Here is a 144,179-nt window from a genome sequence, read left to right as displayed (position 1 = left end):
CACACTCCTGGAATCATTTTAGGACACATTATAACTAATAAATAAGTCCAATCACATCTAACAAACAAAGGAGGTATATCAGATATAAAATGTATGCTTCTAAAAAGTCGTCTATATACAAAGCGTTAACATTAGATGTATTAAAAAAAAAACATGTGTATTTTTAAAGAAAAGAAATACTAGTGCAAATAAGCTGTGATAAAGTGCAAATTCGTGCAAAGTGCAAAGTATCTAAAAACTTGGAAAAAAAATGGCTGTTTCATCTCATAATACCAAGTTTTAAAAAAAATTCTATATTCAAATAGATGGGAAAGCATTGGGAGAAAACACGTTAAGAACCTTTATAATGATGATCCACATGTAATAGTTCATAGGGAATACCTGTACAAAATATGGATAAATGAGATTTAATCCTCACATGACAGCATAATTGATTGGAACATTATGGCATAGTGCCCTATACCCAATATGGAGTAATGTCAATAGAAGCAACTATTCATTATCGTTGCCACTACAAATTCACATTGGCAATAAATAATACTGGAATTGCTGAAATCCGTTCCTAATGGATGGGAAAGTAAAGGTAGCTACTTATTAAAAATGGGAGGAACATCAATAGACTGGAACACTAAATCTAGATACCTAGGGCAAGTTGATAATAGCATACAGGAATAATGATAATGTAATTGATCTATCATCCGAGCCCTCTACACAGGTTCAATTCGAACCAACATGAGGCCTATTCAGCTAATACTGTTTTCTTATTCATAAAAACAGTGCAGGTCTCCCTTGTGTTCATCCCATTCGGGATCCTGGTATCTAAGAGTAATATATATTTGCTCTCCAATTGTCTTAATGATCTCTCTCTGTTGCCACCCCTGATGTTTTTAGGCACTGCATCAATGATAAAGTACGTGAGATCATTCAAACTCTTTTTGAGGACTAGTTCAAAGTGGCGCGCCACTGCGTAACTTTTCATCGGAATATATATATATATATATATATATATATATATATATATATATATATACATATATATATATATATATATATATATATATATATATATATATATATATATTTATATATATATATTTATATATATATCTATATACCAGTAGGTATATATAGTTTGGACCTAGTTTCCATAGCAAATCCACAACATTCTATTGGACATAACTTTGGCGCCGGTTAATCAATCTATGTGAATTTCTCAAAGAAGATAGCCCGTTACGCTCCGCTCCATCCCTGAAAGTTTCGGAGGGATTCGTGAAGTGGGGGGCAAGAAAAAATGGGGGTCCCAAAACGCGTTTTCCCCATGCAATTTTCCATAGGACATCTAGACAAGGCTACAGCCCGAACCGATGAACGGAATTACACCAAACTTGGCAAAATGGTAGGGCCTGGTACGGAGTATGCCCTTTTAGTAAAATGGTGTAAATCCCTCCAGTAGTTTTTGAAAAAATCAAGTTTGAAAAATATATATATCCATAGGTGGGACACAGTGAGTGCACGGGTACGCGCACGGTGCGCACATGGGTCAGTGCACTTGCGCGCACGGTGCGCGGACCCCGGTGTGCGCGAGCGAGCTCCTGATTGGCTGGCAGTCATCTGTCAACATTCCAAACTGTCGAAACCAGGAAGTGTTGGCCAGGGTGGAGACCCCCTGACCCCCTAGCCCTTCTCAGGGGGTCCCAGAAGGACCCCCAAGGGCAAAAAAAAAAAAATTTCGAAAAATCACGGGGTACGTGCACCGTGTGCGGACCCGTGCACGTACATGCGCACACGTGAAGCGCACGGTGCGCGTACCCCGCGATTTTTAGAAAAAAACATTTCTTTTTTGTGTTGCCCTGGGGGTCCTTCTGGGACCCCCTGAGAAGGGATAGGGGGTCAGGGGGTCTCTACTCTGCCCCCTTTTCGCATTTTCCACTCTTGTTTTGGGCTCTCTTGTGCCTCAGTTCCCCTGAGAAACAAGCATGGTGTAAAAAGGGGCGTGGTCTCAATACTTCAGACGACTGCCAGCCAATCAGGAGCTCGCGCAGACCTTTCCAAGCATGGGCTGCATTGATTGGCTGTGAACACTCCAAACCAGGAGGTTTGGGCAGCCATCTTGTGCTCGGTAGACCGAGGCACAAAAGAAGCAGAAAAATAAACATGTAGAATGCAAAAAGGGGGCAGGGTAGAAACACCCTGACCCCCTAGGGCTGCTCAGGTGGTCCCACAAGTATATTAAACTATTTAAACGTTATCCGCTAATAGAATTAGCATTTAGAAAACCTTTGAAATTCATTGAAAAAAAACATAGGTTTCACGCCTGATATAGTTAGGAATTAGCATTTAAAAAACCTTTGAAATTCACTGAAAAAACCATAGGTTTCAGGCCTTATATAGTTAGGAATTAGCATTTAAAAAACTATTGAAATTGCTCCTATATAGTTAGTTGTACTAACTATATTTTGCGCACCCGCAATCCACTGCTGATGATGTCAGACATTACATCAATTATGACATGTTCAGTGACACGGGTACGCGCACTGTGCGCACATGGGTCAGTGCACTTACGCGCACGGTGCGCGGACCCCGGCGTGCGCGAGCGAGCTCCTGATTGGCTGGCAGTCGTCTGTCAACATTCCAAACTGTCGAACCAGGAAGTGTTGGCCAGGGTAGAGACCCCCTGACCCCCTAGCCCTTCTCAGGGGGTCCCAGAAGGACCACCAAGGGCAAAAAAATAATAATTTTTGAAAAATCGCGGGGTCCGCGCACCATGCGTGGATCCGTGCACGTACGCACGTACTAACTATATTTTGCGCACCCGCAATCCACTGCTGATGATGTCAGACATTACATCATTCATGACATGTTCTGTGACATCACTGATGACATCTCAAATGACATCACTGATGACATCATGTACGTGACAATCACATACACCTTTTCATACACTAGTAAAATCTTTCATCACTCTTTGTAAAATACAGAGTATCATATTTGAATCCATTGACACAGCAATACAAGTATCTAAAAACCCTCTCAGTGATTTCTAGATGTATACACACATCTAAACACTTAGCTGTAGATTCAATCATACATGCTGTGAATGACAAATAAAACACTAATAAACTATTCACACATGTTTGGGCAGTCACACACACCCCCACCGAACCACACACACATTCACTCTCCCATACAAATACTCAGTTAACTAATCAATAACTAATATAGACTTTCACATAGCTAGTAACCAACTGCAGAACCAGTATGCACTATATTTAGTGAGACACTATAAAATGTTAACCGCATCGATGCGGATGGTTTTCCCCTGGTGCGCTGAAGCGCCACGAAAACGAATGCGATCATGACTAGCTCAGCTCGTCATGAGTGAGGCTCCACTTTGCCGCGTCGAACTTTGACTGCATCGAACTGCTGACTAGTCAGCAGTTCGATGCAGTGTTTGTATTACACACTATAAGATGGCGCTCAATGTTGCGTTAGTGGCAAAGTCCTTTGTTTGTTTTGATTAATTGTACAAACATAGATAATGGTGCCGCATACTGCTTTTCTGATGTGAATACTGACGAAGGGAGTTTAATCCCAAAATGCGTTTGTTCTTAAAAAAAAACCCTCGCTGATATACTGCTGTGCTCGTGAGTGCTATTTTCCTGAACCCGGCTGGGTATTGGCAGGAATTTGGAGCTGTTATATGAACGCGGACACCATCGCGATAAAGCACCCGCTTTTAAGAGTGACTCGTTTCTTTGGTGTAACCTGGAGCTTGGATATATATATATATACATTACCTACTGGCGATAGCCAGTAGGTATATATAGTTAGGATTTTTTTCCTATGGGACTTTTGAAAATTCTATGTCTAATAACTTTGGCGTTTGTGGACGGAATCGGCTGAAATTTTCAGGAAAATGGCACATTTTGATTCTGAGCAGCCCCTGAAAATTTGGGGAGGTTTCGTCAAGGAGGGGCCGAGAAAAAAGGGGGGTCCCAAAACGCGTTTTTTGCATTGAGTTTTCCATAGGGCGGTTGGACTCACTTTTAGCTCGAACGGCTGAATGGATTTGCACGAAACTTGGCAAAATTGTAGGGACTGTTAGCCCGATGTGCCTTTGCTAGGTCTCAATATATGTGCTCCAGTAGTTTTTGAGAAATTAACGTTCAAACCAAGATATATATCTGTAACAGCGCTCTGGGCAGCGATCCGGTCCGCTTACTTTTCGCTTATCGGAACTTTGCGCGCAGAAAGCTGATTGGCTCTCCGGTGTCTGTCAACATTCTAAACAGTCCGGAGCGGACGCCATCTTGTCTCTCGGTAGGATCGAGAGAGAAGAAGAGGTGGAAAACGAAAGGGGAATTTAATGAAAGGGGGCAAGGTATCCTCCTCTTGACCCCCTAGGAATGTTGTTGGGGTTATTAAAGGGTCCCGTGGGGAAAATAAAAAAAAAATGATTTTTCACGGTAGAAGCGCTTCACGGGCCGCGAACTGGGCCGCAAACTGGTAGCGAAACGGGAATTCGCCATTTTGTGCTTCGTTAATTAAATTACTAGGTATAAGGGGGTGCGGGAGACGTATCCTAATCCCCTTACTAGTTATAAGTGGGTGCGGGAGACGTATCCTAATCCTCTATGTTTCCTGAGGGTGGCTGAGGAGGCTGATATATGTTGATACATCTCTTCCAGCGGCTGTGCGTGAGCTTTTTTTTTTTTTTTGCTGCGTGACAGTCCGGAGCGGCCGCCATCTTGTCTCTCGGTAGGATCGAGAGAGAAGAAAAGGTGAAAAACTAAGGGGGAATTTAATGAAAGGGGGCAAGGTATCCCCCTCTTCACCCCCTAGGAATGTTGTTGGGGTTATTAAAGGGTCCCGTGGGGAAAATAAAAAAAAAATGATTTTTCACGGTAGAAGCGCTTCACGGGCCGCGAACTGGGCCGCAAACTGGTAGCGAAACGGGAATTCGCCATTTTGTGCTTCGTTAATTAAATTACTAGGTATAAGGGGGTGCGGGAGACGTATCCTAATCCCCTATGTTTCCTGAGGGTGGCTGAGGAGGCTGATATATGTTGATACATCTCTTCCAGCGGCTGCGCCATCTTGCTTTTTTTCGAATGCCACAATTTTGTCGTGCACGGCAGCCATTTTAGATGCCAGGCTGGTCCCAGGCTATCACCTAACCCTGCGGATGTAGTTTATGGCCCCAGCTGTAGAGAATTCAGACATGCCAATCCTCCTGATTTAGGCGTGTGACTACTGATTTCAGTGCTAGTCTCCCGCCTCCCGATTTCTGCAAGCAAAAACCCGGGGGCATATTACGAACAACTAGCGATAATTTTTGTCTCTAACTTGTTTAGAGACAAAAATTATCGCCGCACATCGGCGATTTTTATCGCAGATAAACCTTGCTATTATCGCAGAAAAGTCAGCGATATTCATGTATTATTGACCTAATGCTCTTAGCCATGTTATCCACCTCCCATTGGATAATATGGCTAAGAACTGCTCAGGGCAGGTGTTAGATTTTGGAGATATTCGCGCTTAGCGCGAATATCTCCAAAAGTTGGTAATAGAAGGTAGCGATGTTAGGGACTGTCTCCAGTCGCTAACATCTTGGCACGCCACTTTGCATGTCATTAGTGATAAATATCACTGACATGCAAAGCGGGGCCCAAGATGGTCGCTATCTCCTTTTAGCTGTCACTAACTGGTGTTAGCGACAGCTTGGTAATAGGGAGATAATTTTATCTCCGCTTTCATGGCTTTTAAAGCCAAAAAAGCGGAGATAAACCCCCTTGATAATATGCCCCACGATTCCTTGGGGGTTTCAGCCGACAGGGCTTGCTATTGTGTTACATGGTAATTTTTCCATGAAACGTCAGAGGGTCGATGCAGGGGTTCTAGAAGAGGTGATAAACCATTTAAGCCTCATGAACAAGCGCATGGTCTTTTAAAGATTTGTGAAGTACTCGGGGCGGCGGTGTGTGTGTGCCCTCTTTCAGGAGCGGGCGGGGGGGCACTGCCAGCAACTTGCCAGGTCAGGTAGTGTTCAACACGTGCATCACCCTTTCTCTGCCTGCTATTGCGCTCCATGCTTCGGAAAGGTAAGAAAAAGAACGTGCATTTGAGTTTGAAATGTCCGATCCTGCAGCAGCACACTTCCAAAGCCCACACATGACAATAACCCGATTCAAGGCCCCATTCACCCGTTTTTCAAAAAATAGATAACACTCCAACAAATTAAGGTTATAAAACTTTATTAACTTTTAACGATAATGAACAGAACAAAAACTAAAAACATTTAAACATTTCTTAACACAAAAAGCAACAATGGTTAGAAGCTGTCTTTTGTGCGAATAGTCCCAAGGCAGCACAACGTGCAGAGTTCTGGACGGCACCCAGGTGATGTCGCCTGGGTGCCGCACTGGTTTAGGGATCCTACAATGCTGCTCCGAAAATTGGCGTGGGGCGTCCCGGGTGGGGCGGGGGGAGGCCTCGTCAGTAGCGGTCTGTTGTGCGAATAGTCCCAAGGCAGCACAACGTGCAGAGTTCTGGACGGCACCCAGGTGATGTCGCCTGGGTGCCGCACTGGTTTAGGGATCCTACAATGCAGCACAGAAAAACAGCGTGGGGCGTCCCGGGTGGTGCGGGGGGAGGCCTCGTCAGTAGCGGTCTGTGTCCAGTGTCACATGGCTGACACAACATGTACGACAGGCACCCAGGTGATGTCCAGTAAACTGCCGCACTGGTTTTGGTATCCTACAATGCTGCTCCGAAAATTGGCGTGCGGCGGCCCGGGGGGGGGGGGGGAGGCGGCGTGAACGGGCCTCCCCAGGTGGCGGCCATCTAGCTGAGTTGCGCTCGCTCTTGCGGCCACAGCGTCTCGCTCACCATGTTGTGGAGTTGCTCCCACTCTTGCAGTGCAGCGATAGGCGGCTGCCACATGGCTGTCAAAATGGCGGACGGCTCCTCGGTTTTGGGCCTGGTCCACTGAAATGGCCCTGGGACACCTTGGAACTCGGACGCTTGCCTGCTAGGGCTTGGGCTCCATTCTCGAAAAGCGTCCCCTCAGCCATGAAGATTGTATAAAAGTCTTGGGGGCCCCCGACTCCCGCAGTCTTCCGGTGGGGAGCGGTTGCCATGATTGCTCGCGGAATGCTTCAGTCTGAATGATCCAGAAACAAGGTGGGGCTTTCATCGTTTGGGAAAAAAATTTTTCTAAACCAATGAAAAGTGTTATTTTTAGGTCATATGACCAAGCCTTCCATCTTTAGGAAACCAAAAGTAAAATGAACCAATGAAAAGTTTTATAAACAAGTCACATGACCTGTTCTGCGGCATAGGGCTACAAAAAGCGTAGAAAATCCGTTGGCACGTGAGGCGGCGTCAGTAGCGGACCGATGTGCGAATAGGCCGAAGGCAGCACAACGCGTCGAGATTCGGATGGCACCGAGGTGGTGTCCAGCAAATTGCCGCACTGGTGTGGCCATCCTACAATGCTGCGCCGAAAGACGGCGTGTCCAGCTGAGTTGCGGTCACTGTCAGTAGCGGACCGATGTGCGAATAGGCCAAAGGCAGCACAACGCGTCGAGATCCGGATGGCACCGAGGTGGTGTCCAGCAAATTGCCGCACTGGTGTGGCCATCCTACAATGCTGCGCCGAAAGACGGCGTGTCCAGCTGAGTTGCGGTCACTGTTGCGGTACAGTGACTCGAACGCGCCGAGATCCGGATGGCACCGAGGTGGTGTCCAGCAAATTGCCGCACTGGTGTGGCCATCCTACAATGCTGCGCCGAAAGACGGCGTGTCCAGCTGAGTTGCGGTCACTGTTGCGGTACAGTGACTCGAACGCGCCGAGATCCGGATGGCACCGAGGTGGTGTCCAGCAAATTGCCGCACTGGTGTGGCCATCCTACAATGCTGCGCCGAAAGACGGCGTGTCCAGCTGAATTGCGGTCACTGTTGCGGTACAGTGACTCGAACGCGCCGAGATCCGGATGGCACCGAGGTGGTGTCTAGCAAATTGCCGCACTGGTGTGGCCATCCTACAATGCTGCGCCGAAAGACGGCGTGTCCAGCTGAGTTGCGGTCACTGTTGCGGTACAGTGAGTCGAACGCGCCGAGATCTGGATGGCCAAGTTTCAAGTTTCATCTGGCAGTTTTTCTCCATCCCTCCTGGATCAAAGAAGGTGAATGCTATGCTGTCCTATGGCAACATGAGCATCAACCTGATGAATACGGCATTCGAAAATCATAAATGCCCTAATGCACCCAAGAAGTAATTTTTTTTTTGCTCCAGTTGAGCCGTTTTCAATGCCTGTTTTTTGTTGTTTCCCCTCCATCAAGAACAAAACAAAAATACAAGGCGCTAAGATCCGAATGGCAAGTCCTGGATGTTGAGTGCCTCAGTTGAGAGTTCTGAGTAGTGCTTGTAAGACTATCTGAAGTTTATTATAAGAATCAGAGTAAGTTGAAGACTGTCTGAAGCTTATTTGCACCTGCTGCAGCTTCACTAGGTCCGGCGGAACTTTTTGCCTTTTCTTTTCTGCTTCTTTTCCTACAATGCGTTTCATCTGAAGACACGACCAGGTCCCTGAATGTGTGCAGGGGGACGCTATTGATTGAATGAAAATGGCGGCTTGACACAAAGCTGACTCAAGCGTTACTGTTGGTGCTATACAGACAAAAATTGGTTTTCAGTTTGTACATTCTTCAGGTTTTTTTTTTCCATTCAAGTCTGATTGAGAGTTTGTAGAAAAATGGCTTCAGATTTACCACATACTACTCTTCAACATTCTTCCTAAATGTAACAATGTGAAACTCGAGAACGGCTGTTTCTGTTTCCTTTCAAAATGCTGCCACCAATATTTTCTGAATGGAAGACACCATCTTGTAGCATAAAGGGCCGAAAGGGGTTCTGGTCTGGCCGATGGTTGGTGGAGACATTTTGACTATATCTTGGACCTGCCCGGCCTCGCCCAAAATGGCGCCGGTATAAATGGGACTCGTAACTCCTTGCCCGCAAATGTATATCTAGAAAATGTTATTGTAAGTGGCCCTGTCGTATTTTAATTACAAAATGTACGTCCACCGATTCCGCAACTGTTAGACACCTTAGTTATTGCAACCTAATGGCCCGCTCGTTACGTTCTTCTACAGTGTAAATGTCTCCTCATCATATACGATTTCAGTTTGCTCCGTGGCCGGCCCACGTGGTTGTAGGCCCGTATTTGTATACTGACATTTTTACAATAAAGGTTTTTAAAACAAAACACGGTAGTAGTATTTACATTTGTAAAGTTTTTACTTTTAGTGACTGTTTTCGAATCAGTAAAAGGCAAGTGAAATAAAGCAGTCCAATTACATGACGGAAAAAAGGTATAATATGTAGGAACGCAGTAAAGATAAATGGTCAAGGGCAGTTGTGTTTTCCACTCCTGCAACATAAAGTGATCGATAAGAATCTGATAATCAGGCGTATCGGCGACTAAGACAGCAGGCCGAATCTCTTTTACTCAACGGCTCCGTCATGGAAGGAAGAAACGCCCTTTTTCTCGAAAAAGGAATATATTTTACTTGCAAGACAGTTGTAAATTTTCCGGGAAAGTACATTAGCCTGGAATATTATAACATATGTTTGAAAAAAAAATATTGTTCGAAAATAATAAAAAGCGTAATTTTTAGGTCATATGACCAAGCTTTTCATCATTAAATTAACAAAAGTAAAATGAACCAATGAAAAGTTTTATTAACAAGTCACATGACCTGTTATGCTTACGTTACGCGCTGCGCGCCGCGCCTCGGATCACTTCCGGGTGCGCTAACGCGGCGTGTCATAAAACGAATTACGCGACAACGTAGGTCAAGAATATAGTCAAAATGTCTCCACCAACCAGCGTTCACAACACAACCCCTTTCAGCAGTCCAAAAAGTTCTGTTAAATGACAACAGAGGGGACAGGCAACAAGAACCATCAGTCAAAGAGGGGAGGGCAAGTTCTTCTCTTCCGGGTCATGTTGGGGCGCTACCGGAACTGATCGAATTGGTAGTCTATAGTGTTTCTGGATGTTTCAGACTAAAGCTGGCGTCAGCATGAGACCACTACCATCTCGTAGCTCCGTCGTGGCCATTCCACGAGCAATCATGGCAGCCGCTCCCCACCAGAAGCCTGCGGGAGTCGGAGGCCCCCAAGACTTTTGTAGAATCTTCACGGCTGAGGGGACGCTTTTCGAGAATGGGACCCAAGCCCTAGCAGACAAGCGTCCGAGTTCCAAGGTGTCCCAGGGCCATTTTAGTGGACCAGGCCCAAAACCGAAGAGCCGGCCGCCATTTTGAGAGTCCTGTGGCAGCCGCCTATCGCTGCACCGCAAGAGCGGGCGCATCTAAACTACATGGTGAGCGAGACGCTGTAGTCGCAAGAGCGGGCGGTAAACAGCTGAATGGCGGAAGAGGCACAGTGTAGCAAAAGCGGGCGGAATGGCAACTAAAACGATAAAGGGGCGCCCCACTACAGCTTGTCTTCAGGTCAAACGGATTGTGGGACAAGGTCCAGAATTGAAGAGTCATCAAAAGGCAAAAAGTTCAGCCGGACCCCGGGAGCCGGCCGCCTATGTCGGGGGCGATCTCAGGCTACACCAGTGCTATAAGACTTGGGGAGGGTGTCGGAGCCAAGCGTCTTCTCCGAGTCCATGGCCATCACACCGCCCCTCAGGGGCCTCCGTCAAGCTGTTTAGGAAGGTAACATATCACATTGTTTTCTAATGCAGTCAGGTCCACAAACGACACTCACTTACTTTGAGAATAGTGAAGCTGCAGTAGGTGGAAATAAGCTTCAGACAGTGTTACAAGCAGTGCTCAGAACTCTTAACTATGGCACCCAACATCCAGAACTTATGCTATTTGAGAATGGTAGTGACATCGAAGCATCTCAGGGACCAAAACCATTAACGTACTTTCACGTATGAAAATCTTACTTGGGGAGGGGGCAGGAGTGAAGCGCCCCCTCCCAGTCAGCGCCACCACACCGTATGTTGAAAATCTGAAGCCATCGTTCTACAAAGTCAACCAAACTTGGATTGAAAAATCTAGAAAAATGTACAAACTGAAAACCAGTTTTGGTCTGCATAGCATCAGTAGCAACGCTTGAGTCAGCTTTGTGTCAAGCCGCCATTTTGATTCAAGAAAGCACAGGCATTGAAAAAGGCTGAAATTCAGAACTCTAAACTATGGCACCCAACATCCAGGAGCTTGCCATCTGGATCTTGGAGCCTTGTGCTGTTTTCGATCTATTCACACATCGGTCCACTACTGACATCATCTTATAAAACAACGTTATGTAAATAGTTTTTTAATAAAATGTTTTACCCTGTTTCTTTGCTGGTGTGTTGTCTATATTTTTAATATTTGCATAGGGTTTGTCGTTATTTTGTGCGGTATGGGTGATGGAGCCGAGCTGTCTTGCAGTCCTCATGGTGTGGAGCTCAGTTCATCTCACTATTTTCGTATTTCTCATGAAGGGTTGTTCCTAATATTTCTATTTTAGCGAGGTCAAAAAGAGATCTAATTAGTGGCCTACTGATTTTGCTCGATTACTTTTATTATTTTACACGATTTTTCACTATCTGCAAAGACTAAACAGAGTATTGCGACTTTGTGCTTGTTTGTAAATAGAGAATGATCCAAAGAGAACCAATTCTAAAACAGTAAATGCTTGGACAACAATCAATCAAATGGAGAGACAAGGAGGCACGACGGATTACAACGGGGGTAAAGGCCTGCGTTAACTACCCTTCACTATCTGCAAAGAGAGAGTACTACTAAGACAAAAGAGGGGAGGGGGGGGGGGTGCAGCGTTCAAAGCACATCAGCGTGCATAAATACGAAAATGTTTTTATCTATCACGTACTTGACATTTTAAAGCTTTTCATATTTGCTATTAAAAAACCAATGAAATTCACAGAAAAAACCATAGGTTATAGTGGATATATAGTTAGAAATTTGCATTTAGAAAACCTTGAAAATTCAATGAAAAAACCATTGGTTTTAGGCCATATATAGTTAGGAATTAGCATTTACAAAACCTTATTTTACTCGCATAAAACCATTGAAATTCCATATATAGTTAGAAGCGCTAACTATATATCGCGCACCCGCAATCCACTGCTGATGATGTCACATATTACATCATTCATGACATGGTCAGTGACATCACTGATGACATCACTGATGACATCTCAAATGACATCACTGATGACAACTCAAATGACATCACTGATGACATCTCAAATGACATCACTGTCATAAAACCTAGGTATAAAAGGAATTGACGCTCGCCTCTTGGTAGTATGTTTGTGTTGGTTCAGTACATACTTAGCTTGCTTCTGTGGAGTTTCTCCAAAGCTTCACATGACGAGATAATGGATACTCTAAGATAAAGAGATGAAAGATAGTACAGGATGTACCATGTAAGCAGGTGCCCGATGTAGTAATGACAAATGTAGGGAAGAAATGGGCAGTCGTCACTGTGACCATCCATGTATGCTTCACTCTGCACGCTTCATCAGTTTGATTATTTTAATATTTGAGAAAGTCTTTTTTTCTCCTCTTTCTTTTGTTCCCTGTTTCTTTCAGCATGCATTTTTCTCAGACATCACTTGTTGTGTCCTGATGATGATCCCATTATTATGTAAGGGATCGAAATGCCATCGACCTCAGCAGCTTGACGCATATTTGTTTATCTCTTTATCTTAAATGTGTGCAATGGATCTACCTACATGTTTGTGGCCTAATTATTGATTGTATTCCGGCCACTGTTTGCAATGTGTTAACCCACTTTTTGTTGAATACTGTCCCACTTTTATGATTTCTTTATTCTTCAAAGAAATTATAAGATGCATTAGGATTTTAATAAATATAGACATAATTGTATCTCTGTGTTAATTGCGGACCTTACATTTAAGATGTGAGGGGCCTTTGTTCCTTTATAAATACCTCCCTGTGCAAGGCATATATTGAAAAGTGGAGGGGGCAATGTGGACCCCTCTCCTGGGCCCTTTTCCGACCCGGGGACCACCATCTTCATGTGGCCTGACCAATTGTTGCAATAGGGAGGGGGGCCATGCGGCCTCTCTCCTGGGATATTTTCACCCCAGGCACCATCACCTTCCCAGGATCAACCTGTGCAATATCAAAGGAGGAGGCAGCACAGCCCCCTTCCTGGAGCCAATAATGGTCCTGGGGACTGCCACCCCACTGGGCCGGCTCCCTATGTCCCCATGTGCCGACCCTCAGGCCATATTTGTTTGCTTTTACTTGGCAAGACTTTTGACAGCTCACATCAAGCGAGAGCAAACAATAAGTCTGCTCCCAGCAGGCAGGAGCAGAAAAACTGCTCCTGCTCGCTGGGAGAGGACTTTTCTTTATCTGTTTCTGTGCCCGCTGTCAAACGGATAGGAAAACAGATGAAAAAATAATTTGCTCCCGCATGCAGCGAGATGCATTTTTTGTTGGCAGTGGAGAGCCAACAAGAACCGTGGGGGGCATTCAGGCTCCCCCAGTAACATCCAACAGTGTACACTGGGTATCCGTGTGGGGCCAGGGAACCCATCATGAAATGGCTGGGCTCGAGGGAATGGGGTCCCTAGGGCCAAAATTGTCTCAGGGAGGGGGGCTGCATGGCACCCTCCCTTTTAACAATTGGATAGGACCTGGGGTATAGAGTCACGGGCCATAATTGGTCCAGGTTAGGGTGCTGCAAGGCTCACTCCCTTTTACTAAATAACCGGGCCCCGGGGAATGGGATCCCCACATCCTAAATTGGCCCAGGGACGGGTCCCACTTGGCCCCTACCCGACTTGCTGTTATTATCTGTGCCCCAGGAGATGGCATCCCCATGGCCATAATTGGCCTGAGTATGGGGGATGTGTGCCCCCTCCTGGGTTGCCCACATATGGAGGATGGGCCATAGGCCATTGTGGGCGGCCCCCTGCAAGGCAATGCTGAAGGTCATGCCAGGCACAGGAATGGGTGACGGCGGGGGGTTAGCTGCAGGCCCTGCAGTCAACCCACCTCTGCGCACGGCCGAAGGCTGTGAGTGAAGCTGGGTTAGGTGTCTGTGTGATTGTTTTGCTACAGAAGTTGGGCTATCTGTAAAGTTTTCACCACAGTATGAAGGCTGCAGGTAGAATGATCTAGGAAACTTCAGACCTTGGTTGTGTTAAGTGATCAGTCACTCTTTGGACAAGTTTTGCATACAGTGTTAACTGTTCTTAGTAGATATTTTGTAATACTCTGGGAGGTATATCTCATGAGAGTTTCACTTTCTGCCAACAGTGTGATTCGGTGTAAACTCTCTCCATAGAGTAAACAATGTTAACTTTTTTTTACTTATATCCACTTCATCACTCGATGTAGGTTCAGTGACTGTCATCAGTTTGGTACAGGTAAAGACTGTTCGTAGTAGGGCATTAGTTGCGTAACAGAGCCTCAGTATCTGGAGGGACTTGGTTTTCCCTGAACAACTGTATACAGATTGAACACATAGGGTAGGTTGCCCCTTCATCTGTGGTTTATAGTCAACATGAACTCTGCTACCCATGAAGCATATGGTATAGGGTCAGTGTGGCACATAACACAAGCTTGCTTTACCTTTGGGGGTTGTTTATATGACAGCAGTAATGATGCTTTATAGTCTGAGCTATTTTGCCCTTACTTTCATAGCTCTAATGCCATACCTGTTTACAGAGCAATGTGTTCAAAAGAAGCTTGAATGATGTCACCAGTGATGTAATTTGAGATGTCACCAGTCATGTCATAAATGATGTCATAGAACATGTTACAAGTGATGTAATATGTGAAGGCATAAGCAGTGTATGGGGGCGTAAGTTATATTTAGCTCTGCTAGCTATATTTGGTGAATTTCTTTGTTTTCTTTCAGTTCAAAACGTTAATAATGTCAGTGACATAGTCACCTAAATATAATGTTATTTTAACCTTTGTTGTTTTCGAGACTATACATACATATATATACACAGATAGGCACAGAGATTCGCACAGGTATTCATTACAAAACCAATTATTAAAAATATTCTATTGGGGGGGAGGGGCGATGGTATCCAATGTCCTTAAAAAGAAAAAAAAATCCAAAGCACTTTTACAAAATGTTTAACTAAATAAGTAATTTTCTTGATTTAACTGCAGAACTGTGGCTCCGACATCCCATTGACACCGAGGTGACATTGGGGAATAGTAAAGATTGTTTGATGCTAATAAGTTAAAAACATGCTGCTTCAATTCTAAATATTGTGCATGTTTTTGCTGTATATCATCGCTCTCTCTTGAAAAGAAAGTAACATTTTGCTGTTTTTCAAGCAAAAGTGATCACTGGCAGCTGAGCCTTAAGTCCTTCTTGCAAGACCTTAAGCCATAAATTGAAAAATAATCTGAATGACGTGGTTTTGGGGGACACTACAGTGTTCCGCATTTTTCCTTGTCCTTTTTAATACACTCATGCCTCGCCTAAGGCCACAATAAAAAGCTATGCCTGTCTTTTCAGAAAAATGCTGACAACACTCATTCATATTCAGACATATTAAGCGAAACACATGAGATAAGGACATTCTGTAAAAAGTTATTTTAAAATAGGACCTCAAGGACAGTAAAGTAAAGGTAAAGTCACATTCAAAGATGCAAACACAGCCATCGTGGTCCAACACACATTCTGCATCACACCTTCCTTGTATGGAAGTCTGATATGTTGCATAGCCCCAACGCTCAATATCACAGTCATATTTAGCACTCCATGGGGTTACTTCTGTGTCTTCGTCAAAATGGAGTAAATGTAATTCGCTATGATAGGCACAGTCTGGCTTCTGTTCAGAGGGGGACTGCTCACTTGTTCGTGAGTGCTAAAGGGCTTATAAGAAGTTGTAGGGTGTTGGTAGGGTGATACGCCACACCCAAAATGGTCATTTCAGTGCAATATCACCCTGCCGTTACCAGGTAATTGATTTATTTTATGCGATTTTTAAAGCGCGCAAATACCCAAACGGGTGTCTCGGCGCTAAAACATTTGCGTTTCCATGGTTTTCCCATTACAGTATCATTCACCGAGCATGAATTCCTCCTGATTTGGGTTTTACCGCACTCTCTAATCACAGATGTGGTAAAATCTATAAATGTGTAAAATGGGATTCCTGTTTCACTTGGAATCAGGACCTTAGTGTTAAGAAGAGTACAGGAGAGGAGCTGTGCATTGTGGGGGAATCAGGCAGGTTCAGTTTGTTTTCCCTGCCCAGAATCCTTTTAATCTTTTGAAAGTGTGGTGGTTTGAGAAGTAGCATCAGCAGAAGAGGTACTAGAGTGAGTGGTGGTATGAGAGTGTCAGTGGTGGGAATGAGTGGGAATATTAGTGAGAGATGGGTGTCTGTAGCAGTGCAGAAGGTAATGTGTGCCAGAGTGGGGGATTAATTATATTAATTGAGGTTGGCAAGTATTGCATTATGGTGTGAGACATTGTGTGAGTGGGAGAGATTGAGGGATTGCCGTGCAGTAGCGGCCCCTCCATTTGGGCAGAGGAGCATTGCCCACTGCTGGAAGTGCAGCAAACATGGATAATAAAATGAAAATAAAATAATGTTATTACCATTTTATAATCTAATAGACAGCAGCAGGGAGGATGAGTGGTGGACACTGTAAGTAGTTATTTGGTCTTTGCTATGTTAGAGCTTCCCGTTGTAGTAATCAGTTCTGTTTCTCTGTTGTTGGAAGAGCTGGGACGCCCCTTTGCTGGGGCAGCTGTGTGCTATATAAGCTCTTATAACATAACATAAGTGCGCATGCTGGTTTGGCTAGCTGTCTTATCATTGCCAGTCCAACAAGTGCACTTTAAATCTCTCCAACCTGAGCTGTGTTACACAGCCAGGTGGAGAACAGGCGCAGGCTCCCAGTCCCTGAGTGAGCACCAAGCCAGCCCGCTTCAACCAATCCTCTCACGTGTCTCATGCTGGTTAATAGCATTGCCAGCATGAGTGCAGCGTCTGGATTGGTTGGAGTTCACTTGACTCTGGGAGCATTTGCTCTAGCCATGAACTGCCGGGACTGAAGTTGAGCACAGAGGCATCTGCTGAGTACAATTTTAAATGAATTTTTCTTTTGATTCAATGACAGGCCCTGTGGGAAACTCGCGACCCCAGAGTTTTCAATCATGGCACGTTATAAACACTGTTTGAAACAGATCATAAGTGAGAACTATGGCGTTGAGCCCAAGGGCATTACCGGTTTTTGGCAGTGCCTGTCACTGGGTCAAAATATTCTCCCTTGTGCTGCCCTACCACTTTAATTTGATAGTAACTGCCTCTTTCGCTGGGACCCATACCCAGGTCTCCAATTCATCACAAAATGTTAGAGTGGGCATGGGGCCAGCCCCTTAGTTATGACTGGATGGCTCATTTGTCTGCTTCTGGCTTTCCTCCATATTTTTGTGTTTGCCCCCCCTAAGTGCATTACATTCTCACAATGTGTGGATTGAATGAATTGTATTCTCCCGTTGCGTATTTGAGGTGACTCTTTTTTATTTGAGATTTAGCAGTCCATGGGAGTTCATATACTTCCCATCTGTTTCCCCTTCGCGCTTGCTTTTAATTCTCAAATGCCTCCCTCTGCAAAGTACTGACAGGCTCTAACTTCCCTGTCTGCCTCTGCATCGCCTACACTTTCTGTGTGCAGTTCCACACACATGATGGCATAGGATTTATTAGTAAAAATGGGATGGATCAGAAGTGTAGTGAATAAAATGCAGACAAATCAGTAGTAAATTGGAGAGGGTTAGAGTTGTGAGCCTTAGGGTGGTCTTCCCCAAACATTTTACCTCTCATCCATTTTGTTGAACTTCTTTTTGTTGGCATTAGGACTATGTGCACCTTACTACTGGTAACCAGTACTTAAGTGTTTCTTACCTCTCCCCTAAAAACATGGTTAAAATTACTATCCCCAATTGGGATATTCATTTTACTTATAAGTCACTTGTAGAGTAGTGTACAAAATACCCAGGGCCTGAAAATGTAATGCTACTAGTCGGCCTGCAGAAAGTACTGTACCACCCTCTTAAGTGGCACCTTAAAACATTTCCCAGGACTGCAACTGCATCCTGAATGCAATTTAAAAACTGCCATACCAACTTAGAAGTATAGCGCCCTTGCCGTGCCTTATATTATATATGTAATCCTAAAGGTAGGCTGTAGGATTATCCATAGGACAGGGTTCTGTGCAGTGGTGGCAGGTGACATTTGAAAGTGGTGAGGCATAAAGGTTTGTGATGAGTGCCCTGTTGCGAGCAAGCAAACCTGACCGTAATAAAGACGGTTCAGAGGGGTTCTTCCCCTGAGAAAATTCTGGAAAAAAAGTGGGTAAATGGTGTATTTAAAAGCAAATCTGAGAAACGAATAAGGGTAATAAAGCAAATTGTGAAAGTGTAGTTATGAGCCATGACATTAATACATTTTCATTTGATAATAATGTGGATAACCGGTTATTCAGTATAACCACAGAACTTCATAAGAAACTTTGAAATAATAATGCTGAAGTTTGTCATAGAATATTGTTGTTCCTATTTGTTTAAACCTACGTCTAGCTCAGTACAAATGGTAGGAATTGAGACTAAAAAGTTCTCACAGGACACGAAAAAGTCTCAAGTGTGGGCCACCAGTGATTGACAAAGATCGTACCCTGTGGTGGATAAGGGTAGTGACCCGCAATCACTGTTGGACCATGTGATATTGATCAGATGGGATCAAGTGCAGTGCAAAAAAACCATAAGTGGTGAATTAAAATAGGATAGAGAACCTAGGGAATGGAGAGATACGTATGCAGACAGCCCAGTGCTCAGGTCGGAATATAGGGAGGGGTGATTTATGAATTAATTTGATAACGCTCCAAGAGTTTCAGTTAAGATTACCACAAGCCACAAGTGTAGAAATAACAGATGATTATTAGGCTATATTTCGGCAGAAACCAGTGTGTTGATTTCACTTGATGTAAAATGCTCTACCGTGAATGGATGACTAATTGGTAAATGTTTCATAATTTTTTAGTGACCCCCGAAGAAGGGCGCTGTGTCGCCCGAAATGCATTGGGTTTTTATGAAATAAGCACTGCCTGAGATGAGCCTGGCATTAATCGTATTTATTGAAGAGGTCCGGATGGGCACTGAATAAATATAAGAAACTTGAAAAAAGCCCAAAAATATTCCAGACGTGGATTTCTAAAATATGGAGCATGAAGAATTTAGTAAAAGTGGAAAAATAAATAATGATCGAATATGAAGATTTGGAGAACAATGGTTAAAGTTTTGAATGCCGCAAGGGCGGCGTAATGCTGTGCATTTGGCTGGGGCATGAATGTGTCCCATTTGTATTTGTCTATGTTGTTTATAAAGCCAGGTTTCTAAGCTTTACTAACGCAACTGCTGCGGATCTTCCACAAAGTTGGGTAACGTGTCTCAATGTTGAACAGCTTTTACTGAGCAGTTGCCTTCCAACTAAATTGCCGAACGTAGCGTTCTGGCTGGAATTAAAAACGTGAACTTATTTTGTATGTAACATGGGCCCTTACCTTGTGGAGCCCTATGGGACAAACACTAAGATTTGAAAACTGACCCGCTTGACAATCGATAACCAATTAAGAGAATCCCATCCCCACAGCCACATTCTGAATAAGTTATACGCCCTTAAATATGCCTACTGCATACCCTAGGGATGAGAAATTGCCATTATCCATATGGTTCACAATTAATACCTAGACAACCACAGGCCTAGCTTGAGAATGAAAGAGTGGTTCAGCATTCAAATGCTCCCTAGCTAAGTCGGTGCTATGAGAATATACATACACACAACCCTGGCCAAACCTAAGCAATCAAAAGTACCCCACTTGGTTGTTTGAGACCTGTCCAGAGATTTACCAAAGTCTCACCTGATCATTATGTCCAGAACAGAGACCGGTCAGTTTCCCAGTTCATTACCACTAACCGGGTCACAGATTTGGGCGCTCGTAACAAAGAAAGTGACCTGCCTGCCACCCTCTGCCAATCCCAAACTATTACAAATGCTTGTGTAAGTAAGTATGTTTACTGTACAGTTAATTGAAACCATTCTAAACAAGCATTTACAATGCAACGGTCTCGCCTTTGCAAAAGTTAGAGCTATTGGAATTGTAAATGACAACATTTTTATTTATGTGTTGGTTTTGAAAACAGACAAATAAATGGCATTATCATTTACAATGCCAATAGCTTAATCTCTTGCAAATGCGAGACCTATTGCATTTGCACCCCCCCACACACACACACACAGAGCCAAACACACACACACAGCCACACACGCGCACAGAGCCACACACACACAGAGCCACACACATACACACACACAGAGCCACACACACACACACACACACACAGAGCCCCCCCCCACACACACACAGCCCCCCACACACACACACAGCCCCCCACACACACACACAGCCCCCCCCCACACACACAGAGCCACACGCACACACAGAGCCACACACACACACAGAGCCACACACACACACACACACACCGAGTCACCCACACACACACACACACACACACACACACAGAGCCACACACACAGAGCCACACACACAAACCACATCACGCTGCTTTTAGGACCTAATTCAGGGTGCAAAATAGATAAGACTAAGAAATTAGCCTATATATGTTTACAATAGTTTTGAATCTAGTTACGACGTTTGTTTACTGCCCAGTGATTCTGTGCAAATTAGTTAATATCCCCGCGCCATAGGCAATATGACAGTAGGCAATCTCCTTAACACAGCAGGATGTGGCGGAATGAGGTTAGAGTCACGGCGTTCGCTCACCGCCGGGTGATACTGCACTGGAGATTCTGCGAAGAAGATGCATTTTGCCTGCAGAGGAACACAGGCCTTCTCCTGCCTCAAGTTATGAGCTTCTCAGATCAGTCAGGCTTTAACAGTAGAATATTACAATCAACTTGATTCATTTTTGTGAGATGTCTTACTGTTTAATTAGTTGAATTGGAGCATTTTTTTTGCGTTTAACTTGTAATTCCAGTTTTTAATATTTTAAAATGTACAGTTGTCAATAGGAAATTCTCAAATCTAATAATCACGGACCTGTGATCTGAGTGTCTTTCTTGTACCACATTAGAAAGCTGCGTGAGAGTGAGGAGAGTGATGGCTTGTGGTGAGTATTAGCTGTGTGGCAGCGATGTGAGTTTTGATTGCATGGCAATGAGGCGAGGGTGGCTGTGTGTAAGTGAGGTGCGTGGTGACTGCATTATAAAGTGGGGTGAGTGGTGTCGGCGAGCCAGTGAGATGAGCGATGTGTGTGTGTGCAGATGTGGTGAGTGAAGCCTCTGTGGTGGTAAGATGAGTAAGGACTCTGGGGCAGTGAGGTGAGTGAGGGCTGCATGGCAGGGATGCGAGTGGTGGCTCCGAATGAGTGAGCTTAGATAGCTGTGGGAGTTTTTTTTATGTTGCAGTTTTATATTGCGCAAACTCGATATCACAGCGCTTTACAGGTGCACCAGTTGCATTACAGATGTACACATTAATTTTTTTTACGTGAGGAGAAATTATGTGTTAAGTGATTTGCCCAGAGTCACAGGATGCTTGAGACTCTGCCAGACTCGAACCATATTTCCCAGCTTCAAAGTCGGCCGCTCTAGCCGTTAAGCCACATCTTTAACCGGTGGCTACATGGCAGTGAGGAGAATAGTGACTGTGTCAGTGTGATGATTGGGGATTGAGTGGCTGTGATTTGAATGCAGCGGGGGTAGTGAGGTGAATGGTGGCTGTGTGTCAGTGAGATGATTGATGGTTGTTAGGCTGTGAGGTGAATCTTGCGTCGGGGTAGTGAGGTGAATGGTGGCTGTATGTCCGATAGGTGAATGGTAGCTGTGTTTCAGTGAGGTGAGTGGTGATTGAGTGGCTTTGAGGTGAGTGCTGCGGGGGCAGTGAAGTGAGGCGGCTGTGTGACAGTTAGTGGCGGCCGGTCAGTGCTCACCTGTGCACGGAGCTCCGCATCTGCTTCGCACTGGTTGCTGGGCCTTAGTATTCTGCATCCAGTGGTACAGCATGCCGTGGGAACACTGCGTGCCGTGGTCAGAGGCATAGCCAGAGGCCATGAAGTGGGAGGCCTCGAGCCCTGCTCTAGCTGTCAGCAATAGACTGCATCAAGACGCTGTTCTGACAATATAATTGCCATCCATGGGTCAAAGAGACCGGTATTAGAGGGGCCATTACGATCATGAAAAATTTGAGGCATGGAGCTGCAGGCTGACACACATGGCACTGGGAACAAATCACCAGTTAGCCAGCGTCAGCACAGACTTTATATGCAGCGATATGATTACAAAAAGGGGGGGGCGAGGGGCGCCGACCGCAGGCTAAGTTTCACGGTGCTCGCAGCTCTTGACCAATAGAACAGCATCAGCTACGTCGGCATTAATTGCAATGGGCTTGCGTGGCGGGGGCAGCGGACTACAGTTCAAAATAGCCGCAATGGTTCTGGCATCAAACTAATACACGTGAGCGCCTCGACATGCGGTAACGGGAAGCAAAGTCCCGTAGCAGCAGCGCTTCACCCATTAATCTCGGGGTAACAATACTCACTGTATCGAGGAGCTCCAACCACCGGGCAGGGTCTTAAAAAAATAGGCGCAGGCACGGAAGGGTGGCCGCATCCAGTAATATCACAATGGCGCCGGTGCAGACATCCGTCTTTAAAGCATGTCGGGAGCTACGCCTCGTGGAGTTCGCAGTCGTCAGAGTGCGTAGAGGTTGTACAAGAAAAGCAAACACTCACCAATGCTCCCGATCGAACTCGCCCGCCCCAGCTCCATGAAAAAATGGCGGCCGCAAACATAGTGACAAAAAAAAAAATAAGACAACACCCACAATGGCCCGGAACGCCCACGAATCTGCTCCGAGAATGAGTGACACATCTCTCTTCCAATGGCTAGCCTCCATTTATGGAGCTAGCCAATGGAAGAGAGAGGCAGGTCAAACCCCATACTCTTGAAAACAAAATTTCTCGAGCTGCGCGACACTGCTGCGCAGTGTACGCCAGTCGAGACCTAAAAATTGGATATCTCTTGTAAACAATAAAACATCAGTTTAAAAGGCTGATAGCCTCAGTTAAAAACACACATTAAGATTAAGGAAAAGATCCCCTCCCCTGGCCATCGGTGACCCATAGTCTTGTTTCTTCATTTTTGTTTGCAGGGATTAGCAGCGGTTCGTGAGATAGGATTACCCCCCTTATCAGAGTCATGGCTACAGAGTGATGGCAGGCAAATAGGTGCAAGTTTAAAGTGTAAAGTTTAAAGTGCAAAGTGCTCAACGCCTATTGATTTGTGCAAAACATATCATATAGTTAGCCTATTGATGCTTTCCTTTGTGGCTTACATGTGCAAAAATGCTAACAATGATGTACTTAAAACGCTGTTACGGTTGTTGCACAAAGGGTTGACAGGACGTCTCCAATTCGGGTCCAATGCAGCTTCTTTGATGATCCAGCAGTTTCTGTTTTAATTGGAGGTCAGCTGCAGTTAAAAATGTTGCCAGGCAGCAGCTTAGTTGAGTGTCTTCGCCAGAGAAGCTTGCAAGCACCGCTTGTCTGCACGACCGTATTTGGTTTTTGTTAAAGATTGGTCTGAGTAGTAACCAGCGCTCCCGCATAAGCTCACAGCAAATGGTTATGATATAGACTATGTCCTCCTCTCCTTCCCCGCAAAGACGTCACATTGCTGGCTTCGGAGGGCGCAACCAAGGTGGCAAATGGTATGCAGAAGGTAATATACCTAACCGGAATTTCAGAAACTTCTCTTTGGTGGTTTTGGAGAAGTTAGAGAGGAGGTAAGCTTGAGGAGTCGCTTTACTGTAGGATTGTAGAGTGAACCAGTCATGTGAGCGTTCTGTCAAGGCCGCTTTGTCTTGTAAGATAGGTTCTTTTTTAACAATGTTGTTTACAATTTTTTTTAAGCTTGCCATGGTCCCTGACGTTGCCCAGAGTTGCCGTAACCCCAACTGGTCCAGTGCAGTGTCCAAGAAGTATCTGGCTGGGCAAGTTTCTGAAGTTTCTACTTCTCTCCACAAGTAGAAGTTTAACTTTTCTGGCTGTCCTTTTTTGATCTTGAATCAGGTTTTAACAAAAGCTCCTTTTCTGGCTAGCTCTTGTCTCTGTATTCTGAATTCAAGCCTCATTTGTGCCAGAGAAGTATATCCAGGCAGCCCCTATATTATTCTCAGTGCGCTTGTGATGGTGACGTTCAATGTTTCCGCATCCCTCCCTCTCATGGCTTCACTTCTAGCTCGACCATAAATAGATTAAAAAGTGTTGGGGCAAGTACACACCCTTGTTTTAATCCTGAAGTTGTGTTCATCTTTTTCGATAGATGGTCTATTGACCCCAACTTTACTTTTACCCAGGTGTTACTATGCAGAACGATTCGTTGTCTTAAGAGCAATGATGGGATACCTAACATTTTTAGTTTTTGCCACAGAAAATTTCTGTCTATATGATCAAATGCTGAACTGTAATCAATAAAGCAGATGTACAGAGGCTGTTTGATTACAAGTGCAGCATCTATCATTAGTGAGAGGGCGGAGATGTTAGTGGCAGTGCCATGTCTCTGCAGAAACCGGTTTGATTGTAGGGTATTGCTTTAATTTCTGTGGCCCATGTTGTTAATTCTTGAAGGAGAACCCCGGCATAATATTTGGCATCATTGTCCAGAAGAGCTACCAACCGATAGCTCTTTGGGTCGTTCCTGTTGCCTTTTTTGTAAATGGGAGAGATTATTGAGCCCCTCCACGATGATGGTCCTATTGATGCCTGCAGGATTCTATCAAAGACCAATTTTAGAGCTGTAGCCCAAAATTCAGGGTCTTGTTTGAATAGTATGGGCGGAATCCCGTTTGGGCCAGGAGCTCCCTCACGTCTACCTTTCAAGATTCTTTTGTGGACTTGGGTGTTTGAGATTGTGAAGTTCTGTCCATGTTCTGCATTAAAGCTTGGCTGGAACGGTTGAATTTCCATAATAGGCGCAGGATTATTTAAGCCAATTTGGGGAGTCTGTTCTTTGTTAAAGTGTGGTTCGAGGCAAGTTATCCATGCTTCTTCTGTGACGTTGAAGCTGATGCACTGACCTTCTGAGTTAGATAGGGCATTAATCTTTTTCCAAAATTGTGCGCTATTGTTATTTTTGATGTCGTACAGGAGTCTGGCCCAAAGAGATTTTTCAGCTTCCTTTTTGTTTTGCCAAATAAGTTTTTTGCGAGTAGCTTTTAACTGCCTCAGTTCTTGTAATGCTGAGGGGTCTTTCTTCAGCCTCCGCAGTGTGAGGTTTATCCATGCTTTTAGCTGTTTTAATTTGGCGTAATTATGTAGGTTGGAGCCTGGCCGTGGGTTTTGATGGCATTTTATTCTCCTGTTTCGAGAGTGTCCTTTTATATCTCCGTAGCTGTTACAAAGGACATTTGTGTCGGGGTTGGCTACTTCCCCTTCTTCCTAGAGTTGTTTCGCTAGAGAGAGGAGTCCTTCTGGAGTCCTTCTGGATCATTGTTGCTACATTTTACTCTTCTCTGGTTGTTGGTATATTCTGAGCAGAGTGTGTTTGCTGGGGGCAATTTGTATATTGATGGCTCTTCTGCCATGATTTCCTGGGGTAAGTGATCACTGAAGTCTACGCTCCCAATGCTATAGTTTTTTACTTTTGTGAACATGCAGCGAGAGCAGAATGTATAGTCAATTGTGGACCTTTTTACTGCGTTGTTAAATGTTGCTGTTTGTGGGCGATCTCCAGGTAATCTGCTGTTTAATGCACATGAGCTCAGTTGCTCTAAGAACGACAATAGATTCTTCAAGAAGTTTGTGAGTCTTCCGTCTGTGCTAATGTCTTGGGGCATTTCCTCCCAAGCAAATGGATCCTCCTCTGAGTGGATGTCGTCAGCTCGTTTCCTCAGCATGTTTAGATTGATGTCCCCTGTGATTATCCAGTTATTTGTTTTTTCTTCTGTTATTATTTTCACTCGCTCCTCCTTTAGTTGTTGACTCCCTTTGTTTTTATCACGTGGGTGCAGATAGAGGTTTACAAGCAGTATATGTTCTTTGCTGGTCTTCCCCTGTAGGGTAATACGAGTTACTTGCATTTCATTTGGTGGCACTAGGTTGTATGGTAGGGGTTCTGCTGCGTAAATGCTGCTTATGGAGCTGTATGTAGCTAGACCTCCCTTATTGTGGCCGAATTTAGCATTTCTAGTTGCCGATAGGAAGAGCATGTTAAAGCTGTGCAGTGCCATTGGTACTTCACTCCATGTTTCTGGAGCAAAATCATATACATTTTCTGCAGATAAGGTAGCAGTTCTGGGTCCGATGTCTTGTCTCCAAGCCCATTGATGTTCCAGGAACAGATTTTCAGAGAGTTCTTGTATGGGGGTGCAGTATATTTAGAGTGTCACGGTCTTTCAGTTTTGATGTTTATTGTCCTGGAAACCCTGCTCCACTCTGGTGAGGGTCTGTTTCTGTCCGAGTGTGCCCTAAGTGCATTGTGTTCTCCGTTTCCCCTGTACTCTGTGCTGTTGCTGCACGCCCCTTGCAGTACTGAGAATAATCGTGGGCTCAGTTGTCCAGAGCCAGGGTTTTCTCTTGGCACTTTGATTCGACCAGTAAGGGGTCAGGATACCTTGGCTTTGCAAGTAGTTGAAGTTTAATGCTCCATTCGTTGAATCTAGTTTGTTCCTTTAGGACTCTCTCAGCTAGGTCTGGTGCAGCCCAGACTGTTTTCGTTAACTCTGTTCCTGGACACTCAGGTGATTCCTTAAACTCAACTGCCTCCAGGTCAGTGGTTTTTATGGTCTTTAAGGTATTGATGGACCTTAGTAAATGCAAGATGTTGCCCCTGTTCATTGTATCAACGTCCCTTTGATATATACTCTGGGAGAAACATGATTGTTGTTGTTGCATCTGAGTGCCCTATTTGTTGGCCCAGGATGTTCTCTGTCACTGTTGAGACCACTGTTAATGATGGTGGCCCCCGTGATGGTATAGTCAGGCCGAGTAGCTGGCTATTGCTTGCTGAAGCTTTATCTAAACTTGGCGCTGACGTTTTAATTGTCTCCCCCTCCGCGCAAATGCTGCTCTGTGGCGCTGTTCTTTTCCTGCTGGCTTCATCGGCCCATTTGTTAGTGATGTTGCTAAGCCTTGTATTGCCTTATTGAGTTCCCAGTCCTTTATTATTGTTATTGGTGGTTCCCCTGTCGAGCGCCCGCTTATGCTTCTGCTCCAGCCTGTCAATAGTTAATTCATTGGCAGTTGTTCGCTCAGTGATTTCTAGTGCCTTTTTCTGGATCGGACTCTTTTTCTCTTCCCGACACGGGGCTGTATCTTCCTCCTCCCTACAAGAAGAGACTTGTTGGTCATCCATTAGTTCATCCCGGGGACTGTAAATTCCATCCTTACTATGCAGCAATGCCTGCATGGGTTTTTGGTTTCGCCCCTTCCTCCTTTGTTTTCCCCGCTGTTTAGAGGATAATTGCGCACCTTCAGTCGGTGCCTGTTTTTCCAGGGATTTGCTGGGTTGCGAGGTATTGCTTGTCAGGGGTGCTATTGCTTCTTGGTTTAGGGCACTGTTGTTTAGCCCTGATATGGGTAAGTCCCCATTCCTCGCAGAGCTGCCTGCCGTCTGATATCTGGGCCGCTATTGCAGATTGCTTAGCCTGTGCCTTGGGTCTTTGGACTTTACTTGACTTTGTTGTTAATTGTCCGCCGATGCTGGAGTAGGCCAATCCTGGCACTGGTTGGGCTGGCACTGCTTTCCCTATGTTGGTGAGGAGGTTATCCAGTGCTGTTGGTAATGTTGCTAGCTTGTCCACAATTGTTATGCAGGTACAGCTAGCCTGGGCAAATTTTGTCTCTGACTGCCCTCTTGATTAGATTGTTAAGGTCTGCCAGCTTGTCGTCTATGCTAGCTAAAAAAATGGAAAGTGAATTGAGGACTGACAACTGGAGGTCCATCTTAACTGATTGGTACTGCAATGCGCTCACAGACATTTGCATTGTGTGCAGCAGAGTGGACCAGATATCCTCTTTGTCTTGTGATTTATCCTTCTCGATGTTGAGTTTTGGAGAGCTGTTATTTCTTCTTTTTGGCTCATCTCCGGTGGCAGTAGAATAGGACACTACTAATTCCTCCCATTCTTCAGGTGTGAGATATGATGACTCTGGTTTAATTTCTTGAGACATTAGTAATCGTGTTGATGCCCGTTTTGTATTACAATCTAGTTGCGCTGTGACAATGCCGTGACAATTTTAGGTATTAAGATTTTTCCTGGCTTAGTAGAGCGTGCTCATCTTGTACAGATGGTGTTTTCCGGCTTTGGTGTTTTTTTTATATTATAGGAGTCTTCACTATCTACTTTTCTCATGTTAGCTGTGCACACCTACTTATGCTTGCGTGTCCCAAGTTTCCCCAGTGAATCCTGACGAGGAGTACCCACATTTAGGGGGTCATCGTTTGGGTTATCTTCCGCTTTGGCCTTTGGCGGCATATCTAGTCGCTGTAAGGAACCATGAAGAGCTGTGCTGTGCTTCTGTCTTTCTGTAGCTTCCATCTCTGCTTCCGATTGCTGTGGTAGCATTTTACCCAAGGATCCATCCTTGACGTGCTTATAGGGGATACAGTTGTTGGTGCTTTCCCCTTTTTTTCTTCCATACCTTCTATTCCTCCCCTCTGCAGTTGTTGCTCTGCGGCTCGCTTCCTGTCCGGGCGTGTTGTACCTGCACTCTTTATCTTTTGCGATGTGAGTAGGCAGGACTATCTCCAATTGACTCAGGTCATCGTATCCTAGGTGATTGTTTGCCTCGATTCCCTGGGTCTTTGCCTCCTTTGTTATGGCTGGTGCTTCTTTTCCCTCTTTAGGGCTTGCATCGCCACTACCATAGCTTTTGCCAGCGACTGATAAGCTTCTGCAGTCTGGCCCCTGCTGCTGCAATTGCTGCCACTGTTGTGCCAACTGGTGTTCCGTTTGGTGTGCATTGAGAGGCTGGGGTGGCTCAGGGAGGTTGGTTACTTTACCGCAATTTAAACACAGTACCGGTCCGGCATCCTTTAGGAATAAAAATGTTGTGTACATTTTAGGTTGGTAAGTTAACGTGGGCAAGTTAGGGTCACTGTGTGAACTGCTAGCCATCCCGCTTCTTGAGAGTTCAGGGCTGGTAGGGAGTGGAGACATTAGATTGAAGGCTTCATCTTTTGACCTTGCGTGTGCTTCAGCGCTTCCCTTGTTTAGTGACTTCTTGGCAGGGTTTACTGGTGCCTGCTGCCTTGTCTTCCCGGACCGCATTATTGCGTGCAAGATGCTATGGGCTGATTAGGTTGAAGTAGCTGTCTTGACTGTCTGTTGTGACCGCTGCTTTCCTAGTATCGCGTTTTTACCAAGGCTGCTGTCTGGATCCCCGCTCTCTGTGAGCCTCTCTGGGCGCTCCTCTGGGGGCCAAAAGCAGTGGTAAGACCAATGTGCCTCTCTGGAAGCGAGGCCTGCAGTTCGGGCCCAGCATCATCCCTGCACGTACCCTACACCTGCCCTACACCTGTCCTACACCTTCCCTACACCTGCCCTAACACTGCCCCAATGCTACAAGTGCTAGCATCCACTCCTGTACCTCCTCTGACTGCACAAACCCAGAATTCTCTCCTCAGGCTCCTAGGCACCGCGATAGAATGTGAAATAAAAAAAAATGAAAAAAAAAGCAGGCAAGGAGACTGTGAGTGAAGGGAGGCAGCGAGGCAGGGGGGAGAAGAGAGCAAGCAAGCAGGGAGTGCGTTGAGCAGGTCGGACTAGCGGGAAAAGGGCGAGCAAAGCAGGCAAGCAGGTGGGCAGACAGACAGACAGACAGCAGTCAAGGAAGTGGGGAAGCGAGGATCGCAGGTTGCTCCGCTGGACGCGCCACCTGCGCCAGCACCGAAACCAGCCTCACCGTGCTTCGAATGCACCTCTCGCCCCCTCCGCCACAACCCACGGATGTGTGCCCCAAACCACGAGCTGTACGGCAGCCGGCAGCCTGCAGATTGCTGCAGAACGCTGTTGTGGTCTTACCGTGGCAAGCGGAGGGGGAGAGGCGTATCAGGAGTGCGACTGCCGATCTGGTCACAGTAACAGCAGAGGTTAGCAGCGCTCGAGGCCCAGGGGCTTGCTGGCTTACTGGACGAGTGCAGAAAACTCCGGCTCCGGCAGCGGCACCCTAGAGAGCAGCAGTGCTCGAGTCCTTGGGGTAGCTTTGTGGCCGAGCACGGAAACCCCGACTCCCGCTCTCCAAAGCGGCAGGCGAGGTGAGAGCGGCTGGTAAGAGCGGCAGGTGCGAGCACCGAAAGTGAAAGCGGAAGCAGGAAACAAATAACAAATGCCTGTGGATCTCCAACCTGTTCATCCCTGAATAGTTAAGTGTCCTGTAAGCATATAATGTCATCCTTCATTACATAGGGATCTGTGAGCTCCATACAAGGATAATAAATAACACAACTAAAGTCTTCGAATTGTTCAACTGCCCTTATCTGACCAGGTTCGGAGATATGCAGAATTTTATCTGGCAGTCCAGGAATTTGTGAGCCTTTAACTTGGCCATTCTGGAGAGAAACTGAACCTCCATTTAGCAACTCTTTACCAGTATCGAGAATTTCAGGTCTCCCAACTGGCCTCCCCTTACCACCTGGCTATGTGAGAGAATATGTGAAATATGCAACTCTTCCACATGGGCATCCCTAACCTCTTCAGAGATTAGCAGGTCACCTATTGCGCTGTCCCTAACCAGGGTTAGAGATGCTCACACATGCCAGCACTACTAGGGTTCACTGCTCTCACAAAGTGTTGGGTATTGATTAGGAAGCTGAAACTCACCTGCTCATCCGCCTAGCTCATATGTGGGCAGTCATTTAAGTAGGGCCTAAAGACGTGCTAGATTCCTAGATATAGATCTTGAGCTGATTCAGGCTCAATGCCACCTTGGCTTATCCACCTGTAAGTTCAATGCCGTCCCATCTCTTAAATGTATGTAAGAGGTCAAGTGTAACACCAACAATCAAGGCTCTGCTTTTTAGAAAAAAAACATTGTATTGCGGGACTTCTACTTTCCTTTTAAAGTTTACATACGGATTGAAAACTCTTCGCACTCAAAGTGCTGCTGTTTGCTAAAAACCCAGCAAAAGAAGTCAAACATGACATAAGGTAACTTGGCAGTTCCTTCACCACATCATGCTACGATGAAGGGGATACCATTATGAAATTAGAGGACATTCAGAAGTAATATTAAAAACATATATTTTCAATTAACAGTTATGAACAAATTAAAAGATTAACCTCTCAGCAAAGGGGTGTTGAGAGGACCTTGATATAGGAATTAAAAGGATTGAGACTGTCCCAGGCGAGCACCAATCCTCAGTAAGCAAAGATAGCGCTGAATACCTTGTAAGAACAAGAACAGGCTTGTGACTTCTGTTAGTATAATGATAACAGCTGGACAGCGATTATCTAGTCTGCACACCGGTATGTTTTCATTGGCAGTGCTAATAAATACTTCCAGGAGGTGTTCTCCAAAAATGACGGCTGTCAGACTATCCCTTTGACATTAGAAATATTTTTGTTGCGATTTGGATTTACAGATGTCAGTGTTCTTTTTCACTATTGCATGCCAAGTTATAAGTGCTGTAAAATGCCCTTGTATCCTTTATATATTTAATAACATATGGTTGCCTAATAACCCTGTCAAGAAATGCTGGGAACACCCATGTAAATGATACACTCGTGACACTCCAATCTTTTCTAATGGCTGTACAGGCAAGAGATGCCAGCCAGTGTCATATTCATTACTGCAGTGCTTATTTGTACTGTCAATGAACTAAAATGTATTTAGTTCAGAGGGGAATTGTTGGAAACTCTACAGCACAACCATTTCACTTTTCATTTGCCAATCGTCTGCTTGCATGGAAACTAAAGGATTGGAGGCAGACTTTACATTGCCCTGGCCTCCTCCAAGGAGCCCGGCTCAAAATGCTGTTACAACAAACAAACAGTCAGGAGTTCCTAGCATCACTTGAACCCTAGCTTAGACCAGCTATCATATATAACTAAAAAGCGCCCCGTTGGAGACAACCGTACCTTTGCCTCCAGTCAGCAAAAATGTGCTCTGCCCTGTAACTTCAAAAGTAAGCCGACACACAAACCTATAAATTAATGTTATCAAGTCAAGAAAAAGTGAAGAAAGTTAGTGTGGTATCAAAGAGCAATGATGGACGGCAAGGTATGGAACATCCTCTTTGCAAGATAATGGAGTAAAACAACGTCTATCAAATGCAATTGTGTGTATATGAAATTGCAGGCTATGTGTCATTACATTATTAATTAACATTTGTAACAAACAATACCCTCTTAATTGTTTTTGGCGGCTGCTGCGGGTGCATAATACACTCACCTATTTTACTGCGATTGGTACTTGTGATTTTGTGTATTTGCGTTTGTTTTTAAATGTAATTTGGAAACTATAATCATTTTATCGGGATTGTGTATATATGTGATTGCTTTTATGGATTTGCTGAAATTCGAATAAAGATTTTAAATCTGAATGTGCCATTGGAGATTGCTTATTACATTTAATAAGCTGTAATTTCTAATTGGGAACAAGTAGCTAAGTCAGGTTTGGAGTCCGAAATTTCCATGAAAAATCATATTCAATGGTCAAGTTGGGGGTTGAATACAATTTTAAAAATGCCACAAGTTGGAATGTTTCTGCCCTTAGCCTTTGTGTGCCTGCATCCTGTCTTGGGTAACATGACTGGGAGTAATTTGCAGTTATGCTTTGTGAAAACCTCCCAGGCAATCACACAATAGAGGCATTAGGTGTGCCTCAATGGGCCATCTGCTGGCAGGATGGGGGAGGTGGCAGAACACAGCCCCAATTGCAACTGAATAGGGTGTGCTCTGCCTTCACACAAAGGACCTAACACCTCCACATTGTCTATGCAGCCCTCCTGGAGCCAGGGCAGGGTAGTCAGGAAAATCCATGCACTTTAAAGCCACTGTCTAGAAGCTTCTTCCACCTTCCAGAAGGAAGGTACAAGGATTCAAAGATTATACCTCAGACATCAGCTTCTCAGTACACTCCTGGACATGTGGATACTCTGCTAGGAAGAAGGCCCGCAATGCAACTGGAATTACAGCTATTCTACTAGACTGCTGACCTGCTGCTGAACTGCTGGTTTGCTGCCTTTCTACCCTGATGCCCTCTTCCCTGTGGAAGGACTGGGCTTGCAACTTGATCCCTGGTGGTCACCAGAGTGACTCCAAAGGTCTAGTTTGCTGGCCTCCTTAGCTGAGCCTCTGGGACACAAAAGGCTTCCTTCTCCTTGAACCCAGGCTTGAACCCAGCCTAAGTTAGTAATAGGTTGGGTGCACCACTAGTTCTGGACCCTTGCAAGTTGTGCTGAAGGTGTAGATTGCCAAAATCGAAAGGTGGGGAATTGCTCAGGGAACCAGGAGGAGACCAGGACTAACCTGCTCGCCTATCCACAAGAGGTGCATTGCTAGTTGGATTGGCTTTGAGGCTTCTCCCGCAACATTCTTCTCCGCAGCAGCAAATCCTTTTTTATTAGTGCTTTGTGAAAGGAGGATCCTGCCTCGTGGAGCGCCTCGCCCTACTGGAGACTTCGATTTCAACTTTTACTTCAGAAATTAAGTCTGAATGTAGAAATCTTCACTGTGACTTTGACCTAAGGCTATTGTAGGACTTGGCCCTTTTTGACTAAAGTTCCCTAAACTTTTTGCTTTGCCCCAAGACCTTTATCCTGACATGGTGTTACCAACTTAGATTCTTTGGACACTTTGCCACTGCTAAACAGTGTCAAAGTGCAAGTGCTCCCTGTATAAAGTGTAATGGTAATTGGTTATCCATGATTGGTATGTTTGCCTTACTATAAAGTCCCTAGCAAAGTACACTATGTGTGCCAGGACTGATAATGCAAATGCTACGAGTGGGCATGCAGCACTAATTGTGCAACCCAAAAAAACACACAATTAGCCTTAAAAAATGAACTAAGGCCTGCCATTGCAGTGCCTGTGCGCAGTTTGTTAAACTGCCATGTTGTTCTGACAAGTGCACCCACTTGCCAGACCTTACCCGTCCCTTTTCTATGCGCATCAGACACCCTATGGTAGGTCCAGAGTACCCACTGGGCAGGCTGCAGTGCATATGAACGGTAGGGCATGTACCAAGGTGTGTACCATGTCCTGAGAGTGAAATAATCTCCATTTCGTTTTTCACTGTTGAAAAGCCATCTTGCCCATAGGATAGAATGGGAAGGCTGTGTAATATATTTTCCAGCCTATCTTCCCAAAGGCTTAAAATGGAGAGATGAAGTTTAGTGTGCCTCAACTCACAATGTAATAACACATCTTTTTATGAAGGTGGTTTTTGCATTGTGTTTTTGTAGTGACTCTTTTAGAAATGGCTGGGTATTTGTGTTTTAACATTTCTGTGTGGCTCTGCTTAGTTGTGGATTGACTGTCTGGATTTAAAAGTGATAGGATCTAGGTTATGTCTTGACCCAGGGGAATTTCTTGACCCAGGTGAGACAGCAACTGGCTGACCTACATCTGGAGTGTAGGGGGAGGAGTAGCCCCTAGAAGTGAAGAGGCCTGGGTTGCTGCTATAAAACAATTGCCCCATCTCCTGCTGAGTGATTGAGAATCCAGACCCCCACTAATCAAAGCAAGAAGGTGTCTTTGGCAGGGAGGCACACAGAACTGGTTTGAACGGGGATCGGTGCCCCCTGAACACAAAGACTTCACAGCCATGGAGGGGTATAACTATGAGAGCTGAAGCCCCTGAACTTTGGAGAATTGCTTGATTAAGATTTAACAAGACTGGATCTACTTTGTGGTCAAGCGGAACCTTTTCCAAGGAAGAAACAACTGAAGAGATTGAAGGAAAGGACTGACCCTCGCTGTGTGTTCTGGGGCCGGCCTCCAGTTTACAGTTTTAACCAAGGGAAGGCTACAGGGACTTTGCTGTGCGTTGTGTCGCCCTGTTTGAAAGGACTTTGCTGTGCTGTGTCCTGAAGTAACTTATACCCAAGGGCCCGAGGTGAGCTGGCTCCCTGTTGCGGAAACTCAGGAACACAAAGGTTTCCAGGAGAGTCTCAGCGATGCTTTGTGTGTGTGCTTGTTGCAGCCTGAGACCCTCGTAAGGTGTGCCCTGTATTCTTGGGCACCTGTACTCCAAGTAAGGATCAGCGACGCTGTGTGCGTGTGCTTTGTGCAGCAGGAGACCTTCATGAGGATTGCCTTGTTATCGTGCACACCCAGAATCCAAGTGCATCTCACCAACACTGTGTGCATGTGCTTTGTGCAGCATGAGACCTTCGTTTGGATTCCCTTGTTATCGTGCACCCGGAGTCCAAGTGAGTCTCATCGACACTGTGTGCAAGTGCTTTGTGCAACGTGAGACCTTCATGAGTATTGCCTTGTTAATTTGCCACCGGAGTTAAAGTGAGTTTCAGCGACGCTGTGCGCATGATCTTCGTGCAGCCTGAGACCTTACTGTGGAGTGCCTGGTGATGGTGCATCCGAAACTCAAGGGAGTCACAGCGACGCTGTGTGCGTGTGCCCTGTGGCAGCCTGAGATCTTTGAAGCAGTAGCGGCCCGGCAGCCCCGGAGGAGCAGAGCTGCCGGCCCGAGCCTGCCGTTGCCAATTCACAAAGATTGCATCGGAGGCCCAAGCCACTGGAAGAGGAGACAAGAGTGAATTTGTGCCCTCCAGGTGACGTGCGTTGACTCCAGGGACAGGGTGCAGGCTCGGAGGGAGATGCTCTCAGCCTCTCTCTCATTCCGGCAGCGTGTGCTCTACTTCGGTTTGTATCGTGGCCCGTATTGCCAAGGGAGTGGCAGTACCGGAGCCATCGTGCTGACCTGCGCTTTTTGTTACACCATACCCGTGTTGGGGGCAACTGTTGACAGAGGCTGACTGCAAGTCAGAAGGAGTGGCAAAGAGACTGCCTAATGCACCATGATCAGTGCCGGAATGTATCACCCATTATCTAATTTCTGCATAACGGAGTACCCGATTGCTGTATTACGCATTGCATTGTTTCTGCATAACGAACTCCCTGAATAGCATATTACGTATTGCATTGTTCCTGCATAACGAACTACCTGATTGTTGCATTACGCATTGCATTATTTTTACATTGGAAAGTGCCTGATTGCTGCGTTATGCATTGCTTTATTTTTACATTACATAGTGCCTGATTGTTGCGTTACGCATTGCATTATTTTTACATTCCAAAAGGGCCTGATTCTAGCATAACAAACCGTATACCATGGTATTAGGATTACAGAGTAATCTTTGAAAGAGCTCAATATTATTACCAGAACTTACAAGGGCTGGCTGGCCTAACAACAGGCCAGGAGAAATAGTACACATACTCATATGTTGGATTTATATAGTGTGGTCTTATCGTATATCTTTTTATATAAATTTGTACAAGTTTTTATCAAACTTGTCTGGAGTCTATTTGTGGTGCCGTCATTGGGTTGCTGTGAGCGTGGTTGCAAATACTTTACACATTTGCCTTGAAGATATGCCTGGCTGCTCGTGCCAAGCTACCGAGGGGGTGAGTGGGGCTATCTCAGAAGGTGACCTTCCTTTCCCTGACGTGGAACCGCGGTCCCAATTTGGCCTAGGGTTACCTCAGCCAACCAGAGATCCCGGGTCTAACAGCTATTTATTGGATGACGATGCTCCCACCTCGGACACCTCCTGCAGCCTAGCCCTGCTAAAAGTAACCTTCTCAGAAAATAATTCTCGAAAGTTAAGCCTTGCTGCTTTTTGTGCCAAGCTACCCAATATTAAGCAAGGGTTAATTTAGTGACTTCTTGTGGTTCACTCTGCAAGGTATTGTGACTGTTGCTAGTCTAGGGCCCAGACTCCAGTCAACCAACAACCTAATTGCTCACACATAGTTTATTTAAGGAGGGCCTTGATAAAGTACATTCTTTAAAAAATTACGGACACAAAAGAGTAAAACAACTGCAATTCGCAAAACATACATCTAAAGTTACTGCAGTCCTAAAGGTCTGAAAACAGGCTGCAACATGCTCTAGCTCATCCTTGGAAGAAGTTAATCGTAAGTCCAACCTCTGGTACTGCAACACACTCCCATGGAAAACATTAGAGACAGGGAATTTAAAACACCCCATGCGAACTGATGTTAAATAAATTATTAAATTGGTTCAACATTTAAACAATTTTAAATTGATCAAATAAAATTAACTTTGAAACAAATGTACTAAATATTACTAGAAAAGAAAATGTTCACGATGGTGAAGTTTCTTAAATTATTGTTTAAAACATTTATATTTGCAAATTAAATTAGTATATTTACATTATTTTATTATTGGACGCACATTTAATTGGGTGAGATAATGTGGTGTAAAATTGTATTTTATCACTTTTTAAACCGTTATTTACTGTGTTATTGTTTTACAAATACAGGTGACCCACAATGGTATCTTAGAACACTTCCATATCATCAGATGAAACGATTTCATCACAAGACTGGTGGACTGTCATTATGCATATACATTTTATTGCTGCCCAATGTGCAGCCCTTTAAAGAATATAAAACATCATAAAACATTTAGTTCCATTCAGGAATCTTCGAGCAGAGTACATACACCCCAGCCAAAAATCACATTCCTCTTTTATTGGCTGCTCCTAAAGGTAAACACATCTTTATTTTTCTTTCTATAACGTTTTAATTTTAAGGTGTGATTTATTGCTTTTTATTAATTTTATGGTTTTTCTGATTTATGGATTGACCATTCTCTCCTTGGTCTAAAGTTTTTTCTTTGTTTTTTTTTAATGGATCTGTTTTAATTTGTTTTTTTTTATTGTGGTCTCTATATGACCGCTCCAACCGCCTAATTCATGAAGCCTAAATCAGCTCGCAAAGGGCCAGATTCTGAGAATCTGGCCCTTTGCGAGTGCGATTTTTGCATTTGGGATTCAACATCCCAAATGCAAAAATCGCTATTTGCTAATTCGCATATTTGCGAGGATTTACATTTAAGGAATCTCTATTTGAGATTCCTTAAATGTAATTCATCATCCATTTTACAATTGCGAAATCGCAATTTCGGGCCGCAATTTACCGCGAGGTCAAACCTCGTGGTAAATTGCGAAAACTCAGAAAAATGCATTTAAATGCATTTTTCTGAGTTGCACGTTACACACACACATGTCCTTTGGACATGTGTGTGTGCAACACCTGTGTTAATTTCCATTGCAGGGGTGCTACAGGGTGTCCTTTGGACACCCCTGGCACCCTTGTACTCGCAATCTCATTTGCGATTAGCTAATTGCTAATCGCAAATGAGGAATGACTCCCCATGCATTCCTATGGGCCTTTTGGCCCATAGGAATGCATGGGGAGTTATTCCTTATTTGCGATTAGCAATTAGCTAATCGCAAATAAGGAATCAGTGGGAATCGCAATTAATATTGCGATTCCTACATGATTACCGTTTTGCGAGTCTCAAATAGCGATTCCTTATGATTCGCTATTTGAGCCTCGCAAAACGGCCCGTTCATGAATCAGGCTGCAAGTGATCTGCCTTTATTTTAGTGATTTGTTTGCCATTACTTAAAGGTTTAAACACTCTGCCTGCTTTGCGCCTCACAGCTGATTAACACTGTGTTAATGAATGAATGAGCAGAGAGTAAGTAGACCAGAGAGCATAACAGAGAGCGGCTGCTCGCAAGAGTGTCCCAGAGCTAAGGACTACAGATACCAGACACAAAAAAACCTACCTACCGTTAAGCAGAGGAAAAAAAGTGAAGTTTTCAATCTCCTATAGAAGAAAACCTCCTATAGAAGAAAGCCTCAAAAGCTAGAGACCCCAATTCCCAGGTAAACTGATTCCACACCTCAGCAGCCAGGAAAGTGAAGGGATGCCCTCCCTTCCTTATGTGCCTTATTTCTGGCATTACCACCAAGAATGCTGATCTTACAGGACAATAGTGTAAATTTCAGTTCAAAGTAGTTAGGGCTTGATGGACCAAGGCAGGAGATTTAAAAAGGACTCACTTCTTGATGGGCAGCCAGTGGAAAGTTGTTAAAGAAGGGGAAAACTATGTCCGTTTTGGAAGTCTCAATATAAGACAGCAAAGGCATTCTGGACATTTTGGAGCCGGCCAAGCAAGGCTTCTGGAATCCTAAAGTAGAGCGCCTTTGTCATAGTCCAGCCATGACTTGATCAGCGCAAAGATCACAGCCTTCCTGCACTGTAGAGTTAACATAAACAGAATTATCTTGATGGTCCGAAGCAGCCCTTAAAAGGTGCCAACCACTGCAGAGACCTGTGGTTGAAAAGAGATTTGGTTGTCAAATTTGACCCAGAAATCTTGCCACTGATGATGGAGGTGGGGTGCCAGTAGAGAAGAAGGCCAGCCCACCTCCCACTAATTGGCTTGGTGGGAGACAAATGGCATTTCTTTTGTCTTTACTGAGTATCATTAAAGCCGGCTACCATGCATCTAGTCGAAGATTGCATGCATACACTCTTAAATTTGCACCACCAATGTGGAGGCACTCTCAAATGCGAAGAGCAGCTGAGTATCATCTGCATAAGAGAAGATTTTGCATCTAAAGGATTCTACTAGCTATGCCAACGGGGCCAGAAAAACATTAAATAGAGTAGGGATCAGCAAGGAACCCTGAAGCACCCCCTGCTTACGTGATTTAGGGCTGTAGCCAGACCATCTATCCTCTGGAATCAAGAAACTACTTCACTAAGATCCACACTGTACCTCCAACCCCAAGCATGGCAAGAAGAAAAGGATAGATTCTGGCAGATCGAGTAAAATCAGCACAACAGTTTTACCTTGATCCAGGGACATCCTATTGTGATCTTATTCCTGCAATAATGCAGTCTCTTTACTACGGAAAGGCTAAAACCCTGATTGACTACGGTGCAAAAGCTTGCTCTGCACCAGATATTTTTGTAATTTTTTGTTAAATAATTTTTGCACCATCTTTGAAGAAGTCGGAAGCAAGGGGATGAGCCAAACTTACTGTAGATCTTAGGGTCTAATTACAGTTTCTTAAACAAAGGAACAACCTTGTCCAGCTTCCAAACAGCTGGCACAGAACTGGATGATAATAAAAGATTGAAAACCTTTTTATTTATGGACTGATGACCTTCATCGCCAGTGCTAACATCACAGGAGGACAAGGGTTCAGGGGTGAACCTGATTTACAATTCAAAACTGCAGCTGAAGATTGCTCAAGAGAGATGTAAATGTAAATGTAATGTTGATTGTACAGCGCACGTACCACCCCAGATGTAGCATCAAGGCGCTGTAAGCATACCGCTGAGGAACCCTTCCTGGCCTCTCCCTGTGAATTGCCCACTCCTGGGCACCCCCAGGGTGAAAGCCAGGCACCCTAGCGCTGTTGGGGCCGTTGTGGAGATTAAGCAAGCTATTGCCCAGAGTTGCAGCGTGGGATCCATGATTAAATTAGGCACCGAGGCGAGAATTATCAGGTCCGAGGAAATTGAGCCCAAGACCCGCCGAGGCAGGAATTGAACCCTGGTCCCAGGCCAGACCTCTGCATCAGGGTCTGCCGCTCTAATCATTGAGCCACACTTCTCCACTAGTATTATTACTAGTAGAATTTAGTATGCCTGAGCTCCAAACATTAAAGTGCATATTTTAGTGACGATTATTGTTATATTCTGTGTTTAAAACTACCACTTTTTGGGAAGTACGTATTTTCTGGCCTAAGCCTTTCCGTGTGCTCTGCTGTTATGTGTATTGGCTGTCTGGTTTTGGAGGGTCAGGGCAGGCTGAGACCGACTGGATTAAATGGAGAGATCTGAAGTTGGAGTGTGTGGAGGGGTGACCCTTTGAGCTGAGCAGAGCTGTGCCTGGCAAGGTGAATGATGGCTCCACCTCCCACTGTGCGTCTGAAGGCTGACCACCTCTACCTGAAAAGCAGGATGCAGCATCGTAAGTAAAGTGCTCCAGGTCTCACCAATGGCGCCATCCGACTCCGCCACCGAGCCACTGCTCGCACCGCGACCTGGGGGCCCCGCACTCCGCACCACTGCACTTTGCACTGCAGCATCCGACGTCCGACGCCTGCTGTAGTGTAGTTCCTATATTCCCAATAGGCTCTGCACATTGGAGATCACTTTGAACTGCAAAACATTGCTATTGTTATCAGCCAGCCTCACAATCGTTGCCTCTGCATTAAAGCTTTTTTTTCTTTAAGTGGACAGTCTGGTTAACGCTGAGAATTTGCACAGCGTCTTCCCACTTATTTGTCTTTGAAGTGGGCGGGGATGCTTGCAGGTCAGATTTTGGTAGCTGGTGGCCTTTTTTTGGGCTGGATCCTCATCCTCAGAGACTTTAGCCTAGCATGTGTGACATGCTAAAATATTGGTGTAGAATGGGACTGACCTCTGGTCAAATGGCTGCCATATTAGTTTGGGGAAATTTGTTTTTAGCATTTGCAAAAATGTTTCCATAGATACAAACTCTGAGTCAGTTATCTACTCGTTGGTTTCAGATCATCTGATTTGCAGACAGCCCTTGCATTTTTTCTCTTTTGGACAGGAATAAAGACTTTTGGTGCTGCTAGGAACTTATTCAGTTTTGAATAATGACAGGTTCAACAGAAGTCAAGGGCATACCTCCTTTCGAAATTAATGAGGAATTATTTATGAAGTATTTTCAGGAGGAGCAAAGAGCTTCCATGAGGGAAGTAGTGGAAGCCTGCAATAGGTAAACGGAAAAGGGATAATCCTTCAGATGAGTATATTCTCTATCAGAGAATTAAGTTCTGGTTTCTAGGAAAAAAGGCGGAAAGGTGATTGAAAAGATTAAACATCTCATTAAAAGTAGTTAAAAATACCCAGCTCTATCGGGGATGAACTACCTACCCATTTGGTGACTGGTAGCCCTTGTGCTACAACTGAATGTGGTGTCCCAGGTGGCACAAAAATAAAGGTGTTCTCAGCAGGACAAAAGGTAGACAAGGGTCCCGTAGTTTGGATGAGTAGCTGTTGGATAACAAGAGGGTTTGTTTATGTTAGACCTGGCACCATTGGCGTGGGTCTCCCTTCCATTTTTCGCTTTTGTCTTGTCTGTGTTTGCTGGTGTTAGATGCTCCAGGCGCTGTGCCACAGCCATTCAGCTCCCTATTGTAAATTGACTGTATGAATTGGTATGATCCTAATTGACTCAAGTAACTTGATAGGAAAGTCAAATTTAGTATGTCTGAGCTCCAAACATTAAAGTGCATATTTTAGTGACGATTATTGTTATATTCTGTGTTTAAAACTACCACTTTTTGGGAAGTAGGTATTTTCTGGCCTAAGCTTTTCCGTGTGCTCTGCTGTTATGTGCATTCGTTGTCTGGTTTTGGAGGGTCAGGGCAGGCTGAGACCGACTGGATTAAATGGAGAGATCTGAAGTTGGAGTGTGTGGAGGGGTGAACCTTTGAAGTTTTTTGAACTTTTGCAAGGTGAATGATGGCTCCACCTCCCACTGTGCGTCTGAAGGCTGACTGACCACCTCTAGCTGAAAAGCAGGATGCAGCATCGTAAGTAAAGTGCTCCAGGTCTCACCAACTGCGCCATCCGACTCCGCCACAGAGCCGCTGCTGGCACCGCGACCTGGGGGCCCCGCACTCCGCACCACTGCACTTTGCACCGCAGCATCCGACATCCAACATCTGACACCTGCTGTAGTGTAGTTCCTATATTCCCAATAGGCTCTGCGCATTGGAATAGTATTTCCTGTAGATTAGACGTAGGACTGAGGTTGACTAGGTCTCTACCGAATATAGTAAACTTAATAGTGAGTGCCAGCTAGCTCAGTGGTCACTAGAAACTTTCTCGAATAAACAAGAAGGGATTCGTTTCTGACAAACGCATAAACATGACAACTTTGTTTCCCAAGAATAAGAAATATATCTCTAGAGTCGCAGAAACAATAGATAGCTATTTCACTCAGTCAATCGTGCATGCTTCGTTTCACCAGAAGTCCAGAGAAATATGGAGACAGGCATTTTCAATAAAAGGGTACTTATTGAACAATCTTCTTTCTCATGCAAAAGAAATGAACTGCTACAATCGCAATACTTAGCATGAAGTAAAGTGTGTACAGTAAAAAGAGTTTTACAAAGTAATATTGTAACAGCATGGCATGGTTTCTATGCCATAGATAAATACATAAAATACATACATTAATAAATAATGACTAAAAGTACTCAACTGGTGCTTCTAAAATACGCCTACCCGGTGTACCTAACCTAAGTCTAGTAAAAGGGAAGAAGTAAGTGAGGTGCAGCTTAGTTTTAGTATTCTTTGCCAAGAATCTATTCCAAGAATTCTCTAAGGGTCTTGTCATATGGTTACTGCGTTTCTATATATTGTGTTAAGTTAGCATGAGTTTATTAAATGTTTAAACACCATATTTTCCTTCGGCTTCAGTTTGCGCACGACACCTAATTGTTATTGTAGCTTTCAACCTAGACGAAAGATGTGATTTATTTGAGAATAATATGTTATTGCCCTGATATCAGTCGTGCTTGGTACACTTGGTACAAATGTCTGCACACTGAGAACTGCACCCTCTAAGAATAACCTAACACAAGGTTGCTGAAGGCCTGATCCTCGCATCACTTAAGACATAACACAAATAATGTCGCTGCCAACATTGGGCTCTACTCGGGTTTAAGATAGAGTTACAGGGAATGAATCAACACACTTGATGCTTCGCATGCAGAGAGCTGGTAGCTGTTGATGTGATCTCCTCCTACTGAGAATCAGAGGTATGGGCCCGCCCTGCTAGAACCCAAATGAGACCTTCTTAGATATAATATAATATGCTAAATAGGGTGCGCGAAATATAGGTGATACAGAATTCTATAGATTTTTGCATCATAACATGCTATCGCCTTTTGCTTACTATGGATTAGCGACTATGCTGCTAACTCTGATTTTTATAATATGTATGTTGATATTATACAAGATACTGCGTTTGAGAACTTTGCATTGAAAAATAAACATTTCAAACTTGCACGTGTGTTCTTTGCCTCCCAGTTTCGGTTTGTAATGATTATATAACGAAAGAGTGTTCATGTGTGCCACGATACCTGAGGTACCCTAAGTTCATGTTCTGGATTGTCTAAGTCATTGGGAAGTTATTACTACCGATGAGACACTGTAGCTAGCTTGGTAAGGGGATTTCTGAAACAAAGGTGAGTTTTGGGTCACCCTAACTCACCCAGGTTCTAGATCTCTGTGCACAGTTCTGTGGGAGAACGGAAACCCTGCTACATAGCGCCCATACGTTGTTGGCCTTATATCATGACACTCGAGTAGTATATCATTCAAACCTTAACCCCTTCCTTCCCGTTTCCGGAAAACAGCAGTGTCGGAAAAACCTACCTATTTTTGAAATAGGTCCTTTTCAAGCTTGAATCTATCTAAAAACGGTTTCTTTGAATTACTACCCAGTCGTGCTACAAAGTAATCTTTGTTTTTTCTCTTTCCTGTGCTGACATGGCACAAGCCGTGGACATCCCGCAGCATAGTCGCATTGCGGTGCGTGACCATTTGCGGGCTTATGATGTACCTGTGGAAGGCTTGGCTGTTGTTCTAGTGGTGAGTGCGGAACATGCTTACCCGTACGAACTGTTTTATTCGTGGGTGACGTTTCCGGCGGTGAACGCTAATTCTGGTGTTTTCCACTCCTACACTGCTACGGCTGTACCGGCTGCGTATGCTCCGTACAGAGCACTGGAGGTTCCTATAGACGCTTGGCAGCATGGAGTTTGGTTTGGTGGCGCCCTACCACACGCTTTGACCGCTCCGAGGTTGGGTCCTTTGTCCATTCCGGGCACACCTTGGCCCGCTTTGGCTGGATTCACCCCTCACCCTAATCGAGCCACTTGTGGCATAGCTGATCTGCGGCAACTTCATGAAGTCGCGGTGGAAGTGATTAGAGCGCTTGTTCATTACACTAGCCGTAATGTTCAAGACGTAGCCCCTAGGGGCACACAGCTTCGTGCAGAACAGGCTGGTTTGAAAATCAATCCTGTCATGGTGAATTCCGTGATGGGCAAAAAGCCGCAGGACAAGGATGATTTTCCGTTCTGGCTTGCTGAGAAATTCGGCCAGCTAGAAGCTGTGTTTCCTAATACGAATCCCGGTGATAAGCACCGGATTCTTACACTGAGTTTACCGAAAGATTTGGCACCTGAGCTTGTTGACTGTGAGACCTGGGGTAAGACTTTTGCAGCGGTCTATTCGAGGTGCTACGGCACACCGTCTGTGACCAATCTGGGTGCGGTCCTTAAACGTGTTCAGGATGAACACAGACCGGAGTCGGCGGTCGAATGGGGTATGCGCCTGTGTGGCTTCTTTGATGTAGTTTGCGATCTGATCCTTGCAAATGTCAAGGGAGATGCAGTGAACTTTCAGGTTGCTAACGCTTTGGCGTTGATTCCAGAGGCCGAAAGACCCCGTCAGTTGGCAAGGATAATTGTGGCTGCTTATAAAACGGTTGGCAGCAATGCTAAGGGGCTTAAGGCTTTTCCTGACAAAGAGAAAAAGCAGCCCCAGGGTCAGACTTCGGAAACTAGTGGTCAACCAAAGTCCAAGAAACAGAATTGGCCTAAAAAGCAAAATCAGGGTAAGCAACAACAACAACAAACACAGGTTTCTGCTCCTGCGTCTCCGTTGCCTGCGCAGTCGGATCGTGTTTATGATTTGCGCGACCGCGCGATGATTAAATCGCCTGAGAGGTTTCAGGCTTCTGACCAACGCTCTCCTCGTTCCTTTCAGGACTCATCGGCTCCGTCAACCGGTGGTGGAGGGGGCGGCAGGCGCCGGGGTGGCCAGCAAGGACGTGGTCAGCCCCGCCCACGAGCCGGTGGAGATCAGCAGGAAGGCGCTACGCCGAAGAGACCACAGTTTGCCACAAAGAAAGTCGCCGCCCTGACAGCGCATCGATATGCCCCAGATAGTGAGAACGCGGCTTCGGAATCTGACTTGGGCTCTGACCTTGCTGGACAGCGCAGCAGAGATTACCATAGTGAGAGAGGCCCTCCGTCCACTGTTGAAGGTGACAGCGACTGACACTTATGTTGTAATTGAAACTGCTGATACGCATGTTGCTCCCCCTGAACGTCTTTTTGAAATTGTCCTGTTAATTGAAGGTGACATGCAGCGAACTGTAAAAGGGGTATTTTGGGAAAACCTCTCGTCCACGTATGACATTTTGCTTTCGGAGGCTGACTGGCCCCCACCTTTTGTTCTCGCAGCTCCGCGAGGGGAGGAGGTAATCCTACCCAGTTTCGCGCACACTGTACCGAGAGTGGAAGCGCTGCATTTTGCAGAAGAGTGGGCTCTGGCGCTTGCGCCGGCTGTGTACCGCAATCAGTGTGGCTGGGATAAATTGTCTCCAAGCCATGAGATTCCGTTACGGGCTCAGCCGCAGCCACAACCTCAATAGCCCATACAGCGTGAAGCCAAAGCTTCAGTCGCAGCTATCCTTGAACAATTGGAATATCAAGGTGTAATTGAAACGTGTGTGTCACCGATGAATAACCCCCTTTTTACTGTAAACAAGCCCGACGGCTCATATCGTTTGGTTTTAGATTATAGGCATTTGAACTCGCATTGCCGTAACTGCGCAGTACAGAATACTCATGGCTCTGCGTTAGTGAATAGTCTTGAGCGTAAACGGTTCAAAACCACGCTTGACATTTCCAATGGTTTTTATGCCCATAGATTAGACGGTCTGAGTTCCCAATGGACCAGTTTTACATGCGGCGGTGTGCAAAAAATGTTTCGGCGTCTCCCAATGGGCTATAAGAACAGTCCTGGAGTATTCTCCGCCCGCATTGTCTCTCTTTTGGAGGGCATCGACCCAGTTGCTTGTTCGTATGTGGATGATATTTATCTCACAGACGACGATCTTTGGGAGCATCTGTGTCGAGTAAATAGCATAATTTGTAACTTTGCTGACATTGGTTACAAGTTTAACTTTGCAAAGTCGCACATTGCAGAGTACACAGTGTTGTTTCTAGGCTACGAGCTTAACAACGAGGGGAAGGGTTTAGCACCTCACTTCCTGGAGAAGTGCGCACAGTTGCGCTCTCCGACAACACTGAAAAAATTACAATCTCTACTGGGCTTCTTGAATTTCGGAAGGACTTACATTCCGGAATATGCCCAGCGTATCAAGCCTTTGTATGCTTTGATACAACCATCTTTTTCCAAATCATGCTGGCTGCCTGAGCATTCAGCCATTCTGCAGTCTTTGCAGGCTGATTTGCTCGCTTCTGAATACTTACAGACTCGTGATAACCACACCAACCTGGTGATAAGAATTATCCCTGGGGCGGTGGGTTTCACGTACCTGACTTTTAATGAAGGAGATACAGTGCCTATTGCTTACAAGTCACACTTGTACACTTCGGCTGAACTGCGTTTTTCCACTGTGGAAAAAGTTTTAACGGCTGTGCAGATGGCAATTCTTAAGGAACGTGCCCTGTCACAAGGAAAACGCATGTTGGTAGTTACCCCGTGTCCTGCCTTGGAGGCAGTAACGAAAGCCAGTGTACCTAATTCCAAAGATTTGCACCCTCGGTGGATTCAGTGGGCTGCATCCTTGACGTCCCAGGATGTCACGTTTATTTTTGACGCCACTTTACGGTCGCAGGAGTATTTACAGTATGAATTTGTTCATCCTGCTCCTTTAGCAATGCGGCCGTTGGAGGATTTCCATTGCATTATTTACACTGATGGTTCGGCGCAGGTTGCGCAAGGCTCTAAACATGCCTACGTTTCCGCTTGCGCCATTTTGGTCGGTGCCATGGTGAATGATGAGTTCAAGTCCAGTGTCGTGCACACGCAGACGCTTGGGGACTGCACCGCACAATTAGCAGAGCTTCGTGCTCTGATGCTTGCATTGGAGTACGCAGATCCTAGTGTGACGACTTTGATCGTAAGTGACTCTTACTATTGTGTCCAGTCTTACAATGAGAACTTGTTCTTTTGGATTCAGAATGAATTTCGTGATTCCAAAGGTAGCACAATAAAACATAAAATGATCTGGGTCCGAGTGGCGGAACTTAAAGAGAAGTTGCCACTCGTGTTTGTGATTCATACTCTCGGTCATCAGCGCGTGGGGGTCCACGCTGTTGGCAATTCGCTTGCTGATGAAGCAGCGAAGTCAGCGGTATCAAAATACTTAGTTGCAGCAGTCACGAGGTCCAAAAGCAAAATAGATGATGACATCTTGGCAGCTGTTGCTGCAACAGAGAAGGGAAGTAAATATCCTGCGGAATTCCCTTCTAAATACACATACCACTTAAGTCCCGATAAGGTTCCTTATGTGAAAATTCCTGAGGTTGGTGAACGTCTAGTTTCCAACTCGGATCGCAGGGCTACTTTGATTACAGCGGCTCATGAAGGTGTGGCGTCTGCGCATGCGGGCGTCTCAGCCACTGTAACTCAGCTACAACAAAGGTTCTGGTGGCGGGGACTGTACAAACAGACGCGCGATTATGTCCTTCAATGTGACATTTGCCAGCAGATTAAACCTTCAACTGCTGCGCATCCGCCTCAGACACAGTTGTACATCTCGAATAAACCGCTTGGATGCGTTTATTTGGATCACTGCGGTCCATTTTCTTCTGATACTGCATACAAATACATCTTAGTAGCAGTTGATTCATGCACACGCTTTGTGTGGGTATGGCCACATCGGAGCGCTGATTCACGTACTGTCATTAAGGATTTGCGAGTCTTTGTGGGAATTTTTGCCTGTGGTACCTTCCATTCGGATCAGGGTCCGGCTTTCGCCTCTAAGGCGTATAAGAATGCTATGGTTTCGTTGGGGGTCCAAGTCAAGTTTTCGAGTCCCTACAGGCCCGAGGGCAATAGTGTAGTTGAACGAATGAACCGCGACTTAAAGCAATCTTTGACAGCTCGAGTTATAGGCACTGGCAGAAACTGGTCAGCCCACCTCATGGGCGAGCAGCGTGCGCTTAATAATCTCCCTAGAAGGTCTCCGGGTGGGCGGACCCCGTACGAAATGCTCTTTGGTATCAAGATGTACGTCCCTGACCTCGATGGTTTAGACTGCAAGGCCCAGGCCTCGGCCTTTGACGTAGATGAACATTGCAATGTTTTACAGGATCTACAAAAGACCAGAGACAGTCTAGTAAAGGAACATTTGCCCTCCACATCGGATGATGCGTTGCAGCTCCCGGTAGTTGGCTGGCTACCCCAAGTTGGAGAACTAGTTCAAGAGAAGATCGATAACAAGAAAGAGTTTGGTCCCTCATATCGTGCACCGGTTCGAGTTCTTGGAGTGAAGGGCACAAGAACAGTCATTTTACCACCACTTCCAGGTCGTAAAGAAAACAGATTTATTTCTATTGACAATGTCAAGACACACAGGGTGGCCGATTCTTCATAGCATGACACCGGCTGTATCCTGTCCTTCCATGGTGAGGCACTCTGTGCTGGCTATTACATCTGGTGCAGAACAGGAGGTGTCCCTCGAGATGCCTGCCATATCCAGTCCTTTATTAAATACTATTCCTGTCACTAACATTGATGAGTTGAACTACACCTATCCTGCTGATTTATCGATGCCGGATTTACAGACTCGTTTGGCCGACCAGTCCAGATTCTCTTTTGACTCTGTTTCGGAACCTTCAAAGAAACCCTCAACTATTGCAAAATATGCCACGTTGTTTAAAAAACATTTTTTAATTCCCCCTTGGACATACATTTGGTTGATCCTATTTACGTTTTACCTTTTTATGTCAATTGTTTTTGTGTTTTATTTTTTCCGCCTGATCGATGGTCACTACGTTAAAGAAAGAACAGGAATTCGGTACCTTAATGGAACATTGGCCCCTCTTTCCTCTTCACATTCAGCGCACAGACTGAAACGAAACTTAAATACAGTTAACATTACTGCTTGGCCTGTCCTTGATGGGATTGTGTGGGATGCGGTTAGATTTCAAATACATGGGCCCACTGAAGTGATTAATGTTCCGAATGTGCTTAGAGTAAACATGGGAGATGTGATTAAACAAAATGTACGTTCTGATGATTGGGATATTCAGGCCGTAGAAGCATTATTTTCTGATTTAAAATACTATGCAGCTTTTGATGCTGAAGACTTATATTTAGATTCTATTAATTATGGTGATTTGTTTTGCTTCCAACATTATGGTAATCATTTTCTCCATAAGACAAACTCCAGGAGGGTTGCTGTGAATTACACGCAGTGGGAGCACTGCCCAGCTCATTTCATAGGAAGCTCCAGTACATTTCTGAAAAAATACAGTTATTTTACAGATTTCAATCAATCAAATCCAAAGTCGTTTTACTTCAGAATGACAGAAAAATCCATGTCCAAAGTTAGACTTACCGATACAAAGTTGCTGTATTCGAAGTCCTTTCTAGACAAGTTGGCTGTAGAAGGCTATGAGTTCTGGAAGGGAATAATTGACCTTAAATCGGTTTGGGGTACCAAAGATTGGCAGGTACAAGGCACTGAGGCTTTGCACCGCGCATGTCTCATCCCGAATCACATGTTGTTTCTAAATTCGACCATTTCCCAAACAACATGCTTTGGATTGGCTACTTCTAAAAGATTAAATACACCAACTATCCCCGAATTAGAAGAATATTCAGGTTGGGGTAATTTTTCCGAATTGTCTATTCATGAGATACAATCTCTTCTATGCAATTCGTCCTTTAATGTGTCCAGCTTGGATCCTAAAGGTTAGCTATTATGGCAAAAGAGTTCTGATTCTTGCCAACGTCGATTTCTAGGGTTGGCTGAAGGGTTCACACAAGTGCGACCAGATCCCCGTTTTGAAACTGATTATACTGTCACCACTTACTCTGTAGGGAAACTGTGTCAGAATTGGTTACAACATTCCACGTTAGCTACAGTTAAACTACATCTGTCTCAGTTGACTGAAAATGTGGATTTAAATGATTTTATAAAAGGCCCAGTTTAGGGTAGGTCTAAACGGTGGATTTATGCTGTTTACAATGAAATTTGGAAAGTGTCTCAAATTGAGGCTGCTAAGCGCCTAAGGTCAATTGACCAAGCAAATTTGGAAAAGGTACTTGCAGTGGTCGATAACAGTATTCACACACTTTCTTCCCGAATTTACACGTTAAACAATATTGTTTCATCCGTTGTTGACATTGTACATGATGAAGTGTCCGTTTTATATCATGGTCAAAATCAATTGCGTTCTGTTATGCAGTTTGCCTGGACACTACAGACTCTGAAGTCTGGTCGAGTGCCTTGGAGTTATATGAACGTCTCATCATTGTTTGCCCCGTTTAATTTGACTGACAAGCAGCGCATGCTTTCCATGCGCGATGCAACATTTTCTATGTTACACATTGAGAAGTTAGAATCTTTGCCTTTCTCTGTGGCTGAGGCGGCTGCTGCTACATGGCTTATCCATGGTATTATAACTTTGCCATTTGCTCTGTATAAATCTACAAATTGTATGAGATATATTGCTATAGGGCGATATGAACCACTTGGAAGTGCTTTTCTTCATGAGACATGGTCTTTACCATATACATACAGATGTCTGAAAGAGGGAAATGAAGTGAATCTGAATGGTGAAGAATGCACACAGTCGCCTGACCGTTCACTGATATGCAGATACATCCAATTACATGGTTCTCGTAATCAGGACAGACCAAATTTAGCCTGTGTTTTAAAGGGCACACCGGTTCCTGCAATAGTTCCCACATTCACTTTGTTGTCTAACGGTAGTTATTTACTTTTGAACAACGAACTATGTTGTGGGTTAATGGTCGGTATCGCATATGTGGTTACTGTATCAGAACGTGTGGTGTGTTGCAAAAACGTGTTATACCCACCCACGCATGGGAATTCAGATGTTTCCATTTGGCCAAGAATTCCAACCTTGAGAGCGGACTTCAATGGGTTGAGCCGAATAAGAGCACTATTGTCTCAAAAACAGGTGGCACTGAGCTCGGCCCGCGAAACGTATGTCCTTCACATAGCTAACACACGCACAGAGGTGCAGGCACTTTTAAATACTGACTTGCCGTTTCATTTCTGCGAGCTGGTTCATCAGATCTTCAATGCCTCCTCCACAACAGGCCTGGCACATTTTTTTAAATTCGTTAGCAGTGGTCTCGTGACTACGTTTAAAAAAGTATTTGGTATTATCCCTGCATTCTTTCATTCTATATTCGCAAGCTTGTTTGGCGGTTTTCCTGTTTTGCTGGCTTTGGCTGCAGTCGTACTGGTGATACTTTGCTTTATTAAACATGGATGCCCATCCTGCACAAGAAAACGCTCAGCACCTACTGATGCTGTTTCGCAACCGGATGCTTGATTACTATGGCTCCTTGCCGCTTGCGACTTTAAGCACGGCTTTTGGATTATCGTTCTGATTTTCCTTTTTCACATGTGTCCAGCCTGTGTTTCATTGCCTGAGCTGTGATTTCGACTGGGCCATTGATTTGTGTCTCTGCTTACCGACTTCTCCTGACGTCGATTTTGATCAGCTGATGAGCCCCGTAGTTGCTCACGAGTTGGTTTGTTCTGGCGAAAGGGTTATGGCAGTGGCAGCGATGCATGGACTAATGGGTCAGTGGGACATATTCGCAGCGGCGCATGACTTTCTGGCACATAGCGTTCTCGAGAACCCACTGAGTTGTCCTCTGATGCTGCTAGAGGATTCGGTGCAGGAGGAGCACGTATGTTCTTTCCCATTACTTAATTGGATGGCTGAACTGTTTTCGGATGATGACAGTGATTTCATGTTGGAGGCTGTGGCTACCTATTTTGCATATTCTATCCACCCATGAGTGGCTTTGGAGACTTTCACTATTATGGCACGTGACTTTTTAGTAATTCTGAATGGTGCCTTGTTTATTACGAACATTGAACTTTGATATGTTCTGGGCCTATGATCATATAAATGGCCTCAAGTTCAAGTTTTTTTATTTTTGTGTGGATTGCCTCACTGACCGACCTGCCACCAGCGGACGAAGGATTGTTATACTCCAGCGGGAGCCCTCAGAGCCAGCTGCTGCCGCCACGCCTCGCCGGACCCGCTTCGCGGGTCCCGCTTCGCGGTCAGCAGCGGCCGGACCAGCACTGCAAGGGGTGTTTCTGTTCCAGCATTTGACCGGCAGGGCTGCGAGCTAGCAGCGTGGGGACTCCAAGGTCCAGGAGCCCACGCGCGCCCGTCTCCATCTGGGCTGCTCTCCCTGCCGGCCCCTCCCCCACCTGAACACTTTTAAAGAACCACCGTGCTTCTGCTCACCGGATTGCCTCACTGACCGACCTGCCACCAGCGGACGAAGGATTGTTATACTCCAGCGGGAGCCCTCAGAGCCAGTTGCTGCCGCCACGCCTCGCCGGACCCGCTTCCCGGGTCCCGCTTCGCGGTCAGCAGCGGCCGGACCAGCACTGCAAGGGGTGTTTCCGTTCCAGCATTTGACCGGCAGGGCTGCGAGCTAGCAGCGTGGGGACTCCAAGGTCCAGGAGCCCACGCGCGCCCGTCTCCATCTGGGCTGCTCTCCCTGCCGGCCCCACCCCCTCGGCCTCCAATCCAATAGCCACAAAAGTCATACAGCCTCCCCGCTGCGCGGGAGCGCGCGGGAGGGCGCCGGGAGAAGCCCGGGACAAGGGCGGGACCGTTTGAGGCCGTTCGAGGCCTAAGAGGACTGGCCTGGCCCTCTCTCTTTCGCCCTTCCTACTTCATCAAGTTCCCATTTAGGTCTGTGATTTACTGCTACCTGCTTATTCTTAATTTCACTGTTTTCCTCACGTTTGTCACGACATGTGTTCTAGGCTAACTAGGAGTAAAACCTCTAAAGGTGGTCATCCAATCAGTGGCCCCATGGATGATTTCATTACCCGTACCAACTTCGCTATAGATCAGGAAATATCGAAACTTCAAGCTCGTGTATCCTTAGAGTTGGTTGCGGCTAGAAGACTGTCGGAGGTTATTGCTACCTCTAAAAAATCCTCCCTAGGCCCCATAGCTGCCGCGGTCACTCCAGAGCGAACAACCATACCCCGTTGTGTAATTACTCAGGCCGAGGTCCATCCAACCTTGCTCCCACACACCCTTACTTCGCAACCTACACTATCACCCAAACCAAGCGATATGAGCGTACCTGCCATTGCCGGTCCCGAGAATCCTATTTCTAACCTTCCACCCCCAGTGATATTTAACGCCCCCAGTGTATCCCAAACCAAATCGAAACATCGTTCCCGTTCCGCTTACTCCCGGAAGAAGGCGAAGATCGTTGCTTCACATGATCTGGTATTGCCGGAAGGCCGGACCACTCTAATCCAAGGTGGTCAGGCTCCGGCGGTACAGCCTAAAATGGTGGAAGGGGGGGTCGGGTCTACCGCTGTGTCGGCCAATGTGACTGTAGAGGCTGAGGGTTTGCAGGCGGATGGGTTGGGTAAGAATGACAGAGAATTCATAGAGCTGGTGTGGGAAACCCTAAAAAATCTCCTCTCTCCCCTAGATCTCAGACTCTCGCGGATCGAAAATAATCTACTAGAGATGGAAAAGAGCATTATTGCTCTTGCCACTCTCGGTCTGAGAAGTCTTGAGAATAAGGGCGTCCCTGTCGCTGATTTAACACCCTCAGCTCCCACACCGCAAGCCCCCCAACCTCCTCCTACAATTCCACGTACTACACGCCCGGTCCCTAAACCAAGGACTGTGGCTGTGGATAAAATTCCAACCATTTCAAACCCTAAGGACCCTAAACGTGCCCCTACACACCCTCCGGTTAACCCCAAACCTGGAGTCACCACCAAACCACATCTTAGTAAACCGGCCAGCCAGCCCACCCAGGACTTCCCAGCTAAGAACAACTTTAGAGGGGGTTACATTGACCTTCCACCGGAGGCCAATGACTTTGTGGTTGTCCTGACGGGTGTTCCCCAGATAGGTATCGACCAACATGAGAACCACTGGTCCCTGAAAAATAAAATACTGCATTGGCTTAATGTCAATAGACCCATCCCTAATGGCCATAGAAGTAGAGTCATGATGGTGCGCAGAACGTCATGGGTGGGCCCAACTAGGAAAACCATTCCTGGGGACTGTGTAGTCGTAACATTCGATGACCCCCACACGGCGCAGCATATATGTTCATGGCCCTGTAGCGAAGGTTCCTCTGTTATCCCCAGGCCATTGTCCTTTTTTTATCCTCCACGCCCCACTCACAACCAAACTAATAATTGGTCATTAGTCCACCACCAACCAAGGAAAGGCCATTTTAAGAATGTGGATCCCTACTCACACTGGAACGGCTTCCCTACCTCTAATAGATTTGGAGGCCTAGAGGAAGTAGATTGACTCCTTAAGCACTCTGATCACCACATAGGGGGGATCGTAATAACATTACAAGCCGGAAGGCCCTGTGAATCCCCCTATGTCTCTAAGGAATCCTTAGCCATCGATCGCCCTTCTGACTTGACAGGAACACCTAACATTTCACTGCTAGAGGGTGGGTTGACGGATGTGAGCAAGGTTACATTGGCTCATTCGATCGTCTTAGGTGAGCCTTGTCATTATGGTAGGGAGTCCCAGTTGGTTCCTTCCCATATTCCACTGTTTTCATTACCCCGGCTCACCCCAGCACCGGCTTACCCACTGGAGGATACTATGGCTCCTAACAACTCTAAAAACAAGCCCTTAGAAAGGCCACCGTCATTGGCTGTGTCCTCTCCATTTGCACTTACCCATTCCATCAACCATTCCTCTTTAGAGGTATCACTGTTAAAGATTGTAAGCTGGAATGTGGCAGGGCTTGCTCGCAACCTCGATAACCCGGAATGGAATGCGTTCTTAGAGCCTTATAACATCTGCATCCTGCAAGAAACCTGGTCTCAGGAACCTAAACATAGGGTAGGGTTCACAACCTACTTTGTCCCAGCTCACCAGCAAAGCGGATCTAAGGGTCGCCCATCTGGCGGCCTCTTGATATGGGTCAGTATTGCTCTGGGCCTAAAAGTGAGTCATAGACCCACCCAATCTCCTGACCTACAGAGGATTTCAATTCATTGTGAAGGGGGAAGGATGCTAGAGGTTTTTAATCTGTACTTGAGAGGTGCTAGAAATGGGTCATCCAGTTTGCCATCGACAGGCCTAAGTAAAGATCTAGCTGCTTGCAATATCAACTCCTATGTCCTCCTTGCAGGCGATTTTAACTGTTGCTTTGAACCACTGGCAAGGGAGGACATTTTGGAGTCTTTCGATGAGGACACTAAAAGAGGAATACCGATTTTGACTCTCGACCCAATTCCAAAATGGACGCAAAGTGCGATAGACATCACTGCACTTTGCATGGAACACAACCTGCGCTCAACGAATGGTCGATCCAAATCGGATCCTGGGGGTGCCCACACATATAACAGGACGGGCCATACCTCCAGAATAGATTTTATCATGTTGAACTATAATCTCTGGCCTCTTCACCATGACATGGAGGTGATCATGTCTTCCGACAGCGACCACAACCCCCTCTCCCTAACCTTGTCTTCCCCGTGGCAGATGAAGAACCAGGTCAAGCCTTCCCACATCTGGAAATCATCCCATAACATTGTACCAACAAACTGTGGCAGACGATTGAAGTGGGCCAAAGTTAAAGAAGACGAGGCTAGACTGATGCAAGCTGGGACCATCTTGTCTGTGATGGCATCCCGGCTTGACACTTTATGCCCACCGAACACTAAAGTGCTACCATTATTCACAGAGACCGTAGTATCCTTGAGTGATCTGTTTGTTATTTCTCAACCCAAGGTCAGGTCTGTAGCTAATGGTGCCAATAAAGCTAGAGCTAAATGGTATTCCGCCAAATGTAGAGCTGCTAGGGGGGATCTCATCACTGCAGTAAAGAATAGGGATCCAGTCACTATCAAATCCGCAAGGAAATTCTATAAAAAAACGGTGACTGAGGCCAAGGAGAATTATGAATATCATTTTTGGTGTGAGTTAACTGAGGCAAGTAAAAGGAAGGACTCGAAGGGGTTTTGGGATCTTTTAAGAGCAAGGGACAAGCCCATTGACCAGCAGATAACCTGCAACATTCCCGGTGATGTTTGGTTTGCTCACTTTTCCAAACTATACTCTGAGACTCAGGGGATATCCCTTGCATGCCCGGGCCCGGGCCTCTTGATTAGCCCAACAGTTTTCCCCCCTGTCATCGTCGACCCCTTCACTAACCAGGAAGTTGAAAGGGCAATCGGTGGTATTGTTTCTAACAAGGCACCGGGCCCCGATGGAATCCCAGGCGACCTATTGAAGTCCCATCCAGCAGTATGGAGCACATTAATTGCTTCACTGCTAAACGAGGTCTTGATGGGAGGCTCCTTTCCTGACTCTTGGAGAGGCGCTGAAGTTGTGCCAATATTTAAGAAAGGCAGCAGGGACGATCCAGGCAACTACCGTCCCATCAGTTTGCTGGATTCAACCCAAAAGGTGGCAGGCAAGGTGGTTCTGGGTAGGATTCTGCAGTGGGTTGACGAGGGAAAAATTCTGTCTGATTTTCAGGCAGGATTTAGATCAGGGACAGGCACCATCGAGCAGACATTCCGTCTCCTAATGTTATATTGGAAGGTGGTGGTACTGGGAGGGGGCAGTTTGTACCTAGTCTTTATAGACTTGCGTACTGCCTTCGACCTGGTCCCACGGGCACTACTTTGGAATGTCCACGATGGACTAGGTCTACCACCCTACTTGCTGCTTTTGCTTAGAAAATTCCATGATGACAATTTCGCCCAGATCAGATGGGGTGTCCAGGGAGAAAAAACATCTCGTATCCCAGTAGACAGGGGCGTCCGCCAGGGGTGTGTGCTTGCCCCCACTCTGTTTTCTCTTTATGTAAACGGAGTGGTGGAGCATCTCTTGGAACATCCAGCAGATGCACCCACCCTGGCGGGCAGAAAAGTTCCAACTCTCCTGTTTGCGGACGACACCCTCCTGATATCCAAAACACCTGCGGGCATTCAGAAATTGCTCACAAGCTTTAAATCTTTTTGTGACTCCAGGGGATTGGCAATAAATATAGGCAAGACTAAATTCCTTGTCCTTAACCCTCCTAAGAAATCCGTTACCCCTCCTGCCTTAGACTCTATCCCCCTTGAAAGAGTCAAGGAATTTGATTACCTCGGAATACGGCTCTGTGATACCATGAGCTGGAAGGTACACCACCAAAAGGTATTCCTGACTCACAAAAGGGCCACAGGAGCCTTGCTTAAGGAACAGCGAGCCTCATCTTTAAAACCAATCGGGGCATTGATAGATATCTACAGAGCGAGGGTTGTGAGTGCCGCCCTGTATGGGGCTGAACTGTGGGGCTTACAGAAAGTTAATACCCTGGCCCACCTTGAAAATAATTTTCACAAGGATTTGATGAGGTTGCCCCATAGTACTCCTACAATCCCACTACTGTTAGATACAGGCACTTGCCCAATCTGTGAGCAAGCTAATCTACGACCCTTGCTTCTCTGGTCCCGGATTTGGAACGTCCCCGAATTGTGCAGCTATGCTGACGCCTTAAAAGACCTTCTGTCGCTTACAGGTTGCAGTAAGATACCCTGGTTTAGGGAAGTCAAACGCCTGCTTTATGAGCTGGATTTGGGTGACGCCTGGGTCAACAAAACCGCACCCCCTAAGCAGTTCCTGAAGAAGGTGTATTGGCTATGGGTAAACAATAAGAGAATACACAATTCCAATCACTGCAAATCTGTCGCCAAGTTCTTGTTAGTTAAGGAGTTCCCCTATAGGGAACCCTATCTGGACCTGATTCATAATTCTGGAGACAGATCCCTGTATTTTAAATTTAGGGTGGGTGTGCTCCCCCTAGGCTCGTTTACCTCTACCTGGAAACCTCCACTTCAAACGCTTCCACATTGCCCGTTCTGTGCTTCAAGGGTTGAGTCCATCGCCCACCTACTGTTTGAGTGTAAGGCCTATGCAGCACCTAGATCGAAATGGCTAAAACCATTGTGTAGGAGCCTAGGAACAAGATCACACTCAGAAGCCCTACGCATACTATGCTCAGATGCCCGCCCATTTTTTGCATGTTGTATGGCAAAATTTTTAGGTTGGGCCTGGCGTATAAGAACCTCAAGGAAGCTGCTGCTCCAGTAAAGTGCCCCTTGATGAACTATGTTCCGTATGGGTGTTCAAATGTTAATGATATCCTTATTTGCAAATCTCGCTCTTATTGCTTTTATTATCAAACCTGAAGGTATTTTATATTATGTAAATTGTATTGTTTTACTTGATGCTTTGTATTGCTTTTATGATATGTACTGTATCGAATAAAGCTTACTTACTCATTTTTGTGTGGCCACTATAGGCATTCATACATATTTTGTATTATTGGTTTTTATATACATTTACATACATTTAGCTTGGCTCAATATTATTGAAGTCTGCTTTCATGTTTTGCCTTTCTTGTAGTATTGGCTTAATTTTTCTTTTTTTTGACCGTCCTCGGATCATTGGGGGGGGTGTCATATGGTTACTGCGTTTCTATATATTGTGTTAAGTTAGCATGAGTTTATTAAATGTTTAAACACCATATTTTCCTTCGGCTTCAGTTTGCGCACGACACCTAATTGTTATTGTAGCTTTCAACCTAGACGAAAGATGTGATTTATTTGAGAATAATATGTTATTGCCCTGATATCAGTCGTGCTTGGTACACTTGGTACAAATGTCTGCACACTGAGAACTGCACCCTCTAAGAATAACCTAACACAAGGTTGCTGAAGGCCTGATCCTCGCACCACATTAGACATAACACAAATAATGTCGCTGCCAACATTGGGCTCTACTCGGGTTTAAGATAGAGTTACAGGGAATGAATCAACACACTTGATGCTTCGCATGCAGAGAGCTGGTAGCTGTTGATGTGATCTCCTCCTACTGAGAATCAGAGGTATGGGCCCGCCCTGCTAGAACCCAAATGAGACCTTCTTAGATATAATATAATATGCTAAATAGGGTGCGCGAAATATAGGTGATACAGAATTCTATAGATTTTTGCATCATAACATGCTATCACCTTTTGCTTACTATGGATTAGCGACTATGCTGCTAACTCTGATTTTTATATTATGTATGTTGATATTATACAAGATACTGCGTTTGAGAACTTTGCATTGAAAAATAAACATTTCAAACTTGCACGTGTGTTCTGTGCCTCCCAGTTTCGGTTTGTAATGATTATATAACGAAAGAGTATTCATGTGTTCCACGATACCTGAGGTACCCTAAGTTCATGTTCTGGATTGTCTAAGTCATTGGGAAGTTATTACTACCAATGAGACACTGTAGCTAGCTTGGTAAGGGGATTTCTGAAACAAAGGTGAGTTTTGGGTCACCCTAACTCACCCAGGTTCTAGATCTCTGTGCAAAGTTCTGTGGGAGAACGGAAACCCTGCTACAGTCTAATCAGCTCTGTACCTTGGTTTAGAATGAAGAGGTCTGGTATCTCTCTCTCTCAGGGTTTGATTTACCAGATTAAATTTTAGTGACCAATGGTCTGAATTTATCTTCGCGCCAGTGACCTTTAACAATCGCTCATGCAGCACTATAGGCTTGTTTACCCCCAATTGCGGGCTGTGCTGATCTGTCTGTATAGATTATACATCCGTAATGTTCTAGAGGGAGAATCTCAATAGGCAGAGGACATTCTTGTTTGTATTGGAGAAATTCTTGTGTCTTTAAGTAGGGGTCAAAAACGTATTCAACATCTGTTGCAGCAAGAGAATTTACCCAGTGTATCCATCTTGGATGTAAAGCCTTAGCATTTGGAATGCTTGCTTTTGTCACTGCCTCTAGGGCAGGTACAGGTGTAACGATCATTATGCGTTTCCCCTGTGCCAGGGCTCTCTCTTTTGCTACTGCAGTTTGAACCGCTGTCAGAATTTTTTCTGTAGAAGTGAATTCAATTTCAGCTTGTGTGTACAAGTGTGATTTGTAAGCTATTGGTACCTTTTCATCTTCATTAAAGGTTTTTCAGTGTTTTTGGAGGTTGGAGCAGCGCACATTTCTCTAGAAAGTTTGCTGCCAGGCTTTTCCCTTCACTTGAAAGTTCGTATCCTAAAAATAGGAAGTTGTGGTGGGAAATTCGTGATGTTTTAAAATTGAATTTGTACCCTTCAGAAGCGAACCCAAGTATAATGGTGTTCACTCTTTTCAAGTGTACTTCCAAATCATCGTCCGTAAGATAGATGTCATTGACGTAAGATGATGCCTCATCATCATACGTTTGTTACTCTTGCTGAAAATAACCCTGGACTATTCTTCAATCCCTGGGGGAGACGGCAACATTGTCGCGGTGTCCCCATTATTGAGAAAGCGGTCATGTATCTGCTTTCTGGTGCAATGTTGTGACAGAAGAAACCATTTGAAATGTCTAATGTTGTTTTATATTTTTTATGCATGATGTAATTTATCAGTGCTGCACTGTGTGCATTTTCTACTGCAAAAGTTTTGCAACAAGAGTTTAAATGTCTGTAGTCCAAAACTAGCCGATACTTTGTCTGGTTTGGAGACAAGAAACAAAGGATTGTTCATAGATGAGGTGCATGTTTGTAAATGTAAATTGATACTTGTATAGCACACTACTCACCCGCAAGGGTCTCAAGGCGTTTGTACGAATACCGCTGTGGAACCCATCCTGGCTTTCCCTGTGAGGTGTCGACTCCTGGGCACCCCCAAGGTGGAGGCCAGGCATCCTTAGCGTTGTGGGGGCCATTGTGGAGATTAAGCAAGCTATTGCCCAGAGTTGGACTCCATGATTGGAATAGGCACCGAGGCGAGAATTATCAGGTCCTTGGAATTTTGAGCCCAAGACCCGCTGAGGCTATACTTCTGCATCAGGGTCTGCCGCTCTAACCATCTAGCCACACTTCTCCATGTGTCAGTCACCCCTCAGTATTCAAGTTGATTTAATATGTCCCTGACCTGTTTTTTAGCTTCCTGTTTTACAGGATATTGCCTTTGCATTGTTGGTTGAGTTTTCAACTGGATTTTATGGTGAGGAGAATTCTCATCCCATCCTACGTGATTTTTATATAATGCTGGAGCCTTAGCTACTGCCTATTTTCTCGCATATGTGTATTTTTTATGAATTGGAATTTGATTTGAGAAGGCTGGCATAATTATCTCTTTGGCATGTGGGCACTCCCTGACAAATTCAGGTGGCCAGTCTTGTTCAGCAAGAAGAATGTCATAACCCTTAGAAAGCTTCTCCCAAAAGAGTGCTTTTATTTTTCTAGGTATGTCCCCTTCCATCCGGAATGTTACTTCGTATAACTTATGGGGTACACAAACCCTGGTATCTGCAGTTTCAACTTGAATGCATTCATTCAAGTCCACTGTCTCCAGATGATCCTTCAGGATCTTGCAAACTATGGTCACTTCTGCTGCGCTGTCTAGCATTGTTTGGGCCCACTTCCCGTTCTTGAGTTGTGTCCTCAAGATCCTCGGCATGTCTGATCTTTACACTTGCTTCCTTCTTCTTGGTGAATTGAGTTTTCTTATTTCGTGATGTTTGTCTTTGGACTTCACGTATTCTTCTTTTTGTTCTGATCGCCCTCTTCTCCCGGATTTCTGCGAGGAAGTCTGAAAGGTACAAGAGGAACGTTTATCAGTATCTTGATATCTATCAGGTTTTCTCAAGTTATCCCTGTTTCTGAGATTATACCTTTTTACAGAGGGCTCCTGTTGAGGAGACCGCCCTCTGGACTTTGAACGCTTCTCTTTAGGAAGTGTTTGTTTAGTATTCTCCCATATCTTTTTAGGAGTAGTGAGATTATTTTAAATACAAACCTTTTCAGGATTTTCTGTTAGTTGGGGTTTTAGTGTTTTCCCACCCAAACTATCCATGCCTAATTCTTCACAGGACTTTTCAATAATTCTGGCAAGTTCATATGGTTGTTCTGTTATATCTGTTTCTTTTAATTTTTGGCGGATTGCAACGGATGCTGTTTCACCTTTAATGTTAGCTAATTGTATAGCCGAGACCTGTTTGAAATGTTTTAGTAATTTCATACCAAGATTTATAGCAGGTTCTGGTCCGTATTCATTTTGAATCTGTCTTAGGAAGTCTGGTATTACCGCCATAGACGGAACACCATGTGTTTTTGTGTAGATTGAAGCAAAGACTGCACCCCAAGTGTCACAGTCCTCCACGTGTGTGCCTATCCCCATTGGTATACAGATTGTCAGAATTCTATTTTTTTCATGAGGTGTACTTTCAGGGAATTTGTTCCCATTTTTTGCGGGTAATTTCCCAATGACTGATTGTATAGCCTGTGGTGTGATTTTGTTTGTGTTCCCCTGATAAGGGGTGTGCTGTGGAATCCTTACAGCAGGTTGGACTGTTAAAGTCTGCATGACATATTGAACCAACTGTCTATGTATTTTAATTAACTGTTTCAGCTGAGCTAACAGTTCTGGACCTGTCATTTGTTCAATGTCAGGAAGTGGTGTATAGCTGGCTAGTGTTGCTCCTGGTCTACCTAGTGGACCGAGCCTTTTATTGTGATTTTGATGTTTTAGGGCGCCTTTAAACCAGAGTGCATGCTCTTGGTAAGTTAGTGGAATTTCAACGTCCTCGTAAGGAACGTATTCCGCTGGAGTTTCATCTACTTTGTAGTAGTGGAACTCATGTGTTACGGCATTTGCTGCAGGAAACAGTATCCATGAACAGAATACCTCTGTCTGCCGATATTCATGTGCCTCTATAACGAATATAACTTTACCACCTCTGGGTGATAGGCCATTTTCTATAAGTTTTATAGTTATTGTTTTTCTTACATTTGGCTGGATGACTACAGCACCCGGGTCGTTTTGTTGGAGACTTGTATCGTCTAAAACTGCTTGAGCTGCTGCTGCAGCTCTATCCAATTCTTTGTCACTACTCATATGGCTGAGATACCCGCCACCCCCTCTCAACACAATCCCCAAGAATTGGGAAACCGGAAACAGTTCTTGAATTTTTGGAAGGCGGGAAGGGAGTTACCCTTCCCGGCCGTATTTATTAAAATATGAAACAAAATTAAAACATTAAATTAACAGTTTCATATTAGGTACAATTTCATTTCCACATTACGATGTTTGGCTAACCTTAACAGATCTCTAATACAAAGATTCTCCTAGCCGAACTAACATCCTACAAAACATTTGACTTGAAATTGTACATCCTAACGTTAAGGGCCAACGGCAAGGTCGTAACCGGTGTCAGATCCCTAAACCAGAAATATCACCCTCACTTGTGAGGGGACCAACCGCACAGAGGCGTACCTCATGTGCCCATACCAATTTCCCTTGACTTGACGGGGGCCCCAATTAACTCGACGCCATTTAACGGTCGTCCGAGGACTCGTGTGAGGTGTCTAGAAGGTAGCGTAAACCCCCTCCCGAACCCCACACAACTTACCACATCTGCCGTCGCAGATGTCCTGGCCCCGGGAAATTCCCCAGGAGGGCCCGTAGCCCCTCCTATCCAGGAAGGGGCCTTGACCACCTTTCCTTTCCTTCCGGCGGCCTATCTTTAGACGGGACCGCCTCCCCGTTGAGGGGCCAATGGCCACCTCCCCCGAGCGCTCCCATCCGTAATGGGTGACGCCCCCCCATAGGGATCTTCCAATTACTGCTCACCGATCATGACCTTACCGCCCGACAATAAATACGACAAATCTACCTAAATTACTACATTACAACATTTTATAACTTATTACAAGCGTGATTACTGATCGATACTAGCGCGAATACTTTATTGAATAACATACCGAAAGTGACCATCTTTATTGCATAAAATTATCACGACAATCATCACAACCTGAAAGAAATAGAGTTACCACATCAAACTTTATTCAAAACAACTAGCTGTCCTCAGGGGCTGGTGGGTGGGTCAAAATTGGCTCTTCGTTCCGTCTCGAGCTCACGTGCAGCGGGAAGGTGCAGCTTCAGAGCCCAGGAACAAGAGGAAGCTTTCTTGGCTTGTTGCTCCTTTTATCCATCTTCAGGGCGGGCGTAAACCCTCCCCCGCCTGCCTCCGTGGGCGTGGCCTGGTCGCGTCCGTGTCTAGGACAACCCACTCCAGGGCGGGAAAAAGGCGCGCCCTGGCTACGCCGCTTCGGGCATACCAGCCGAGACTCGCCTCCCGCCCAAGATGGCTTCCCGGGGGGATCGTGGTACTCCACCATACGTTCGGGGGGACCGAATGGTCGCCCCTTTCCATATGGCTGAGATACCCGCCACCCCCTCTCAACACAATCCCCAAGAATTGGGAAACCGGAAACAGTTCTTGAATTTTTGGAAGGCGGGAAGGGAGTTACCCTTCCCGGCCGTATTTATTAAAATATGAAACAAAATTAAAACATTAAATTAACAGTTTCATATTAGGTACAATTTCATTTCCACATTACGATGTTTGGCTAACCTTAACAGATCTCTAATACAAAGATTCTCCTAGCCGAACTAACATCCTACAAAACATTTGACTTGAAATTGTACATCCTAACGTTAAGGGCCAACGGCAAGGTCGTAACCGGTGTCAGATCCCTAAACCAGAAATATCACCCTCACTTGTGAGGGGACCAACCGCACAGAGGCGTACCTCATGTGCCCATACCAATTTCCCTTGACTTGACGGGGGCCCCAATTAACTCGACGCCATTTAACGGTCGTCCGAGGACTCGTGTGAGGTGTCTAGAAGGTAGCGTAAACCCCCTCCCGAACCCCACACAACTTACCACATCTGCCGTCGCAGATGTCCTGGCCCCGGGAAATTCCCCAGGAGGGCCCGTAGCCCCTCCTATCCAGGAAGGGGCCTTGACCACCTTTCCTTTCCTTCCGGCGGCCTATCTTTAGACGGGACCGCCTCCCCGTTGAGGGGCCAATGGCCACCTCCCCCGAGCGCTCCCATCCGTAATGGGTGACGCCCCCCCATAGGGATCTTCCAATTACTGCTCACCGATCATGACCTTACCGCCACAGGCCGGATAGTTGACCGGCTATCCGGACTCCCCACAACACTCCTACCTAAAGGTCATGTTTTAAACTTTTTAACCAAGCTATGAGATCTCCTATGAGTAACTCATTTCCCACCCGGGACAAATGAACACCGTCCCCCAAATACATACTGTCCCCTTTTATACAACCATGCGAAACAGAATGCAGTGTACTTGAACGAAACAATCTACTCACTTTGTTATTAATTTTCCTTACGGAATGATTCAGAGCAGAAACAGACATAGCGCCCCGCCACACTTTCCGTGGGATCATATGGGACCATGCAATTGTGCACCCTGGAACTCTTCTTGCCAACCAACTTACTGTGGAAAGCATCGCCTCAAGAAGTAGTCGTCTACCAGTGGCCACCAAATCGTTGCCCCCAAGATGGACTATGATTATAGACGGCGGTGACCTTGTCCGCCCTAACAAACCCTCAAAAAAATGATTGAAACTGGTCAATACAGAGCCCGCCCTTTCCGTAGAAGGACACACTGTACCCGTATTCCCCAGCCACGTGAATCATGTCACCTGCTTTGAATACGTCCGCGGCACGCCTCACGTATGAGTGGCCCACGACCCACACCTCCTTTTTCACAGCCGGTGATGTCTGACCGCTGGCCCCCAGGTGTTGGGTCGACTGCACAGTCCGCCCCGCCTCGTAGGCTTGCGCAACTGAAAACCAAACAAAAACAAGAAGCGTGAGTACATCATTACAGCTTCACAACATGTGCAACCGCACATACCTCTTATAACAGTTCGAGGACCAACGCCCCACACGTTTTACTTGTTCTACACTGAGACCCCTGGCTGTAGCCTCTGTAGCAGCCCCTATCCGAAAGGAATGGGTCCCAAACTCGCCGGGGTTCAAGCCCGCAGCGGAAATTGACATCGCTAGCACCCGCTGGAACTGAAACCTCGTCAGTGGGGTGGCGTCAGCGTGCCTCAACAGGGTCCCCCCCCATGATGCAACCCGTTGCGCTAAATATTCCTCTACGCAAACCACAGGGCACATGGAAGACCCGGGAATCCTTTGTATAATTATGCAGTCCCCAATCGCACCCTGATCGGTTTTGGACCTGACAAACGAGACAGTCATTGTCTCCCCCTTAACCTGAATGTGCTCTCGGCACAGTCCCCCCATCGCATCCTGTTTGTTCTTCGCCACTAGCTCGCTCACTCGCATAGCCCCATGGAATGCTAGCGCAAAAGCGGCTCGGAATAACACTGTTTCGTACCGGGATGAACACGTTGCAGGGAGTACAGAAAATAACAGGGCCAACCTATCCAGACCTATCGGGTGCCTCTCGTCTACTCTGCGACCCTCAAGGCGTTGCCACCCACGTAGCGCTTTTTGCACCACAAAAGACGCTGTCGGGTCCTGAATCCCATGAGCCCTTGCCATAAAGGAAATGGCGGCCCGATGCCTCTGGGCCGTAGCTACTGATTTGCCTGCCTGATGTAAAGACAGCAGAAATTTCACTACAAACTCTTCCTGGCCCCAAAGCTCCCCCCTAGCAGTCCCCAAAAAGGCCCAATAAGTACGGAACGCCCCTTCATATGCCTTCCTCGTCCTGGGTGCTAAACTCTCTCCCACGAGGTTTTGTAGTTCGGGGCACCGAGAGACCAGAGAGCTTCGGGAAAGGGTGCCGCCACCGGGTCCGCTGTGGGCAGAAAACCCCAGAAGGCCTGCATACGGAAACGAGAAAGCACATCAGCCGCTTGGTTCATTACCCCCGGCACATGTTTTGCCTTAAATAGCACATTTAATTGCATACACAATAACACAATTTCTTTAAGCAATCTCAGAATCCATTTGCATCGTGCTGCCTGATTATTGATACACTCAACCACGGTCATGTTATCAGACCAGAACACCACAGAGTGATCTCTGAACCCCTCAGGCCAAGTTTTCAGGGCCACCAGAATAGGAAAAAGTTCAAGAAAAGCAATGTTACTTGTCAGCCCGCACTCGCGCCACCATGATGGCCATTTTTGAGCCGACCATTGTGTGCCGAATATGGCACCAAAACCAATACTCCCTGCCGAATCTGTCCACAGCCCCAGCTCCTCGGAGGACACCGCCGGTTTGTTCCAGACAATTCGACCATTGAAATCCGCCAGAAATGCCAACCAAATGCGCATGTCCTGGCGAACTTCTGCGGAAAGCCTCGTGCGATGATGACCCTCCTTCAGGCCGACCATTGCTTGAGCGATCGAGCGGGAAAAGGGGCGGGCCATCGGCATTACTCTCAGGGCAAAATTCAACTGGCCCACCACTTGTTGCAATTGATGCAGTTTCACCTTAGACTCACAAGTACACGTTTCAAGGGATGCCCTGAATTTTAACACTTTTTCTCTTGGTAATCGAAAACAACCTTCCTCCGAGTCGAGCTCGATCCCCAGAAACTCGAGGCAAGTCGAGGGACCCACAGTCTTACCTGGCGCCAATGGCACACCAAAATGATTCATTAAGACACAAAAGTCATTCAATGCCCGTCCACATTCTGGATCCCCGGCTGCCCCCAGAAACAGAAAGTCATCAAGATAATGCATGACATGTTGCCAACCTGTAGTCTTCGTGAAGACCCATTGCAAAAAACAACTGAACTTTTCAAAATAGGCACAAGATATAGAGCATCCCATTGGCATACACCTATCCATGTAATAGCGGCCCTGAAACATGAAACCAAGGAGACGCTGATCGTCTGGGTGTACCGGGAGCAACCGGAACGCTGACTCTATATCTGATTTTGCCATCAGCGCACCGGGCCCCAGGCGATTCAACATGGCGACGGCCTCATCGAAAGATGCGTACCGCACCGAACACACTTCCGGGTCTATCGCATCATTCACGGAAAGACCACATGGGGCTGACAAGTTATGTATCAGCCGAAACTCGCCCGGGTCCTTCTTGGGGACCACCCCTAAAGGGGAACAAACAAAGTTAGCAACCGGTGGCACATCAAATGGACCGGCGACTCGACCTCGAGTAACCTCCTTCCCAATCTTTACCTGTACCACGGTCGTATGCTGCAAGACCGACAGTTGGTTCTTACATTTTGCTACACCCTGAAAATCCCCCACTGGGATGCGGAAACCATATGAAAACCCGCTTCGCAACACCCCAGCAGAAGCATGATCCGGGTATTCGTTGAGCCAAGGAATCATTGCCATGGTATCAATCGGAGTAGGTAAAGGCGCCCCTCGGACTATATCAGACCTGTTTGGCGCTTCCCCTACCACCGTTATCACCCGTTTTGGCTCTGCACATGGACTCAGGATGGGATGGCTGCCCACACCCCCCACATTCATGTTTGAACTTACATGACCCCTGGGGCCTCGTACATTTTCCTCTGTTAAAGTTCCAACAAATCCCACTTTTACCAGCATTGCTACTCGGTTTTGAGTGATATTCGTTACCTGCACCCGTCCGAAAGGGTGTCCCAGAGTATTGGCGGGAGAATTCACCCCCGCTACTTCCTACCAATGGTACTTTCAACATTCCTGTACTCTCCATTTTTGACCATGAAACGGAGTCGTAACAATCCCAAGTCAGGATTGGGTCGTGTTCTTTCGCTTTTCTAAAAATATTATCATAGCAGAACCACTGATTGCCCCCATACGCTACGGAATACTCCATGATACGTGACTGATAAATAGGCAGCTCGGTCAGCAATTCGGGCCTACGCTCGCCCATGATGGAGGTAAAAATTCCCCATGCTCTACCCCAAGTACCAATGTTTTCGTCAACCTTAAAGGCGGCCATTTTTGCGCGCCACACACTCGGATGCATGAGCTCCTTTTGGCTCTTAACATGCTCCATCTCATAATGGTCGGTAAGTAAAGAAAAAATGTTCACATACTTATCCGCCCAAATTTTTTCCTTAATTTCCATTGGAACATGCTGAGCCACCTTCTCCCTTCGCGAAGGTGCAGACCCCTCCCCCGCGATCGGCAATGGCCGCTTACCTGAACCAGAAGCTGCGTTTGCCGCCGAACCTGGGCCTGTTGCATATTCCACCGCCGGAGCCAGCGGGGTAACTGGCGATGATGCCTTCGCAGCCTCCCTGGTTTCCCGTATCTGCCTCATTAACACCCGGGCGTCATCAGCCGTGGCGCCCTTGCTATCTTTTCCCAACCACGCTGCCAGTTGTGCCGCTAACTCGGGAGGCATATCTTCCCCGGACACGGAAGTGACCACCACGGGAATCGGATTCCCCTCCTTCGGCCCCGGAGTTGGCTCTTCAAGTGGGATATCGGGAACCGGGGTTTCTCCCCCAGGTGCCCCCTTTCTGGATCTCTTGCCTCTCCCTCCGGGGGCTACTCCCGGCAAAGGTCGTTTCGGTCCTCCTTCCCCGTCCTTAGCCGCCATCTGCTTCTTCAAATCGGATACCTCTTTCATGAGCATGCGGAGCATCTGATCGGTACTGACCCGCTTTCCAACTTTCTTAGGCATTCTCAGAGGGAGTATCTGTAAGATAAAAGAAAGATTACTACGCTCAAAATTGGCTCTTCGTTCCGTCTCGAGCTCACGTGCAGCGGGAAGGTGCAGCTTCAGAGCCCAGGAACAAGAGGAAGCTTTCTTGGCTTGTTGCTCCTTTTATCCGTCTTCAGGGCGGGCGTAAACCCTCCCCCGCCTGCCTCCGTGGGCGTGGCCTGGTCGCGTCCGTGTCTAGGACAACCCACTCCAGGGCGGGAAAAAGGCGCGCCCCGGCTACGCCGCTTCGGGCATACCAGCCGAGACTCGCCTCCCGCCCAAGATGGCTTCCCGGGGGGATCGTGGTACTCCACCATACGTTCGGGGGGACCGAATGGTCGCCCCTTTCCATTATTTTGTTGACTGAGAGTTTGCAGAACAAGTTTCAAGGAGACTAAGATTAGGTCACACAATTTTGAAACACTGTATCCTTCAACGTTGAACAAATCAAAAACTAATACATAGGATTTTCGTCCTACTCAGTTTATGGCGGATATTATATCCTTTAACCCACTCCAGATGTCTATTGGAGTATTCTACAGGAAAAAGGGGTCTGTGTGAAAAGCACAACTGAGTTACTCTAGTATCTAGCCTGACCAAACGTTGGGCGCCATTTAGTGTAGTTCCTATATTCCCAATCGGCTCGGCGCATTGGAATAGTATATCCTGTAGATTAGACGTAGGACTGAGGTCGACTAGGACTCTACCGCATATACTAAACTTAATAGTGAGTGCCAGCTAGCTCAGAGGTCACTAGAAACTTTCTTGAATAAATAAGAAGGGATTCGTTTCTGACAACCGCATAAACATGCCAACTTTGTTTCCCAAGAATAAGAAATATTTCTCTAGAGTCGCGGAAACAATAGATAGCTATTTCACTCAGTCAATCGTGCATGCTTCGTTTCACCAGAAGTGCAGAGAAATAGGGAGAGGGGCATTTTCAATAAAAGGGTATTTATTGAACAGTCTTCTTTCTCATGTAAAAGAAATGAACTGCTACAATCCCAATACTTAGCATGAAGTAAAGTGCGTACAGTAAAAAGAGTATTAAAAAGTAATATTGTAATAGCATGGTATGGTTTCTAAGCCATAGATAAATACATAAAATACATACAATAATAAATAATGACTAAAAGTACTCAACTGGTGCTTCTAAACACGCCTACCCCGGTGTACCTAACCTAAGTCTAGTACAAGGGAAGAAGTAAGTGAGGTGCAGCTTAGTTTTAGTATTCTTTGCCAAGAATCTATTCCAAGAATTCTCTAAGGGTCTAGTCAGCTCCGTACCTTGGTTTAGAATGAATAGGTCTGGTATCTCTCTCTCTCAGTACTCGATTTCCCAGCAACCCGCAAGGGTAGCCTGGAAACACTGGAGCTGGATTTCTTGGCAGGAGAAAAGACAGCGTCTCTCTCGGTGCGTCAGCGGGAAGGTCGGCTTCCTTCGGCACTTGCTTCGGCAAGCTGCGTCGGGCAAGTAGATAGTCGAACTGCTCGAAACCACTGTGTATTTGCCTGGGCAAGTGTGGCCATATTTATACCTTGAGGGTGCCAAGTTTGACGTAAGGTTGGACATAATAACGTCATCAAAGACTCAGTTCTTTGAAAACTCCATGATTTCTTGGATAACTTAATATTCAAGCAAGGGGAAGTCCCTGACTGCTGAAGGCGGGTTTTTCCAAGAAATCGTTGTGGTTTTTTAGGAACTAGTGGAAGTAGCCATGCCGTATTTAGACTGAATGGGCTAAGTCTAAATATGGTTATGATTTCTATGCCTATATAAGGATAAAGTGATTTATACCTATATATGGGCATGAATCGGGAAATTTACACTAGGGTCCTAAATTCATATACAACACTGCCGATACCAAAGCTCCGGATTCCATCAGAGAGGAGCTCGAACTGCAACGCGGGTAACTTCAAGGGCCTCATCGCCCTGCACTTCTCACAGGTACTGTTTGCGGGTCTTCCCGACACCGTAGCTGGCCCGTGAACCCATGATCAGCCAAAATTGTTGGATTTGTGGTTCACGACGCCATGGTAGCCCGGACAGAGCTATCGACATCGAGAAACTTGTTTGAAACATATTTGGATAACTACAGACATTTTATTACATATGGTATTGTGTGGTGTTTTGCAGGTCATTGGATGGCTGGGTGAAGGACAGTAATGTGACAGATTATCAGGGGCTCTACAATTTGATTGCATGGGAGCACTTGACCAGTCTTTGTTTTGCAGATCTGCACCAGCACCTAGTTGATAGTAAGCTAATTGACCCTAGGAAGCTTGCTATGGAGGCTGACCGCTGGGTGAGTACCAGGGTCCACAAGAAAGCATTGGGGGAGACGCAGCCAAAGGTGGGCAGGGTCTCCAGCAGAAAAGTGGGGGGGACAGGGATGAAGAACAGGAGTTCTCTAAAGGGCCCCAAACTAACACCCAGGGTAAAGGTTCCCATCCCCCGGAGATAAGAAACAAGGGGTCTTGTCAGGAAAGCCTGCTGAGACCAGCCCCCGCAAATCTTTTGCGTGTGACCAGTAGGGGCACATGAAGGGGGATCCCAGGTGCTCCAAGGGGGCCCAGCCACCCACTGGTTGGCAGTCCATGGTGTTGGCTAGTGTGGTGTTTGGAGAGGAGGAGGAGGAGTATCCATAGGAGTGTGGGGACCCTGCAGAAATGACCCTCGTCTCACTGGGGGACAGTGAGATGGTCCCAGGGGCCCCCTAACACAAAGAAATACAGCACCTGGGTGACTATCAATGGGAAAAGGGTAGAGGCTCTCAGGGATACTGGAGCCAGTGTGACCTCAGTTCAGTGGCACCTGGTCTCTGAGAGGCAGGTAGTTCCCAGGCCATTCCACCAAGTAATTGCAGTTGACAATTCAGAGCGGCAGTGTCAGGTGGGAGGGGGGTTTAAGGTGCTTTGAGGGTAGTTGTGAGCCATGCCTGTCGATTGTCTGCTCGGTAATGACCTGGAACAGTAGTTATGGAAGGATGTTGAGCTCTGCACCAGCTGGAGGAACAATTAGAGGAAGCCCTGGATACTCTGTGAACAGGTCATTAATCAAGGCATTACAGCCATTTACAAAGCCCCTGCAAAATTATGGAAAACAAAAATTTAAGGCATCTCTGGTGGACTCATTACATCTTTCCTCAGCCGAGGTCCTTTCACAGGTGGAATCCATTGTCCTTAAAGACCATGGGTATGGTGGCTCCCTCCCTTCTGGAAACTCATCCCTTCTGCTTCCAGGGGAGATGGAGGAATATTCCCCGGCCGTCCCGGACACTTCAGACTCTGAACAAAACACAGAAGAGCCTAAAAAGGCGACAAAGAGAAAGGGTAAAACACATCATGTGAGCAGTGTATCAACTAATAGGAACCTGCTTTTTGACCCCAGAAATATTGTACACCCACAGTCTACTAAATGGATCCCATGTGTGGAAGTTGCACAATATGTACAGGAGAACCTCCAACAGGGCTTTGAGTGGAAGGTACGTGCCACATTGATGTCTGAATGCCCTAGACCAGCCTTACTGGGCAAGGTGGCTGACACATTGGAGTTGTACCCCAATATGGCCACGTTCCTGAAAAAGTTTTTCAAAGATCCAAAAAAGGGGCTGGACAGAGCATGGAGAGGGTGCCAGGATAAGTTATTAGATGTATCTGGCCCTCTCCTCTTCAATCTTTATCTTCGCCCCCTTCTACTTTCTCTGAGGCTGTGGGACGTCACCGTGTTTAATTACGCGGACGACCTGCAGCTCATCTTCCCTCTTAATTCCCCCTCTGCTATTTCTAACTTTCAGTCAGCCATGTCCCATATTCTCCAGTGGATGGGCCACAACCAGTTAAAGCTGAACCCCGGTAAGACGGAGCTCCTCCTTCCTGGTAGGAGCCCCACCTTCTGGGGGCCTCAATTCTGGCCGGTGGAACTGGTGCCCCTCTCCTACCCCCGTGGCTTCGGTGAAGAGCTTAGGGGTCACTATCGACTCCGCTCTATCCCTAGGGCCGCAGGTGGGGACCGTGGTCTCGTCCTGCATTTACCAACTGCGCAGGATCAGGAAAGTGGCATATCTCTTTACACCTGATGCCCTCCTGCAGGTCATCATGGCCCTCGTACTCTCCCGCCTAGATTTCTCCAACTCGATCTACCATGGTCTGCCTAAAACATCGATGGGCAGACTACAGGCGGTCCAAAATCAGGCGGCGAGATTGGCCTTAGGGATTCCGAAGTGGCAATCTGCCAGGCCCCTCCTCGTCAAACTCCACTGGCTTCCTGTCGTTTCTAGGGCAGCCTTCAAGATCGGCTGCCTTATCTTCAAATCTTTGGCTGGTTCTTGTCCCATCTTTGTAAAATCTCTCATCCGCCCCTACTGTCCGTCCCGTAACTTGAGATCCTCCCATCTTCACCTCTTGACTGTCCCCTCTTACAAGCTCTGCAGATCTGGAGGCCGGAGATTTGCATACCTGGCCCCCAAGTTCTGGAATTCTCTCCCCCTTTCTCTTAAACTCTCTAACTCTCTGATCCTCTTTCGTAAATCTTTAAAAACTTGGCTTTTCCCTCAAACTGGTTAGTCTCTCTGTCTCCTGTATTTCCAACCAGCGCCAGGAAACCCATGGTGTCAGAGCGCTATATAAGCACCCCTTACGATACGATCCTTGATGCGGCTGTGCAGGCCAAAGATTCCAACACCCCCTTAGACGCGACAGAGATATTGGAATGGGTGCAGAGGGCTCTCTGTTTTCTGGACAATGCAAATTGTGCACTATCGGCCTAGAGGAGATGATCTTTCCTAATAAGGATTGATCCGCAACTTGCGGACATGGCCACGACCGAAGCTTGAACACTGGTGAACTGGTTATCGTTTGGTGACAAGTTTGTAAAGGAGCTGGGGAAATATGTGGAGACATTCTCGGCACTGGACAAAGCCTAAAGTAACACCAAAAAGGTTTTCCACACTGGACTTTTTACCAGATCCGGATGCTTCAGTGGTCGAGCAACCGGCCGTGGATTTAATCAAACCTCCGGAGGTTTTGACCAAAGAGGACGTGGCGGAGCCCAGCGGTCCAGCTTCTCCCCCACCAGAAATCACGGTGGCAGAGGCAGACATCATAAGGGAGGCTATCAAGGACAGAGTAACAACAGAGATACCTCCTATTCAGGTAAACCTGATTCAGTGTCGAGTTGTCAAAGTGGGGGGTCAGATTGCTTGGTTTATATACAAGTGGGAGAACTTGTCACGCGACCCTTGGATACATCAGACAGTCCGAGGTTTTCAGATAGATTTTTACTCAACTCCAATACAGATTCACCCCCCACAACCACTATATTCTTCCCATGTAGAGAGGTCTTTTACAGACAACAAAATGACATCACTGATGCACAAAGGAGCAATTGAAGAGACAGAACCTCACAATCACAGCTTTATCAGCACTGTGTTTCTAGTTTCAAAGAAAGATCAGGCCTATCGGCTAGTGTTAAATCTCATAGAGTTTAACTCTTGGGTAGTGTATCGCCACTTCAAGATGGAGGGCATACATTTACTTTGAGATTTGCTGTTAGATAGGGATTTGATGGGGCGTCTCGCTTTAAATGACGTGTATCTGGCGGTACCCATTTTCTCTCCTCACCGGAGGTTCCTTCAGTTCCATTGGAGGACCAAATGGTACGAATTCTCCACAATGCTGTTCGGACTCTGGTCCGCTCCTTGGTGTTTCACCAAACTCCTCAAACCTGCAGTAAAGTTCTTGAGAGAGAGAGGAGTCAGATTCATCATTTATTTATATGACATCCTGATCATGGCTCAGACTGTGAATACAGTCCTTCAACATCTAGTGTGGATGACCCAACTCCTACAGGAGTTGGGATTTGTCATCAACTCAGATAAATCTATACTGACTCCAGCACAGGCGAAGGAGTTTTTAGGGTTCCAGGTGAACTCGGTAGCGGCACAGTCATTGCTCCCACTGAAGAAAAGAACTGCAAACAAGAAGGAATTGAGGAGAGCGCTTGCCTCTCAGACTATATCCTTACAGACGCTGGCCGGATTAGTAGGCCTGTTAGCATCTTCGAGTCAAGCCATCTTCCTGGGTCCCCTTTATTACAGGGCACTCCAGAGGACTTCCGGGCTGACCCGAGGGCCATTTGGGTTTTGCGTCCGCCTGACGTCTGTGGACTGCAGTATTCTTTGATCCTTCAGGTACTGCGTTGAAGTACTTTATTATCCCGCCTTCCAGAACGTTTGGTGTTCGGAGCATACAGTCTCCTTCAGATTGTGACATGTCTGATGCGCCGTTGAGGAGCGCGTGAGTGGATATCCATTTCTGTGCTCTGTTCGAACTGAACACTCGTTGCAGGCTGATTCCTGAACCTAGGAGTGGACGAATCTCCGTGCATAGAATTATTAGACCAGTATCATGTTGGCTATCTAGTGACGTGCAAATAGGCGTTTCACATCTGAAATCTACGGTGACTCATGACCCTGAGCCCCAGCTTAGATCCCCTGACGCCGTTCCCCCTCGAGAGATTGAATGCAGTATCCCTTTCTTCCCCCTGCCCCTACTCTGACGGCCCTGATGAAGGTGTGGCCCTAGAACTGGCCTTGCACCGAAACGCGCTTTGGCGTTTTGCAGTCTGTTCTGCCTCCTGGCCATCTTGTTTCCAATTCTGTGCCGGAGGAAGCCCTTGGGATAGACTAATAGTGCAACATCTGACTCTTGAAGCTTGAGGAGTCTGGAATGTATCTAGTTTGTTTGGGTATGATTGCAAGTATGAAATGTATGACCCTTTTGAATGAGTGTGTTGGTTGTGTTTGTCGATTGAAATTGTAGGTTGTCTGGGGTGTATGTATTTGTTTATTGTTAGTGCCACATCATCTATATGATGGTACGTTGTTTCTAATGACATAATATATTCCTACTGAAGAAAATAAATAAAATTATCTGTATTTTTTCGATACATGGTGTGACTCTGATTGTGTGATTCGTCCTTTCTGGTGACAGTGAGCTCATCTCTGCCTTTTTTCTAATACTGGACTCTAGCTGAGCCACTTGATTATTGTAAGGGGGCAGACACATTTTTGTGTTTTGAAGTAACAGATTAGTAGGCCTGTTAGCATCTTCAAGTCAAGCCATCTTCCTGGGTCCCCTTCATTACAGGGCACTCCAGAGGTTGAAAAGTATGCATTTTTCCAAGGTCTAACCTACACAGAACAGATTTTGTTGAATGTGGAGGCCAGGACAGAAATGTATTGGTGGTTGGAACACATGGACGCATGGAATGGCAAGGCCATATTCGCGTCAGTCCCAGAAGTTGTGATCAAGTCGGATGCCAGCAAATGGGGCTGGGGAGCATGTTGCGGCTCCGTGGAGACGGGGGCAGATGGTCGGCAGAGGAATTAAAACTCCACATAAACTGTCCAGAACTTTTGGTGGGCTCTTTTGTGATCATGATACTTTCTCCACAGAAGGCGAGTTGTTGTATACTCCTGCAGATGGACAATGTCTCAGCGGTGAGATACATCAATGGCCTGGGTGGCACAAGATCCCAACTGTTAGTGGAAATAGCCAAGGATTTCTGGCATTATTGTCTCCTTCACCACATATCGGTGACAGCGGAGTACATCCTGGGCAGCGCCAATGCGGTGGCGGATTGGACCTCACATTTCCTTCAAGATTCCAGTGATTGGCAGCTTCACCCCAGAATATTCCAACAACTAAATGACAAGTGGGGTCCTTGTTCAATTGATCTGTTTGCATCCAGGCTGAATACACAAATGCCTCAGTTCTACAGTTTGCGACCAGATCCTCTGACGATCAACTCGGACGCATTCCTTCAATCATGGACAACGGGTATGCTGTATGCATTTCCTCCTTCGTCATGATTCAGAGAGTCTTGGCGTAGATCCGCAGGCAGAGAGCGGAGTTGATTTTGATATCCCCGTGTTGGAGAGCACAAGCGTGGTTCCCTGCGGCGCTAGCCCTGTCGTGTGCATCTCCAATATGTCTGCTACCATTCCCAGAAATTTTTACGGACCCTCTGGGTCAACCACATCTGTTAGTACTCCAGGAGCAGTTGTCCCTCATGTCATGGAGACTTTCAGGAGACGCTGGCAAATGCCGGGAGTTTCTGAGAACGCAATGTTTTTCTAGTCTTAGTCCTGGGTCCCCTCTATGCACAAGCAATATGAGTCAGCTTGACGCAAGTGGGTTAGTTGTTGTACTAAACAACAGGGGGATGCAGTGGGATACGGTATCAATACAATAGTTAATTTCCTGTCGGATATGGCAAGTAAAGGTTTGGCAGATATGACGGCTAACAATTTCCGATCTGCAATTTTGGCAGGCCACCCTCACTTGGATGGAAAACTTGTGGGGGAACATCCATTTTTTTTATAACATATTTTATTGGTTTTCTCATTAATACAACTTCTTCCATTATTGATATACATAGTTTGAATCGCCATCACCATGCCATGTATTAAAGCTTGGTATGAACTAAACATTTAAATCTGGTCAATGAGGTATCCTTGGTATTATGTAACAGTTTTTACATATGTGTCTCCATTAATTTTAAAGTCCATCCAGTTTCTGTTTCTTCCGTGTACATAACTCAGTATTGGCATTTAATCGAGGTCTAAGTCTTCCCATGTCCCTCCCAGTCTTAACTTAAACTAACTATTCTTCACACCCTCTCCCTCCCCACAGACTCAATTCTGCATGCATATATTCATATTGTCAGTTAGCATATCAATATTTAACAGCTAAATTTGTGGCATTTATTTAGCAAACAACGCCTAACATACAATATATCCTTGCAGGGTCATTATTTCACAGGTTCTTACTTCTCGTCAGCATCCTTAACATTCCAATATCGCCCGCTATTATGACTGCACCTCTGTTGCTATAAATTCCTCCAACATCAAATTCCATTCTAATGAGATAGGTTTTTTACGCAGCCCCCTACTCTCTTCCCTCTGTATCTCTGCACTTTCCCCCATCTAACTACTTTGTTGTACTAGTCTAGCACTGATTGTGCTTTTGCCTCTTTCCACTGCATGATTATTGTGTGTTTTGCAAGAATCAATGCCAAGTTGGTGAATCTATGTATAGGGCTCCCCTGCTTGGCTCTAGCTGTTTTTTTTTTTTCCTCATTTGCCACTATGATCTGTTTCGATGATGAAGTTCAGTGGTGTACGAGCGGGATACTGTCTCAGCCGATATCTTAGCTGGTAGGGTTCAAAATCGACTATCCAAACTGAACCCTCAGCTCCTCATTCTCGACCAACTCCATTTCACCAGACGGAAACCAATCATTAAAAGTAAGAGTGGAAGATTCCACAATAGTACCAGGCCCTGGGATGTATCCATGTGGCTTAATCATTGGACCCGGGGGAAATTTTTTTTTTTTAAAAAATTAAAAAAAAAAAAAACCCGGGAAATCAATGTTCCCAGTTTAGTAGCTGCCAAAACGCTTTTTTCTTTGAGTTAGTAGACCTACCCAGGTCTAATCTGGAAACAGATAGAGTCGAGGAATACCAGTCTTCTATTGTAGGGGGCAAAGGGTCTTTCCATCTTCTGCATATCTCCCTCCTAGCAAGCAAGATAGAATAGAAAACTAGCTTCTTCTCTGAGCTTTGAAGATTTTCCATAATGCCAAAGATAATCAGAGGGAGATCGAGGACTATGCTCGAGTTCAAAGATAGAGACAAAGTTCTTTTTATGCCCTCCCAAAAAGTTGACAGAGCGGGACACTCAAAAAACATATGACAGTCCGAAGCAGCTACCTGACCACATTTAGGACATGCTACCTGGCTCCCCTGTGTACATTTCGAAAGCCTTAATGGGGAGTAGTAGGCCCTATGAATAGTAAAGATGTGATTTCTACGGAGCCAAGATGGTTTCACTACGTCCCACAACATTCCACAAGATAGGCCCCAGAGGGTTTGTAGATTCCGTCCCATTATAGTTGATGACCAAAGGTCCTCTGGTAGTGAGAAATCTCGTCTCTTTCCTCCATAATCAAATTATACCAAATTGAAATTTCCTTTTTAGCGGGAGGTTTGTCAACCAAGGATGCTATTAAATGACTGTGACCTCCTATAGGGAATTTATTTCCACGCGTTGTGCGGGACTTGTACGCTTGGGACCAGCTGTCTATTTGTAGGTATTTAAACCTAGCAAAATTTATACCAATGGGGTTTCTGAGATACTCCCACGGAAGTAGCTCTCCTTCTATAAACAAATCCCCCCAGACAGTCAATCCAGCTTCCTTAATTGGTGTCGATAGGCTATCTCTCAACCAGGTGGGGGTCTCTGGGAGATCCCACAGTGGAGTCCTACTATTGTAGTACCCTGCCTTAATAGATTTTGTTATCTGTGCCCATAACTTGGCAAATCCTTGCAGAATCTTCAACTTAATTTTTTTAAAGAACTTAGGATCTCCAAATTTAAACAAAAACCCTGAATGACTAACCCCTTCACCTGTGAGAAGAGTGGAATACAAAGATTCGACCCCATACCCCGATGGATTTTTAAGAAGTATTCTGGCATGTGATAATTGAAATGCCCATGCATACAGTTGAAAATCTGGGGCCGCGATTCCACCTTTTTCTCTACGCCTCCTAAGCTTTTTCCAGGAAATCCTCGAGAGTCGGTTACTCCAGATGAAGGAGTTAATATCTAATTGTAATTTATTTATTAATACGGGATCAAAATATAATGGAATAGTGTTAAAAAGAAAAGAAACCTTAGGTAAGATAGACATTTTAATCAAATTAACCCTACCTAAAAATGATAAAGGAAGTTGTGCCCATGAAGTTAACAATTTACAACATTCTTTAGCGACAGCAACAAAGTTTATCTTAGCTATCTGGTTAATATCCTTGATGATGTTAATACCCAAGTATCTCAACTTATTCCCTGGGCGTATCGTGATATCTGCTGGAATCTGATCTTCGTTCCAAATCAACATCTCTGTTTTATCGGGATTAATCTGATATCCAGATATTTCTCCAAACTCCGAGGCAAGCCTTAATACTGCTGGTAGCGTGGTATGTACCTCTGAGGTGTATACTAGAATATCATCGGCGTATAGGGCCACCTTTCTCTCCCACCCTTTATACATGAACGGTCTGATATTACAACTCTCCCTTAGACTCTGTGCAAATGGTTCAATGTATAAGTCGAACAGGAGTGGGGAGAGAGGGCAGCCCTGCCTAGTACCTCTTGAGATGTTCAAAGGCTCAGATAGTATACCATTTACCAAGATGCATGCACTCGGATTCTGGTATAGGAGGCTAATTACTCTCCGCATCTTTACACCCACGTTTAATTTCGGCAAGACCTCCGATAGGTAAGCCCAGTTTACTCTGTCGAAGGCCTTGGTTGCGTCAAGCGTGAGGATCGCTAAGCGGAGGGACTCCAAAGAGGCCATATCTATTGCCCCTATTAAATCATACGTTAGTTCGTATAATTGCCGTCCCTTCACAAACCCTTTCTGATAAGAATGAAGGATTTCAGGTGCCACCATTGCCAATCTATTAGCAAGTATTGTGGTAAAAATCTTATAATCCACATTCAGAATTGATATGGGTCTATACGACCCACATGCGGAAGGTGCTTTCCCAGGTTTTAGTATTAAGGTTATAGAGGCATTATCCCAGGATGATGGAGGACACATACCGTCTTGTAGGATTTGGTTAAACAAAGTTGTCAAAAAGGGGGCTAGTTCTTGCACCAATGCTCTATAGATTTCTGCTGGTAGACCATCCGGTCCTGCAGCTTTCCCTTTCTTTGCACATTGAATAGCTTTTACAACTTCTCCCTCTGTGATTATGCTATCCATATGATCACTCTGTTCGCTCGATAAAGTCGGCAAAGCAGTTTGATTTAACCATTTCCTAATTTGGCCAGGTTCAGTTATTTTATCCTCATAATAGATTTCCTGAAAGAATTCTCTAAAAGCCTGTCTTATATCCGTATCCGATGTTTTTGAGATGTTATTAACCGTGATCAGATCTATATTGTTACGAATTTGATCGGTTTTGGATTTCCAGGCTAATAGTTTCCCTGCACCCTCACTATACTCAAAATGGGCGATCTTACTAGCATCCCATCTTTCTTGAACACGCTGGTTCAAGATTGAGGATAATTGCCCTTTTAGGGAGAGAAGATTACTTTGTAACTTTGATAAAAGGGTTACCGAGGAAGCCCCATTGATATCGATATCATATTGGGCATTGGCTATATTTGCTTCAAGCGATGCAACAGCCTCCCTATACTCCCTCCTTCTATAGGACACCTTAGCGGTGATGAGGCCTCGTAAAAACGCCTTTAGGAAGTCCCAGACGATACCATTGTCAACTGACCCAACATTCTCATTAAGAAAATGCCGGACCTCCGTTTTAAAAAATAAGATGTCATCAGGGTGGGAGAGCAGTGAACGATCAAATGTACATCTTTTACGGGAGGCATTAAGAGTTATTGATAAATCCAATACCACGGCTGAATGATCAGATAGGTGTATAGGTAAATATTGTATATCTTTGACAGCAGACACTAAACTCTTGCTGACCAATACAAAATCAATCCGAGATTGATGATGATATTTATAATTTCTAAAAGAGACCCCTTGCTGAGTCCCAGATCTTTCCCTCCAAACATCCACGTACCCATACTGCTTCATAGAACTAAGCAAAAAAGACCTAGACTTTGAAGGGTTACGGGACCGGTTGTTTGGAGACTTGTCCAAAATTGGATCAAGTACTATATTAAAATCGCCGGCAAATATTACTGGCTCAGGGAAGGATAAGAGATGAGAAAAAATGGTCTCTAATACTGAGGGGTCATCTTGATTCTATGTATAGGGCTCCCCTGATTGGCTCTAGCTGTTATTCCTAATATATAATACCTAATATATAATACTAAAACTCTACCTCATTTAATATTGGGTGCACTGTACCCCAGTAATGTATCAACCATGGACAGTCCCAAAGCATATGTACTAAGTTTGCATTGGTGTGTTTACATCAGGGGCATTTGTCTGCTACACCTGGAAACATCTTGCTTAATCTGTGGGGGATCATATAAGCACGATGTGCAATCATGAGTTGAATAAACTTAAAATGTGGGTTTCTCGATAACTTCCTCGGGTATTCCAGCAATTCCAGATATACTCAGCATGTTACTGTCCCTAACGGCAGAGGGAGTCCCAGTACTGGAATATTAGGGGCTTAAGGAGTCAGATTTTTGGTATATTTCAGTGCTTCTTTCCAGTACATCACTGCAATGTCAACAGTGGAGGCGCATTTAATGCTATTTGGTAATAGAAGCATGTGTTGCATTCCCTTATCCCAGTCTCGCGGAGTCATAGTAATCTCCTGCAGGTTGCGGCCCACAATCAAGTATGCCAGCCACTGCAATTGACCTGCAGAACAGTACGCTCTGAAATCTGGAGCTCCCATACCCCCATGCTTTGCATCTAATTGCAATTTTGATGAACCTATCCGCCGGCGCCCCGCTCCCTATATTAATTCCACCAGCAGCGTGTCTAGGATTTTAAAAACATGTACTGGGATCATAAGCGGCAGGTTCGTAAAAAACTAAAGCAGTCTGGGTAGCATTACCATTTTGGCAAAAGCTACCCTACCCGCCACTGACAGGGCAGCAATGTCCAGAATTCAATTTGTGCTTTTAGCACTGTGAGCGCCCGGGTCAAATTGCCATCTAATTGGTCTTCCTCTTCTCTGTATACCTGAATACCTAGATATCTAAAAGTAGATTCCGCTGTTCAGAACTTCCAACCGCCGAATTGCAAAGGATTGGACTGTACAGTATCAGTGAAAAAGAACACGTAAGACTGAGTTTAATTTATAGAGAACCCTGATAGTATTTCAAAGGTGTTAAATATTGCAGGTATAGGTTCATGACCGCTTCGGAGATGTTCAAAGTAGAAGATTAAATCATCTGAGTATGCTGATATAATTTGTTTGTTATTTCCCAGCCATATACATTGTTGGTCCGCCAGATTGCCAATTTTAATAATCAGCGGTTCAAGGGCCAATATGAATATCAAAGGAGAGAGCGGGCATCCCTGCTGAGTCCCTCATGCTACTGTGTACTGCTGCGATATATGAGCCCCTGTCCGCGCACATGCTGGTTTCGTGTACAGGAGAGCCAGCCATTTCATATACTCTTCAGGGATTCTAAACTGCGGGAGAGTACGGAGCAGATAGCTCCAATATAGTGAATCAAAAGCTTGATGCAGGTCCAGGGATATACATCCGTGCGTATTAGTATCCGCATTCAAACGTGTCATAATCTGGTGTAATCTTTGAATATTAAGTGCTGTACACCTGCCTGGCACAAACCTGCACTGGTCTATGTGTATTAGTTGTGGTATGAACTGTTGGAGTCTGTTTGCTAATAGTTTACTCAATATTTTATAATCTGTGTCCAGCAACGAAAGGGAACGATACCCAGCCATATCTGTCCTGTCCCTACCTGGTTTGGGCAGCGACACCACTATCGCCTGCAGTGTAGTGAGAGGAAGGGAGCCATCCTCTAAGGAGGTCTGATATAGCTCTCTCAGATGTGGGACCAACAACATGGAGTATGTCGCATAAACTTCTATTGGCAGCCCATCCTGACCTGGAGTCTTATTTCCGGGTAGGGCCTTGATTGCGGCTCTGATTTCCCCTTCCGTTATTGGTTTCTTCAATTCTTTCTGGTTGTCCGCTGAGAGCTGCGTGAGCCGAAGTCCCTCAAAGAAAGTGGCATACTCTGCTACACTAGGTTCCACTGGTGCCGCATATAAAGTTTCATTGTAGATTTTAAAGGCTGCATTGATCTCCGAATGCATGCGAACCGCAGGGCCCTCTGGAGTAATAATCTTCAAAATAGGGGTCTGTGCCGGTGCATCTTTTAGAATCCTAGCAAGGAATGTGCCCGCCCATCGGCTTCTGCATGTTGTTTTTGTGTATATAAATGGTAATTCAACACACGGAGTTCTTCCATGAGTTCTGCGTGTTCTATGCGTGTGTCTTGTAACGCGTCCTTATGTGTGTTATTTATTGCTACTTTCTGCTCCAGTTTACCCAAGTTGCCCTCAACTTCTGTTACCTTGTCAACTATGGCAAAGCGAGCCCCCACCTTTGTGCTAATTGCCACCCCCCCGATTACAGTTTCAAAAGCATCCCACTCGACTTGACACGTGCTAGCCATGCCTGCATTTTCTGTAGAATAATCAACAGTCACTGTGGATAGGGAACTGCGAAATACTGTATCCTGAAACAACAAAGGCTGCAGCTTCCAGGTTGGCACCAGCGTTGGGATCCTACCCCATTATAATGCAATTTCAAGGGAATTATGGTCCTGCGACGAGGCCCATGATGTATTTGGCATCAAAGTGATTTCTGACCATTCCACTACTTCCTTTGGGTTATCAAAGAACAGGGTTTTCTGTCCGTGGATAACTTTCAATCTAGCCCGAAATAGCATTGCATATTTGACCTTGTGGGCTTAAAGCGTCTTTTTTGAATCTCGAAAAGTATTTATCGCTCTTTGGACTGCCAGAGTAAAGTCCGGGTATATAGATATGTGTTATTCTCAAATTGTAGTGGAGCATTCTGTCGTGCCGCGCACAAGATCGTATCTCGGTCCTTGTAATTCAATATACGCACTATAATTGGTCTTGGGTGTGCACCAGTGGGTGGAGGCCTAGGTGACTTCTTTGTGCTCTCTCCACACTATAAAGGTCAGTGAGGCCCGTCACTGCAACATGATCCCAGAGCCATTTTTCCACGAATTGGGTGGGGTTAGATCCTTCGCTTTGTTCCGGTATTCCCAGAATGCGTATCTTGTTGCGGCAGGACCTTCCCTCTGCATCATCAACCCTGTTTTGTAATCCTTTCAGTTGTCATTGCAGTTGTTCCAATTGAGAGGTGGTAGCATTTTGTTGCGGTACCAGATTGGTGAGTAGTATTTTGTGGTGAGAGGCATCAGGTTGGTAAATCCTCCAAAACCACGATATTCACAATTGTGGGATGTGAATATAGTTTTATGTTTTCTCAGGAATTGGCCAGCAAATGAGGGCCTGTCACTGAAACAGTTATCTACAAAATTAACACTTTTGTTATGCTTAATTTCATGTAGACGAGTGTCTGACGTGCGAGCACTGGATTTAGCAGGTAGGGTATTCACTCCGTCGGGTGTTTCTTTTAATATCTCAAAAAGAACTAAAATGAATTGTAAATGTGTCTCGTATCCTGCGTTTCACATCACAGCAAATTGTGTGTTGTACAATGTTTGAAAAGTTATGAGGATCGTACTCAAGAATTTAGAAATTATGTTGCAGGACAATTGTTGATTTCCTTACAGAGACCTTTTCGCTAAGTCACTGCCGCACCTTTAACCAGGTGGGCCACTTGGTTGTTAAATCTGGCAGGTATTGACACGTCGGCCTTTGGTGCCCATTCTGTAAGAGGAGTGATGGCTGCTGAAGCTTTTGCTATGGGTTCCAGATTGGAAGTTATTATGTCTGTGGTGGATTGGTTTTCTGAGTCTACTTTTAAGACATTTTATCATAAACCAATTGTGGATGTAGCGACTGTAGTGGTGGATCAACTTTAAACTAGCATAAACAGAAGCCTCCATGGACTGCCACAGAATAAAAATTTCAATTGCATTAACGACACGGAGGTGAGGATTATCCCGCCCTATAAACTGTATTATAGGTTATGAGTTTTGAATTGTTCATAATGACAAATGTGAGTTTATACAAAGTTATGTTTTATGATGTTGGGTTTCTTCCCACCTTTAATATTGTTCAAAATACATTCAGTGAATGGTATGTTACGACTTATATTCTCTTTTCAGGAGAGCAGAATAAACCGGATTAAGGAGTCAAGAAGGCATCCAAGTTAGATCAAGAGAAGATGTTCCGGCGGTTAAATTCTGGTTCAAGTCGATGAAGGAATCGGCGAGGTTCAAGGTACAACTGTCAAGTTTAAGGACTGTGTTTGAATGTTTTTCGCAAAGAAAGAGGAAGCAGTATGGCGTCAGAGACATATATACCTGTGTGTGTTATATGATTGATGCATACTATGGAGAAGGTTGTGGCTGCTGTTTTATGTCAGTAAAGAGAGAGAAGCATAATCCTCGCCTCCATGTCCATAATAGAATTGAAAATTCTTGACGCAATAGGTAGAATTTTTTTTATTCCCAGCCATAACTCTGTCTGAGTAAAATGGAAAGGAGACAAGGAAAAAAAAATTCTTTTTTGATGTGTATTTTCAATCACCCAGCCGCTAATGTGCTCAAAGTTTGTCAGTAATCACAGCTTCATCATTTCACTGTCATCTCACTGTTTTAATAATTTGAGGTGACACAAACCTAGGTACCCAGGACACACTGCACTCAATCAAATATTTTCCCTCTTCCACAGGCAGTCATCATACTAGAGAGTACTGTAACACAAGGTCTCATCTGATATAAAAGATGTGGAGCACAGCGGCTACTCACTTCTTTTCATCAAGGGGCAGCCATCACACAGCATCTCTGCCATTCCATGTGGCCCCCGGCATTGCCAGGTGAGTCAGCAGTATCTGCAACCTGCGCCGGCTCCTTCTTCAAGGATTGCAGAGCTGCAGGCGGGCCCCAGGCGTGAACCTCGGGGGATTCACAGCCGCTGCCAGTGGAGGCTGCTGATCTCATACTTACTAAGAGCACAGGGCGCATACACGCTGCGCCATTGGAGTGAAGGACGCGCCCCGAAACAAGACAGGCTTTTATGCAATTATTCCCAGGCACTTCCAGCTCGCTGACCACCACTGAGCCTCCTCTGACATTCGCAGGGCTCCCCAGCATCCCCTGGTAAACCGGGTGCTTCAATCTGCTTGCTGTTTTGCTGCAGGCTTGATGGCAGCGGATTTGGCTACGGATGTTGTAAGATCATTTCAGATCACTGCTCCCTGCCTCGGGAGCTTGTCTAAGACACAGCCATCTTGCCTGGCTCCCTCTAGCGCCCTTCCTCAAGCTTACTTTATCATTTCCTGATTAATAATACATATTTTTTATAAATTTACATTTATAATCTACAATATATTATTATTTATTAATTTAAAATATAATTAACTTTAGCATATATGCCTATACTTTTCCATAGGGAGAACTCGGTCCCAGTGTGGAGATCTCCACACCAGCAACGGGTGAAAAGTTGCTAGTAGTCATTTTACACTCGTAAATTATGTTTTAGGAGATTCCACCCCTTCATTTGCAGGGTGAAGCCATGTAAATCGACATCAGGTCATAAACATCCAAGTCACATTGCTTCATCTAACGTCCAGGCCTGGGATTTTTTTTTATCAGAACCCTAATCCATCAGGAAAATCAGATGGTAACACTCCCACGTGGGAAATACTATTACTGCATGGTCATATTACCTCCCAATTCTGACCTTTGCTATCTGGAATGGGGAATAACGCCCAGTTAGTTAACATATGAATTTGATTACCCTCTTCAACCTGTTTTGCTGACGCAAATTCCTGACTGTGATCCTAGGAAGCACATAGGCTGGACAAAATTCTGGGTCCAGGCACAATTAGTGCACAATTGAGAATGTGTAATTGTCACAAATGCCAGGTTTTAAATTAACTGTGCGACCCTGGACGAGTCGGCAGTCGGGTATAAAAATAGCAAACCATGCATGGTGCCCTGCACTTTTTGGAAAGACTGTCATCGTAGAAGCGTTTGAGCCACAATGTAAGCACAACGTGTGACATTATTACACAGTGCCACTGCGCTGTTACATTTTCAGGGCGGGAATACACCAGTGCAGCAAGGTGACTGAGGGTCAGAGAAGAACATGCAGAATCCTGCTTTGGGCAGCTGGCTTGCTTACAGCTGAATACGGTGTGCAAACCAGAGCCCCGAGAGCTCCGCACTGCTGGGACGTGGCCCGATGGCCGTGTTACTCGATGTGTTCCCACTTGAAAGCTGTGATTATATTAATTATAGTTATTTTCTGATGGTCAAGAAAGCGAGGTATAATACCTGCCTTTGTGTAGTTCACATAGTTTAAATACCAGCTCCTGTTACTTGAGAAAACATGTTCAATAGGTTAGTTACCGACAGACAGGGCCGTCTTTAGGGCGGTGCCACCGGTGCGACCGCACAGGGTGCGAACCTGGAGGGGGGCAGGGGGCGGGGGCACTGACCTCAGGGGGTGGCGGGTACCCCGATAAATAACTTACGATTTAAAAGCACCTGCTGCAGAGTTCCTCGTGCATCTAACTTTCAGGTAGCAATAAAAATGTCAAGATAACTCTAGTGATTCGTGTTCCTGCTAGAGAGAGATTGGAGTTTTATCTATTTTTGACAAAAGGTAGCCTAGAGGGTTATTATGCCTTCTACAGAGATCAGATTTGCATTTTATGTGGATAGTTGCGTGGATTACTAAAGCCATCCTTTACCAACGTTTTAGAACAAATTAAATAAATGTATGTGAGAGATGCATGATGGTAGTGAGGGAATCCGCGGAGGTCATAAGGTTGAGGGTTGCCCGCCAAAAAAAGATTGTCACACCGGGCGCCAACAGGACAAAAGCCGGCCCTGCTCACAAACTTATGTTGACTCAAGCCTGGTAGCAGACTTTCTTTGTGAGTTCAACCATGTACTTTCAATTTGATTTGTTCTGGTATTTAAGGCAATAGGAACACACACTGCTGTTAACAAACCAAAGAGACGTGGTGTGTTTTAAGTACTTTGAGGGGGCGGGGGGGGAATCCATGCACTTTTGACCCGAATAAAGAATTTACTACCCAACCACTGAAGACTCTTGACTCACCTGGATTGCATGAATATAATGCTGTGATTTTATGGTGTAGAATCCATAAAGAACATTGTATTTTTTTCTTGTTTATCATACTACATAGAAATAGATCCTTCACACTTCTGTAGAGTGCTGGACATTGTGTTAAACAATTTATATAAATAAAGAGGCAAAATTTAACATTGAAAATTGTAAAACATTCCATAAATGTCAAGGAATTTGAAATTAAAGGCTAACAATTAAGTTAGTGTCACCAGATTGATTTGCAGGAGTAATGGAAATGCAACAAACAGAATATAGTATGGATGATTGGCGGCCTTTGTTAAATTTAGAAAAGAATCAACATTCTATTTCTTTTTTGTATATTTGTTTGTTCATTAAATTAAATATTTATTCATTTTTGTATTTGTTTGATAAATATTCGTTTCTGTATTTGTGTGTATTGTTTTGAGTTTTACATCTTCAACATTGCTCAAACTGCAGTCCCTGGCTTCCATCAATGACTCAGTGTGGGTTCCCAGATAATAATACATTTTCAGTGGGGTTCCCCGAACTCCAGTCATGACTAAGTGGGAGTCCACAAGTCAAAAGGTTAAGGACCCTTGACATATACTATATTTAATGTTTGTAGATGAGAAATTGATAAGGAACAACCATGTACAACTCAAAGTTACACAAAGAAGTGGAATAGTGTCCCTTGGAATTTAAAATGATTGATGTGTCTAAATATTGTGTTTGAACAAAGCTTTCTGATAAAATACAGCGGAACGGTGCGCCGCATGACTATCAAAAACACAAATGGCAGGCCTTCTGGTACCCTCGTTTTTTTAATGATAAATAAATCAACGCAATGCTTTGCACCACCTTGTGGCACATGAGCATACACACCCAACGTTAGTAAATAAAGCCAAAACTATCCTTGTACTTAATAGTGCAAGTATTCTCGCAGCAAACAGCAGAACAACCACAAAGGGAACTTCATGAATTCAGACAAGAAGATAACAAATTTGATGCTGACAATCACAACTTCTGCAAGGTGAGTCATTATGCAAGGGTTTTAACTGCAAGCTGTGTATCTTGGTCAGAGTATGTTTTATGATATAAGCTGTAATGCCTGAAGACCTTGAATATTTGTTTGTAAATCTTAAATGCCTTACGAAATAGTGAATACAAATAAATGGAGATCTTATTGCAGTTAATAACAAGTTATTAATTTGTGCATCACATAGCTTGTGATGCATTTAAGATCTTTGACTGTATCTTTTGCTATGCAAGTTCAATAGGGGTCTGAGAATGTTTGCAAATGTGCATGATTTGAGCTAGAATATTTGTCGCAAGCCTCAGAGAGATGTTGACATTTCTCAATAGGGCGAGTGTCATAAGATTGAATTCAAAAGGGGACATTTTGCTACGAATGAATGATTGAATAAAAAATTTATGAATATATTATTTGAAGAGCACACCGTCACGCAATGGAGAACACCCTCGTGCTAACTCGAGCACCATCTAAACTCATGCTCGATACTACAAGGGGAGTCAAAATGATCCAGCAAAACAACCCAAAAAACCATAAGGTGGGGTATTCCGCTCAACTAGATTAATGATTAACAAAGAGTATCTGGTGCAATAAGAAGCCAAGTTTTCGGACTCTTTTTGAAGCCAGCTTCATTATTTATTCCCTGAGTAGGTGATTCCATTGCTTTTCAAAGAGCAGCCCTTCTCTGTTTCGAGAGGTTAAAGGTGTCACAAGGTTTTAAGATAATATCCAGGTATTTTTTAAGTGTGAATGAGCATGACAAGATGTTGAAGAATGTGTAGAATTATTGAAAGAGAGTGGTGTGACATTAAGAAGAGGGAAATCTAAACTAGAAGTGGAAGCATTGGTTTACTGGGTCATCGATTGTGTGGAAAAGGAAACGAACCGAAGGAGGATCTATTAAAAGTAATCAGCGAAGCACCAAATCCCAAGAATGAAGATCATTTACATTTCTTTGCAGTGCTAATACAGTTTTAAACACTATGGGGCATATTACCAACGAGTAGCGATATTTATCGCTAACTAGGCTTAGCAACAATTTTTTTATCGCTAAGCATCGCCGGAAATTATCACTAAGATAACGTGCTATTAGCAACGTTTATCTCAAAAGCGATAATTTTTCCGGTGATAGAGTGAATATCGCTGAGAGTACAGCGATATACACGCATTAGCGACAAAATGCTCTTAGCCATATTATCCACCTCCCATTGGATAACATGGCTAAGAACTGGTCTGAGCAGGCGTTCGTTTTCGGTGATAGCGGGAATATTTCCATTGCTACGCCCGCCTTGCTAATAGGCTTTAGCGACGTTAGCGACTACTTTCAGTTGCTAACAGGTTGGGTACGCCCACTTTGCATGTCATTAGCGATAAATATCGCTGACATGCAAAGCGGGCCCCAAACCGCTCGCTATCGCCTAAAAGCTGTCGCTAACATCAGTTAGCGACAGCTTGCTAATATATGGATAGAATTATCGCCGCTTAGCGGCTGAAAACGGCCGCTAAACCGGCGATAATAGCCTATCGCCCCCCTTGGTAATATGCCCCTCAGTCTTCTTAACTTAGTAGAAGTTACTGCACTGACGAGAAGCTTGCTCAAGAAGAATGCAAACTTTTTGGGGACAGTGTAATGTGAGAAGGAATCTATACATGTAAATATGGGGATTGTATCAGCTGAACCACTAAAATAATTTAGTACCAAGGGCGAAATAATTGTCATAACAGATACTACTGTCTGAGGACTAGGAGCTATGCTGCTTACTGAAAAGGATGTTTGAGAGGAAGCAGCGTTTGATGTATAGTTATCAAGGGCCCCCTGATTACATAACGTTTGTGATTCCTAGGTCAGGAATAGATAAACAATCGACAGGAAACAACCTAGGCAATCATAACTAGAGCTTGATATTAAAATTACCGTGCCACTTCTTATACATGAATTATTTTTATGATAAGTCAATGATTGTGTGTTGTATTTAGTTTCTTATGTACGGTGATTAATTGATCTGGTTATGATTTTTTTATGTATGTGAAATTAATGTCTTTTTTAATATATATGTTAATAAATATCAGAATCTGAATTCATTGGTAGCTCTTTTATCCTTTATATATTTCTTTTTTAATATCAAGTTCTAGTTATGATTGCCTAGGTTGTTTCTTGTCGATTGAGAGGAAGCAGCGGCCTTTGCTTCAAAGGCGGTACATGGAGCTGTAGCAAGCTATTTTATTATTGAAAAGTGGGCACTGGCATGTTGGTGGGATGTACGCCATTTTACATTGTATTTGTGAGTGTCAGAATTTATTCTCAGTAAGGATCTCAAGCCATTGATACATTTATTTAGTACAAAAAAGAGCAAGTCTAGCCACCGCACACATATGTATATATGCATGTACCTATGTGGTCTTTCTATAGCACCAACCTAGTCAAAAGGCAATACATCGCTGTACAGTGTCAAAGATTAGGCTAACAAAATGACAACATTGTTTAAAGGTTTTCACTGCATTCGTGGAAAGAAAAAAAAGCTATGGCAGACGTTTTATCACCTCTACCGTTGCATAACCGGGATGTGGATTTCCAAGAGGAGGAGTAAAGTGAAGAATGTGTGTTTTGAAGTGGAGCTGGAGTGCTCTCTCTGAAAAAGAGTGGATTTAAGAAGCAAAGAGACACTTTCATATGTGCAATGTGATGAAAAACAGGTTTAAGGGGTATCTGAAGAGAGTGATTTAGGTGATAAGGAAGGTGCATATGATCAAGTTTCAGAGTAACTGACCATTAATAGGGGCATCATTTGGAGGCTAGATTTAATAGTTTTGCAGAGTATGCTAAGAAGGAAGGTCTTGCAACTTGCTCGTGAGGAACACATTGATATAAGGACAATGAAAAGGAGGGTGTGCGAAATTTTAGATGGCCTTCGCTTGATAGGAGTGCCAAACATTTTGTGAGGGGCTGCGTACCATATGCGATGAGTGACAAAATGCAAAACAAGGTGTCTTTACCAGTCAAGCCAATGGAGGTTCCCAGTTGTAAGCAATACAAATTAGGGATTAAGGATAGTTTGCCTTAACATAATGTTGTAATGTTGGATCTCTATTCAACTGTGAATTATGGGGACAATGTCACTTAAAAGACTATATTCGAATTTCTAAAGGAGAGTGCTCCAGACAAAACTGTAGAAGACCACAATAGTTGGCATTCAAGCTGTCCAAGGATTTTCTGGGTAGTGAAGGACTATAATGTCATCCCAGATCTAATGGCCTGGTTGAGAATTGTAATCAAGTACTTAAGAGGAGAATCCAGTTGGCTTCGTAAAGTGGGCTGAACCGGAAGGAGGAGAGGAGAAATATGAATTGGGTGGTGCGCTGCAAACCACAGACCAGCAAAGGGGTCTTTCCTTTGGTGCAACTAGGGGTAAGGGTCACAGGAACTCTGCTCAACAGGAGGCAGCGGAGAAAGATATTTACAATTTGCATTCCTTTGACTTTGTTTGTAGTGCTTTTTGTTATAATGGATTCACTGTGAGTAGAATTTATTTGTGTAATTTTCAGCGGTTAAGTCCCACAGTGACATCGCACTTTTTTCCTCAAGGGAGCGGATGAGGGAGATTGTGTTGGGATTAGTCTAGAGTGTAGAATTTGACTTTTTGGTTAGAACAGGAACATTTGATCCTTTGACAACTGCCGCTGCTTGGTGGCTGAGTTGGTGGGACTCCTTTTTATGGACTTACATTTTTCAAGCCAATAAATGTATTTCAATCAATCTCTATGAAGCCCTCTCACCTGCAGCTTCGACCAGAAGCCAATACAGTAGCCGATTGTCCATAGAAAAATGATTCTGTGTCTTCACCCTGCTGGCATCTGGACCATTACCCTTGATTTTGAACTGAGCATTGTCAGCTCATAAGGATAATATTCAAGAAACCATCTACCAACACAATTGCAGGGGTGTGAATCACCTGGGACCGCTAACAGAGCTTGTCAACCGCCTCCAAAAGATATGGCCCAAACTGTATTTTTGAGTACTCTGAAATGGCCCTTAAAATATGCATATAAAATAAATAAAAAAACCAGGGTCATGACAGCCATGCAGATCACAAAAACTACTGGAAGTGCATAGTTTGCAAATAAAGACCCTCTCTAGTTACCATACAGACTTCCCAGAATTTGATAAAATGTCTAAAAGCCCTTTGCTCATTTTGTCGATTAGTGTTTGGGGATCTCAAATGTCAAAGTAGCAGGTCAACATCATGCATTGTAGCATGCTACATGTATAAATTGTGCTTACCTTAGGGTGACCAGGTATCCCGAATTTGTTGGGACATCCCCGGGGTTTCACCAGCTATCCCGATAAATTTCTGCAAATCTGGCTCCGTGCACGGTTTTCAAGGATGATTGATTGAAAACAGGGGGAGGCACATTTTTACGTTTTTCCAGGCAGGACTAGCTAGCAGCTTTTTTTTGGGGCTGTACAATGGTACAATGCAGGTAAATACATCGTATGCCTTTGCCTTGCATTTTCTAGCACGCATTTTTTAACCGCAAATATGCATTTTTTGGCATGCATATTTTTAGCATTAATATACATTTACAACGCATGCCAATACCACTCATTGTTTTTAGATTTAAAAACAATGTTTCTATGGAGGGAAACCCCCCATGACCTCAATTTACCTTAAATGCGTGGTATTGGGATGCGTTGTAAATGTATATTAATGCTAAAAATATGCGTGCCAAAAAATGCGTGGTAAAGACACAACGAGGAAAAAACCTCGTTGTAAAGGCTGTTTCCTGTTTGTTTCAAGCAATTTGCATGCCAGGAATGATAATGGAGTTATAAATTGCATTTTATTTATTTCCCCAGTGCCTGGTCTATGTTGATGAGCGCTGCTATTCTCTGCCCCTCAGTTGATATAAATTTGCAGTCCTCCTCCATATAGCGCTACATCTAGATCAGGCCCAAAACGATCCCAAAGCACTGTACCGTGTTTTACAGTCCTTCATAAATCCTAAAGCCTGTGAGAATTCAGAGGTCCCCACTCAAAAACTGTGTGATGATATCGGAACCTTCTTCACACAAAAAATAACGCTAATTTATGATAAAATAGTTGAGTCAAGTAGGGATTTTATTACCATCAGACCCCCGGAGGTGCCTGTGCAGACAGCCACCCAACTGCTGAGAAGTTTTCCACCGGTCACACATGCAGAGGTAGAGTTATTGATGTGTACAGTAAAATCAGGGTCACCTCGAGACAGTATACCGGCGAATATCACGACTTCCCTGGCCTGTCATCTGTCCTCCTCCATTGCTTACCTTCTCAATCGTTCCCTGAGGGAGGGCCTCGTTTCTTTGGAATGGAAAGCAGCACAAGTCATGCCTATCCGCAAGAACACCAAGGCTCCGCTGACTGAGCTTTCCAATCTTCGCCCTATTTCTCTCCTCCCTTTCCTGAGCAAGTTACTGGAGAAGCATATAAACACACATCTCTCTAATTATGTCGAAACGGATGGGTAGTCTTGACTCCTCTCAATCAAGCTTTCGGCCTAATCGCAGCACAGAATCTGCCGTACTAGTGGTCACTGATAAAATCAGGATGACCCTAGTTAGAGGCCACTCAACAGTTCTGGTGCTGTTAGACTTATCCGCCGCGTTCGACACGATCTCTCATCAGGTACTGCTCAGGAGATTGGAGGACATTGGACTTAAAGATCTGGCTCTTCAGTGGTTGGCAAGTTTTCTATCTTCTCGGTCGCAGGTGATCAATCTCGGCCCATATCGTTCTGCTCCAGCAGAACTGACCAAGGGAGTGCCACAGGGCTACTGTTTGAGCCCGACTCTGTTTAATATCTGCGTGGCCCCCTTGGCCAGTCTGTTAAGGAGTTGTGGGTTTACCCCATCTCCTATGCTGACGATACCCAGTTGCTCTTTCCTTTCGCAAAGTTCACTCCATCAGTGCATGCCGCTTTTTCTTCAGGAATGAGAAGGATTTCACAATGGATGAGGAGTAATTTTTTTTAGTGCAACGTAGGAAAAACGGAGATCATGCTGTTTGGTGAAGCCCAACTACTCTGGACCCCCAATTGGTGGCCAACGGATTTGGGTACCTCTCCCGTTCCGAAAACCTGTGTCAAAAACGTAGGCGTCCGCCTTGAACAGACCCTTTTCATGAAGGCCCATGCCACTCAGACAGCTGGCTCTTGCTTACATGTGTTGGGTCTGTTGCGCCGCGTTCTCCCTTTGCTCCCGGATTCGACCCGGAAGACACTGACCCAGGCACTTATTTTAAGTCGCCTAGATTATTGTAATGGTCTGTTGGTTTCTGCCAATGAGGCCGCCCTTGACACACTTCAGGTTGTTCAGAATATTGCGGCTCACCTGATTTTTAACGCCCCCCCTAGGACTGCCTCCCGGCCCTTGTTCTATCAACTCCGCTGGCTCCCCATACGGAAGCGAGTGCAGTTCAAGGTCTGTTGCAAATATTCAAGGCCCTGTCCAAAACCGGTCCTGGCAAATTCATTCCATACATACCAAAGAGGTCTCTCCGCTCAAGATCTAAATTTTTACTCGAGGTACCTGGAATTAAAAGGGCTAGACAGGGCGGAAAGACCCTTTCTTACCTTGGCCCTTATCATTGGAACAAGCTTCCTTTGCAATTAAGACAGTGCATGGATTACTTGCTTTTTAGGAAACAGCTCAAGACCTTTCTTTTCAGCTTTTGATTTTCAGTAGATAGCTTCTCACACGCTGACCGTCCAAGCACAGAGATACCCCTTCAGGAGTCGATTCTGGAGCTTTACAAATAACAAATATGCGAAATGCCCCGGTTTTTGCTTTTTAAAATCTGGTCACCTTAGCTTACTATATAACTACATATTCAGTGGTCACCTAAGAATTATTGCAAACGGTAAGTCCAGTATTTAAAAGTATCCTCTGACATGGATTGCAATGAGGACCCTGTAACAGTAAATTTTGTATGCAATTTGAAAGCAAGGGACCTTTCATTAAATGTCTGCTGTAAATTAATGTCCACCTTAATGATATGTATCCTGTCTGTCCTCTTAAAAAGTTGAAGCTGATTTGATGAATGAATGCTTTTCTGACAGAACCAGTTTTCATCATTTAACTACTTTTTACTCCGTCCTTTATATATCTTTGGAAAGTTGCAGGTTGAACTATATGTTGCAACAACTTTTTGATTAGAATAATTTTTTTTAAATCTTGTTATATGGTGTGCAGGATTTTTCTTTAGTCCTTGCTGCCTTCCTAGCATGCTATGAAAGATTATTTTTTTATTATCACGAGCTAGCCAGTAATCGTGTTTTGGAAGCTGTTGCCATGGTGATAGCTGATAGCCGCATCTGTGTTTTCATTCTGTATGAACATAACATTCCATCACTATTTCACCTTGTGCGAAGGTTAAGAAATTTGGCATCTGCACTTAAAGAATGCAAGGCAGCAACATCAGAAATCACAACAATGGTAAGCAGTGCCACAAAAGCAGACAAATAGTGTTGCATAATGACAGCAAAAGCCAAATAATACGTTTGAATTAATCTCTGTAGATGTGTGGTAGAACACTGCATCAATTCCACGAACTATGTCAGCAAGCAAAATCCTGCTTATATTGGATAAGATGATAATCGTGTTGTACATTTAGATACCTGGTATAGGTACAAATGAGTGCTTCAGTGTCAAAGAAGAACTGTTCTAATTATTGTACAATGATAAAAAACGTAGTGATGTTACTATTTCATTCAAAGTCAAACCATTGCAATCATGAGCATTCGTTAATTGAGGCCTTGTGTTGGAAATTGTGTTTCTGGTTAGAAGAAGTATACACCCTGTCCAAGCCGGAACCACAATCCTAGTCAGTGTACGTCACATCACACTCTAAATGATCCTGTGGTCACCCCCTGGTAGCTTGGCACAGAGCAGGAATGCTTAACTTAAGAGGCACGGTGTAAAGTATTTCTGCAACACTCCACACAGCGACATAGTGAAAACACCACAAAAAGACTCCAAACCAAGTTAGAAAAATTGAGAATCTGTTAATAAATAAAACAAGACCAAAACAGCAAAAAATACAATAAGAAGTTGTTGAGATATGAATTTTTAAAGAATAAATGATAAAATAGTGCTTGGTAGCAATAGCACGTATTTGGGTAAATAAATGCATATATTGGCTCAATGAAAATCGCCCTTTGTCACCCTACATGAGTGATGAAAAACTGTTTGTTATGCGGGTTAACTGGGTGGGAAGGCGGACAAAGACAGGAGAAGGGTATTGCATTATCATCCATTTTAAGGACCCACGATGTGTAGAATACATTTGTAGTTGGGTACAAAAAGAACATATGGGTCGGATCCAATCACTGCCTTTAAGATATTTCTATGCTCCAGCACAGACTAGACAGTGGGGCTTTTTAATTAACTCAAATAAGAACAATGGACAGAACCTCTCTGCGCTGCAGAATATAACGTTAGAGAACAGATTTGAAGTATTCTCCGGGTTGTCCGACTGTGACTGACAACAAACCCAGAAAGGTGCAGAATGTGAAGGTAGCTCCTCATTAATCCCAACCCCTATAGTAAAAGCATGCCACAGACCCCTGCTGAATAAAGAACCATTAATAATAAACCAGTGGAATACCCTGGACTTGTTGTCATGGAATTTGGCAGGTTTACCAACTAAATTCCAAAACAGGGAATGGCTGGAGTATAGAAATAAATTTAATGCAATTTGTGTCCAAGAGACATGGGAAGGCTACAAAATGTTTAGTGTACCGGCAGTTAGGTCTAATGCAGGAAGAGCGAGAGGAGGGCTTGTGGTGTGGGTCCGCCTGACTATAAAAGGTATATGGAAGGACTTGCAGTGGAAGTCCGATTGTCTTTTGGCGGTACAGCTGAAAACTAAGGAACTTAACTTAATTATCGTTAACTTTTACAATGTGGGTGGGGGCAGAGGAGAGGAGTTGGAAAAATGTCTAGCCACCCAGATGGAGCAAATGACAGATAAATTCATCCCCCCAGTGAGTCATAAAGTACTAGACGCATGTGAAAGAGTTGTGACAAAAGAGATTGAAGACATTTTCAAAAAACCAAGACCAAAACAGACATACTTAACCCAAAAAGACAGACAAACATTACAGAAATTGGCAAATAATCGGCAAATAACAATCAGACAAGCTGATAAAGGAGGAGCACTTATCATTATGGATACAGAATATTATGAACACCAAGTTGACATCCATGTGCAAGATCAAGATACATATGTAAAAATGGATTTGGATCCTACAAATGAATTCTTAAAAATTCTGTCTCACATAATTGAAAATGCAGTAGAGAAAGGTATCATAGGCCAAAAAGAAAAAGAAAAAGAGTATCTGTTGAAAACTAATCCTTCTATACCATATATCTACATGACACCAAAGATCCATAAACACACCACAAAACCTCCGTTGCGTCCAATTGTGTCTACTGTGGGATCTATACATGAACCCATTGGAAAGTTCATTGACAAGTATTTACAAAACATTGTCCAAAAATCATCAACGTACATAAAAGATACAACTCATTTTCTAAATATCCTCGAAGAAGAAAAGATCAATTTGACAAAAGATATGACCATGGCAACTGTGGATGTAAAGTCCTTATATACTTCCATTCCACACAATCTAGGAATGACTGCCGTTGAAAGTTTCCTGGTTAATGAGGATAAGAGTGATGATTTGAAGGTATTTATCATGGAGCTCATCCATTTCACCTTGTTCCATAGCTATTTTGTGTGGAAAGACAAATATTACGTACAATCTTCTGGAACTTCTATGGGCAATTGTGTAGCACCTACGTATGCCAACACATTCATGCACAGATTTGAATTGGACCACATACTGAACCAACAAATATGGCAAAACAACTTGATTCTTTATGAGCGGTATATTGACGACATATTTGTACTATGGAAGGGAACCACAGACAGTCTAGAGGAAGCCTTACAACATCTCAATGAAATAAACCAACGAATTCAGTTTACGTTTACAATCAACAAAAATAAAATAACATTTTTGGATGTAGCAATATCAAATCAAGATGGTGAAATTGTCACCAGTGTGTTCACAAAAACTACGAACAGAAATAATCTTCTGCACTATAACAGTTTCCACCAACCACCACTTAAGAAGCACCTTCCATTCTCACAACTCGTCAGGATAAAAAGGATAGCATCCACTGAGGAACTATACAATAAACACAAGCAAGAAACACTACTAAAATTCAAAAATAGAAGATATCCTGAATCCATTCTGGACGCCGCTGCAGAAAGAGCAGACAAATTACAAAGACATCATTTGTTATCTTCTAAAACAAAATCAGAAGAGCAAAGAACTGTATTTGTCTCAAAATTCTCCACACGGAGTCATAGCATCAAAAAAGCGATAATCAAACACTGGCCACTGCTGGCACTGGAAGAAGACTTTAAAGGTACTTTTTCAAAGCCACCTATATTCGCATATGAAAGAACAAAAAACATTAAGGAACTCATTAAAAATCCTAAGAAGGAAGACAAAGAGAAATATAAAGGAACACTGCCCTGTCACAATTGTGGGAACTGTTCGGCCATCATCAAAGGTAGTGTTATTAATCACCCTACTAAAGGAACACCAGTCAAATTTAAAGTTTCAGGAACTTGTGACAGCAGTAACGTGATATATATGTTGAAATGCCCCTGTGGACTATCCTACGTGGGCAAAACCCAAAGAAAAAGAAAAACTAGACTTATCGAACATAAGAGCAACATTAGGTTAAAAAACCTCAAATCAACAGTGGCAACACACTTTAATGAAGCCAAACACAATCTGTCTCAATTAAAATTTTGTATACTGGAAGTAGTAACTACCCAGCCAGGAAGAGTCAACAACAACTATCTATTGAGAAGGGAGACATTCTGGATGAACTATTTATGCACCCTTTACCCTAAGGGATTAAATGAACGGATGGAACTCAGTTGTTACTTATGAATTGACACTAGTTCAGCATATACCTGTGACAGTATATGACTCCATGGACTATACATGATTTATGATGATGTTGGATGACGTGTATAGTATTGTCTCAACTTTATTATGTAAATACCATGTTCACGTCCCCTAGACCAACATGAAATGCACACTGAGTTAAATATGCATTGCTTATTGACACTGCGTTTACCTACACGATATTTATTTAATCGATGTTTCTGTACATGTTTATTTATATTCAAGCATACACATTGACTTACATCACGAGCGATAGCACAGGCAGATAATTGCACATTTTACCCTAAATACACGGCGAGTTTAAAACATTTAGTTAGCAGAGTCCGTTTTTAGTGTTTACGCGCTTACACACCATGTGATCGGACCTAGAAGTACATAGAGATTAACGGAGATAGAGCGACGCACGCCATAACCTATTGAGGGAGAATACTTCATAGCAGGTGTTTGAAACGCACACGGTAAGACAGTGCAACATCTAGTAACGGTATTAACTTCCTATCGAGCTTTGAAACCTTAAATATTTGTAAGTCGATAGTTACACGGAGGTCTATCTTTGTTGTTTATCGTTCACAGTAACGTGTATGAGAAATTGCAAGAACTGCCTAAGGTCAGTGCACGTTTACAGAACCGTGGATATTTGAACATTCGATTATATACATAACTATCACTTGTGGAGCACAATGCATGCAGCGTATTATGAGGGTATGACACCTGAGATTGTACATGAGGGATATAAGGTTCAAAATGACAGTTATAATGAACACAATCCATAAATGTACAGGGGTCACGTGAGATAAATGTATTGAAGTTAGTTTAAGTAGCCATTCCTTGTTTATGTACCTATTTGTTTATGTACCGACATATGATTTGATGTATTATTTCAGAAAAAAGTCCCCTGAGGAAGAGCAGTCATGCTTGAAATGCATCGGGCATTTAAGAAATGAAAAAATGTAATGATCTTTGAAAGTTATGATATTGAATAACGACGTACCTATGAAAATTAAAAGAAAGGAAAGCATAAAGAACATGTGAACGCATTTATTTGAAAAACGTATGAAACATTGCTTCGAGTGCTTATGTGACAGTAAATCTTGCAGTCAAGAAACACGCGTTTGTATCTAGTATCAACCCCAACGCTCAGTGGGAGATTCACATAAGGCACCAACCACATTGTGAACAACATTACAAACTCTTAACATTATTTTTTGAAATTTACTGAGTGCGGAGCCACATCCCAATTGGTTTGTAGCAATTTTCTATAAAACATTAGTGACCAAGGGCACAGAATATCTGAACCTATGTTTTAATTTGGACGTTAATGGGACTCCGGTAGTCGAGGCGTTTGAGAATTTAGCACGGCTAATTGATAGCATTCTATATACAAAGGGGAAGGGTATATCAGTGTCTAACCACAAGAAGTTAAGCGTAGGAAAAATGCTCTCCAAACGGAGACCTGGGAAGATCTGAAGGAGGCATCTGAAAAAAGGGACCTTTCAATGTTTTGGTCCATAATAAACAGACCCTGCTTCCAAGAAGATGATAGCCCCCGCATAGCATCGAACGTGTTGCCTGAGCAGTGGGTGGACCACTTTTCTGGGCTATACAATCGAGGCACCTATGAGGAGGGGGAACAGGATATGGGTGTGGTGACAAACATAGAAATGAATATTTTCTCCCTACAGGAGATTGAGGGGAAAATCAGAGGCCTTACTCGAAATAAGGCACCAGGGCCAGACGGGATCCCGCCGGACCTATACCTAAGTAATATCGAACTGTGGGCCCCGATATTGACGAGAGTTATCAATGCCGCCATAGCATCAGGACTTCCTCGCTCCTGGTCAACGGCCATAATTGTTCCTATTTTTTAAAAAGGAAATAGGGACAACCCACAATGTTATAGGCCCCTCTCCTTGATAGATGTAACTGTAAAGGTAATGGGCAGGGCCATCTTGAATCGCCTCATGTGTTGAGAAGAAGAGAACTGTATCCTGACAGAAGTGCAATATGTCTTATGGGCTGGCCGATCTACCACTGACCAGTGTTTAAATCTATATCTATTGGTCACAAAATATACAGTGGCAAGCAATGAAAAAGTGTACCTAGCCTTTATGGATCTGGCAGCAGCCTTCGATTTTGTAAATCGCTCGAAGCTGTGGGCCATACTCTTGGGTCTAGGTGTAGACGCTGGTCTCATTCACATCTTGAGAACCCTCCACCATAAAACAACGGCTAAAGTGAGGTATAATCAAAAAGGGGGCCTGACCGAATCCTTTGAATGTACCAGCGGGGTAAGACAAGGCTGCATCTTAGCACCCTTTCTATTTTCAATATATATAAATGGGCTTGAATTTTTTTTAACCAGCTTAAAAGTGGACTCCCCAAGGATTGGAGACAGACCGGTGCTGGTCCTGCTCTATGCAGATGACGCGGTCCTGTTGGCAGGTACGCCACTGGGTCTGCAGTGTCTAATAGACGGGTTCATTGAGTTCATGAACGTCTAGAACTGTCTGTCAACTTAACTAAATCATACTTTTTTTTTTTTTTGGGGGGTTCAAATCTGCTTTATTGTTTAATATGAAGCGCAATACACAGCTTTTCGTGCCCACAACCCGGAGGCCGGCAGCAGAGTAGTATGATCAATACACAGCCATGTGACCGTCATCCCAGGGGCACGGCGGCACTGCAGAAATATAAGCATAGACCGTATCAAAACCAGCGTTGTAGGGCATGCAAGGATGAGCAGCAGTAGAACAGAGTTTTTCGAGAATAGTTCTCTTCATTTTGTGTTAAAGTTCAAACAAAACATCCCAACTAAGCAGCAACTAAGAGGCAATTCACAGCTGTGTAGCAGGATAAGCGATAGTGACCTGACGTGGCAGCCCAGGCAAGCAGTGGCGTGTCCAATGTCTCGCATTCAGCGCATCTGCCCCAGCACAAAGAAGAAGCCAGCAAAGACCGGCCATAATTGAATGTACAATGCCCTGGAACGTCATCCGTCAGCGGGTGTGGAAGCATGCAGTGGGAATGGCACAGGGTATACATGTATAAAAGTAGGTAGAAGCGTCAGGCCATCTGAAACGGGAGATTCTAAGATGTCCCCTTACTGCGTGGAGGCCTGGGGATGTGTAAGGTGGAGGTTATGCATCTAAGTGGTACTTATGGTTAGGTCTAGTGCACCGGTCAGGGCGCTAAGTTGTGACGAGTTGGCCTTCCGACTGAGTGCTGTTGTCCGGGAGTGTGAGCAAATAGCGCACCAGTGGGTCCCAGATGTCGCTGGGACGACACGCAAGAGGCAACAGTTCAGCGAATGTGGTATGTTGTTCTTGGCAATAAGTCAAGTCTGTCAGCCAGTCTTTGAATTTTGGCGCTCTGCCTCAGCCCCATCGGCACGCGAGGCGTCGTTTGGCCAAGAGTAGGGCAGTGTCGATAAATTTTCTGCAGTCTTTAGGCAGCCGCATCGTGTACCCGAGAAGGGCCATCAACGGATCTGCAGGAACCGTCTCACCCACCATCTCCCCGAGAGCCTCCGTCACTTGCCGCCAATAGCATGCCACCTGGGGGCATTCCCATGCCAGATGAAGAAAGTCGGCATGTTCAGCATGGCAGCGCTCACAGCGGTCATCATCCGTCAGCCCGAACCTTCGCTTCCGCACCGGCGTGTAGTACACCCGCTGAAGGAATTTGTAGTGGATGATTTTCAATCTGCTACTGGCAGAGATGCGGGACGTGAGCGCACAACAATGGTGCCATTGTTCGTCTGTTACGTCGACGGCAATTTCATTAGACCAGTGCAGCCGAGCTCTGGAGTCTGGCAGTGGAGCAGCCCCCCGAAGCTGGCGGTAGAGACCGGAGACCAAATGTGCTCCGTCCTGTGATCCTAATAAAAAGTGTAGCGGAGGTAGAACCTCGGGTTCGTTGGGGAACTCGGGCAAAATGTCTCTCATCCCTGCGCGCAACCGTATGTAGTAAAAAAGCTCAAGGGGAGTACGTTCATGCGTCCCAAAGAACAGGTCCGCCGATTTGAAGTGGCCGTTTGAGAACAAATCACCCCAGCAACCGACACGGAGTCTAGTGCAAAGGCCACGGAAACCCGGTTCACCCAGAAGAGTGAGATGAGGGTGATAGGTGAGTGGCAACCTGGGCGAATACAGTAGTGGGCAGGACAAACTCTTGGTTATGCGGCGCCAGGCATCCAGCGTGCAGGAAACCGAAGTGTTTGGCGTGGAGATGGATGATTCAGGGCAGTGCATCAACCCATTGAGCGGAAGTGGGTGTACTATCCAGTCCTCAACCGCTATGTGCGGCATAAAGGGGGTGGGAGCCATCCAGTGATAGGTGAAATGTGCCTGTGCACACAGGTAGTACGCTGTAAAATCAGGGATATCAAATCCCCCCTTGTCATAGGGAAGGGTCAACGTGGACCACTGAAGCCGGGGGCTTTTACCTCCCCAGAAGAGCCCGCGCAACTCCACCCGTATAGTCTTGAAGAAAAATGCGCCAGGGAAATAAGGAATATTGAGGAAAAGGTATAGGAAACGAGGGAGTATCACCATTTTTATGAGCGAGGCCCTTCCGGCCATAGACAGTGGCAGTGTGATCCACCTGTCAACGGAGGCAGTCAGTTTGGTTATTGCCACTCCGTAATTGGACCGCAACGTCTCGTCCTTGTCACGTGATATGCGTATCCCCAGATAGCGAAGATCTGATCGACACCACTCCAGTGGGTAGTCGAGAGGAAAGTCAGTCACCGCGTCCGTTAAGGGGAAGAATTGTGACTTGGTCCAGTTGATGTGGACTCCCGACACCCCGCCAAACAGAACGAATTCACGAAGCAGTGGATTGAGATGTGTCTCAGGGTGCTTAACGTACAGAGTGATATTATCCGCATAAAGGGACACATCGATTTGACGCTGCAAGCATTGCACTGTCCCGCCCGATGCAGTTGTCGCAAGCGACAGGCAAGAGGCTCGACCGCTATGGCAAACAGCAGGGGAGAGAGTGGGCATCCCTGCCTGGTGCCTCTAGTGAGCGCAATAGAGTGCGATAGGCGACCGTTGATTAGTACTTTCGCCGTGGGATTAGTATAGAGGAGGCGAACCCAAGAAATAAACAATTTAGGGAACCCCATGCTTGCAAGGACTGAGAAGAGGTAAGGCCACTCGACCGAGTCAAAAGCCTTGGTGGCATCAAGGAATACAGCCGCTACAGGCGTGTTGGGGTGAACTGTACGGAGTAGAGAGAAGAGGGTGCGAAGGTTGTGGGAAGTGGACCTGCCCGCTACGAAGCCAGACTGATCAGGCAGCGCTAGTCTGGTCATCAGTAGCGATAGCCGGGTGGCCAGTATTTTAGCGAGTATTTTTACATCGCAATTTAGGAGGGAGAGTGGACGGTAAGAATCGCACGATGCGGGATCCTTATCTGGTTTCAAGAGGGAGGTGATCAGCACTTCGCGCATAGAACAGGGAAGGATCCCATCGGAGAGGGATTCCGTAACCACCTCACGGAGCACTGGGGCCATTATGTCGATATAGGCCTTGTAAAACTCGGCAGGTATGCCATCGAGTCCCGGAGCTTTGCCATTCTTGAGAGACATGATGGCCTCACGGACCTCGTCGAGTTCGAAGGGCGCCGCAAGGAATGCCCTGTCCCCATCGCTGAGCCAGCATAGCGCCACGTCGTGAGGTATTCGGCATAGGGCGTGTCCGCCTCCACTGTGGATGTATAAAGCGAGTGGTAGTGCGCCGTGAATGTGTGAAGTATCGCATCCGAGTCCCTGACTGTGGAACCGGAGGCATCAGTGAGTTCCAGTATGGTAGTGTGCACTCGTGGAGGCCGCGTGAGTGTAGCTAGCACCTTCCCAGGCCTATCGCCTTCGCAGTACTTACGGGCTGTCCAATGTTTACCACAGAATTTTACTTCCCTGGCAGTCTCCTCTTCGTACCTTGACAGTGTCTCCCTAAAGGTAGCGTGCAGTTCAGGGTTAGTCTCAGACACCATGCGGAGCTCCAGGGCCCGCAGTTCTTTTTCCAGCGTACTGATCGAGTGCAAGATGTCACGTAGTACCCCGTGGCCCTTAGAGATGCAGCATCCCCTAATGGTGACCTTAAACGCCTCCCATATGTGTTCGACTGAGTCAACTGACCCCTTATTTCTAGGAAAGAAATCCGCTATCTCCTCCCCCAGCTCAGTGCGAAACAGGTTATCGAGAAGGATGTCAGGGCGGAGTCTCCACCGCGGTCGCGGATCGTCCCACCCGGGTATGCGAAAGCATAGTAACACGGGGCGGTGATCAGAATAAGTTCTTGGTAGATGGTCCACCCCCACCAGTTCCACAGCTGCATCCCTGTCGATCAAGAAGTAGTCTAAGCGTGCCCACGTGCCAGTGTAGGATGTGAAATGTGTACCCTCCCTGCCGTGAGGGTGCAAGTGTCTCCAGGCATCTATCAGACCGCCCTCCTCCACAACCCCCCCCAATGCCTCTCTAGCCCTGGGTTTATAGGAGCTCACGCTATCTGCCCTATCTAACGAGGGCACCAGCGCCAGGTTGAAGTCCCCACCCCAAACCACGTGTTGTGCCCCAACAGACGCAATTCTGCCCCACAGAGAGGTAAAAAAAACAGGTGTATCGGTATTAGGTGCATATATATTCACAAAGGTGTACGTTTCGCGGCCTATCCTACCCCACAACAGTGCATAACGGCCCTCCCTATCAACCAGCTCTCCAAACCTTTGAAATGGCACATTACGGGCAATGAGAATGACAACACCCCTTGCATAAGTCGAATACGAGGAGAAGGTGCGACTTCCAGCCCACCTGCTAGCAAAGTTGGTGCCACCCTGAGCGGGCAGATGCGTCTCCTGTAACATAGCAACTTGTACATGGTGTCTATCGAGGTAGGCAATGACATTACAGCATTTCTTAGCATTGTTCAACCCCCTGACATTCCAGGACAAACAAATCAATCGTGCAGCGCCAGGTATAGCAGCCATGGATAAAGCAGCAATAAACACATCAGCGTCTGAAAGGACGGCACAAGAAGGCCACCCCCGTCCCTCCAGTACCAGAGTCCGCACCAGGTCAGCGTACATGCATGGAGTCTAGTCAATGAAAGCCTCTTGAACCCCCCTCCCCTCCCCCACCCACCCCAGCATCCCAATCATGCCAGTGGCCGAGCACACCCTCCCCCCTCCACCCCCCCCCCCCAACTGTAGTAATACAAACAACCAAATCAGCAACAGAGCAATGGGGATCACCCAGTAGGGGTAAGACATAGAGTTCGCACAGCCACTTCCCGGTCCATAGCTCCAATACTGTACCGCCCTCGGTGGAGACTAGGGCCAGGAGAGTGGTTCTCGGTGTACATTACCACAGGGATGCAGAGTTCGTGCTGGACCATCATTCGTGAGTCTCCCAATGTCTGCGCTGCGATCCGTAGGGAAAGGGCAAACCAGTGTGGATGATGCATGTCCCGCAGTTCAAGCAGGCAGTTAGTCGTCGTGTGGCGCCGGTGACAAGTCCGCATCCTCTCGCTCACCTGCAGCATCCCGGTTCTCTCTGCGAACTTAACTAAATCATACTTCATGGAGATGGGCTCTAAAAGTAAGGGGAAAGATTTTAACTACAGAATAGGCTCAACGACTTTGGAAAAAGTCCAGTCTTTTTTATATTTGGGCATTTTATTTGATAAGAACTTAACTTGTAAACCCTTGATTGAGGGACATGGAAACAAACTAGCAGCAAGCTCTGGCAGAATTATGAATTTTGGTCGCCGTTTAGGACGTTGGTCCCCGGAACAAATGATGCCCTTTACAACTCCGTATCTGTCGCGAAGGCGATATATGGAGCAGAGCTGTGGGGAATAGGGAATATAGATAGACTGCAAAAACAGGAATATAAATACCTGAAGAGGCTTCTTAAAGTTCCACAGGGCACATCGTCCTATATAGTACACGAGGAACTGGGCTGTACATTTTTGGAAGATAGAGTACAATTACAGCCTGTGGTGGCCTGGTTAAAAATATGGGTCAACCAGGAAGCCACCCTGTCCCAACGAATAATTTTAGATTGCTTGGGTAGGGAAAAAGGCAGTTCAATCCCGTGGCTAATATATGTGAAAGAGGTTTTAGAGGGGATTGGTTGCGGAACCCTATTTTCAAACCCTCAAATTATCACTAAACGGGACCAAGTGATAGTACCCGAAAAGCTCCTTAAAACCAAAGAGACAATACGGGAATCCGAATCTAAGAAAATACAGACAGTCCGGGCTTATCAGCAAGTGAAATCTCATAGGGGGCAGGAATCTTATCTCGCTCTTGTATATAACCCACAAGATAGGTTTTTAATAACACGTTTTAGATTCAACATGATTCACCATGTGCTATCAAACCCTTTGGGGTTTACTGAGTCAGTTGAATCAAAGGGACCCTGGGCTGCAATCACCGATCTCCGCAGGACACCCTTAATTTTGTATTATTATGCCACTTTTATTTAATGCCTAGGCGCCGCTTTTTAAGAGGAATTTTAAAGAAAGCTAATTTTAGATCCGCGAGAGACGCGTTGGCCTTTTTAAAAGTGTCTAAAGATCCCCTGACCCTATTCTGTGTTACCAATTTTTTAAGGTCTTCTGTTAGATTGAGGTCCAGTATAGAAATATGATGATTGATATTGAGTTGGGGGAGGGAAAATTGTTTTGCTCCCAATCTGTTTTTTATGAATTATGTTAATTTCTGTGTTGCTGACTGTGATTTTCTTCTCCTTTATGGTACTAATGGATGATAGGCCAGCACATTTATGAAATTATTTTTAAATGTTGTACTTTTATGGTGTTAAACAAACGCCGAATAAAGTTATTCAAAGTCAAAGTCAAAGTCATTCAAAGTTAAACCATTGCAATCATGAGTATTCGTTAATTTAGGCCTAGTGTTGGAAATTGTGTTTCTGGTTAGAAGAAGTATACACCCTGTCCAAGCCGGAACCACAATCCTAGTCAGTGTTTGTCACATCACACTCTAAATGATCCCGTGGTCACCCCCTGGTAGCTTGGCACAGAGCAGGAATGCTTAACTTAAGAGGCAATGTGTAAAGTATTTCTGCAACACTCCACACAGCGACATAGTGAAAACACCACAAAAAAGACTCCAAACCAGGTTAGAAAAATTGAGAATCTGTTAATAAATAAAACAAGACCAAAATAACAAAAAATACAATAAGAAGTTGTTGACATATGAATTTTTAAAGAATAAATGATAAAATAGCGCTTGGAAGCAATAGCACGTATTTGGGTTATCTGACTGCTCCTATTGGAGATGTAGGCCTTACAGTAGTGAAAAACACATTTAAGAGTCTTTCCCTACCAGGACATGTAAGACTTAATAGTATGTGTCCCTCTTTTCAAATACATAGCACTATGCCCTCTGGGCTGTCCAGGCCCTACCCAGGGGTGATTTACATTTATTAAAAATAAAGGTTTGGGCCTGGCAAAAGGTTCATTTTACAAATTAAAAATGGCAGCCTAAAAACTGCACGCTTAGGCTGCAATAGCAGGCTTGACATATGTGTAAAGTGCTACATAGCTACATCCCAAACTGATGAACAGATATACACCAAATTTAGCAGAAAGGTAGATCTTGGTGCCGAAAGAGTGCTTTTGTGATTTGGTGTAAATCCTTTCAGTAGTTTTTGAGCAATAAATGCTCCACAAAATTGTATATTTCACGCCGCATAGGATCTGCGGAGCTGACAGATCTACTGCTGAGATCTGATTGACTGCCACCACATCAATCAAGAAGTAGTAGCAGCCATCTTAGGACTCGAGACTCAGGCCAGAGTCCTACAAAAATGCAAAAAACGATATTGGGGCAGGGTAAGGATAACCCGACCCCCCTAGTCCTATTGATGGAGTCCCATACAGACCCCCCCTAGACAAAATCATTTCTTTTAAAGATTTTGCTGCAACTTTGCAAAGGATCTTCAAATCTGCTACAAAATGTATAAAAAAGGAAGCACCAACTACCCACTTCTTTTTAACCCCCACCCCCTTCCCCAGAGATGGACAGTGCCCAGGGGGAAAAGGTAGGTTATTTTTTGGGGGAGGGAGTGCATGTGGACTCTCTTCCTAAGCCTCTGGGAGGCCCCAGGGATCTCACCCCACAGGGCCAATGTTAGAAAAGGGAGGAGGGTGCACAGCCCCACCCCCAGAGTCTAATTAGGCCTATCCCTGGGACGGTCACTTTAATTAAAAAGAGGCCCTCCCCCCTTCCTGTTAAAGATCCGCTTTTTATTATATTTGGTCAAAGGGGATAGGTTCCCCGGGGCCTTATAAGGCTCAGGGAGGGGGGCTGCCTGCCCCCGTCTCCTTAGATTTTTTGCCCCATGGAATTGGCTTAAACTTGTGACTATACTTCGGTCCAGCGCAACCAGAGAACCGCGAGTAGCTTATTGGTTCTATTCTCACCTAAAAGTTTTAAAGCTCATAACTACCATTCCATTGATAGATGTTTTGTTGTTTTGGTGCCATTTTATCTATTAAAATTAACTCTATTGTTCTAAATTGGTTTGGGATTTTTCTTGTATTGTTTTTTTCACTTTATTGCGGTTTGAGTGCTGCACAAATACTTTGCACATTGCCTCTAAATTAAGCTGGACTACTTTTGTGCCAAGGTATTAGAGGGAGCTCCAGTGAGAGAAATTCCAAGTAAGATTTTGAACTGGGGCCAAAAGGGAGAACTCTTTCAATGGAGAGGTAGATGTCCTCATTTTATTACCTCAGAATTCTTACACTTGCAAGGATGTGGTTATCATATGAGGTCAAGTGAAAAATATCACTGGCACTACCCTACTATATCAATTGATCTAGAATGTTCATGGGCTCGCTCGCCAAACATCACATCAGAATTTCTTCAAAACATTCAGAGAGAGCAACCTTATATTGTTTCAAGGATCTTGGGTGCTTGGTGATTGTGATTTAAAACTCATTCCAAGTAAATCAAATGAGCATTACCTTTGGGCTCTGTTAGACAATCTTGCTGTATTAAAAAAAAACACTTTCATTATGCTTATTTGATTCTTGGAGGGAACTTAATTTGATAAATGATTTGCAGGAGCTGAAAATCAGTCTGATTCTATTTTGGTTACTTTTAAAATTGTTCAGGGAAATTATCATTCATATTGGCCCTCAGAGCTAGCTGTAAGTAGAGAGGATTGTGGCAATTGAAGAAGTCAGCTTCGCAAATGAAACACAAGAGCTGCAGTATTGCCAAAAGCAGGTTGCATTATTCAAAAGGAGATCCCATACATCCCTGCATAAGTCCTCCAGTGGAACTGACACTGGACACTCAAATCAAAATGCATTCTATCACCTTGGTTGTGACCTTCCAGGTGACATCATCGTATTCCAACACTTTCAAGGAAGCCGCCGAAGAAGACTGAAGACCAGGTAATGCTTTCCACACCAAAAATGCTGGACTAGGAGCACTAGAATGAGAAGGACTCCTCAGATTGTTTTCAGAGTAGGCAGCTTACTACCATATTTTGGGAGGTGCCTGGCTCCCGCTTGTTGGACGACATCTCCAAAGGGGATACACCCTTTCTTTTTAATTGATTTAATGTGTTATTTCTCACCTTTTATTTAGTACCCCTTGATCTACCAGTAGTCACCATTTTCAGGGGAAACTGAGGTCAGAGTTTGGGGTTGCTGTACCCCAATTTTGCATCAGTTTCAGTTCTCCGTTTATTTTTGGCTTGTCACAGTAAGGTGTAAGCAAGCCACGCCCTTGGCCACACCCCCTCACTGATGGTGGCTTATTTCACCACCCACTTGGCATGTCCATGCAGCAGGCGCACCGCTGGCACACAAGAGGTGCTCCAGAGGCAAGTCCGTCTGCGCCCGTCCGCATCCAGATCATGGCCACCACTAGCCCCACTGCTGCTTTTGTTCCAGAAAGCTGTTCTAAAACCTTCTATTCACAGGATGAACTGCTCTCTCTCAGGCTATTGGATGAACCTCTACGCGGCTGTAAATTTGACCTGGTTTAATGTGCTACTAATTGTCCACTTATCTCTCTCGGACCTCAGTGCCGCATGCCGACTCGTTGGTTTCCGTCCTTCTTCTAGCTAGTCCAGTCACTCACACTCTGCCTCCTGCTACTAGTTCTGCCAAAAAACATAACACCCTACCCTGTGTGCTGGTCAATGTCCGTTCCATTATCAAACACAGTGCTGACTTCAACTTATTCTTAGACTCACATAACCTATCACTTGCATTTGTTACTGAAACCTTGGGCTGATTGCTACTCCAGTCCCAATTTCCTCTCGGCTCTGCCTGATGGCTAAACTGTTATCAGACAAGAGTGCACTGGAAAAAAGGGGGGCGGGTTGGCAATTATTTATAAATCACCTTAGAAGGTCCGTACTCACCTGGTACCTTCACCTCTATGTGAAGCCATGTCCTTGTCCATCTGTGCTGAACTGTCCCATAATCATGTCTTTAAAACCTACTAGTCTGCCGACTACCTGGCCCGCGGTCGATATTTACTCAGGGTATCAGCAATTTGCTTGTAGATTTCAACTTTCATCTGAAGGTATCCACCACCAGTGATACCTCTGCGTCCTCCGCAGCATGACTGAGTTAGGCTTGACCCAGCTGGTGATGGAGGACACACACCAATATGGTCACACTCTTGAAAGGATTTTTTCAAACAATTCCTCAATATCCAAAGTACACACCGTTTCTCTACCTTGGTCCGATCACAAGGCTATCTTTTTTGATGTTCTCTGCAGGTACATCTCCTGCAGCCCTGCCGTTTCTACTTCTTGGGCATCATCTCGAGCCTGGCATTTTCTGCAGTTCTCACAGATCCTTATCAATTCCTCATCTGCCCTCTTGGCAGACCCAGAGACTGAATTCAACCAATATACTTCCTGGCTTGATTTGGCAGCTCATTCCTTAGTTTATTTTAAGCAAGTGAGAACTAGAAGATTAAACCCTTCTGCCCCATGGTTCTCCACTGAGCTTAGAGCCCAGAAACAACTCTGCCGGAGACAAGAATACAAATTGTGTTCTGACTACTCTGAAGCAGAATGAGCCGCTTACAAGAAATGTATAGCAGATTGCAAAGCCTTGATCTTGACTCATAAATCTGCGTATTTCACTAGCAAATTTGAAGCCGCTAATAATTAATCTAAGGAACATTTTTCCATGGTCAAAATGTTTACTACGATCCCTCCCCGTCCAAATAGGTATTCACAAATTGCAAATGCAATTGCAAGGGTGCTAGGGGGCCTAAGGCCCCCCTGATGCACCCCCCAAAAAGGTAAGTGTGCACTTTTGCATGAATGAGTTAACTGTAACAATGGATGAAGTGATGGGGTAGAACAACAGTTATTTGGAATACCTGTGCAGAGCATAGCGTAGGGAAATGTGGAGTTGAATAGCGGATATTGTGAATAGGATGACAGATGCAAGTGGTTGAACGGCTTGCTGTCCAGAACCTCCATGCCCAGTCCCACCAATATGCCATGGAGACTGCTGGTGGAACTCCCAGGTCCTTCAACCTCTATCTTTGGGAGCCAAAGGTGTTGGTAATATTCCACACTGAAGGCATTGTAATCATTGAAGACAGAGTGGACAGTGGTAAGCATCCAGTAACCATGTCTTTAATTCTGTGTTGGGCTATAACGAACTTTGGAGACAACAGACTGTCCCACATACGTAAACTCATGTGGATACTTACATTATTACTAGGGTTACCTTCTCTCAGTCCCTAGTTAACAAAATGTTTAAATATATATGATTTTAGTATGGGCAAACACTCCTTAAACTCTGTGACACAGAATATTGTTTATTCTTTAGAACATGGTAGTATGCCTCAAACAAGCAATACTACTCAGTCCCATAAACATATTTTAACATATGCACAGCGATGAATCATACAAACTGATTTGTTTTGCATGTTGAGTCTTCCTCTGGCTCTGATGGTATAAATCTAAGACAGATGACCTCTCATGCCTTCGATCAATGCAGGTAATGCAGGTCTCCCATTTTATTTTACATTAAGCAAACTAGATATAAGTAATATATGATGGTACTGGTATAGAAAAAATTATAGCCACAAATGTAATCACTTTGAAATAACTTATACTAGCTGTTACAAAAAAAGTGTTTGGGTATTTTAAATATATTATATTGAATATTTAGACACAATTGAAAAACAAATATTTTTGTTCAATATTAAAGTATAAGAGCAGGCCCATTAAACATGGTGGCGGATTTATGAAATTCCATTGCCTTCTGGGGTTCTACAATAACGGTGTTTCAAATGAAATCATCATGGTATTTTTCAAGCAGATGCAGTTATATAAGTGTGAATTATGTTTTTCAACAGAAGAGTCGTTTTTATCTTTTTCATACTATAATGAAGATGAACAACTGATCTTCTATAATCTTTATAAAGCATAACTAATCTATTTTTTTAAATATTGTGCAAAAACCTTTGTAGGTATTTCAAATCTTTAATAATTGAATCTACAACTACCATATCCTGTTGGATACTGGATTGAAAACCAGTACTGGAATGAGTGTAGGAAGTCTATTTGAGGGAGTTGAACTCCTTAATTATGTTGGCTTAATTTATTAAAAATAAATAGTGCCCTTCTTTTTCATATTAAAATATAATTATTTGAACATTGTATACATTAGGTCACCATATAAAATTTGAGAGGAATAGTTCTGTCAGCCTTACGGTGGTCTTCCCCTAACCTTTTGACTACTTACCTCCATTTTGTGTTTTTGTCTTCTTTGTTGGCCTGCTATCCAGTGCTAAAGTGCTTGTGCTCACTCCACTAAGGATTGATTAATTGGCTTACACCTGATCAACATTTTTAACTTCAAGTCCCTTGCAGAGCGGTATACCATATACTCAGTGGAGGTAAATTAAATGCGACTAGTGGGCCTGCAGCACTAATTGTGCAACCCACTTAAGTAGCATTTTCAAACCTGTCCCTTGCAATATAACCCTCTTGTCAAACTTTAAACTCCCCTTTTATTGAATATAGGTCACCGCTAAAGTAGGCTCTAAATAACCCAGAGGGCAGGGTGCAATTTAATTAAAAGGTTGAACATGTACTTTTAAGTTTATGTCCGGGTTGGGAAAACCCCTAAATTCATTTTTCACTACTGTGAGGCCTACCTATGCGATAGGATAACATTGGGTTGCATTATTACATTTATTAAGTGCTAATATTTGATTGGGACGAGGTATCTAGTTCATGTTTGGAATCTCTGAAATTGTAATGAAATATCATCTTTAATGGTATAATCAGATTTGTAATAAAAATGTGAAAATGTCACTTTTAAAAAGTTGCCATTTTCCTGCCCCTGCAGTTTGTCTTGGGTCACCTGACTGGGTGTAACTGACAGACCTTGTGAATTCCTCACAAACAGTCTCACAATGGACGGATTAGGTGTGACTGAATGGACCATCTGCTGGCAGGATGGGGAGAGGGCGGAACTGGGCACAGCTGCACTTTCAACTGAATAGTGTGTGCTCTGCCTTCACACAAAGGACCTATCACCTCCACATTGCCACTGCAGCCAGCTTGCAGCCAGGGAAGAGGAGTCAGGAGATTACATGCACTTCATAGAGCCTTTCTAGAAGCTTCTCTCACTTTCCAGAGGAAGGGCACCAGAGTATTAAAATAGGACAATCAGACCCACAATTCAGTTCACTCCTGGACCTGCAGATAGAATCTCAGAGGACTGTCTGCTGCTGTGACCTACTATGCACTCTGCAAGACTGCTTTGCTGTACCTGGAAGGACTGCTTTGCTGTTGAGCTCTACATTTTCACCTGAACCCAGGACTAACAGAGTGGCCTATAGAGCTCGTTTGCTGGCTTCTTGTTCAGAGCCACAGGGCCCACCATTTTGAACCCGAACCTAACCCCAGGCTGAGTGAGTCCTGAACTCCCAAGTGGTTTCCCACCAGACCAGGACCCTTCGTTGTGGTGCTAAAGATGCCCAGATGGCCATATCCCAAAACTGAGGACTTTTTTGGCAACAAACTGCTCTGAGAACCAGGAGAAGACTGGGACCAATATGCTAGTCAAGTCAAGTTTATTTTGATATGGAACTCCTACGGAGGTCCACATAACTATACACGACAGATAAAACAAGAAATGGGTTTCCTTCAATAAATAGTTTTTCCTTTGTACGAAGCTGTCTCCTTAAATTCTATTATCATACATACTATACAGATTGGGGGGGGGGGGAGAATAAAACCTTCATGTAGAACAGCAAAGTGCAAAGTGCAACATACAAGGAACGAAATTAAACAAAAATTCCTAAAAAGCAAAACTAAAAATATTAGGACGTATTTACAGTTGGATGAAGAAAAGTCAAAATATTACAAAATAAGAAATAACATTAACATTTCATAATAAACAGTCAAAAAGGTTTTACAAAATCGATAAATCTTATGACAAACCATTTCATCGGTGGGGATATAATAAATGAGCGGGCCTCGTGAGCCGAATGAATGTCGAAATTGAAATATGACGTTCGTAGGAAAATATGCCTGGCGTTTTGCAACTCCAGACACACAAATAACACATGGTTTAAATCTTGAACTTGTAAACAACATATTTTGTAAATTCTCTCCTTTTTTGGTATTTTGTCCCAAATACCAGTAATTTCTCTTCATCATCAGCCTTCTGATCCTGTAAGGTAGATCCCAAGTTAGATAGGGCTGTGGTTTGTTCCCCAATGTGCTCCCACAAACCACCTCATTGAGTGACTTGGGCTGGCTTAAAGCAATATATCTGGGCAAGCTGATGTAGGGCATAGACTTCTTTATAAACAGGTCTAATACAGTCTTCGGGGGGGGGTCAGTATTCCAGCAAAGCCCAAATGAATCATTTGCTCGCTCAAAGGACCTAAAAAATGTTGACCGTTCTTTCAGCTTAACAAAAAGTTCCACTCTGAGGCTATCCCTAAGTGTACCCTCATCCCCCAAAGGAGAGAATTACCCCACCTCAAAACCACTGCCAAGGATAAGATCTATGAGGCGAGTAAGCCAAATTCAAGATGAAAGCATCGGGGTGGCTAGAGAATTTAGATTACAGATTTGGCACAGGATTTGATCTTCTGCCTTATCGAAGGAAAGCCAATGGTTCATATTCAGCACCTCAGCAGCATAGGACAGAGAAGGAGGAATTTTGACCCTGAACACTGACAAAACATGGCCAAAGTGGCATCTCCCGCAGGTTCTGTAGAATCTGTTCAGTGCATAGTCTGGGAAAAAGCCCTGCTCACACAGAGTTTAATATGCTCTATATCCCTCCCGGTTTTTGAAAAGACTGTTCCAAGATATAATTAGGAATCAACCAGTTCCAGTTTTTCAGACCCCAACATCCACTGGTAACACCTCTTTATTCTAAGCCCTTTCTTACGGAAGACCAAGATCTTGCTTTTGACGATGTTGATTTTGAAAGAAATGGGCTTCTGCATATTTGGTCAAGACTTTCAAACGACGTTACAAGCCAATAGGCATTAAATCAAGGAAGGCCACATCATCCGCCTATAATAGGGAACCAACAGACATTGTACCAATTCTGTGGTCATCAACCCTCACCAAATTTTGGGCGCCGGATAGATCAGATATATATTAATGAAATCAAAAGAGGGGCCCGCAGGCTACCCTGCTTAAACCCATTCATTATGTGTTCTAATCCTACGGTAAAATCCCTGTGATTCTCCCATCAAAACTTGACACCAGGTATCTGAGTGTATTTCCAGAATGAGACCCAGAAGATGATGTGGGACACCCAGTCGAAGGAACTTTCTCCACAGTGTTTGACTGTCCACTTTATCAAACGCTGTAAAGAAATCAATAATGCAGTATAGACTGGTGTGCCCCAGACATATTTCTCTACGGTAGTCTGGAGGACCACAATGTTATCCAGAGTACTATGTTTCCTACTGAAAAAGGCTTATTCTGGAGGTATAATATTCTGGTCATGGGCTGATTGTTGCAGATAACAGAAGATGCTTTTAGCAAATAATTTGCCCGAAGCATCCAGCAAAGTAATCTGTCTGAAGCTGGATGGACCCTTCTTATACAAAGGGACTACCATACTCCCATTCCAAGAAAGGGGAATTTTCCTAGTTTGAAAGCAATAATTAAACAGCAGGACAAGAAGGGCTCCCAAAACAACAGCCTCCTTTTTAATTAACGCAATCTGAATTCCATCAGGACCTTATGCGCCAGATGTTCTACCGTTCTTTATAAACCCCACTAAATCCTCCCCTGAAGGAGGACCTAATTCCAAAAAAGAGGACTCATCCACTTCAATGGTCGCAGAAACAACTGGTCTATTGTTTGTATATAATAGAGAGATATAATCTACCCAGTCCTTTTGTGGGATCGGGATAGGCAGTGCCTTCTGCCTTGAGTCGCAATACACCGCTACCACCAGTACTTTCTCAATTCTTTGGCCCTTGCAGCTTCTCTCAAGCCAATACACTTAAAATTGTTGTCCCTACTCCTTTTACTGAGTTTACAGTGACTTCTTTCTCATTTATTCATTTCCTGCTGGTGACCCATGGAGAACTGGAAATGCTGTTTTCGGACTAATCGATTTCTTTCTTATATTTTTAAAAACACATTTTATTCATCAAATGCCACATATATTGCAGGGCTCTGTACCCAAGAGGCCTCTGCACAATCAATAACCAACATCATGACTTTGACTTATTTTTAACCAAAGGGACGAAGTATAGCAAGGATGTAGAAATGCAATGCAGATGAAAAATCACCCCCTTCCTTATATTTGTAAAACAGAAACCCTCCCCCCTTTCCCAACTACCCCCCAAGTTGCACAACCAACTCCCGAAGCACAATCAGAACCAGGCCACGCACCACACCCGCCGCCCCAACTCATACACCCATACAAGCAGATACTCTGTACCCACATGAGGTAGCCGCAAAGTGAAAGGGGGGGAACTCCTATCACGATCGGTTCTAACATTAGTCCACAATATTCTGCCCACGCTTCCATATTTTATAATGTTTCTGCGGGCAACCTCTGGTTGTAAAAATAGGGAGTTCCAACCCCATGCAAAAGTCCAGACCCCTCTTCCATACCGACACCAACGGTGGCGCCGACGCCTTCCAAGCCCTAGCAATAGCCTTCTTTGCTAATGTAAAACTCAGCATTATAAGATGGTGCTTATAAATGTTGCCCCCAATCCCTTCCATGACGTGTAGCAAAAGCAATTTCGGTGACCAGGGCAAGCCCCATCCCACCCCTTCAGAGAGGCAGGACATCACCCCCCACCAGAACCGAGCCAGGGAGGAGCAATGCCAGATCGTATGCATCAGGGTCCCCTTCTCCTGTTCGCATCCTAGGCACATCGGGGAGGCCACCATGCATGCCCTTCATAGCCAAACCCTGGTAAATTAGACCCTTTAGAGATATTTAAATTGAATAAGACGTAGATGTACCGCAATGGTTGCCCCTCGCAGGGAGGCCAGAGTCTCCAACCAGTCCTCTTCTTCCATGGATCCCAGGTCCTCCTCCCAAGTCCCCCTAAGATTCTGCAGGTTCGGGCAGCTGTGTGTCCCCAATGTCTGATATATCTTGGAGATTTTATGGTCCTGAAGATCCCCCATAAATACCTTTGCTTCCACCGGACTGAATTTGGCGAGCGTCTCCTAACTATCCAGGCTAGGAGACAAGGCATGACAAAATTGGAGGTATCTATAGAATTGGGACTTAGGCATCTGAAAATCACCCTGCAGGTCCTGAAAGGATTTCAAGGTGGTCTCTCTCATAACATTCCCAAGGGTAGAGATGCCAATGTTGTCCCAACCCCGAAAACCCGACAAAGCAATCAATTGCGGGAGGTGCCCGTTATTCAAGGATGTACGACGTTACAACGCGTACTTTTACAACGCGTGCCGTTACTACGCAACTTTTACAACGCAAGTCGTTACAAAAACTTGCGTTGGGGGTGCCGGATAGTAAATATTTTAATTTACTATTCCAACTCCAGTCCCCGTGGATAGTAGGGAAGGAGTTGGATAGTAAATTAAACTATTTACTATCCTGGAGCGCCCCCCAGCGCAAGTCGTTGTAATGACGTGCATTGTAAAAGTTGCGTGGTAACAGTACCGCGTTGTAAAACCTTTGTTGTAAAGGTTGTTCCCCGTTATTCCACAATGGGGTCTCCCGGGTCAGCGTGTTTCACTGCCCCAAAAGCCGCAAAGCCTGCCGCCATACCCAAAAAGAACCCCAAGTCACCGACAGCAGGGACCTACGCGCTGGTGCGGAGTATAGGATCGTGTGGAGAGAAAGATCCGCCATGAGGCGCCGTTCCACAGCGTAGACCGGGTCCCCTCTGCTCCCATACCACCAATCATTTAAGACAAGTTGCTGTGAGGCCATATAATAGGACAGAACATCCGAGGTCGCCAAGCCTCCGCAATATGTGGCCCGCAAACATGTCTGCAAGGCAACGTGTACCACCCAGCCTGCGTACAGGAACTGCCCCAGGGCCGAATTCACCTGTCAAAACCATCGGGGGTGAATCGGGTAGGGATAGTTCTATAACTGATACAATAGGCGAGGAAGCGTGACCATCTTAAATATGGCCAATTGGCCATATATTCACAATGGCATACGCGACCAGATCTTAAAGTCTTCCCGGGCGCATTCCCAGACCGGACCCAGGTTGCTCTCCCAAGCCACTGCGGGAGATTCGGAGAGGAACACCACAAGGTACCTCACACCAGTAGTAACCACCCAGACCGACTCAGCCCAATCACCCACCCCCGATGCATCCCCAAGAAGCCATAGCGTGGATTTTTTTGGGTTCATGTAAAGACCAGATGATTCACCATCATTGTCTTACGGTCTCATCACCTGGTGTGGCAGGGAAACAGACCTACTAAATGAGCTCCAAACCAAAATCTATAAAGCAGTTTTTAACCTTCCAAAGAGTGCCTCAGCCTCGCAAGTAAGGCTTGAATTCGGTCTGCAAAACCAGAAATATAGGAGCATGAGCGGCTTCATAAAACTGTGTCACAGGTTAAGATCAGCAGAACCGGATTCAATGGATTGGTTAAACTGGGAAGCCATAAAAAATGAAGGAGTGAAGGGAACCCTGTGCCCTTGGGGAAAGCATTTGAAAACCTGCGTAATAGAGCTGGGGCTGGAAGGAACATGGGAGTCTGTGACGGACAAAGCAACCATAAGCAGATTAGCCAACAAGGCAGCAAGGACAAAATCTTTCCAAGAAGACAAAGCGTTACTTCTCAAGCGGCAACATGGTTGGACCATAATCAACTCCTTCAAAGCTGGACGACCGCACGCATACTTAACCTCTCACTTCAATGTGCACATAAAAAGAGCCTTAACAGCCTATAGGATGGGTATGCACATTTTGAAGGACTTAGAACCATCCTGGAAAGGTAACAACCAGAATGAGATTTTTAGACTTTGTGGCTACAAAACAGAATCACTAGCTCACTTTTTGTGCGTCTGTCCGGCTCTCCTGGTACAACGTCATAGATTACTAAATTGGATCTGCAACGAGTTAAAAATCCGCACCTGCAGGCAAGCGGTAACATGTTGGCTGGGAGGGAGCTCAATCATTTTGGCATGCCGGGGAATAAAATTCCTGGCAGAGGTGAAAAAACGCCTGAGTCTTGTGGAACAAGGACAGGGTGAAAGAAGCGGGCTAATAACGCTGCCTTGATCCCAATGACTGGTAATCCTTGCACAAACATGTAATAACATTCTGACCTCCTAACGCCGGTGGGAGTTTCCCCGGAAGAAACCCCTTTTTTAAAACTGTGTTACATCATTTTAACAAAGGAAGAGTCTAATCTTTTTAGTAAGCATTTTTTTAGTACTATAACATTAACATGTGGAAATTGTAATGATTTTAATTAATTATGCAATAAACCTTTTTGACTTTGACTTTGATTCCCCAAAGATCTGCATGATGCGAAGCAGTCACGGACAGGTCCTATTCACATTTGTCAAGAAAAACAGCACTTCGTCGGCATAAAGCGCAATCCGGTCCGACAACCCATGATCGCATGCAAAGCCCATTCACCTGCGTGTCCATATGGACCCAGGCAGCTAAGGGCTCGACTGCCAATGCAAAGAGATAAGGAGACAGCGGCAACCCTGCCGGGTGCCACGCCCCAAAGGCAACGGTGGATGAAACTGCACCTGCCACACGTACCGAGGCTGTAAGATCAGTATAAAGCAGAGCTAGATAGGACAAAAAGCGTGGACCGAGATTGAGACATCGCAACAGAGCAAATAAATACACTCAACTAAGGGAATCAAACGCCCAGTCCAAATCTGCCAGCAGCAACGCCGCTTGTTCACCTCGTCCCTGAACGGCCTCCACAGCCACCTGAGCGTGACATATTTTACGTCCGGTCACCCGCTGGGGCATAAACCCGATTGATCTGGGTGGACAAGCGTAGTGATATGAGCCTGCAGGTGATTGGCTGACGCCTTGGCCAAAATCTTGGCTTCCCCGATGAGGAGTCTGATGGGGCAGTAAGAAGCAGATCTATCAGGGGGCCTGCTTGGTTTATGGAACACCACTACTTCAGCATGCTGCCAGTCCCATGGAAGACAGCACCGCTGATGTGATTCCTCCACCACCCGAAGAGAATGAGAACCTAACTGGAGGAAGAACTTCTTGAAGAACTCGCAGGGGAACCCGTTGGGTCCCGGTGCCTTGCCCGAGTTAAGATCACCCAGGGCCGCACCCAATTCCTCCTCTGTAAGAGGAACGTCCAATTCCGTGCTCACATCCTCCGGCAGAGCCCGAGGGAGCAGATCATCTAAAAAACGGCCAATCAAGTCCTCACTGAGGGCATACAACTCCGTGAAATATGTGGCAAAGCTTTCGACCACCTCGAGGGAATCTGTAAGGGGCCGACCATCCGGGCCCACTAACCCAGGAAAGGGCTGAGTGTGAAACAACCCCTCACAAAGTCTATTGAGCATCTTCCCGGATATATATGACTGCGGGTGGCCAACCATGCTAATCAGGCCCCGTCCATAAGGAGCAAAATTTTGCTGTGCCTGTACCAACTGTTGGCGTTTATGATAGCCCGTCCCGCTATCACTGCGTTGTTCAAGGTCGCCAACATTTATCTCCGCTTGTATCAGAGCCTACCTCCGAGTCCTATGAGCCGTCTCACAATAGGAGATATCTACCCCATATATTGGGTAGCTGTCGCGCTCTACAAGCTGAAAAAATAATATAAATAAATAAATATAGTAGGCTTCATCGCCTCCCACAGAGGTTCAGCATCCGAGACCAACCCTACATTAAGCGTCAAGTATTGATCCAGTGCATTCTCGAGGCATTCCCTATAGTCAGTCTTCTGCAGGTTCCCCGTCGAAAGATGCCAGCGCAAAGGTCTTCCAGCCAAACCCATTCGGAGGACGAGAGTAACCGGCAATGATCCGATAGGCTATTTGGGAGAATATCTGGCTCCACTATCCGGGCTGCAGACGCGTGCGGGACAAACAAATAATCAAGACGAGAAAAGGAGTTATGTACCGCTGAGAGATAGGTGTAGCCCTGAGCCAGGCCGTGTAACCAGCGCCAGGGATCCACCCAATCCAGTCCTGATAACAGTGCGGAGAGTTTTGTTTCCTGGTGAACTACCACACCCCTCCCAGGTCTCCAGCCATCCAAGGCAACGTCGATAACATCGTTCCAATCCCCCCGATCACAGATAAATCATCCGTCATATCTGCCCATATAGCCCTGAGCCACTCAACCAAGACCTCTGACAGAGGAGGGGGGTATATACACATCCCAACACCACGGGCTCCTCCCTGAATGTGCCCCACAGAAACAAATAGCGCCCCTGTGTATCTACCCATGACTTGATGTGCGTATAAGGGACGCAGCGATGGATCAGAATCGCTACCCCCCGTGAGAAGCCCACATGAAACACCTGGGCAAATCCATATCTCTAAAAATAAAGCGCCTTTGAGCCCATAAGATGTGTTTCTTGTAACATAAGAATATCAACATGGGCCCTCTTAGCATATTGAAGAATTGCCCCCGCTTAATCTTGTCCAGGGGACATCTGACATTCCAGCTTATTACCCTGAGGGTCTCAAGAGGGGGCCAGGCCTTCTCAGGTGATCCCGCCATTGCCTACCCTGAAAAAGAGGGAGGGTGCAAAGAAAGGCGCATGCCCAGCGATACAGCAGCATGGCAGTGTGCGACTTGAGGACAACCCCTTAAACATAACCAACACAACCCAACAAACCCCCCACCCTACACTTCAAGAACAATGAAGCATCTGTTGCAGTGGATGACGCCCGCAGACCCCCGACTAATGGATCTCCAATGTACAGCCCAAAGTCTGTGGGCAGCCCCTCTAACGGAAGTCCAACAGAGAAGCCTGCCATCATATAACACCCTCCAATCCTGTCCACTCTCTCCGTATCTTCAAGGGTATAGAGATCTCCTCCAGCTCAAGTGACCGAGGAGGCCTGTCAAGAGGTCGAGTCAGCCCGCACAGAGACACTCATTCAATTGAGACTGCTTGCAAGCAGCTTCCCTAAGAAGTAGAATCAGAGTCCTGCCTGGGTGATGAATGGGGCCACAGTCGCACCGTCTCGTCCGTACATTGAGAAACCTCCTCAGGGTGTCGAAGAATTGGGTCCAGGAAAAGTGCAGCACTCTCAGCCTGGCCGGGTACAGCAGGGCATATGGAAGCTTAAGGTCTCGTAGTTGTGCCTTGGCCGCTACAAAGGACTGTCTCTGTTGCTGGACCAGTTTAGTGTAGTCCGGGAATATCAAAATACGTGCATTGTCAAAAAGCAACGGTTTCTTGACCAAGGCAGTGGTTTTTGCATGAGGGCACGATGAGCCCACTCTATTACAAAGCAATAGGACAGAGACTCAGGGGGGAGCCAGCCCTCCAACCATCAAGTAAGAAACCACGTTCATGTCTCCCACCTCACATCCCTCTGGGAAGCCCACAAAGCAAAGGTTATTGCGCCGGGCCTGGCCCTCTGCATCCTCCCCCAGTGCCACCATGGTCTGCTGGGTCATCTCCAGAGGGTCGTAACATCATCCTCAACTCCTGAAATGCGCATTTTGGTCACTATAATGTGGCCCCCACTGTGTTCCACAGGTCCTGGCGGAGGAGCATGATGTTCAACCCAATCACCCGATCTTAGCCTCCAGGACATTCCGGGACTACGTGATCGAAGCCATGAGCGCTGCATTGTCTGGTAGCTCCGGGGCTGCACCCTGGCCTGAGGAACCGCAGCCGCCCCAGGGCCTGTGAATTTTTCCATAGTGCTCTGCTTTGTGGAACCCGCCCCTGGCTTATCGCGAGTCATTATGTCCGCAGGGGCCCAACCGCTGGACCACCGGTATAGGTTACCCAGAAGGCTTGGCAGGGAGGGTCCAAACACCACGGAACCAGGACCACCGTGACCCAATACGGCCGCCGAACACAGGCCCCAACAGACCTTAGGGAGGAGGCCAATGGGTCCTTTTGTGTTCACCTTCAACTATATAAAGAAGGGACAAGGACCAGCCCGCTCTGCCTTGATCCTAAAGTATGATTATATGGCAAGCCAGGTGCATCAGCCAAACTCAGGTGGGGACCTCCATCCCCCTTTAGGGCCCCAGGACTCAATTCCTGCCACTCCCCTGAGCCCCGGGGCAGGCCAGGGAAGCACACAAGTACAGCTACAGTGGCACACCACAGTCGCTTCACCGCCCGCATGACCTGAGATGGCCCCCCCAAGAGGAGGACACATGACACACAGACCCCCAGCCAGCAGAAGTGTCGGATGTTCTCAGCCTCCGAGGTACAGCCGCCCCAAAGTCAGTACTCGTAGGACCCCCTCAGTGGCTACCACCACACGGCTCTGCCCACACCAATCTTTCGCGGCCCAACTCAGGCCGCCAATCTCACTGCTGTCCTTCCAGTGCTCGCTGAGAGGGTGAGGGCCCTGCTGGAATCACCACCTCTCCACTGAGCACTTGAGCCGGCCAGAGGGCACAAAGATACAACTGCGGCAGCGCCACTCTGTCACTTGTCCACCACCCGCACGACCCGAGATGGCCGACGGTGCAAGGGCACAACAACAGTAGGAGGAGGGGCACACCCCGAGACCCCCAACAAGCAGCATCATCGGGGTGCGCTCTTAACCTCCAGTATGCAGCAGCCTCAAAACCGGAGCACGCAGGGTCCCCTCGACATCCAATGCAGTACGACTTTACTGCCGGGTGTAGCCCGCCTAAATGCTACGCAGCCCGACTCCTGTTGCTCACAACGCCTCCGGCCACCCAAAGCATGCGGGGGAACTGCCTTGCCAAACACCACTGACCCTAGAGGCCGCTCTCCCCTCCTGATCCCCTCACCTTATGTCTGATGGCCGTTGGCTGTCTCCTCCGGTCCATGTGATACCTCCAAGCCTCAGGTCCGCTCTGCGTCTCTCTCCATGCACCGCCACCCAAAATGGCATCCCACTGCTGTCTCCGGGTCGAGCCTCAGCCACGGCGCCTCCCGGCAGGATAGAATATGCAAAACGAGGATCTCTCTCATCCCCAAGGCGCTCCCCAGCCGGGCTCGTTGACAACAGACTCAATACGGAGTCAGAGGGCAGTATTAATCAAGGATATTGATGCAGGATGTTCACCATCATCGGCTGCTAGGCCACGCCCTATCGATTTATTTCTTAATTTAATATTTTAAAAGAGAATGTGCCCTGTTTAGACACACAAGGGCTATTCTGATAGCTTATCCGCCTGGGTGCATCTCTGGTCAGATTGATTTCTCAGCTTCTCCTGCTACGTTCTTCTCCACAAAAGCAAATCCTTTGCAGTGGTACTTCGCCAAAGGGGTATCCAAGCCCCTGAAACTGTCTTCGGCTACAGCCTTCTGCTTCGTTCTGCTGGGGATTTTCAACTAAGGGCCTAATTAAGAGTTTGGTGGTCCATAGGTCTGCCAATCAATCAATCAATTCAATTCAATTCAAATATAGCTTTATTCGATTTTAACAAGGAAAATCATAAAAGCACATTTAATACAGCATAAAATGAGTACATAGCTCAGTCATAAAATATACAATTTTTAGAAAAAAGAAACAAAAAGATTTAAGATTGTGCAAATTAGGGCTGTTGGGGAACAGAAGACAGTTAGTTCATGGACGCTCTACACCTTACTGCAAATTTCAGGAAGCTAGTAGCTGCAATGATTGTAAGTTCATCTTCGAGCATATATAGCTTGAGTAAGGCTGGCCTGCACTGTCTTAAGCCCCACAGTTTCAAGAGTGGGAGGAGGTGTTTCCTTCTGCCCCAATCATAAAATTTGCAGAATAAAATAACGTGAATGTTGGATTGCTTGGAAACATTGTCACAAGGACAGGCCACCAGAGTAGTCGACCAGTCATTTACGGTGGGAAATGTTAATAGACGGAAGAGACAATCCGTCCTCATCCTTGTTAGCAACATTCTCGTATAGGTTGTAAGAATCGGGGAAAGATAAGGTGGGATGCCAGCATCGTGAAGTAAGAGGTTGTGATGAGCGATCGATGTTTTGTTACCTTCAAGATAAGAGCGTCTGTCTGAAAGTAGGCCTAAACAGCGAGCCTTGAGGTCCTTTTTAGAAATCGTTTGACACATAGTAGGGTTGATATACATATCAGCTAGATCCAGTGAGGTTAAAAATTTCTGTACATAGGCGAGCCAGGGTATTTTTCTTGAGTCAGTTAAGGCCATACAATCCTTGATTACGTCCTGATTTAACACCGTTTTTTCCGAGGACCATACTTTATGCCATAGCAGAATTGGTGCGATTTTGATTGTGTCCGAGATATGTACATGTGCTAGCTCATTGTGACAAACTGTGGTTGAGATGGATCGAGGAACAGCCAGCAAAAATCTTAAGAATGCTTTCTCGCTGGTTTGTATCTCTCCACAGTCCGCCAGACCCCAGATACCTGCTCCGTATGTTGCGGTAGAGACGCATTCGGCAGCAAATATGTCCAGCAAAATCCTAACCGGTTTCCCACCTAGTTTATAAGCAAATTTCTTCAAGGCTCCGATTTGTCTGATAAAAGCCAAATTTCGGGTGTGTACGGCATTCTTCCATGATCCTGTGCTGCTGAAAAGTATACCCAGGTAAGTGAAGGTTTTCGTGAGGCTAATCTTGGTTGCATCAATGAACGTATTGCAGGAGATGTTCTTTTTGTTACTGCAACACATTGTAAAAGTTTTACTTACATTGATCTTGAGGCCTCTCGAGCCCATAAAGGTTGAAAAGGCTGACAATGCTTTTTGTAGCCCTAATTGGGTCCTGGACATGATAACGGCGTCGTCCGCATATAAAAGAATTGGAACCGCGAGGCCATTTACTTTTGGATAGTCAACATCTAAATTGGCCAGGCAGTCGACGACGCTGTTAATGTACAAATTAAAAAGAAAGGGGGCAAGGATACAGCCCTGCCTGACCCCCTTTTTAATAGGAAACTTGCTCGTGCAGGCTCCGTCCTTTCCGTAGCGAACCTTGGCCCCGGCTCCACGATATAGTTCTTTTATGAAGGCTAAGATGTTGGGGTCAACGCCCATGTCGATAAGGGTAGACCAGAGTAAGCTGTGGTTAAGGCAATCAAAAGCAGAGCTTAAGTCCACAAAAGTCATGTAAATATTGCCCCTTTTTGCCAACACGTACTTGTCGATGATCAGAGCTAAATTTAAACATTGTTCCACTGTCCCGAGACCAGAAACGAACCCATATTGAAATTTGGACAACATTTTATTTTCCTGGGCCCATGTTTGTAATTGGTTCAACAGGACTCTCCCGGCCACCTTCATCATAGAGTCCAATAAGGAAATTGGTCTGTAACATTTTGGGTCCGTTCTTTCACCTTTTTTAAAAATGGGTATTATGATCGCTTCTTGCCATGTTGCAGGGAATCCTTTGCAGGCATAAGAGTTGAGGACGTTTGTAAGAATAGGTGCCCATAGTTGAATGTTGTCTTTAAATAGATCTATAGGGATTCCATCTGGACCGGGAGCTTTGGCATTAGAACTTTCAAAGATGGCCAGTTCCACTTCTGAATAGTTAAAGTAGATGGATAATGGAAACGGCTCCGTGTTGTTGATTTGCGACTCATTATTCTCCATTGGTTGAGTTACGAGGTTAAGTGGTTCAATCTGGTCATCTAGTTTGTACAGTTCGGTAAAATGATTTATCCAGACTTCTTCCGTGATGGCAATTTCTATAAGGTCTGTTGACCTATCGCTAAAAAAGGGGGCATTGACCTCCCTCCAAAAGGCCGTATTGTCTCTTAAAGTGCTAGCTTTCAGCAGAGCATCCCGGGCCGCAGTTTTCAGTTCCTTTTTTCTGTTTTTAATTGCCTGTTTATAAGCAGCACGGGCGGATCTAATTTCCACCTGTTTTTTTGGAGATTTGTTAAGGGTGGCCTTCAGGATGTTATGAGTGTTTGAACACTCATGGTCAAACCAACCACGGCTCTTGGAGACATTGCTTTTGTTATAATTTCTGGTCAAATTTTTTCTAATTTGCGAGGCAATTTGGTTGAAGGCGAGGATGATTTCTTGTGGATTGGGAGGGTATTCTAAGCAGGACCGGAAGAGATCAGGGACAGTTTTGATCAGATTTTCAAGAAATTTCGAGGTGTCAGTTTTAGCCCATTTTATAGTGTACCCGTTCCTTGATGATAGAGAAATAGTATGTGAGAAAAGATTTTCTATGTTACTCCTAGGCTTAGTTCCACTGGAGGGGGAATATATTTTAGCACTGATGGGATAATGATCGCTCAGAACCAGCTCCTCTCTATTAATTTCTATAGCGTCGCCATGATGACTGTGAGACAAGAGAAAGAAGTCTATTGTCGTGAGCGATCCCCTTCCATGAAATGTGGGTAGAAATTCGGTTGGGGGCACTGTTAAATCGTTGAAAAAGCCCAGATCCCATTCGTGTCATAGATTGTTCAGTTGGGATCCCATGGTTGAATGTTCAAAATGGGTAGTATGTTCTCCATTTGGGGCTCTTTGATCACAAACCCTGGTTCCACTGTGTGGGCACAGATGACAATTAAAATCGCCTAATATAATTAAGCGTCTGTCTGAGCAGGACCCTCCCATGCCCTTCTTTATGAGTTTGGAAAGAAACTCTATAAATATTGGTTGGTCGTCTCTCTGTGCGCTGTTATATAGGTTTATAATGAGAGAACTGACTGCCTCTTTCCCGGACATTTTAAAGGCCTGTAGGGAGCGACCAAAGGACTTTGAGCTAGAGTCAGTTGGAGGGAGCTCGACACTTTCTAATGATACATTTAGTCTGTTTGAGACATAAAAGCAAAGACCTCCTGAGGGCCTACCTCTGCGTGACTGGATGGATGGGGTAAAATGTGTGCTGTAGCCGTCCAAATTTATAGGTGTCAGATCCCAACATTCCTGAAACGCTATGATGTCAAAGGTATTTATATAGTTTAGGAAGATTGGGTCCTTTACTTTATTTGAGAGACCAGCTATATTCCAAGATAGAATTGAAATATATTGATCATCATCAAAATGAATTAATGGGCAGTGTAGAAGACTTAAGTCAGAGGTTGAGGTTAAAAGGGGAGCCAGAGAATCATCAGTTTGTGCGATTCCCGGCCCAGGAGGGCCATGTAACGAGGCCATGTTAGAGGAATCCACAGTGGATTGGGCCGAAACAAGCTTCCCAGGTTGACTTAGAGATGTCCCTAAGCTATCAGGAGACGGGGGGGTTTTAGACTTGTTATTGGGGAGTAATTGGTTGTTTGATGGTCAGTCAACCATTTCTAGGGTTGAAAAGTAGTTACTAGTTGGTGCCCCTCTCCACCCCTCTGCATAGGGTTGATCTCTTCTTGGGTTCCAAGGATAATGATCCCAGTCCCTTCTCCTGTTACGCGTTTCAACTTGAGTCCAACTCCAGCCTGGGGATTGGTCCCAATTTGGGGGAAAGTCTTGTTCACGGGGAAACCTCGGGGGGTAGAAGAAAGACAAACGGTTTGTGTCTATACTTCCCTTTCTCTCCAAAGTTGACCAAGAACATATGTAACTGACTGTCTCTGGGTTATCAAAATTAATAAAGATGCAGTCCCCTTTTATTCTTTTCCTTGTTTCCCCGATCCAAGGAACTCTCCGTACCATAGAAAGTCTGCTTTTACAATGTGAGGGAAGGGGTCTATTAATCTGGAGCCACTGCATGACTTTATTTTTCAGTGACCAGGTGGATTCACTCATATGTTCCTCCAGTTCAGGGACCCCCGTGAGAATCACAGTATAGGGGCTTGCCTCTGGAGGAAGATGGACTGGCCTCTTTGAACTAACTGGTTTGCTGGTAGCATCAACAGCCTGTTGGGTTGCCGAAGGTTTAGGCGAAGGGGGCTTTGATTTTGTTCTAGTGGGGTCAGCCGTTGTTACTGGCTTTCCATGCGCTTGTTTAGTGGTGCCCTTAGTGTCTGTTGGAATCGCTTGTGTAATAGTTGGGGTTTTAGAGTTTTTTCCTGTAGGTAAGGGAGTTTTATGTGTTGAGGATGGGAGCGCAGGTTTCTGTGCAGTGACTGCCTTAACATGATTGGCAGTCGTGGGGGCTAGTGTAGTCAGGGTGGTGGTGGGTGGTTTAAGATGACTAGTATGGTTGATTAATCCAGCGATCTGCTTCTCGATGTTGTTTAAAGTTCGCTCTATTGGTAGTAGTTGGGATTTTATGAGATCCTTAATTAAGTCTAACACTTGTGCATTGAGCACAGGGTAGTTTATGTTGGCAGCATCATGACCCATATAGGCGTCATCCAGCGATGCAGCTAAGACAGAGGGGTCACCCACATTAACAGGCAATGAATGACTTGCATTATTTTGAAGGTTGGTACGAGGGGATTTTTTGGACCTGGTGCGCTTTGGTAGACAGTGCTGCTTAGTCTTAACTACTGGCCTTGTGCTATCCTGTTTACGAATGGCACCCTCCCTAAGCTCCTTATCAGTTTTTGTGGGGGAAGCTACTACTAGAGGTGGCGACTCTATCAAAGGTTGCGACTCGGTCAAGGTTAACGGTGCAGTTTGGGTTGGGCTAATCACCAGAATAGGTGTTTTCTCCAAATCTTCCCCTAGAGAAAGATGAGTGGCAGATAGATCGACACTCATTGGAATAGTGTGGAGTTCAGCACGAATTTCTTGCAGTAATGGGACGTTGGTTTCCTGTTGAATAGGTGTTTTGGCTAAAGCCAGAAGGCCCATTGAGGATCTTCGTGCTGCAGCAAGGTCCTGGGAAACACGTCTTTCTAAAAGTACAATCCCCTGATTGATAGCATCATTGGCTTTTGTAATGAATTGGTCAATTGGGCCAGTCACTTGACCCACTCCTTGAGCCGTCTTGTTCCTCATGGCCCTGGTAGTCATAGTGGCACAATAACACACGTAGATTGATGAGTGTTGGGTGTAATGGTAAAGGGCAACCAGAATGCGATGTAAATATCAATGGGCGAATAAGGATGAAAGAGAGTTGGCCCAGACCAGACTTGCCCAGGCTTGAACGGGCTTAAACGGGCCCGCCCTTTGCCCGGGCTTCGCCCCGGGCTGCGGCCCGCGCGCGTCCCGCGATGCGCGTTACAGGTCCTGCTTAAGTGTCTGCGAGGTATGGGGGGGCGGGGCACTGGGAGGGGGCGCGGCTCACGCGGGAAGAGGAAACAGCTGATGTTGGTGACGCTGTACCTCGCAGTCCCGGGGCCGCACCTCTCACCTCCTCTGCGGCCTCGCGTCTCCTCCCTCTGGGTCTGAATGCAGTGAGTGGATGAAGGCTACTCCTGTAGCGAGAATCAGATCAAAAGGTCCCAAAACGCTTGAAACAACCTCTGCGGCGAGCGGCTCCCGTGAAGCGGGGGCCACGAGAGGTTAAATACACCTTGTTGGGGGCGGGGCACTGGGAGGGGGCGCGGCTCACGCGGGAAGAGGAAACAGCTGATGTTGGTGACGCTGTACCTCGCAGTCCCGGGGCCGCACCTCTCACCTCCTCTGCGGCCTCGCGTCTCCTCCCTCTGGGTCTGAATGCAGTGAGTGGATGAAGGCTACTCCTGTAGCGAGAATCAGATCAAAAGGTCCCAAAACGCTTGAAACAACCTCTGCGGCGAGCGGCCCCCGCGAAGCGGGGGCCGCGAGAGGTTAAATACGCCTTGTTGGGGGCGGGGCACTGGGAGGGGGCGCGGCTCACGCGGGAAGAGGAAACAGCTGATGTTGGTGACGCTGTACCTCGGAGTCCCGGGGCCGCGCCTCTCACCTCCTCTGCGGCCTTGCGTCTCCTACCTCTGGGTCTGAATGCAGTGAGTGGATGAAGGCTACTCCTGTAGCGAGAATCAGATCAAAAGGTACCAAAACGCTTGAAACAACCTCTGCGGCGAGCGGCTCCCGCAAAGCGGGGGCCGCAAGAGGTTAAATACGCCTTGTTGGGGGCGGGGAACTGGGAGGGGGCGCGGCTCACGCGGGAAGAGGAAACAGCTGATGTTGGTGGCGCTGTACCTCGCAGTCCCGGGGCCGCGCCTCTCACCTCCTCTGCGGCCTCGCGTCTCCTCCCTCTGGGTCTGAATGCAGTGAGTGGATGAAGGCTACTCCTGTAGCGAGAATCAGATCAAAAGGTCCCAAAACGCTTTAAACAACCTCTGCGGCGAGCGGCATCAATCAATCAATCAATCAATCAATCAATCAGGAGTATAAAAGCGCACTGGGAGGGTGCAGCTCCAGTTCAGCCAGAGAGCCAGGTCTTCATCCTCTTCCTGAAGGTGTGCAGAGTAGGGGAGCGTATGTTGTTGACTTGGAGTTCGTTCCAGGCTTTGGCCATGATGTAGGATAAGGCTCTTCCACCTGCTCTGGTTCTGCGGATGCGCAGGGTTTCTGCCAGGGCAAGGTCAGCAGAGCGGAGATTCCTTTTGGGTACATGTAAGGAGACTTTTTCAGTGAGGTATTAGGGTCCGATGTAGTGGAGAGATTTGTAGGCGTGGGTGAGTAGCTTGAAGGTTACTCTGTTCTCGACCGGGAGCCAGTGGAGGTCTCACAAGTGTTGGGTGATGTGCTCATGTCATGGGATGCAGAGGACGAGTCCGGCTGCGGTGTTCTGGATGGTCTGGAGTTTGTGTAGCAGGTATTTGTTGACTTCAGTGTGGAGGGCATTTCCATAGTCCAGTCTGCTAGTTATGAGTGCTTGGGTGACGGTCTTTCTGGCTTCTGGGGGGAACCACTTGAAGGATGCGGAGGGTGTTGAAGCAGTGGAGGCGACGGCGTTGATCTGTGGGGTCATGGTGAGGGAGGAGTCAAGTATGATGCTGAGGTTCTGGGCGTGGTCCGTGGGGGTGGATGGGGTGCTGAGGGCGGAGGGCCACCAGGAGTTGTCCCATGCAGAGGAGGAGGGACCTAGGACTAGGACTTTTGTCTTTTTTGAGGTGAGTTTCAAACAGCTGATACTTATCCACAGTGGGTGCGGTGGCAGTTGAGGACCGCCGCACCAGTTGTCCGACCACCATATTACGAGTACAATGGTTGGACCTCCATTGGACCGCCACAACTGCCAGGGGTACACGATCCCTAGCATTAGCGCAGCGCTCTTTAGTCTGCAATATGCTTGGTGGCGCTGCAGCAGCACCGCCAAGCATATAACAAGTTTTCTCACAGCCAGCGGTCTCATGGCGGTTCTCATGCCATGAAACTGCAGGCAGTGAGGAAACAAAGGGGACTCTTGCCCATCTGCATTAGGGTGCCTGCATGGAGCACATGTTGTGCTCCACTGTGTGCATTTACCACTGTTCCTGAACACTGTAGACTGCACAGCCCATGCCATGCAGGAATGTCCATTGGCGGTCCAGCAGCGGTGCAGTTCTAAGCCTCACATATGAGCCTTTCTACTGCACCCATGTGGGACCGCCACGCCACCCGCCGATCAGACCATGAAATGACTCGCAATCTGGAGGGCGGGCAGGGTGAGATGTGGTAGTGTGGGAGCTGGGCGGTGACATGGCAGCCTGCTCCCACACCGCCAAACTCATAATTAGGCCCTACGTCCGAACGTAGAAATGTTCACTGCAGTTTCATACCAAGGCTCCCCAACAACACCGCTCCCTCCCTGGACACCACCTACTGACTTGTCCCGCTGAAATTTTACTTCTCAGAAAATGTTTCTCAAAATTTCTTCTAAGTCGGAAGGTAAGTGCTGACCAGGCCAATCCACTTCTTTTATCCGAACTGTGCTCCATCGCTGTCAACCATAATTTCGACTTTAACCCACTCTTGCTTTACTTGATGTCCATGGTTGGCGCTTTCATTTTTTAGGCACGAGTTTTTACAAAAGGTTTTGAAAATTCATAACTCTAGTTCTACTGATTGGATTTTTATCGCTTGGTGTCAAATAATGTTTTAAAATGCTCTCTTAGTAATTCTTCTAAATTAGTGATGGATTGTTCTTGTGTTGTGTTTTCACTTTATTGCTGTTTGGGTGCTGCATAAATACTTTACACTTTGCCCATTACACCTAAGTTAAGCCTGACTTTTTTTGTGCCAAGCTACCATGGGTTAAGCGCAAAATAATTAAGTGACTTTTTGTGGTTCATCCTGCAAGGGATTGTGGCTGTTGCTTGACCAGGGCTCGCACCCAAGTGAAAAAACAACCTACTGCCAGAATTTTCATATTGTCAAACAATGTTTTATTATATTCTTTTGTCAAATAGAATTAATTGCCAAGACAATTCGTACAAATACTCACAAAAGTATGAATTTGCTACAAATAAAAATTCATCTTCATTCTAATATAAGGAGATTTATTTTGATTTTATTTCCGATTGCCTTAGATGTATAATTGTGAAATTACATCATCAAGATCATCAAAAATAAGGATTAAGTATTTTTACGTATGATGCCAATAATCTATGTATTTTATATGTATACTTTATAGAATGCGCAGGAAAATTAGTAACAAAATTAGTGGTCCACCTGTAACTTGATATATAGCTTTTCTTAGCAATGTAATATTATATCTTATATTTACAGGTAATAATTAATTATTTGGAAGCACATGTCTAATGAGCTACTAAAAAATAAAATAAAAATATGTATCTTTGGACATTTCTATTAACCTGGACATGCTTTGTGACACATTTGCCTTCTTTAACAAGACTTTGCTTTCTGCACCTTTGCTCTAAACAGCTGTGATGTATGTTAGCATATTTCTCCACCTCTTCAGTTAACTCAGAATATTATGAAATATTTAGAAGATATGTTGAAGACAATTCTTTTCGGATTAAAAAATGAGGTCATTGTTTTCAAATAGTATGAATAATTTCCGCATAAACATCTATACTTGTCTTAGATCAAAGTGTTTGTGAGCATCTGAATGTTTTCTTTTATTATTATATTATTATGACATACATTGTATGCTTTAAAAAAAAATAATGATAATATGTCATATAAGAAATAACTATGGGCCTGATTACGATGGCGGTGGGACTACAGTCGGCCCGCAATCGTCTTGAAATGGGTAGTGGCCGGCTATGAGGCAGCCTACCCACATACTGTATTATGATGCGACGGCCACCACTGCAGTCACATTCCCTATATTTTGTATTGCGGCTGGGATGCGATTAGCTGCCTCCACTGCAATACAAAAAAAAGGGTGTTGACATATGTGACAGGCAGCATGCAGTGCCAGCCACATGGTACAGGGATACGTAGGGGGTGCCCTAGGGCCCATGTCCGAGGCCCGGGGGATAGGGTGGCCCAGCTTTGGGCCCCCAAATCTGTTTCACAGCAGGTTGACCGTCACAGATCATCCGGCGGAGAGGGATATTGTAATCCCTACGGCGGTGCCTAACAGGTACCGCCACCATTCAGAGACTACAGGGAGGTCAGACAGGAGGCCGGATAACATCTTTCTGACTGCCACACGTCCACCTGCCATTGTAATCTGGCGGGCGGACATCCCTATTACGATGGCGGAGCGACCGCCACCGATAGCCTGTCAGTGGAGGTCCCTTCACCAGAAAAGGTTTATAAAGTATATTGTATTAAGAAATGCACAAAAATATCTGCATGTTGCTGCAAACGCACAAGGTAAAAAGGAATCTATGTGAAATTTGTTGAGATATATTGATTATTTAAAACTGCTGATGCAGGTTAACAATTATGAGAGTTGTACCGTTTATACAATATTTCAATTTAATACTGTAAATAAAAGCTTGCTGTTCATTTTTAATTAATAAAAGAAAGATTATATTTTGATTTTACATTTCAATACATCAAAAACAACAAAATATTGTTAAGTGAAAAAATATATACATGGGTTTACAATATTATTTTGGGAAATAATGATTGTAAGCAACCTCTTTGTTAATTTACGCACAAAGTATAAATATATAAACCATCATCCTTATCATCACTAGCACTTATTGCTTTTGGTAGACCGTTAACTTATTGCCTCACCATGGAGAAGTAACGTACATAAATACAGATTAATTTTACATCATTGTAAGTACTATTATTGACGTATAAAGAAAATTATTTTAATATAATATTATCAAATTATATTTCTGACCAAATGCTATACTCATACCTTTGTTCAATTTCTGAACAACTATTTATTTCAATATACTGTAGTTGTGTTTAATGCAATATCACATTTTGAGCTGTCCCTACTTAATTCTTGGATTCATGCAGTTTGTTGTTTGTTTGTTTTATAAATGTCAAAAGTTTGATTGGGACCTTCGAATCATAAGTTATATGCTTACATAAGGACTCCCACGCTGGGTTTCGTATCAATTCTTTTACATGTTCAGTGCACATTGTACCATGTCCAAGAATATGAATATCACATCCAAAATCAATTGAAATCAATGAATGTGCATGCAACTAGACCTTGATGGGTTGAATGACGTTACAACACATTCCGTTTCAACCCATGCCTTTACCACGCATGAGTGGTAAAGGCATGCGTGCATGTGAATGCCATTACCACGCATAACCTTTACCATGAAAATTCCTTTACCACGCATACCTTTACTACAATATTCGTTGTCAATTCATGCATGGTAAGGGCATACTCATGGTAAAGGTTATCTCTGTCCCCTTGCCCATTTCCTATACTTATTCCCTTGCTCACTCCCCTCTCTAGCTCTCAATTTTTTTTACCTACCCCTCCCCGGTAACCCTGCGCAATCCCCCGACCCCCAGTCCCCAATCCTTCTTAGAATTACCCCTGCCCAGAACCCTTAAAATGTTTTCCTTCGTGATTCCCCCAACCCCAAACCCTTCCAACAAATACCCCTCCCCTGCCCTTAGCCCTAAAATCGGACCCCTGGGTAACACAACCACCTCAGTCCTTTTATATATGTATATATTTTTTAACTAAAATTCCCCTTACCTCTCCACGTCGTCTCCTCTCCAAGATCTTCTGAGGTTTTGGGCACATCGTAAAGAGGAAGGCGAAGTGTCTTTCCACAGCAACTTATCTCGTCTTTTCAAGGTGTGTTTATTTTGTGGCGGGAGACCCCCCAAGTCCCCTTTTTGAAATGCACGCAGTTTTTTTGGGGGGGGTGACCCCCCAAGCCCCCTTTTTTAATTGTACCATTAACACACATGCCTTTACTACATATCTCGTAGTAAAGGAAAGCGTGGTAAAGGCTATGCGTGGTAACCACGCATGTGTTGTAATGCATGCATGGTTAAGGGTATGCGTGGAAAGGGTCACGTTGTAGGGGCTGTTTTCCTCTTGATCTAGCTTTATTTCCAGTGTCAGTTCAAGGTTAAATGGATCCACACATGACTCAATAGTTAGCCATCAGATTACAAGGCAAACCTGCCTATGAAAAAGCAACATATTGAGTATTTATATTTTATTTCTTATTAATTTTTATTTTAATATCCATGAATTTTAACAAAAATAAATAAAAAATATAAAAAAGCATTATAGAAAAATAGAAAAATGTAAAAAGAGTTAATTTTTAAAAGAACATCATGAGACATATGACCATGATGTATGACATATGACATTACAGGTGTAACTGTAATGTTTGACATAAACACAATTAAAATATTAGTGTTTTTATAATTAAATACCATATGTAAATTGTGCATAAATCATTTTTCAGAAATAAATGATTGAATTTACATTCTGCCAAAAATATGTTGTATCAAATCACATCTGACTCTAATGCTGTCTTCATATTCATTGTCATCATGCTGATGTTCACCCTATGGAGGTGGCTGGTAATCATCAATAGGATGAGTGATATGTTTCTTTGTAGGGAAATATTGTGCAGCAAACAGCGGAGCACCACACTTATTTAGACCTTTCCAGAATAGAAAAATATTTTTAAAATGTCAATATATTTAACAATTTCATTTACTCCATTTTAATAGTTAATGTAAACATGTATTGCCTAACTTAAGGAGTGATTTAGAGTTTGGTTGATGGGTTGCTCCACCACAAATATGAGAGATATCATGTCCACCTTAATACAATTGCCATAACATATAAGGCATACAGAGTATACTTCAATTTTTGATCCATCAGCTAAACGTTGAATCAGGCTTTAAGGCCTTAAAGGGTTGAATGATTTGGGAATAAACGAAAGGGCATATATCCAGTCCACTGTATTATAAGTGACAAAGGCTATAATGCATTTGTTGTTTATGGCTTCCATTGAAGGCTACTTGTGCTTGAATAACTGGATTGGAATCCAAGTATTTACTGTTGTGATGTCACACAGGGGAAGTGCTCTCTTCTATTTTGTTTCGTCTGCAAGCCTGGGTCTCCAGAGGCTTGAGGGTAACTGTAGGTTTTCCATGCACCTCTGAGAAACAGAAAGACACAGGCGGTGTTGTCCCTATACCAACCACCTTTTCCCCTGTTAGTGTGGATCTTTGAGGGGGAAAGAAGCTACGCTGACAAGTGGCTCCCACAGAGTCACTGTCCGCACAGATTAGGCTTTTAATGTTAAAACAAAGAGTGCGGCTCTGGGCTGGGATGTGGAGGAGTGCGCAGAAGGTAGGAGATTGGATGGCAGGATACCAGGTTATTTTATTTCAGTTTGGGTTTGGGAAACATTTGGCAGAGGGTGGTGGAGGTGAGTAGCAGGAGTCCATGTAGTTGTTTTTTACTCCACTGTTTCTTAAGCTAAGAGGAGGATGTAGGTGGCATATGCAGCAGGTGGTGTGGGTGTGTGGTAGCAGGCCAAATAATTTTTATCCATGGAGATTGATGGGGGGATTTTTAGAGGGTGGTGAGGGTGGGTGGCAGGAGGTGATTTTTCTCAAATATTCTGTTAATGTCATACATGTTTCCCCTTTACTCCTCTGCAGATGTGCACATTTTTGAAGGAGGGGCAGAGATTTGGAAGCATATATAACGTAAAATTGGAAATGGGTAACATGTGAGCATCAGGGATTTTATTCATCGATGAGTGCTGAGTGACTTCAGAGACAAGTCAAACTTCATTCGCATTGTCTATCTGATGTCAGTCTTAATTGCTCAGTGAAAAACATCCCTATTTTTATGAGTAACCAGTCTTGGATTCTCTATTTAATATGACAGACTGTGTTGTTTGTGTAACCTCCAAAATTCAAGATAAGACACTAAGGATAAGACCGAGGACTGCCAAACTCATGGTGGCACAGCACGACGGCCATTACAACTCAGGCGGTCGGACCGCCATTGCGCCGCCTCAACCAACAGGGATCAGAGATCACTGGCAGTGACACAGTGGTCTTGAGGCCGCAATATGCTTGGCAGGACTGCTGGGGTTCCGTCAAGCATCTTATGACTTTCACCTTCGCCACGGTTTTCATGGCGGTTCGTCCTCCGTAAAAACCATGGCAGAGAGTAAACAAAGGGAGTCCTACAGGGCCCCGTGTTGCCTCAGGGCCATGGGTGCATGGAGGGTGGCACATATTGTGCCCCCATGTGTGCATGCACCCAAGTACCTGCACGACATGGACTGCACCAGTCTGTGCCGTGCAGGTACTGCCTTTGATGTTCCCATTGCGGTGCCTATTTCATAAGTACAAAGTACTGCCCATCACTGACAAAAAAAATTGTAATCTGGTGGGTGGTGTGGACACTGGGTTGGCAGTGCAGGAGCAGGGTGGCGGCATGGCAGTTCCTCTCCTACACTGGCAAACTCGTAATCAGTCCATTAGTCATATTTAGAGGCTGCCACCGATGTGGCAGACATCGTTATTCCATCAGAGGAGGGACTGTCGGGGTGGCCATGCTGAAAGCACTGTAAGTTTGCTTGCGTGTTTCAGGCAGCCATTTAAAAAAAAAAAATTAAATATACTACCACAAAGGAAGTTTGTTTTTAAATAGCAAAAAAAATAATTACCTTGTCACGGTGGAAGTTTCTGTGGGCCCATGTTGTGTGGGCCATTTTAATTTGGGCCTGCACCAGACACCCAAAAAATTAAATAAAAATTAAGAATATGCATCTTAAAGAGGGAGGGCAGATCGATACGCATAGACAGCCTGATGTCCGTTCCATAACTCTTAATACATAGGA

This window comes from Lissotriton vulgaris, chromosome 3_2 (assembly GCF_964263255.1).
Source record: "Lissotriton vulgaris chromosome 3_2, aLisVul1.2, whole genome shotgun sequence".
In the NCBI taxonomy this organism is placed as follows: domain Eukaryota; kingdom Metazoa; phylum Chordata; class Amphibia; order Caudata; family Salamandridae; genus Lissotriton; species Lissotriton vulgaris.
Note: the sequence above shows the minus strand (reverse complement) of the source record.